Genomic DNA, 144,179 nt, shown 5'->3' with positions numbered 1-144,179 from the left:
TTCATTTAGACATCTTCCAAAGAATCTACTCAACCAACAGCATGTAATAGTGTTACACCTACATACATTTACTTCATCTGGTTGCAATGAAATCAGATTCTTCACAAGAACTGTTAAACTTCTGTTGAATAAATATTTTAGATTTATTTTCTGATAGGTGGCAGATATATTTTTCTTGCCCTTTTCACTCCAACAAGTACCAGGAAATAGATACAGAAAACATCATGGAAAACAAGTAATATATTTCTCTATGAGCCAAAACCTAGACTTTTAAAATAAAAAGATGTGCAACATAGTTCTTTGAAAAACTGTCCTGGTTTCAGCTGGGATAGAGTTAATTTTCTTCCTAGTAGCTGTTATAGTGCTGTCTTTTGGATTTAGGATGAGAATAATGTTGATAACACACTGATGTTTTAGTTGTTGCTAAGTAGGGCTTACACTAGGCAAGGACTTTTCAGCTTCCCATGCTCTGCCAGGTGCACAAGAAGCTGGGAGGGGGCACAGTCAGGACAGCTGACCCCAACTGGCCAAAGGGCTATTCCATACCATATGACATCATGCTCGGTATATAAACTGGGGAGAGTTGGCCGGGGGGCAGCGATTGCTGCTCGGGGACGTGCTGGGCATCGGTCGGTGGGTGGTGAGCAATTGTATAATGTATCACTTGCTTTGTATATTATTATTATATATTATTATTATATATTATTATTATTATTATTATTATTATTATTATTATTACTACTACTACTACTACTACTACTACTACGACTACGACTACGACTACGACTACGACTATTACTACTATTCTATTTCATTTTACTTCAATAATTAAACTGTTCTTATCTCAACCCACAAGTTTTCTGACTTTCACCCTTCCAATTCTCTCCCCCAACCCACTGGGGTAGGGGGAGTGAGCGAATCTTTTTGCTAAATCAGACTTCAAATAGAGAGCTTTTCTGGGAGGAACTAAAAAACACTCACAAATGACTCCCATTTTAGACTGACTTTGATATTTCATAAGGATATTAGAGCTAAGTCTAGCCAACTCCTGGGTGGAAGACTTCCAACCCAGGATTCTGTGGCACATAGGGCTGGTGGACAGAATCATAGAATCGTTTAGGTTGGAAAAGACCCTTAAGAGCATAGAGTCCAACCGTTAACCTAACACTGCCAAGTCCACCACTAAACCATGTCCCTAAGTGCCACGTCTATATGGCTTTTAAATACCTCCAGGGATGGAGACTCAACCACTTCCCTGGGCAGCCTGTTCCAATGCCTGACTACCCTTTCGGTGAAGAAATTTTTTGTAATATCCAACCTAAACCTGCCCTGATGCAACTTGAGGCCCTTTCCTCTCATCCTATCGCTTGTTACTAGGGAGAAGAGACTGACCCCCACCTCGCTACAACCTCCTTTCAGGGAGTTGTAGAGAGCGATAAGGTCTCCCCTCAGCCTCCTCTTCTCCAGACTAAACAACCCCAGTTCCCTCAGCCACTCCTCATAAGACTTGTGCTTCAGACCCTTCACCAGCTTCGTTGCCCTTCTCTGGACACCCTCCAGCACCTCGATGTCCTTCTTGGAGTAAGGGGCCCAAAAACGAACACAGTACTCGAGGTGCGGCCTCACCAGGGCCGAGTACAGGGGCACTATCACCTTCCTGGTCCTGCACGCCACACTATTCTTGATACAAGCCAGGATGCCATTGGCCCTCTTGGCCACCTGAGCACACTGCTGGCTCATGTTCAGGCGGCTGTCAACCAACACCCCCAGGTCCTTTTCCGCCAGGCAGCTCTCCAGCCACTCTTCCCCAAGCCTGTAGCGTTGCATGGGGTTGTTGTGACCCAAGTGCAGGACCCGGCACTTAGCCTTGTTGAACCTCATACAGTTGGCCCCGGCCCATCAATCCAGCCTGTCCAGGTCCCTCTGTAGAGCTTTCCTACCCTCCAGCAGATCAACACTCCCTGCTAACTTGGTGTCATCTGCAAACTTCCTGAGGGTGCACTCAATCCCCTCATCCAGATCATTGATTAAAGATATTGAACAGGACCGGCCCCAACACAGAGCCCTGGGGAACACCACTTGTGACCGGCCGCCAACTGGATTTAACTCCTTTCACCACAACTCTTTGGGCCCAGCCATCCAACCAGTTTTTTACCCACCAAAGAGTGCACCCATCCAAACCATGAGCAACCAGTTTCTCCAGGAGAATGCTATGGGAAATGGTGTCAAAAGCTTTACTAAAGTCCAGGTAGACAACATCCACAGCCTCTCCCTCATCCACTAAGCGGGTCACCTTGTCACAGAAGGATATCAGGTTGGTCAAGCAGGACCTGCCTTTCATAAACCCATGCTGACTGGGCCTGATCCCCTGGTTGTCCTGTGCGTGCCACTTGATGGCACTCAAGATGATCTGCTCCATAACCTTCCCCGGCACCGAGGTCAGGCTGACAGGCCTGTAGTTCCCCAGATCCTCCTTCCAACCCTTCTTGTAGATGGGCGTCACATTTGCTAACCTCCAGTCAGCTGGGACCTCCTCGGTTAACCAAGAGTGCTGGTAAATGATGGAAAGTGGCTTGGTGAGCACTTCTGTCAGCTCCCACAGTACCCTTGGGTGGATCCCATCCGGCCCCATAGACTTATGTGTGTTGAAGTGGTGTAGCAGGTTGCTAACCATTTCCCTTGTATTATGGGGGCTTCATTCTTCTCCCCATCTCTGTCTTCCAGCTCAGGGGGCTGGGTACCCCAAGAACAACTGGTCTTACCATTAAAGACTGAGGCAAAGCAGGCATTAAGTACCTCAGCCTTTTCCTCATCCTTTGTCACTATGTTTCCCCCACATCCAATAAAGGATGGAGATTCTCCTTAACCCTCCTTTTGTTGCTAATGTATTTGTAGAAACATTTTTTTTGTCTTTTACAGCAGTAGCCAGATTATGTTCTAGTTGGGCTTTGGCCCTTCTAATTTTCTCCCTGCATAACCTCACAACGTCCTTGTAGTCATCCTGAGTTTCCTGCCCCTTCTTCCAAAAGTCATAAACTCTCCTTTTTTTCCTGAGTTCCAGCCAAAGCTCTCTGTTCAGCTAGGCCAGTCTTCTTCCCTACCGGCTCGTCTTTTGGCACATAGGGACAGCCTGCTCCTGAGCCTTTAAGATTTCCTTCTTGAAGAATGTCCAGCCTTCCTGGACTCCTTTGTCCTTCAGGACTGCCTCCCAAGGGATTCTGTCAACCAGGCCCCTAAACAGGCCAAAGTCTGCCCTCCGGAAGTCCAAGGTAGCAGTTCTGCTAACCCCCCTCCTTACTGCGAGAATCGAAAACTCTGTCATTTCGTGGTCACATTCCTTCCTCCAGCCATACAAATTGATGTCCTAATATCGTGCTAGGTGGCACTATGCTGTGAACATACTCTTTTTCAAATTAAATCTAACTCTTTATCACTAAATACCACTGTACTGTTTGACAAAACAGTGGCATTAACCTATTCTTTGGCAAAGCCAGGGTATGAGCTACCTTAGACCCTCAGCCATTTCAACCAGCCTGTTTTGGTTCACTTCGTACATCAAACTTCATGTACTCCTGCTGTCAGCGAGAACATAGGTCTTCATGTATACTTAAAAGATGCTTTTGCTTTCTAAGTTGGGTCCCATTAAAGTTAAGGAAACCTTTGAAAACATTCAATACCATATTCATTTGTAAAAGCTCTATGAGATCCTTTAGAAGAAAGGCTCCAGAACCATATGAAGAATTATTTATTATGACAAAATTTAAAATCACTTTGCCCTGTGCTGTAAGTAATTCAGACTCATGCTGTCCTACTCCCTAATCTGCTGACTGCTGTAAGAATATATGGATGATCCTTTCTTTGCAGTGCACCCTTCAAACCTTCCTTCTTCCTCTTTCTTTGTGGGTGTCACTGCTGTACAGGGATCCATGAACAAGAATTCACTGAGACAGGACACCTGTTTCTTTAGGGGACTGAAAGACAGAAACTTGGATTGCATTTCCAAATGTACCATTAACATCCTGTGACAGTTTTAATTTGTGTCCCTCAGTTTCACCTAGAAGAAAATAGACTTTATGGCAATATTTATCCATGCTTATGATATGTCTTGACATAACTGAACTGTGGCATCCAAGTGTCTCTTATTATCCCTTCCATATTTCACAGATAAACAGAGTGTATATAGGCAAGCAGATTTCCTTTCCAAGAAATGTAAAGCAGCAACGGGGGGGGAACCCACCTCCTTATCACGTGATATTCCAAAATGTCTTTTGTCTCTTGATGTTGCAGTAGCTTAATGTAGTATCGCTTTCAGATAATGCTTCCATCTGCAGTCACTTGTATTTCCTATATCTCCCCAGAATACCCTTGGGGATACCAATCTCTTGTATTTAGCTCAACTTCTTACCATAGTCCAAGATTTTTAAAAATAGCAAAGCTGGGGACCTCTAATAAAAGAGAAGCTATTTTACATTTATTTCTTGCCATCCATTCTTACTGGCAATTTGATGTCATTCCAAAAACATTTGGCATTAGGCAAGCAATATGATTGGGCTAATTAACAATAATGTTCTTAAATATTGCACATTACTGAAAAAATCCTCTAGTAACAGACAACTGGTTTTCATGACAGGAAAGCCATAGAACTCTGTAGACATTAAAGATACATTTTCCCAAGCATTTCAGGTTCAGCTTATTATAACAGGATATCTGTTGAAGCTGCATTCCCAGGTTTAGATTGTTTTTATAAATAGTATAATATACTACAAGATAAAGGAATCAGATTTATCATGAACACTTTTTATGGAAAGGCGCTCTCTTTTTATTAACAGCCAAATGAAACAAAGAAATAGTTCAAAATCCAGGGGGGAAGAGTGGGTTTTGGTTTGTTCTTTTCCCACCTCCCCTTTCTCTTTCTGGTTTGGCTGTTTTCTTACATATTCTGTCCTGCAGGAAGGCATTTCGCATTCCCCTTCCCTGGTGTCCAATTTGTCCATCTCACATGAAAGATAATGAGAATGGGCCAGGTAGCAAAGGCAGAGCTTGTTATGGTTAAGACAGCAGGAAGAATTAGCAGGCAGTGCGAGAGCAGAGCCATGCCTCCCCTCCATAGCACTGCAGCCTGCAAAACTTCACCTCCCTTTAGAGGGGCAGGTTATGGCTAGGAGGAGGGGCAGCTCCCAAGAAATACACTTTTGCACTCCAGTCAATTTGCAGACATCAAACAGCTCCATGGGGTTGTTGTACTAACACTATCCCATTTGTTGTCATCTTAGGCTCTGGAGAAAACTTTTGAGTAATGCTGAGTTTACTTAGCTGCAGAAAGTTTGGTGAACTTCAAGTCATTTGGAGGCCGGTTAACACCAGGAAAAGTCCAGCCTACAGCTACAGAGGATTTGCAGCTTGATGACATTAATAAGATCCACATCCAAGAGGTAGAGACAGGTGTGATCTTCTGTATCCTCTGCCCTGCAGAGTGAGTATGTTAAAGCTTTTCATCCCCTTTATAATGTTCCCCCTCCGCACGCAAGTACTCAGGGTGCAACTTGAGGCTGTTTCCTCTTGTCCTATCGCTTGTTACTTGGGAGAAGAGAGCGAACCTTGCTACAACCTCCATTCAGGTAATTGTAGAGAGTGATAACGTCTCCCCTCAGCCTCCTTTTCTCCAGGCTAAACAACCCCAGTTCCCTCAGCCGCTCCTCATAAGACTTGGTCTCTAGACCCTTCACCAGCTTCGTTGCCCTTCTTTGGACACCCTCCAGCACCTCAATGTCCTTCTTGGAGTGAGGGGCCCAAAACCGAACACAGTACTGGAGGTGCAGCCTCACCAGTGCCGAGTACAGGGGCACTATCACCTCCCTGGTCCTGCTGGCCACACTATTCTTGATACAGGCCAGGATGCCATTGGCCTTCTTGGCCACCTGAGCACACTGCTGGCTCATATTCATCTGGGTGTCAACCAGCACCCCTAGGTCCTTTTCTGCCAGGCAGCTCTCCAGCCACTCTTCCCCAAGCCTGTAGCGTTGCATGGGGTTGTTGTGACCCAAGTGCAGTACCCGGCACTTAGCCTTGTTGAACCTCATACAATTGGCCTTGGCCCATCGATCCAGCCTGTCCAGATCCTTCTGTAGGGCCTTCCTACCCTCCAGCAGATCAGCACTCCCACCCAACTTGGTGTCATCTGCAAACTTCCTGAGGGTGCACTCAATCCCCTCATCCAGATCATAGATAAAGATATTAAACAGATCTGGCCCCAATACTGAACCTTGGGGAACACCATTTGTGACTGGCCGCCAACTGGATTTAACTCCTTTCACCACAACTCTTTGGGCCCAGTCATCCAGCCAGTTTTTGACCCAGCAAAGAGTGCACCCATCCAAACCATGAGCAACCAGTTTCTCCAGGAGAATGCTATGGGAAATGGTGTCAAAAGCTTTACTAAAGTCCAGGTAAACAACATCCACAGCCCTTCCCTCATCCACTAAGCGGGTCACCTTGTCGTAGAAGGAGATCAGGTTGGTCAAGCAGGATCTTTCCTTCATGAACCCATGCTGGCTGGGCCTGATCCCCTGGTTGTCCTGCACGTGCCGCATAATGGCACTCAAGATGATCTGCTCCATAACCTTCCCCGGCACGGAGGTCAGGCTGACAGGCTTGTAGTTCCCCAGATCCTCCTTTCGACCCTTCTTGTAGATGGGAGTCACATAGACGCATAGATCTATTACAAACATTTGTAGACTTATTAAATGCTAACCTACCAGTTCTGTAAGTGCACAGGGATTTTGTTGTTGTTGTTGGGTTTTTTTTTTTTAAAGATGCTATATGGCACTGCTAGTCCAGTCTTTATTTTGAACAGCTGGATTTCATAAAGCTAATTCTGCAAATTATGAAAACGACATGTAAGGTATTACTTAAACTTGACAGCTAATGCATTCTGAGAAATATATACCATGATGCATACAATAATGTTTCCACTGTAAGAGAATTCAGGTTTAAGTCTATAAACTCTAGTTAACTGCACTTAAAATTGTTGTACAAATATCATTGTGTTTGCATTTTGTCCTCTGTGTTTCTTCTTGCCACCTCATTTCATAGTTGTTGAGTTATGATAGCATGGAACTTGTTACATATTTTATTTATTTATTCATAATGTTGGCCATGGTGTTTTAAGTGCTTTTTTAAATTTAAGAATTGGAGATCCAACAATGGAAAAGTATACATTATTTTACTGGAATCTTTTATTTCATAAACATTATGCCACCCATGTTGAAAGTCATAAAATAATTATTTTGCAGTTCTGCAGAATGTTTAAGTATCTCTGTAATAGTGGTCTCAGTTTCCTTCATTTACTTTTACGTCTGTTTAATCTATGGCTTACCTTTCTTTTATAGAAGTTAGGGATTCGATGCTGTTTGCCAACAGGTGAGGGTTTCATTTTAGAAAAATACATTTTACACCTAAAAAATGAGTGGAGGGAACAAAAAAAGCAATCTTTGCCGTAAAAGACTCCAGTAACATGCAAAGTGTTTCCTGCTGCATAAAGATTTGTGACTTGAAAAAGCTTATACAATGTTATTGACTATTCATTCTCTGTTTAGTTAGTATCAAATTCCCTTCTTTTTATTGTGCAGTAAGCTTAAAAAGAAACTGCAAATTCTCAGCCTTTTGGGCAGACAGTTGGATATCGTGTCTAAGTGTTCTGAGCTGTTCTGACCACTGGCTGGGGCATAAAAACTCACCTGAGTAACTCAAGAAATCCTTTCGGTCTCCCCTTTTGATTTGCCTTTCACAGGCCAATACTTTTTATTTTTTCTCATCTGTTAACAAGCAAAGGAGAATCTCGGCAATTCATTGGCAGCATAATAAAATGGGATTTAGATTTCAGTATTTGAAGAATGGCTTGCTTTTAGGGTTTTAAGCTTTCATCTCGTACTTGTATTGCCCCAGTGATCAAAAAAGCCCCAAACCCCACAATGTATGTAGTTGGCCCTATGAATTGTTCACCTAAGTTGTCCAGTCATAACTGGCAGAACATACAGTGTTACATATCTGTAATACTATAATATTAAACAATGAATATTCTGTGGGGCTTTTCTCAGGTAATTACTTCCATCTAAATAAAACTGAATATGCGAAGTCTAATTCAACACAATTGAATAGAGAATAGCCCAAATTCATTCCAGACACGAATTAAGTGATGAAGTGAATTTGGCCTTCTGTATCTGCATAGGAAAACTCATACTTCGTCTTGGAAACCCAATGAAAATGTAACCTAAGACTATTGCTTTGAAAATCTGTGCTAGATGATGCTCTGAGGTGAATATTGTGCTAAATACTTCATGACTGTTGAGAGATGTTGCTTGACAATGTTGAGTTTAGTTCCCAGATGAAAATAAACACTCACAGGAGTGAGCATTGGTAGAAGATTATTTATTGTTGATAGAGCAGCTATAGTGTAATGCAGTATTGAAACATCTGCAAATTAATATACTCTAAAATACTGTAAAACTTTTGATTTTTATAAGGCTGACTAAAAGCACTAAAGTAAACTGCATTATTGCTTTCAAATGATGCTTCTGTATATATTTAAGTTAATTCTAATAGGTTTTATCTGAGCAAAAGAGTAATAAGAGTAGTATTTATCTGAATGCCAAACACTGTTGTGGCATCTATGGAAAAAAGTCCACCTATATAGGTTTTACTCAAAACTGCAGTTCACCAAGTATGCTGGCAACAAATACAGTGATATCTACTAGGATAAACAGTTATGTGTATTAGTTTGTCAGCTGTTCCCAATTCTGCATAATTTAGATGCTGTGAACTGGAGAGGAGTGCATTATTTATCAATAATGTATGTGTGGATTAGTTTCATGTGAGAGAAAAATGAGTAAATAAAAACACTCTAATGTGCTCTATTTATTATTAATCAGTGCAACAGAATAACTCTTAAAATATCTCAGTGCACAATAGACATCAGTAACAATTTTAAAGACTTCTAACCTATTCTACACTAAGTTTTTGAGATCCCTGTTTAAATCATTATGATGCTATGTCTAAAGATACCCTAATGTAGGATTTGATGTGATTTTTTAAATAGAACTATTTATTCATTTTGCCTATTCTAATTTTAATCCATGTCAGTAAGGGAGAATTTCAAATTAGGGCCTCTGTTCTTCAGAAACTCCCATAACATATTAAGGCACTTGCTGAGAATTTAATTGGCTTCCTATATAGATACAGGGTCTAGCCAGGAGGCTTTCAGTGCAAGGTCAGGACTGAAATTGGCAGAGGCTGAGCACATCTTAAGGAAGCTGCATTCTTCTTATCAAACTGGTGCCTAGAAAATAACCCAGAATTGATATCAATTCCATACAGAAAAAAACCTCAAGATGGAATCCAAACCAGCTGATTAGAGTCACCCAAGCTAGTCTGGGTGAAATGCAGTGAACAAAGTTGGGTTTTGTTCTGCTCTTGGATGTTTTATATATTTTATTCAGGATTTCAGAGAAGGATCTCAATTTGGAAACCTCGCGGGGTGCCAAGTGACATTCAAGAATGGCCATCTCATGAGAGGTGGGAACGTGGGCTCGTGCTGAGAGGTAGGTTTCTTCAGAAAAGAAAGGATGCATTCACTTGCTTCTGGAGTCTGTTCCAGGAGACTGGGGTTTCACGCACCATGCTGCAAAAAGACTTGCTCCTTCTTGCTGTCGTCTTCCACATCAATAAATTTTGATTTTGTTGTTGTTGTTTAGTGGATCGGCTTCATCACAAGGGTCTGAAAGCATCTATGCCTTACCTGACATAGTCATCAGACTAGCCAATTCCTGGAGGGCTTAGGCACATCCGGGGACATGAAATCAAATGTCCTTGGGTAGAAAATGATTCTTTCATGTCATGGTTTAACCCCAGCCAGCAACTAAGCACCACACAGCCGCTTGCTCACTCCCCCCCCCCCCCCCCCAGTGGGATGGGGGAGAGAATTGGAAGGGTAAAAGGGAGAAAACTGATGGGTTGAGATAAGAACAGTTTACAGTAGTAATAGTAGTAGTAGTAGTAATAATAATAATATTATAATATACAAAGCAAGTGATGCACAATACAATTGCTCACCACCTGCCAACCGATGCCCAGCCCATCCCCAAGCAGCGATCGCTGCCCCCCAGCCAACTCCCCCCAGTTTATATACTGAGCATGACGTCATATGGTATGGAATAGCCCTTTGGCCAGTCTGGGTCAGCTGTCCTGGCTATGCTCCCTCCCAGCTTCTTGTGCACCTGGCAGAGCATGGGAAGCTGAAAAGTCCTTGACTAGTATAAACGGTACTTAACACACTGATGTTTTAGTTGTTGCTATCATCAACATTATTCTCATCCTAAATCCAAAACACAGCACTATAGCAGCTACTGGGAAGAAAATTAACTCTATCACAGCCGAAACCAGGACATTTCATAATCTGCACATGTGCTCTGATCTCCTGGTTTAAAAGGGAAGGCAGTTCTTCTAGGCATCTTCTAAATGAAAGGAGCTGCTACTGCATTTTATGCAGATCCTGTTTCAGCTGGTGTTCAGTAGATGTGCCCAGAGAATGAGTGCTTGATAAGAGAAATAGCAAGAGTGACCCCAAATGCAGAGCTCTTCTTACCTAACTCTATCAATGCCTGAGGTACTTGTCCTGTTGATGATAAAGTGAACGGCATCTATACCATAGTCCTGAGCAGATCTTGGGAGAAGGTGAGTTGTAGACCCCTGCAGTTCAATGGAAGGGTCTTGGTCCCAGAGCTTTGGATCTACATCTGGCCATGGGTAAGTGGTAAGTTAAGTAGGGAGCACTATAACACTTAAGCAAGAAGCTGTTTAGTCTGTGCCGAACTGGAAATAGATATTTATGATAATAGAAGCACCTGCAAAGTTTAGAAAGCTTTTGAAGAAGAATGTTCAGGGCTATTTTTGGAATTAAGTGCCTAAATTGCTCTTAAACTAGCATCAGGCACCTAAAGCCTATTTTTTTAAAACCTGAGCCGCTATACAGCTCTGAAACTGAGATGTCCCAGAAGTGGGATTTTGAGGTTCAAGATCCATAAAGTATATCGAATTTGTCTGACCTGAAATGTAGTGTTCGTTACATATCAAGGTTATCCCCCTGGATCTCCAGCTGACCCGGGCTTTATACTCCCAGCAGTAGGCGTGTCATGTTATAAGGGGCGGAGACAAGGGAGGGTCGACCCTTAACTCTTTCCGTACAGCACGTGATCTTCTGGTCGCCAGCCCTTATCTTTACTACATTTCCCCCTCCCTTAGCTCCAGTAGCTCTGGATCTTGCTGGGGAAGCTGCGTGTAAAATAATCGATATGTGGTAAGACTTATACAGACACGCATCCGTTACGTTCATGGATTTTGCCCAATCCAGCCAGTAGTTCGTCGCGGCTCCCTCATTGCTACCCCACACCATCAGGACGCATAGGGAAATGGTAACCTGTCAAGATAAGACTCAATAGATTGATTAATGTTTATACGGTCGAATATTTAGACTGGGTACCCATTCTAGCGTCCCTTTCTCGGTTTGCACACACACATACCCACGCCCCAGGCAACGGAGGGAATAAGGGCCCCCCCATTCACGGGTTTGCAGGTCCCGTACTTGAACCAAAGGCTAAGGCCCTTCATTCTCATCGAGCCGGAAGTGTGCCTGGGTTGCTGTCTGGGTTTTATAGGTGTTCCCTCGAATGGTATGATTTCAGGTAATTAGTGCTGTTGTCAACAGACGCTGTGCCTGAAATAAAGGAGGGTCAAGGGGAGGGGGAACCCCTGTTTCCGGGCTTATATTCTCCCCCTCCCTTAGTCGGTCGAGTAACCCTTTTAATGCGCGATGCGCGCGTTCTACAATGCTTTGGCCCGTACTGTTATAGGGAATGCCATGACCCAACTGAATATCCCAGCGCACGCAAAAGTCCTTTGTCTTCTTGCTGACATATGCCGCTCCATTATCTGTTTTAATTTTTTGTGGAATGCCAAGTTGATAATAAAGTTGGCCAAGAAATTAAAGCCGTCTTTGGTTTGCCTTGATACAACCAAGCAAAAGGCCAGCCTTTTTCACCACTATTTTGAATTAGTAAACCATGGCCAGCGGTATCAGTCATGTAAATCAGGGCAGTGACCGGTTGTTCAGGTGTAAATCGAGCGAGACCCCAATGCTGGGCCCGCCCCATAATTGTCCTAAGAATCTCCTGATGGTTTCTTGAAAGAGTCCTTGGAGCTAGGGGGGAATCTCCTCCTTTCAGGAGTTGATATAAGGTAGTCATTTCTGCCTCAGATATTGGAATAAAGTTTCTAAGCCACAATAGTTGTCCAATTAATTTTTGCGCCTCATGGAGTGTTGTCACTGTAGTCCGAATTTCAAATGATTGTGCTGTCACGCTTCGTGGCCTCAGTTGAGTACCTAAATACTTTATTGCACGCCCTACCTGCGTTTTCCGAGGCTCAATGTGTAACCCATGCCGCTCCAAACTGACTATCAGCTGCACGCGTGCCTTTTCCAGTAACTCCTCTTGGTTGGACGCCAATAACACGTCATCCATGTAATGGCAAATGATGACCGTAGGGAAATTTTCTCGAAGAGGGCGTATCGCAGCAGCTACAGCAATTTGACACAAGACTGGTGAGTTTTTCATGCCCTGGGGTAACACCTTCCATTGATATCTGGCGCACGGGTGTTGATTGTTAGGCTCAGGAACAGTAAAGGCAAAGCGTACTCTATCTTCTTCATGCAAGGGAACACTAAAAAAGCAATCTCTAATATCTATAACCACTATTTGATAGTCAGGTGGAATCATGGCCGGAGAAGGGAGGCCCGCTTGTAGCGGGCCCATGTCTTGTATACATGCATTAACTGCGCGTAGATCATGTAGCAGTCGCCACGCTCCCGATTTTTTCTTTATCACGAAAATGGGGGTGTTCCAGGGACTTGTAGAGGGTTCGATGTGTCCTGCGTCAAGTTCTCGTTGTACCAATTGTCGAACGGCCGCCCTCTTTTCCTCTGTCAATGGCCACTGCTCTACCCACACTGGTTTATCTGTCAACCAGGTGAGTTTTAGTGGGCGGACACAGGCAGTGGCCATTATGATAAATTTGTATGCAGCACTATATTCATCTTCTGCAAGCAACATCGTCCCAAGATGACAACGGCTAACTCAGCAATGACGGGGTTACACCATGCTACCCTAGCTTGTCCGGATTCCGGATCCTTCAGCATAATTTGCATTGGGTTCCTGCTTTGATGCGAGGTCTGCATGCCTCCCACGCCTTGCAGCGAAAATGCCTCGAGTTCCCTTGAAACCTCATTAGTCTGTCTTGGAAGCGGGGGCGGATGAGCAACAGTCGAGGATCCCTCGTCACCCCCTTCACCCTCACTGCTATCAGAGCTCATGGGGTAATCGTGTACAGGCTCCCTCCACTGTGAAGGAATACCAGTTCGCTTTCCCACTGCCCAAGGGGTAGGGGGTCCCTCTGGTGGCTCAGGTATCACTGGCAGTGCCGGGGGAGCCCTACCACCCCACCCACCCCCCCCAGATGTTGTCAGCCGTGACGCCGGTTCTCCTTGATCCTCAAATCCTTTCCTGCGCTCTGCTCTCTGTGTGTCCAGTACCCGTCGATCACTGGGATGCAACGGGGCGTCCTCAGAAGGTGATGGTGCCTTGCCCTCCTTTTCTCCTTCCCGCCATCTTCCTTCACGTAATTCGCGATACCGCTGGGATCCCACATCGGCCCCCGGGACCCAATCCAGCAACCTATCAGTCAGCTCCCTTTCCACACATTGTTGCAACTCGCCCCGGGGGTATTGAGGAAGTGGTGGATCCGCCGGTGCAGGGGGCGCCGAAGGTTCCGTGGGCGACTGCTCTAGACTCCCCACTTGTAACGGGAACACCTTTCCTGACTCCTTTGTTCCCGCTACGTTATAGTCTCCCTGCGCCTCCCCTTCCTCCGTTGGCTCAGCCCCCAGTAACGACAGTTCCGTCTGTGTCCCACAGGCCACTCCTTCCCAGCCAGCCTGTGTCCCCTCCGAGACTAAACCCGTTGGTTTTTCGTTCCCAGGAGATTCATGTCCCATCAGCGCGCCACGTGTGGCAAGCCAGCACCGCTTTGCTGCAAACCCCTTCTTGAGCACCCTTTCTACTGATCCCCAGGCGCGAAGCCTTAATACCTTTACGAGTTCCGCGAGCTCCATCGCTGCTGCCTGCAGCCGATCACGTCGGGGTCACCACTATGTAGCGTTCGTTACATATCAACGTTATCCCCCTGGATCTCCAGCTGACCCGGGCTTTATACTCCCAGCAGTAGGCGTGTCATGTTATAAGGGGCGGAGACAAGGGAGGGTCGACCCTTAACTCTTTCCGTACAGCACGTGATCTTCCGGTCGCCAGCCCTTATCTTTACTACACTGAAATATAAATACATAAAAGGCTATCCTATTTCTTTCAAGATTTAAGTCTAACGTTACAGGGCTGATCTGTCTGCACTGGAGTCGGACTTTTGCCATTACCGTCAACAGAAGCAAAATTGGCTTTCATTTGTGTGCACACATAGTAAATCTGAGGTATGAACAAGCCCTTCCTGACACCACAGTACTTTTTAAAAAACTGTTTCATTTTTAACCAAGTTAATTAGTTTCCAAGTGAGTAGGATGCTTTTATACCCTCTTAATATTCTCTTTGCAGTGTGTTGGTTGCCTGGGGTTGAAGTGGTTTTGATTAACTATATGTGATAATGAAAACCATGAGAATGACCTTATGCAGAAGTTCTCTCTTTCTGATGTTACATATAAAACGGCAGAAGTCTTACAATATTTAACACACAGCTTTTTCTCTCCTCCTGCTCCTTCCCCAACCCCCTCCACGTCAGAGCTCAAGCCAATTATGGAAGTGTTAGAAATGGTTGTATACCAAGACTTTAGTGTTTTGTAAGGTGTGCCCAAGTGGAGAATTTGACTATTTTTACTGGGATGAAGAGACAGTGCAGTCTGATAAGGACACAAAGCAACTACAATGAGAGCTGCTTTGGTTACTATGATGCCCTACAGTGTGATTGAGCGTGACACTCAGCTGAGCGCGTGTATGCTTAGGGCTTGTTAATGAGGCAAGCGAGAGGCCCTGCTCCACATTTCTTATTTTATTCAGCTAAATACTGTTGGATCTTTCCTACATTCTGAAGCCTATGAAATGGATTATAACTAGCCTGTTGGGACTGAATAAGACAGCAAAATGCTAGGGGTTGAGAAAACAGTACTGACTGTCTACTCTGGATTCTGTTATGGGCCTCACTTTTCACATTAAGTCCCATTGCAAAAATACTTTTGGATGATGCTAGCAGGGTGCAGTCCCTGGTAAAGATCTGAAATGATCTGATTCTTCTCCCAGTGAAATGGGCAGGAGTTTTGCAATTTCCTTTAATCAGGGAAGGACTGAAATCCTTGAAAGAAGGAAACAACCTTAACAGGCAGGCATATTTTGCTGTCTCACATGGATTCAAATTTGTATTAAACAGGTGAATTACAATGGCATTCAAATGCACCTTTACAAATATTTTAAGGCTATTAAGTTTGCATCAAACTGAAAATCTCAGCCTCTTTCTGTGTGTCACTAGTGGGAGGAACTCTGTAGACTGTTAGGGTTGATGGCAATCTCTCAGTCTGCTCTGTAACGAGTTCTGAGCTCTTGACAGATATTATTCCAGCTTACTTTGGGTGGGGAACAAATGTGATGACCAAAGTGTCCTTACAATAACACAGAGAGGCTTAGAGAATTAGATGTCTAAAAATAATTGTGGTTCAGATGTTGAAATATATTATGCAGAGTATTAAGCTAGCTGGATATTGTTATATATTGTGTCAAGAATATACGATACAATGTGGTTTTGTACCCATGGGAATTTTGCTGCAGACTATCATTGAAGCAGGAACTGGAATATATTACTGTCTGGCATATGCTACAGAAAAAGATTTGGGCATATGTTGTATTTCCTTGTCATTTAATTTTTTCAGGAGCAGAGCTATGTCCAGAATGGAAAAGAGGAATCAAGTATAATTGAAATTTCATTGATTCTGTTTTATGCTAACAAAATGACCTCCAAACTGAAGCCAGTTTAGATCAAAACAAACCCTGTTGTAGATAGTACATTTGAGCACCGCAAACTAAAACTGAATGTACTCTGGGCATAAAGTGTTCTGAAGTGAAAATAATTCTACAACAATTGAAACTGGTGTGGATAATCCTGCCAGGGCCATGCTATTAGAGCTTTATAAAATGTTTCTGTATCGGGCTAAGAACTTATGGCTTGTTGGCTTGTTATAGGGGAGCACTTTTGTTGGTATATATTTGTTAATTAATTTTGCATCATTTGGCAAATGGGCAAACATTTCAGTGCAGGACCATATGTAATCACCCTTTCTGTAGCAAAAATCAAGAAGGTATTAAATAAAGCTGAAACAACCATTGTCAACACCAACAAAAATATAGTGGGTACTACAATGATTAGATACAACTGGTGCCATCCTCTTAAAAAAAAAAAAAGCCATCCCTGTCTCATTAAAATCCTTCCTCTGAAACCACTATCTGTTCCTTTACAAATGCTGTACTACAAAGGTGCTAAATTGCAGGGATCAAATTAACTCTCCATACATTAAGATTAGTGTTTCTCTGAAGTAAACACTGCCTTAAATGTTCAAAGTAAGAGCAGTGGCTTTGAAAAGGTGTTTGGGATAACTGTAATATTATTTTTTACCACAGCAGTATCCTGATGGCAGACACATCACAGCATGTCACCTTTTGGCAGATAATGGCTGGGCCGTAGTTTGCATCCCTACTGGCTTTGCTTGGGATTCCAGAATGTAAATCTGGGTAGAATTTGTATGGTTGTGTCCAAAGAACATTTCTGTGAAAGTTAATGGGAAATTCAGCAATAGTTTTTACCATTGGGAGGAAAAGTAGGAGACCATGCCAAATATGACTCAAAGCCAGTTCTCAATTTCCATTTAAATGTTAGTAGCCTGATACAGCTTAAAACCTTTTACTGCTTTAAAAGTAACACTTTGTCAGATGTGAGAAGTATGAGTCAACTTTCTACTGGCTAATTGTAAATGGCACAAACCAATATTTTAAGAACATTTGTGACTGATTTAATGTTACTTATTTGTTTAATTAGATGACCTTTAAATACAAGCCCAAATTATTTTATAAATATTTAGCTTTCCAATAAAGCTATATCCAGATATCATCCTTTTGATAGGAACCATCTGCAACATTTGAACTTTCTGCATGTTCAAATCCTTATTTATTCTTTTGCTTTCATTCTGAAAGCAATTCTTTTTTTACCAACGTTAACGATGCAGCACCTAAATGAGATCCCAACTCTATGGCATGATACAGTCACACAACAAATGTTAATGGCTCACTGCTCAGATGATTAAAGTCAAGGCCAAACACAGATAGCAACTTTGAATTAGACAACTGCTAAAATTCCTTGTAGGTCATGCACAGTTTGGAAATGCAAGTACTGTAGACGGGAGACAATAATCACACAGATAATATACTGATTTAGATTATGATAATCATTCCTTCTGAACTTAAGTTTTATACAGTAAAATCTGTGTATTCCAGGAAGAAAACCAGCCTGGCTGAACAGAGAGCTTTGGCTGGAATACAGGAAAAAAAGGAGAGTTTATGACTTTTGGAAGAAGGGGCAGGAAACTCAGGATGACTACAAGGACGTTGTGAGGTTATGCAGGGAGAAAATTAGAAGGGCCAAAGCCCAACTAGAACTTAATCTGGCTACTGCAGTAAAAGACAAAAAAAATGTTTCTACAAATACATTAACAACAAAAGGAGGGTTAAGGAGAATCTCCATCCTTTATTGGATGTGGGGGAAACATAGTGACACAGGATGAGGAAAAGGCTGAGGTACTTAATGCCTGCTTTGCCTCAGTCTTTAATGGTAAGACCAGTTGTTCTTGGGGTACCCAGCCCCCTGAGCTGGAAGACAGAGATGGGGAGAAGAATGAAGCCCCCATAATACAAGGGAAATGGTTAGCAACCTGCTACACCACTTCAACACACATAAGTCTATGGGGCCGGATGGGATCCACCCAAAGGTACTGTGGGAGCTGACAGAAGTGCTCACCAAGCCACTTTCCATCATTTACCAGCAGTCTTGGTTAACCGAGGAGGTCCCAGCTGACTGGAGGTTAGCAAATGTGACGCCCATCTACAAGAAGGGTTGGAAGGAGGATCTGGGGAACTACAGGCCTGTCAGCCTGACCTCGGTGCCGGGGAAGGTTATGGAGCAGATCATCTTGAGTGCCATCAAGTGGCATACACAGGACAACCAGGGGATCAGGCCCAGTCAGCATGGGTTTATGAAAGGCAGGTCCTGCTTGACCAACCTGATATCCTTCTATGACAAGATGACCCACTTGGTGGAAGAGGAAAAAGCTGTGGATGTTGTCTACCTGGACTTTAGTAAAGCTTTTGACACCATTTCCCATAGCATTCTCCTGGAGAAACTGGTTGCTCATGGTTTGGACGGGCATACTCTTTGGTGGGTAAAAAACTGGTTGGATGACTGGTCCCAAAGAGTTGTGGTGGTTGATCTGCTGGAGGGTAGGAAGGCCCTACAGGGGGACCTGGACAGGCTGGATTGATGGGCCAAGGCCAATTGTATGAGGTTCAACAAGGCTAAGTGCCGGGTACTGCACTTGGGTCACAACAACCCCATGCAATGCTACAGGCTTGGGGAAGAGTGGCTGGAGAGCTGCCTGGCAGAAAAGGACCTAGGGGTGCTGGTTGACACCCAGATGAATATGAGCCAGCAGTGTGCTCAGGTGGCCAAGAAGGCCAATGGCATCCTGGCCTGTATCAAGAATAGTGTGGCCAGCAGGACCAGGGAGGTGATAGTGCCCCTGTACTTGGCACTGGTGAGGCCGCACCTCGAGTACTGTGTTCGGTTTTGGGCCCCTCACTACAAGAAGGACATTGAGGTGCTGGAGGGTGTCCAAAGAAGGGCAACGAAGCTGGTGAAGGGTCTAGAGACCAAGTCTTATGAGGAGTGGCTGAGGGAACTGGGGTTGTTTAGCCTGGAGAAGAAGAGGCTGAGGGGAGACCTTATTGCTCTCTACAACTCCCTGAAAGGAGGTTGTAGCGAGGTGGGGGTCGGTCTCTTCTCCCAAGTAAAAAGCAATAGGACAAGAGGAAATGGCCTCAAGCTGCGCCAGGGGAAGTTTAGGTTGGATATTAGGAAGAACTTCTTCACCGAAAGGGTAGTCAGGCATTGGAACAGGTTGCCCAGGGAAGTGGTTGAGTCAGCATCCCTGGAGGTATTTAAAAGACATGTAGACATGGTGCTTAGGGACATGGTTTAGTGGTGGACATGGCAGTGTTAGGTTAACGGTTAGACTCGATGATCTTAAGGGTCTTTTCCAACCTAAATGATTCTATGATTCTATCAAGTTGTAACCCTCAAGTGAACAACAGGACATTTTGATAATCAGTGTATATACTAAATATAAAATCTGTACACATCACAAACCATCTTGACAATAAAAGTGTCAGACAAAACTCTTTAGCCTTTGAAAGAGCTGAACTGAGACTGGGGAGAAGAGGGCTGTATTTACTCATGCAGTGTGGGGTTATAATACATGGATAGCGTAAAGCTGTGATAAAGATTGGAAGATGGAATAGCAAGAGGTTTTTTTCCTTAAGCAATATAGAATATGTAGAATGCTTTAGATGACCAGAGAAAATATTTGCTTATGGCAGTAAAGAGAAACATCTGCTTTGCATAGCTTAATAAACAAATTGCTCATTCTGAAATCTAATAGACTTCTGCTTTGCACAGGTATATATTGACGTGTAACAATGCACATGAAATATATTTATTTGCTCCTCTCTATATGGAGTTAAAAGGCTTAAGATTTGCAAAAGTATCACAGTGAACAAAATTTCACCCACTTTTATTGTTTGTTGAACAGAATGAATTGCTTGGCATTACGTAAGACAAAACATGAAAACAAATACTGCCTCTCAGAGCCTACAGTAGAGAAGACAGGCTCTGAAATGACAGGACATACTGGGAAACCTTGAAACACAGTCATTAATTATCATTGTTAAGAGCAAGCCTTTAGGAAGAACTTGAGTGCAAACAAGAATGGGAAGACACTGTAGCATAAGGAGCTGCAGAGAGAGAGAAGTGAGATGAGTTGTTATTACAAGCTCAGCCATAGCAGCCCCTTGACACAATAGTGTATAGATATAGGCACACACCTTTGCCCCATAGCTAAGAATCATTTCTATATTGCATAAAACAGAGAAAAATTAATTATATCATAGGCATGGAAATTAGATTATGAATCTTTCAGTTAAAAGCTCCCAAAGAACCGTTACATTGTGAAAAATTATGAATGCCTTGGTGACCTTCAAACAGATTTCATCTTCCACTGTCTTCCCCTGTTCCTGTGCATTTTTGTGTGGATGTTCCCTGAGAAAAGTTTCACCAATTAGAACTGTACATTTAAGATACAGCTTGCAATACTCTAGATTATTCCATTCCTGAAGCATTTTTTTTTTCCCCCAGCAAAGAAAGTTTTCTTGGGATAGAAACAGAAATAGTGTGCAAAGATTTAAACAAATACCTCTGGAGCAAAATTAACCCCGTTGAGTCTAGGCGCCCAGTCGCCCGGTTCAGATAGCCAATGTGACCAGGCTGTGGCACACCACCAGTGAAGTTTGTTTCCACAGAAACATACACAAAACAAACCAATCAAGACACAGTTTAATATAACATTCTGCATCTGGCTTACATGAAAAAAAAACCCAAACAAACAACACTAATTTCTGTCAATATAACTGTTTGGCAGCCACTGTAAAGTCACCTGTAACTATCTCAAAATCATCATTCTGTTAGCAGCCTCAGTAGAAAAGAACCTAGATATTTATTTAGGTGATTCTCTTTCAGGGAACAAGTACCTTTTACCAATCAAAAGCTCCACTTTACTATTATCAACTTATTACAACCGGTATTACACAAGGTTTTGTGAGCTTCAACTATGGCACAGCATTCAGCTGAGTTAGATACATTAAGTATATATCCATGATATTCTTATTTTCCATGTCAGGACTTGAACCGTGTGTTGCTAACACAGTAATTAATCCTGTATTTCTCCAAAACACTTTTTTTCCCTAGTGTGAAATGCTACTTCCCTGTAAGAATAGTTATTTTAAAAATGTAACATATCTGCAGTACTTTCAGAGACCAGCAGGTTTTACATAGAGAACTGGAAAAGCAAAGTGTCAATGCTTTAGTCTAATAAAATATTTTCACCCTTATAAAAAACAAACAAACAAATACAGAAATGGTGGCAGCATGCCATGTGTTTTCCAGTACAGTCACACTAACTTTAGGCCTACCAACAGAAAGGAACAACATGCACTTCAAAAGTCTAAAGGAAATGCAGGAATGGAGATATGGCAGATGTTTTACAGAGCTCCTTTCAATTACTTATTTCAAGCTTGCTAGAAAGGAAACACTATAAGGTGGTAGCCGAGAGAATGTTTTCTTTTCAATTTGCTGTTTAAATGCAAGTTTGTATCTTACCTTTTTGCTGTGTTCTAATTAAGAGACTTTTATTTTCCCTTCTTATTTTTCTTCTGTTATGGCAAGCTGGTGTGATTGGGAATTCAACCCCATTGGGTAAGTCTCTGCTTACAGACCTAGGGAGGCAAGGTACCTTATGTACACTAGTATAGCTATTTATGCAGATCACATCAGTTTATTCAGAAGACTCATCATATCCCTGCAGAAGCTCAGGGCTTGATATGGCAGTGCTCCCATTTGTTAAGCATCAACCTTTTAATGCTTAAAGAGTAAGAATGCTTCCAAAGGAGAGCAACAGCAGAGAATAAAATTCCCAACCAAAAGGCAGGGAAAAAAAACACATTCAAACTAGACACCCCACCCTCCCACAACTAACCCACTGGCACAAAACTGATTAGCTGCCTAAGGCCACTGAGAACATAAACATAGGATGTTTTCCTAAAAGAAAGAGGAGTTACTTTGACCTTTTAATTTATAAAGAGAAACCACACACCCAGGTGTTGCAGCTCTGCTCATGAGGAGCAATTAGGATATAATCTGGGTTGTTTATTTTGTTGGGTTCAGAAGTCCACGCTGAAAGATCAAAAAAGACTTACAGTCACTCAGTAAGCTCTATGCATGTAATGCTTTTCAACTGGCTTTTGTGTTGGTACTGTCTAGTTATTTGTTTGGAAAGAAAAAAAACAGTCTCTCCCACTTGGGTTAGTCTGCTACAACAAGGCAAATTGTCCCTTCATGTTAAAGTTGGATTTTAAAGGAAAAGAAACTTGAAAAGAAATCTGTGCCTGTACAGAGAGCAGCAGCCATTCAGTTAAAGGTGTATTCTTAAAACTGATACAGCCAATCCTTTCTAGATGAATCCACTTTTATTAAATACTTTGTGACTTAAGGTATATTGTTATAAACAAACTTAGCAAAGAGATTGATTTAGTATACTTTAAACCAGTAACAGGTTTCAGAGGCTAGAACAATTCTGCTTGCTATCTAAAGAGAAGTATAAAAGAAAACATATAGGCCATCAATTACAACAAGTGCTTTAAGGGACGCTTCTGGACAACAGTGACACCAATGTCACAGCCAAAGTTGCACAATTACCTCTGCGTCTTTCCTAGAATGAAGGAGTCAAGTTTGCATGGCTCTTCTGACCCAAACTGTGCCAGCATGGCAAAGAAAGTTGGGCAGTATTTCAAACAAGCAATAAAAAAAATACTTCTCAGGCTGTCAGCATAGAACCAATAGTGAGAGAAATAGAATATGCTGTGGTGTTCCCAGCCTCTGGTATCTTGAATCTCTCCAAAGATTTATAGGTGCTGTCCTAACAGTACCGCCTGTTAGTGTGGTCTCAGGTTTGTTTAAAACAGTCCTAAACCATAGAATGTATACACAGTAGACCCTTTGGCCATGATATTGGTTCAAGGATAAATCTGACTGTAACAGTTTAAGTCAGTCAGTTGTGGTTTTTTGTTTTGTTTTGTTTTGGTTTTTTTTTTTAATGGAGGTGGAAGATAGTATTTAAAGAATGATTGCTTGTGTCATTTACCCAGGAAATGTAGGTCCCTCTGTGGGACAAGACCTATCATTTATTATATGGATGTGCAACTTTTAGCATATTGTAAGGTCTTGGACAATCTTCAAGCAAGAAAGAGATTCTTCCCCTCTACTAAACTGCTTGGTAGTTGATCTGTCATCAACTACTCGCAAGAGAGAAGGAGGGTAAAAATAGCCGTTCTTCACAACAAATTCCTTTCCAAATCTTTCAGATTCCCTGTCAATGCCTTTTCTGTGGCTACTGTTCTTGCAGCTACAGGGGACCTTGGCCAACAGGATGGCAGGCCAGCCATACAGTGGAAACTCTGTGAAATCTTGAGATTGGCACAGAAAGATGTCAAAACTCGCCAACGGAGTTAAATTACTGCAATGACTAACAACAGGCTGGGATACCGCAATCTGGTCGCTACTCTTGCAAAGACTTGTATACAACCTCAAATTAACACACTGTTAGCCTGATCCAGAAAAGACTGATATTAACGGAGACCTTTTTCCAGCTGATGTCACAGACCTTTGGCTCAGGAACTGTGAACAGCCTTGTTTGTGTGAGTAGGGTTTCTTTCACTGTGTGAACTTAAATCATGAAGGTTATGACAGCAGCACCTACCTGGGACATGTTTGGATATGGCAGCCAAAAGCCTTACCAAGGAATTAATACAGGGTGCTTTTTTTTCTTGAAATATTCTCTTCATTTCTAATGTTTGCTGACATTTAATCTTACATCAACAAGAAACTTTAAATAAAGACAAACTGGCTATTTGGTCTTGTCTTCGCTGTTCAGAAATTTCCTCTCTAAGGTTTTCATGGGAAGAAAATAAAAAACAAATCTAACATCTCAAATTTCTAGAACAACCCGTAAGCCTAGACATGTCCATTTCTTTTCTTTCTTTTTTTTTTTTTTCCACGAAAATTAAGCAAGTATGTTTTTCTAAAGGAAATGGCATATGAAAAATTTGGCACTGTAAGACCTGATTCACTGCAACATTGTCTTCTTCCATTCCATTCTAACACAAAGACCAGTGATGTAGAAATGTAAGCCCTCATTTTATATGACATTAATATTTTCCACAGCTTTGATACTCTAAGACAAAAATTACAACAGAATCAGTTCTGCTATCTTTAGGTTTAATGAAGAAAAACTTCAGCATTCTGTAAGATTCACAAAACTCTTTTTTCTTTCATCAGAGCTAAAAGCTAATTTGCCATGGCACAAACAGGAAAGAGAGAGAAAATTTATTTCTGAATGCATCTGTTGGTTATGAGCACAAATTAAGCTGAGTTTTTGTTCTTTTTAACTGATGGAAAAGTTTTAAATCTCAAAAATACAGTAAAAGCAGAAAATAAAATATGGCAGTTTCTTCAATATTTCATCCAAAAATAAATGTCCTGAACTTAAACATTAATTGCTTCATTTTTATATAACTGGAACATCTTTTCATTGTTTCAGTTTTGATTTTTGGGGGGTAAAGCTATTGTATAGATTAATGAATTTCTAGTCCCTAAGCCAATGGATGTCATATTCGGGGCTTGTTCCTCCTCACACTGCTGACTAGCATCCACTGTTGGAGGCTTCTGGAAAGTTACTTTTAACCACAAGTTATTGTACTAGCTGCAGGAATTGTATGGAAGATAGATACGGGAAAGAGGAGCTTTCTGCAGCATATATTAGAAAGCAAGTTGGATCTGATAGCCATAATAGTTATTCCTGGCCCTAATGTTTGTGAAAAGAAAATAATCTTTATAATGGATGTAAATTTTATACCATATTTTAAAGAAAGCCTACTAGTACAAAGCTACAGAGCTACAAAGCTGGTAGTAATTTAAAAAGAAAGGCAAGACGTAATTGAGAAACAGAAGCAAATTCAATTGTTTATTTCTTAAAACTTTAAACTACATCAGATGAGCAAAATAGCAAATGAACAAATAAGCAGATTAACAAAATCTTATTTTATCAACTATTTCACAGTCCAAGGTAAGTGGACACTACATGGGAAGAAAGAATTTGCTGCATAGATGGAGTACCAGACTAGGGTTCTGGAGATTTGGCTCTTACCTTTTCTACTGGCCTTCTGGGTTGCCTTCAACAAGCCACTTCCATAGCTTGTACCTCTATTTCCTAGTATGTAATGTGGATTTCCTCTGTAAAGCATTCTAAGATCTCTTGGTAATGCTCTCATAGTTAAATCGTATTGTTTTCATATTTTAGAATCATAGAATCATAGAATATCTCAAGTTGGAAGGGACCCATAAGGATCATCGAGTCCAACTCCCTGCTCCTCGCAGGACTACCTAAAACTAAACCATATGACTAAGAGCATCGTCCAGACACTCCCTGAATTCTGACAGGCTTGGTGCCATGACCACTTCCCTGGGGAGCCTGTTCCAGTGACCGACCACCCGCTCAGTGAAGAACCTTTTCCTAATGTCCAATCTGAACTGTCTGCCCTGACATGGCTTCATTCCATTTCCATGTGTCCTATCGCTGGTCACCAGAGAGAGGAGATCAGTACCTCCTCCTGCACTGCCCCCCTTGAGGAAGTTGTAGACTGCAATGAGGTCACCCTTCAGCCTTCTCTTCTCTAAGCTGAACAAACTAAGTGACCTCAGCCACTCCTCATAAGCCTTGCCCTTGAGGTCTTTCACCATCTTGGTCACACTCCTTTGGACACATTCTAATAGTTTGATGGCCTTCTTATATTGAAGCACCCAAAACCGCACACAGTACTCGAGGTGGGGCTGCACCAGTGCAGTGTAGAGTGGGACAATCACCTCCCTCCACCGGCTAGCTATGCTGTGCTTGATGCACCCCAGGACATGGTTGGCCCTTTTGGCATCCAGGGCACACCGTTGACTCATATTCAACTTGCCATCAACCCAAACCCCCAGATCTCTTTCCGCGGGGCTGCTCTCCAGCCTCTCGTCTCCCAATTTGTACGTATAACCAGGATTACCCTGTCCCAGGTGCAGAATCTGGCACTTGCTCTTGTTAAATTTCATATGGTTGGTGATTGCCCACCTCTCTAGTCTGTCCAGATCTCTCTGTAAGGCCTCTCTGCCCTCGAGGGAGTCCACAGCTCCTCCTAATTTAGTATCATCAGCAAACTTACTTAATGTACATTCGACTCCTGCATCCAGATCATTTATAAAAACATTAAAGAGCACTGGCCCTAAAATTGAGCCCTTACTGTGATCTTATCCTTTTTGAAGGCAAAAAGTAGTTTGGGCATGTGGGATATAATTTATCCCACAGCACTACCCTTGGGCAAATAATATTAACCCAGGGTTATGTGCAGTATCCAAAATGGGATTTAAGGCAGACATGCATCTAATCAACTGAGCTTTTGAAAACATTTGCTCAGAGATTGTTTAAAGCTCATAGGGGCCTCGGGCTTCAACAAAGGTGCATTGGCACCTACAGATCAACTTCTAGTGTGTACAAAAGCACCTAAGCACCTAAAACTGGACAGGACCAAGCAAGTCAGCACACCAGTGCATTCCATATATCATGGTGTGAGCATATGTCCTGCTGGAATCCTGAAACTAAATCTGCTTATTTCCATGAGGGATTCAATCCAGTGAGCGTTAACAGTCATACCTGTGAGAAGAGAGACTTGAATTTCAGTGCCTGTTTGAACTGCTGCTTATTTATTTTGTATTAGGCAGTCATAAAATGCATAAATAGACCATGGAGCAGTGACTGGAACCCACATCTTTATTTTAAGAGGAATGCTTTAACCCTAAGCTACTGCATTACAGTTGGTGTTTTTCTGGACACTAGTCCATGCAAAGTGGAAAAGCAACATTAGAATTGAGTAAGAAGAAAAAGAGAGATTATTTCACCTAACATGGCTCAAGCACTTTGTTGGACTGGAGATGTAGACCTAAATCCTCTTCAGGCAGAGGGATTTGAACCAAAAACTCCTATCACATTAGTAAGAACTTATGGATGAAAAGCGATCTCCACTTGCGTTTCACCTCTGTTTCACAGTAGTGATTCCTACTTCATTTGAATGAAGAAGATTTACCTTAAGTGTCTATAAATTCAAAGGAGAAGAAAGCATCTTCCTCTAGTACAGAAACACCACTTAGGTCTCCAACAGAGTGATAACCAGGTCAGAATGTTGTCTCTTAGATATACAGACAACAATCTAGATGCAACAGGCTGTAGCTGCTTCTAGAGGAGCCAAGCATCTGATATGTAGGGATCATGATGATGAACATCACAGTGCCAAAATCCTTTATTATGAACAGATTTTCATGGTAGTTATATTGCACAGAAACAGGAGCTCATTTGTAGACATGATGATGTCTCCAGACACCCAGCAATTTCTGGCAGTTCTGACAGTGATTCAGTTCTGATTCCAACTTTGTAACGCATACGTTTTCTCATAAAAATATGTAGGAAGAGTGTTTTAGACATCTTGCACTTCCCAGTAAGAAATGACATTCTGACAGTCACATAAAAGCATAATCAGTAACTACTCTGACATGAGTAAAACACTGTCCATGTCTATTTCAGGTCCTTAGTACCTTAATCTGCTGTCATATTTATTACAGGTAATTTCAAGAATGTTGCAAAAAGCCGTCAGTGAAGCGGGGGGGGGGGGGGGGGTATGCACATACATTTCTGAAGAGGTTGATTCAGTCAGGATTTGTGGCAGTATAAATTAAAACTTCCTGAGTTTTTATTATTGAATTATTTGTTTGAATGCCAGCTATCTGAGGTTATGATTCCTGGTAGAGTTCCCTGGTTTTCACATCTTTTATCTATACAGAAAATACCACAAAATCTGGCTCAATAAAAGATAAAGACAAGACTACTTGAAACTGATGGAGTATTCACCTTTTTGACACAATTTAAAGTCAGCATGAGCTCTACGAGTACACAGGCTGCAGAATTGGTCTAGGACCATTTAGAGGACATGGACTGTTAACTTAGCCTTGAGTGACAAACAGCATCATGACAGAAGAAGCCCTTTTGAGTCACAGAGCCTCTCCTTTTACTTTTTTTTCCTCCCTTTTCTATAAAGATTGATAATATCACCAGCAAAAGATCCCTTCCTCTAACTCAGCACCAGAGGAATAAGAGGAACTTAGTCTACCTATTCTGTTACCACCATTCCCAGCTAAATACCTTGGTGAGCCAAGCACATGCACACGTAGCTCCTACTTACCGCTGCCATAGCAGACCAATGTCCAAGACACCAGAATAAGGGTAGCTGAGGAGGTCCTCTTTTTCTCATCTGCAAGGATGCATTCTTCAGACTAATTGGTTACAAATGTTCACTTAACAAGCAAAGTTATTCATATGTTACAGTAATGCAAGAGTGAGTCTTGAAGACTTTAAATGTTGTTCACTTGTCTTTCTAAATCAAAATCAGAATCAGAATCAGAAAGGCGAAGGTGCAGCTGGAATTTAAACTGGCCACCGCCATTAAAGACAACAAAAAAAGTTTTTATAAATATGTCAGTGACAAAAGGAGGGCCAGGGAGAATCTCCCTCCTTTGTTGGATGCAGAAGGTAACCTGGCCACGAAGGATAAGGAGAAGGCAGAGGTACTTAATGCCTTCTTTGCCTCAGTCTTTAATAGTCAGGCTAGTCATCCTCGGGTTTTTCAGGCCCCTGAGCTGGGAGATGGAGATAGGATGCAGAGTGAAGCCCCGGTTGTCGAAGAGGTGGCAGTCACTGACCTGCTCCTCCACCTGGATGCCCACAAGTCCATGGGGCCAGATGGGATGCACCTGAGGATACTGAGGGAGCTGGCAGAGGAGCTGGCCAAGCCACTCTCCATTATTTATCAGCAGTCCTGGTCAACCGGGGAGGTCCCGGATGACTGGAAGCTAGCAAACGTGATGCCCCTCTACAAGAAGGGTCGGAAGGAGGATCCGGGGAACTAGAGGACTGTCAGCCTGACCTCGGTGCTGGGGAAGGTCATGGAGCAGATCATCTTGAGTGCCATTATGCAGCACGTGCGGGACAATCAGGGGATCAGGCTCAGCAAGCATGGGTTTCTGAAAGGGAGGACCTGCTTCACTAACCTGGTCTCCTTCTATGACAAGGTGACCCGCTTAGTGGATGAGGGGAAGGCTGTGGATGTTGTCTACTTGGACTTTAGTAAGGCCTTTGACACTGTCTCCCACAGCATTCTCCTGGAGAAGCTGGCTGCTCACGGCTTGGATGGGTACACTCTACGCTGGGTTAAAAACTGGCTGGATGGCCGAGCCCAGAGAGTGGTGGTGAATGGAGTCAAATCCAGTTGGCGGCCGGTCACGAGTGGTGTTCCCCAGGGCTCAGTGTTGGGGCCGGTCCTGTTTAATATCTTTATCGATGATCTGGATGAGGGGATCGAGTGCACCCTCAGGAAGTTTGCAGATGACACCAAGTTGGCAGGGAGTGTTGATCTGCTGGAGGGTAGGAAGGCCCTACAGAGGGACCTGGACAGGCTGGATCATTGGGCCGAGGCCAACTGTATGAGATTCAACAAGGCTAAGTGCCGAGTCCTGCACTTGGGTCACAACAACCCCATGCAACGCTACAGACTAGGGGAGGAGTGGCTGGAGAGCTGCCTGGTGGAAAAGGACCTGGGGGTGCTGGTTGACAGCCGCCTGAACATGAGCCAGCAGTGTGCTCAGGTGGCCAAGAGGGCCAATGGCATCCTGGCCTGTATCAAGAATAGTGTGGCCAGCAGGACCAGGGAGGTGATAGTGCCCCTGTACTCGGCACTGGTGAGGCCGCACCTCGAGTACTGTGTTCGGTTTTGGGCCCCTCCCTCCAAGAAGGACATCGAGGTGCTGGAGTGTGTCCAGAGGAGGGCAACGAAGTTGGTGAAGGGTCTAGAGCACAAGTCTTATGAGGAGCGGCTGAGGGATCTGGGGTTGTTTAGCTTGGAGAAGGGGAGGCTGAGGGGAGACCTTATCGCTCTCTACAACTACCTGAAAGGAGGTTGTAGTGAGGTGGGGGTTGGTCTCTTCTCCCTAGTAACAAGTGATAGGACGAGAGGAAACGGCCTCAAGCTGCGCCAGGGGAAGTTTAGGTTAGATATTAGGAAAAACTTCTTCACCAAAAGGGTGGTCAAGCATTGGAACAGGCTACCCAGGGAAGTGGTTGAGTCTCCATCCCTGGAGGTATTTAAAAGACGGGTGGACGTGGTGCTCGAGGACATGGTATAGTGATGGACTTGGCAGTGATTGATAGGTTAACGGTTGGACTCTATGCTCTTAAGGGTCTTTTCCAACCTTAACGATTCTATGATTCTATGATTCTATGAAAATCACCCAGCAATTATTATGAAAAAAAACCCCATGCAGTACTTAAAGCAAATGTCGTTTTTAATCTAGGGGAAATTTGTATCACAGAATTTAATGGAGTTAGTATTCTTTTCTTTTTTCTTTTTTTTTTTTTTACCAGAGCGCAAACCCTCTATATGAATGCACAGCATAGCTAAAAAAATCAAGGATTAGTAATAAAAGTAGAAGCCTTTTGCTGCTATGCTATTGATTTTTTCACTCATTTATGATCAAATAGTCATACCGTCTGACAGGTATTCAGTGCACTGTGTAAAACAAACTGCTAAGTCAAGCTCCTAGTGGATGTGCACACGTGACACAAATATACTACACTGGAAAAACTATAGGCAGAACGAAAAAAATCAGCATGCACTGAATGAGCATTAATTACTGTCTTCCTTAGTCTGCACTGGGCATTTCCAGGGAATTTCTAGAATTGCCACGCCCTGATGTACTTTCTGCAATTTGGTCAGCACAGGAAAACCACATAGAATCTGCTGAAGTCAGCTGCCCAGAATCAACTGAAATTTGAGTCCTGTTTATTCTCTAATTTTTGAAGCATTCGAGTTTTAGAGAGAAAGGATCCTCATAAAAAGAAATGGAAAATAAATTATTGTGAAAGGACGAGAGAGCTTGCTCTGTTCTTGCTTATGCTGTAGTTTCACAGGAGATGTCACTTAGTAATGCAAGCATTTTGTTAAGCTTTTAATTGAGATTTATTTGGTTTCTTCAAAATAATGATAACTATAGAAAAAGAAACCAGTGATCATCTAAATTGATCCCTGCATCAGATCAGGTCCACCTAGAACAACCCAACTAATGTCTTTCTAACTTGCTTTTGAAACTTCCCATGGAAAAGATCATACAACCTACCTGGTCCTTGTAATGCTCATCAAAAGCACCAAACATTGTGTCTGTAATAATGATCTCCTTTGGAGGATATATAACAGCTACTTTGGTAATATTCTTTCCAGTTATGAAAACGTTAGTATCTTTCAGACTTGAAAAAGTGCCATGCAAAAATAGTTTTTCTTCTCACATTTTGCATAGCTTTTAATCCATTAAAAATCTTTATAATCTCACTCCTGATACCCAGATTTCTAGAAGAGGACTTCCACACCTGAGGAACTTTTTATAAGCCAGCTGAAAGTCTAAGTAGGAGAAGCTGAATAATCCTGCCCTAAGAGTACTTAAACACACACGTAGCTTTAAATAAATGTACAGTCATATTGAAATTTATTGGAATATTAAACACATGCATAAGAAATTGTCTGGTTGACTGGCAAAGGGCTCAATGATTTGTAGGGCCAAGCCCAGTTTTTCTTGAAGACTTCTAATACATTAGAGGGTCTTATTTATAGATAGCGTTTTCTATGTCATTTTACTTAGCAAAACACATTGTGTTTTGGTGAGTTGACTTGCATTTATTTCCCTGAAATTAACCTCAGTAATTATCTCTTCATAGATACGACTTGCACATTTGCTCCTGTTGTAGAGGACAATACTTTTTACATATTAGCTGATATTCATTGATTTGCTTTTGTCAGAAATCCAGGCTGGACATAGTCATTCATGGTGCCAGGCCACTTCCTACCCCCAAATCTGTTCAGTGTTCAGAAAGGAGATCTACACGTGTCAGCCATCAATCAAAAAACTGAGGAGAGGACATCCCAGCCATCACTTCTCTGCAGATGCTCCATGTGGGGAATAGGATAGGTTGTTTTCAGGGCCCACAGAACTGTGCATTTCTGAACAGACCTTCAAGGACAAGTTTCCATTTTGGAGGAGGTATGGCTTTTCCCTAGCTCCCATTTGAGGATACTAAGCAATTGCAAGAGAATGGAAGGATACTTCTTCTGAAAGCCACCAGGGAGCAATTTGTCCAATGGAGCTGTGCATAAGCTCCCAGTTTTAGATTTCTGGAGGAGCACCTTTTACTGCAAACTGTAGAGAAAAAAAGAGCTTTATTCCCCACACACACACACTCACACAGCTCAGAGCCTAATGTTTTTCCTTTCAGCAGTGAAAGAAAAGGGAGCTGACTTCTGGTGGCTTATCTGATGATGTGATTTGTTGACAAATTTGAATCCATGTCCATAAGGAACCAGGACAAAAAAGACTGTTTGTTTGGTAATTAAATTGTATGGTCTGAGTTAATATATTATTTGTAAATGCTTTTTTAATTTTTCTGGGTAATTGCCATTCAGTTACCATGAATCTAACTAGCTGACTCCCATGCCTAGAGTTTTTTGTAGGGAGCATTTTCTTGCCACTTTAAAAACAAACTAACTAACTAACTAAATAATAAAATTGTTAATTAATTGAAGAGTTTTGCTGCCTTTTGATGTATGCCTGACACAAGCACCAACAAGCCAAGCTGATGTGGGGCAGGCTGAAGCAAGGGTCACTACTGTTTTGTTAAATCGTTTGTACAACAGACTCGCAGAACTTCAGAAAACATTAAAAGCACTAGTGTTGAATGCCTCAGAAATTAAGCAAATATTTTTATCCCTGTATCATCTGTGGAAATTGTAGTTTGGCCTATCTATTCATCCCTTCCATATGCTCTCCTCTGCTTAGACGACATTTTGTATTAAGTAGTGCTTTTCCACAGACGACAGTCAACATTTGCCACAACTAAGTAACTTGCTCTTTGCTGTTTATATTTCTATCATTCAGATACACAAAAAAGGCTCCAAGATTATATTCTTTTCCTGATAATCACATGAATAGGATAACTTGGTGATTCAGGGCTGGAAGGAATAACAGAGGCAAGGCAGCATCACAAGCAGAGTAGGACAGAATGAAATGGAGGTGCCTCTCCTTTTTTTGCCTCCTCCCTCCATTCTTTGGGTGCAAGATGCTCTTGTATGCTTTTGAAAACTGCTCAGAATGAGCTTATATCATATATACAGGCTTCTACTGCTTGTTATGATTAGTAACGTCTCTTGGTTTGGCAGATTCCAGCCCAGTTTAGGGGCTACGTATTCCTGAGCTGCACTGAAAAAACTGCAGCAGTTTTTTTAAATATTTAGAAATATCCAAGGAAGGTATTTTACCAATTATTAGCATGCAAAAAACAATTATGTGTGTCATTTTCAAAGTTCCTTGCTTTTAACTGCATGTAGGGTACATGAAATGATGTCAAGTTTAGGGAATCTGGTATTTAGGAGCTAATTATTATCATCAGTAAGTGGCAACATGGTTAAAATCTGCAATAATTTGGACCTGTGTGGCCAGTTGTTACCCACATGCTGTAAAGAAAAATAATCTCTTTAAACCTAGCAGAATGGATGACTGCTCTTCAGAGAGCTGCTTAAATCTTTAACATGCTGTAAATATTTTAAATAATGCTAGAAAGAAGAGACCATATTGTTATCCTTTGTGTTTTGATCTTAATAAAAAACTAAACAATCTGCTAATAAATATAGAACTAATTAAGCTGCATTTCCAAAACCATAATCAGCAGCTGGAGAATACCTCCTAACAGAAGAAAATAATCTTTAAAAAGATCACAATTCAGCAATAAGCTGACTTTGAGGGACTTGTTCTTTGATACAGAGCCTAGCACAGCAGTAGAGCCTTGCTGTTCTTTCTGAAATCCAGGACTAAATAATAAGGGGTGTATCTAGCTGGGAAATTATATGAGTCACAGTGTTCTTACTAATAACATTAAGGGTACTAGTATGCCCTAAGCTATGAAGTGCTTAGGAAAAAATCCCACATATTTCAGCTGACTCCATTCACATTTATTTTTTGTCTTCACAGTATCTTCAATGAGACATATTTGTCACATATATGTGAAAAGGTATGGTTAAAGTCTTCAGAAAGGTGGTATCCAACCCTGCACAGCACTTCTGTGGAAACACAGGTGGAATGTACCCTATAAGAGATACTGTGCTACATATCTCCTGAATTATACCATACATAGGAAGGCTGACAGGTGCCCAGCCTGGCTTGCAGCAGCTCCCGCACTGCCCACTCAGCTGGAGGCACAGGGAGCTGTCCCTTGCTTCCCAGCCCTGCCCCATACTTCTCAGCTAGCAAAGGGCTCGCTTCCATCACCCTTCCTCACGCTGAGAGGTGCTTACTCACAGAAGTAATTCCAGTGACTGCTACAAATTAACTGACAAAGAAGAGGCAATGTGTGAGCTATTCACTAGCTCAGAGGGAGCCCAGCTGGCTACCCTGGTTGCCTGTGGTGAGGCAAGCATGTTCAGCTGTTGGGCTGATGTTCCTAGCTGTCAGCTCTGTTTCAAATAGCTCCACAAGCAATGCCTAGAAGTGACTTCTTTGCTCCCTTCCAGTAGCACTCAAGGAAGATGGAGCTTAGCAGAGCTGCAGAGTTTTGGTTTGGCTTTGTTGCATTTGTAAAAGGGATCTTGGTTGGATCCAGAAAGAGTACTGAATAATTAGCTCCTTTCAGGGTATGCATCCCTGTTCATAAAAAAGCTTGTTTTGGTTTTGTCTCAGTTACATCCCATACAAAGACCTTTTCCAGTAAATTAATAGATACAATTCAAAGATACAAAGATGATCTTCCATATTTAAGTACCAAATTATCTCTATTTCTGGAAATCTTCCTCCAGGGAACAGGAGCTTCAATGTCACAAATAAGCCAACACCTTGTTTCAGCTGAAGGTTTGGATCCTGGGAATAATTAGTGAAAATGTTTGTAGTGTATCTTCAGAATAAGAGAAGAAGTTGTATAAACAGTTATAATAAGGGGGGGGGGGGGGAGAATTCATTACCATCAGCATTATCCATTACAAGGAAAACCCACAGGTGTATTAGTTTATGTGGAGGGAGCATATATCAGAATGCACAAAGTATTTCCTCAGAGCCTTGGTAGCTTTCCCCATGGAAAATGTAGGCTTAGATGAGATTGAGTGGAGGAAAAAAAGAAAGAATTCTACATAGACCTGACTAACATTTGACTCTTCCTGGCAGTTTCTGACAGTTTTGTTCTCAGTCATTCATATTTATAGGAGTATTTAAGTGGTCTGCATTCATGGTAGTTCTGTATGAAATGAGAAAGAAAAACAAATCCTCTAATATTAAAGTAACTCCTTGAAAATATTGCCTTTTTAATTATTTTTGTGCCGCAGAGTATGCAAAACTGGCTGCCAGCAGACCACATACTAAACATGGTCAGTGTCCAACCCATGCACATAGCTATTTATGGCACTGCAGCTCAATGTCTGGGGGTCTGTAGTCTCCTCTAGCTGACCTCTGTAGAATGCATTTTTTTTTACTTATTTCTTCTTTTTTAATAGCTGTATTTATCAAACAAAAATCACACAGATATTTTCAAATTTGTCATACATACGTTATTCACAAATCTCTCTGTAATTTCTTTGTCAGACATAGCATAACCATAAACATATTCCAAGAGAATAGTTGTAATTAGCATTTTAAGAAGAATAAACAATTTTCTTAATTGTCTGCTTGAAGCGCAGCATTCAGACAGCTTTGCCAGTACATCCATGAGAGAGAAACACATCCTACTAATCTAAGTAACAGGGCAAATCCCAATGACCAAATCCTGCCTGGTCCCACAATTTATATGTCTGTATACAAGATGACCTGTGTGGTCCTAAGAGCTGCCATATTTTGATTCTGTTTCTTAAAAGAAAAACATAAAACATGGTATATTCCAGCTAATCATTACTTATTGCCAGTGGCAGTGCTAGCCTAGCCAACCCTTCATTCTTCTACCAGATCTCAGAGAGTGAGGACCATCTTACTCTTCCTGCGGACTAGCCTCCACCTGGGCAAGGCACTTGGCCATTCTCACTAGCGATTCTGTAGGCTGGATGGAACCAGGTCTGGCTGAACTAAATTTTGGTTATCTTGGACTCATTTTGCACGTGTCTGTTGTTATATCTGACCTAGAAACACAAAGTGGGTTTGAAATAAAAAAGAAATGCTGAAACAAGCATTTTATTAACCTCTGCTAAACTCTGCTTGTGTTCTTTTCCAGTTTTGGATGCTTAGTTGGAAAGGAGTGTGCACAGAAGAGCCGAGGAATATGTTCCACATGCTACCAAATCCCACTACAGGCAGCTAAAATAGTATTCTAGCTTTATATGTCTTATTCCAGCTACATATGGCACACAGATGAGTTACACCTCCTTCAGTCTTGATCTTTGACAACTTAAGGGCTTATTTTATACCTCATTCTATACATGAAATTAGAATAATATTAGTATTTGGACACTTTTAAAATGACATGGAGGTACATTAAAAGGTGAAAAATAAAGACAAATACAACAATGGTGATTTTGCAGATTTCTCAGAAGAAAACAACTGTAATGACGATTTTTTTTTTCAAGCTTTAAGACACACCTCATCTTGTGTACTGTGTGCAGTTTTGGGCGCCACAGTACAAAAAGGATACAAAGCTGTAGTAAAGATAAGGGCTGGCGACCGGAAGATCACGTGCTGTACGGAAAGAGTTAAGGGTCGACCCTCCCTTGTCTCCGCCCCTTATAACATGACACACCTACTGCTGGGGGTATAAAGCCCGGGTCGGCTGGAGATCTAGTGGGATAACCTTGATGTGTAGTGTTTGCTACACAGTGGTGACCCCGACGTGATCAGGCAACAGCGATGGAGCTCGCGGAACTCATAAAGGTACTAAAGTCGGTAACGACAAGGGTGCTCAAGCGGGGGTTTGCGGCAAGGCGGCGCCGACCTGCTGCACGTGGTGTGCTGATGGGGCAGGAATCTCCTGGGAACGAAAAGCCAACAAGTTTAGTTTCGGAGGGGACCCAGGCTGGCTGGGAAGGAGTGGCCTGTGGGACACAGACGGAACCGTTGTTACTGGGGGCTGAGCCAACGGAGGAAGGGGAGGTGCAGGGAGACTATGGTGCAGCGGGAACAAAGGAGTCGGGAAAGGTGTTCCCGATACAAGTGGGGAGTTTAGAGCGGCCGCCCACGGAACCTTCGGCACCTCCTGCACCAGCGGATCTGCCACTTCCTCAATACCCCTGGGGCGAGTTGCAACAATGTGTGGAAAGGGAGCTGACTGATAGGTTGCTGGATTGGGTCCCGGGGGCTGATGTGGGATCCCAGCAGTATCGTGAACTACGTGAAGGAAGATGGCGGGAAGGAGAAAAAGAAGGCAAAACACCTGAGGACGCCCCATTGTATCCCAGTGATCGACGAGTGCTGGACACACAGAGAGCGGAGCGCAGGACATCGAGGGGGTGGTAGGGCTCCCCCGGCACTGTCAGTGATACCTGAGCCACCAGAGGGAACCCCTATCCCTGGGGCAATGGGAAATCAAACTGGTATTCCCTCACAGTGGAGGGAGCCTGTACACGATTACCCCATGAGCTCTGATAGCAGTGAGGGCGAAGGGGGTGACGAGGGATCCTCGATTGTTGCTCATCCGCCCCCGCTTCCAAGACGGACTAACGAGGTTTCAAGGGAACTCGAGGCATTGATCAGCCGATTGAGAGGGGTGGTGGCAAATGCGGAAAGTCTTATGCCAGGGGGAATGCCGAAAGAGAGGGCAAATGGGACGGATTGGCAGATGATTGCAAAAAATTGTGTCTTGGAAGGAGTGCGATTCCAGGCCCCTCCGATTCAAGCATTTCCTATCCGAGCAGCCCCAGGTGGAGGATATGAGTGGCAACCGTTAGATGCAAAGTTGGTGAAAGAATTGGTCACAACGGTGAAAAGTCATGGATTAAATTCCCCAGAGACCCAAGTCCTATTAGACTGTGTTTTTGCAACGCCGCTTGCACCTTTTGATATCATTCAGTTGATGCGGGCCGTATTGACCCCCTCGATGATGGTATTGTTTAGGGAGGAGTGGAGGAATCGGTGCACCCAAGTTGTTATTGAGGCGCAACAGGCCAACCATCCCATGGCAGGAGTGACTTTAGAGCAGCTGATGGGTGAAGGGCAGTTCGCAACTCCTCAGGCACAGGCTCAGCGAATGCGGGGGCGCGATTTTGCTGCATCTTCGAAAGCTGCCCAGGAAGCAATACGCATCATCGCAGCTCTTGATAAAAGGGAGCCTCCATGGGTCCAAATACGGCAATCGTTAAGTGAGCCCTTCACAAAGTTTTTAGACCGGCTGCAAGCGGCGCTCCAGGTTGCTCGACTTCCTGAGCAGGCTAAGGAGGCAATATTGCTTGACTGTGCACGTACGCAAGCAAACCCACAAACTGCAGTGTTGCTAAGACAGTTACCCATAGGGACCACGCTTTCACAGATGATTCGTTATGTGCTGGAACAGGAACAGGCGCAAAGTATGCAACCGGTAGTGGCCGCAGTCCATGCGGCCTGCCGCGGCGCACGACTTATGTGCCATAGGTGTGGGGGGCAAGGACACATGGCGCGACAATGCCCTTCAAAAATAAACACCCCCGGAACAGGGGAAGGAAAGAGAGACCTACGATGCTGGCGCTGTGGGCGACTAGGCCACAGAGCTCGACAGTGCAAATCGGGGAGTCAGCAAAGGAGACCGGGCTGGGGAAACGAGAAGAGGGGATGGCTGAGGGCCGTGCCATCCCCACCTGCCCCAGTGATCAGCTCAACAGGCCCGACGACAGCAGCGCAATGTATGGCACAGGGAGTCTCTCCTTCCCCGGGACCAGCACAGTCGCCTGCGGTCCCAATGATGCAATATCCAACTCAGCTGCCTTGGGGAGATGGGAGCGCGCAATAGAGGAGGCTGGGGATAGAGCCTCGCCGTATGTGGCACTCACCCTAAACATGACCACACGACCAGAAGTAGATATTATAGTTACCCCATGGCTCCCAGCGTTGGGGGGAACACCACGCCTCGTGTTAAGAGCCCTTTTAGATACAGGAGCGGATGTTACAGTAATCCCATCACATCTATGGCCAGATGATTGGCCACTCGAACCGAGAGGTTCGCTGCAAGGCGTGGGAGGCATGCAGACCTCGCATCAAAGCAGGAACCCAATGCAAATTATGTTGAAGGATCCGGAATCTGGACAAGCTAGGGTAGCATGGTGTAACCCTGTCATTGCTGAGTTACCCATTGTCATCTTGGGACGATGTTGTTTGCAGAAGATGAATATAGTGCTGCGTACAAATTTATCATAATGGCCACTGCCTGTGTCCGCCCATTAAAACTCACCTGGTTGACAGATAAACCAGTGTGGGTAGAGCAGTGGCCATTGACAGAGGAAAAGAGGGCGGCTGTTCGACAATTGGTACAACGAGAACTTGACGCAGGACACATCGAACCCTCTACAAGTCCCTGGAACACCCCCATTTTCGTGATAAAGAAAAAATCGGGAGCGTGGCGACTGCTACATGATCTACGCGCAGTTAATGCATGTATACAAGACATGGGTCCGCTACAAGCGGGCCTTCCTTCTCCGGCCATGATTCCACCTGACTATCAAATAGTGGTTATAGATATTAGAGATTGCTTTTTTAGTGTTCCCTTGCATGAAGAAGATAGAGTACGCTTTGCCTTTACTGTTCCTGAGCCTAACAATCAACACCCGTGCGCCAGATATCAATGGAAGGTGTTACCCCAGGGCATGAAAAACTCACCAGTCTTGTGTCAAATTGCTGTAGCTGCTGCGATACGCCCTATTCGAGAAAATTTCCCTACGGTCATCATTTTCCATTACATGGATGACGTGTTATTGGCGTCCAACCAAGAGGAGTTACTGGAAAAGGCACGCGTGCAGCTGATAGTCAGTTTGGAGCGACATGGGTTACACATTGAGCCTCGGAAAACACAGGTAGGGCGTGCAGTAAAGTATTTAGGTACTCAACTGAGGCCACGAAGCGTGACAGCACAATCATTTGAAATTCGGACTACAGTGACAACACTCCATGAGGCGCAAAAATTAATTGGACAACTATTGTGGCTTAGAAACTTTATTCCAATATCTGAGGCAGAAATGACTACCTTATATCAACTCCTGAAAGGAGGAGATTCCCCCCTAGCTCCAAGGACTCTTTCAAGAAACCATCAGGAGATTCTTAGGACAATTATGGAGCGAGCCCAGCATTGGGGTCTCGCTCGATTTACACCTGAACAACCAGTCACTGCCCTGATTTACATGACCGATACCGCTGGCCATGGTTTACTAATTCAAAATAATGGTGAAAAAGGCTGGCCTTTTGCTTGGTTGTATCAAGGCAAACCAAAGACGGCTTTAATTTCTTGGCCAACATTATTATCCCAGCTTATTCTCCGCTGTCGGAGGCAAACTCAACACTTAACAGGGAAGGACCCGGAGGTCATCGCATTGCCCTGTTCTTTGGCACAGTGGGAGTTGGTACTTCCACAAGTGGGGCTCCTGCAAGCGGCGATAGCTGAATTTACGGGTCGTATTGAAGGTCTAAGACCACACCCCTGTGGGGAGATAATCCAGGTACTCCATTTTTTGCCAGCTAGTGCCATAGTTGAACAACCCACCGGAGGCCGCACGGTTTTTACCGACGCGTCATCGATTACTGGGAAAGCTGTCGTTACATGGCAGGAGGATGGTCAGTGGACCCACATTAGTTATCAAGATCAAGGGCAATCCGTGCAGTATCTTGAGGCCAAGGCGGTATGGATGGCTCTCACTCAATGGCCCGAAGAGGCCTTGGATCTAATCACAGACTCTTGCTATGTATATAAGTTACTGAAGAAGTGCCGATGGGCACTTGGGGCAACGTCAGAGATTGCCGGAATGTTGCTCACCGCACTGCAAATGAGAACCGCTCCTGTCTGTCCTATCCATGTTAATAGTCATAGTTCCATACCGAGTTTTCTTTCTGCTGGGAATGAAATAGCGGACAGCTTAGCAAAGAGCGTACTGGCGGTTGAAGAAACTTCTAACCTAAGGCGAGCTTTCCGCCTGCATGAGCTCCTCCACTGTGGAGCTCGTGGTTTAGCTAGGCTCGCTGGCATTACGTTGCAAGATGCTCGCTCTGTGATTGCTGCTTGTCCTGTGTGTTCCAAAGGTCCCCTCTGGGAGGCAGGGGTAAACCCTCGAGGGTTGCAGCCCAACCAAATATGGCAGTCTGATGTTACGATTTATGAACCCTTTAATCCACGTAAGTATCTGCATGTCACAGTTGATACCTGCAGTGGAGTTATTTTAGCCACTATGCATGCTAAACAAAATGCTCTCTCAGTTATTTTACATTGGCAGGACTGTATGGCGCAACTTGGCATCCCACAAAAAATTAAAACAGATAATGGAGCGGCATATGTCAGCAAGAAGACAAAGGACTTTTGCGCGCGCTGGGATATTCAGTTGAGTCATGGCATTCCCTATAACAGTACGGGCCAAAGCATTGTAGAACGCGCGCACCGCACGTTAAAAGAGTTACTCGACCGACTTAGGGAGGGGGAAAAGATAAGCCCAGGAACAGGGGTTCCCCCTCCCCTTGACCCTCCCTTATTTCGGGCACAGCGTCTGTTGACGACGGCACTAATTACCTTAAATCATACCATTCGAGGGAACACCTATAAAACCCAGACTGCAACCCAGGCACATTTCCGGCTCGATGAGAACGAAGGGCCTTACCCTTTGGTTCAAGTACGGGACCTGCAAACCCGTGAATGGGGGGGCCCTTATTCCCTCCGTTGCTTGGGACGTGGTATGCGTGTGTGCAAACCGAGAAAGGGACGCTAGAATGGGTACCCAGTCGAAATATTAGACCGTATAGACATTAATCAATCTATTGAGTCTTATCTTGACAGGTTACCATTTCCCTATGCATCCTGATGGTGTGGGGGAGTAATGAGGGAGCCGCGACGAACTACTGGCTGGACTGGGCAAAATCTATGAACGTAACGGATGCGTGCCTGTATAAGTCTTACCATATATCGATTATTTTACACGCAGCTTCCCCAGCAAGATCCAGAACTACTGGAGCTAAGGGAGGGGGAAATGTAGTAAAGATAAGGGCTGGCGACCGGAAGATCACGTGCTGTACGGAAAGAGTTAAGGGTCGACCCTCCCTTGTCTCCGCCCCTTATAACATGACACACCTACTGCTGGGGGTATAAAGCCCGGGTCGGCTGGAGATCTAGTGGGATAACCTTGATGTGTAGTGTTTGCTACACAAAGCTACTAGAGAGTGTCCAGAGGAGAGCCACGAAGATGGTGAAGGGTTTAGAGGGAAAGCCCTACGAGGAGCGGCTGAAGTCACTTGGTCTGTTCAGCCTGGAGAAGAGAAGACTGAGGGGAGACCTCATCGCAGTCTACAGCTTCCTCAAGAGGGAAGGAGGAGGGGTAGGCGCTGATCTCTTCTCCCTGGCGACCAATGATAGAACCCAAGGGAACGGTAGGAAGATATGCCAGGGGAGGTTTAGGTTGGACATTAGGAAAAGGTTCTTCACCCAGAGGGTGGTGGAGCACTGGAACAAGCTCCCCCAGGAGGCAGTCATGGCGCCAAGCCTGACAACATTCAAGAAGCATTTGGACAACGCCCTCAGACATATGGTGTGAATTTTGGGGTTGTCCTATGCAGGGACAGGAGTTGGACTCGATGATCCTTGGGGGTCCTTTCCAACTCAGGACATTCTATGATTCTATGATTCACGCTTAATTCAGATAAAATGCAATGGCCTTCAGTCCCTGTTGTCGGTGGGCATGAACTCCACAGTGTAAAGATTTCAGCAAGTAGCACTGCATCTCAAATCAAACAGCTTGTCTCATTGCTGGTTGGTGATTGTGGACATTATCTGCCACTGCCTTTTCTTTATAACTGAGATTAGTGTTTTACAACACTGCCAAGTTCTGCAGTTCGGAACTGACATATAGGCAGAGGCATCTGAGCCATCACTGACATTTGGCATTCCTTGCCTCATTTCTGGCAGAGCTGCCTCTCTGGTAGTGACATTCCTGGCCCAAATCTCTCTCAATGAAAACACTGGCAAATTTCCCAACACCTTGAATAAGAACAGAATTTGGTCCCATGACCAGAAGATGCATGTGCATCTCTCATCATACTGTAAACAGCAAATGGTCATGATTGCTATCTAGCGATCCAAAGTGAGGGGCTGGTGACATCTGAGAGTGAGTTGATTACATTAACACTCAAAGGCATAGACAGAACTTATTTACAACACCAGAAAAGATAACGCCTTGCCTAAGGGAAATCATACAAGACAAAATCTATTCCAACTACCTTAAAATATTCCTTCTCTGATTCAAGTCATCTGCTTACCACGGGGGGGGGGGGGGGGGAAGCAACTTGAAAACATTCCTCCTTGCTGATCAAAAGACAAAAACATTACATAAGTGATTGCTAAAAGTATAAAAAAAATTTAGACTATTTTTCATTAAAATCCACCTGTGCAATTCATTTCCCTGAACATTCTTTGGAAAGAAAACAGCCCAAAAAGAAAATCCTTAAAATATATTTTCTACTTTTTGTACATTTTTTAGAAAGGGTTTTCTTTATTTCATTCTGGATGAGTCAATGTAATTCAGCATTTATAAAACTGCAGTGCAGGAAACTTTTCACAAAATCTTAGAGCAGTAAGAGGCAAAACAGAGACACTGTTTTAGAAGCAGCAGGTACCATTTCTAATCTAGGCCCTGTACTGAAGGTCAAAACTTTGCAATGGAACAATTAATAAAGGAAGCCATTAAGGTCTGATTGTTGCTGCTAAAAAGGAAGGTTGAATTTCAGTCCTTTGAAGTAACTGAGAATGATTCAGGCCTCATTACAAGAGATATAATCTACATTCATACATTTATGTTAGTGATCCAAATCTATTGGGACAGATTGAATTCCATTAAATAGTGCATCTTTCCTGTGGAACTTTTCTCAGGCTTTCTCAGGCTAACCTAAGAGGTGACCCAACAATACAAAGTAGTGGGGTATTTAGGGATTCAACTGTGCTATAAAAGAAAGGCTATACAGAAAGCAGAAAAAAGAACAAGATATAATCTAAAAAGCTATGTCAGCTTTTCATTTGGACTCTGTTTTGTAAATGCCCTCCCTGTCATCACACGGGATTGAAAAGGACTCTATGCATTGTAGTAGTTTTAAATACTGCACTGAATATTGCACCTGCCAGAAGCAGATTTAATATGAAATTCTGGATATGTGGGTTTTGTTCTTAATCACAAGATATTACAACCAACATATAGCCAATCACTAGCTAGAAATAGGTCTAAGCAGAACTCTTCTTGAGAAGAGTAAATTCAAGATGGTACCTATTTTTTTAAAGGATTAGGGGTTAAATATATCTGTTTGACCCCCACACTGCTATTTTCTCCTGCCACCAGAGATCCTAAAATGCCAATTCATTGTATTTTCCAGCATTTGACAGGAAAAAAAGAAAAAATGAAAGGCTTCTTCAAATGTATAGTTTTAAGACATTATGGTAATTATTTATGATTTAAGCCATTGGAATCAAAAGAACTTCAATTTTAGAAATAACATGTTGTACCTTTCCTGACCTAGACAGCAAGTGAACACTGACATCAGCTTTGTAGACGTATATGTAAGCTGCCAGGCATTCATCAGAGTAGGCTTTTGCTTTTCATTTTGGTTTTATTTCTTTTTTTATTAGTTGCCACAAAAGGAAAGTCTAAATCAGATTCACCCAAAAATTTTCTGAAATGCTTTGCACACAGTGCAAATACATGCAGAATAAATAATCTGAAGTACCATAAACAACATCATAAAACATATTGATTCTAACATTAAATGGTTTCATATTTAAGGCTGTTTTTAAATGTCACCCCTCAGAAGCTGAACACATAAATTTAGGAGCCAACGCTCTCCAGAATAAACACCATAATTGGAGAAAATAATTTCTAATTTCTGTTGTGAAGTTAACAATATATTTAACACCCTAATCTAATGAATCAGTCTAATTTTAGAACTATTATTTTTTCTTTTCTGCATTTTCTGTTGTTTAAATTAAGATTGACTCCAAATGCCAAATGTAATTGCATAGGTGGTTTTCCATTGCATTCCACTGATGTGTGTTATTAAACTGCCTCTACTTCAAAAAAGTTCTGGTTTTACGTATTGAGTAATTCACTTTGTTTCTGTACCGCTTCACTTCTCCGCTACTCCATTCTCTTAGCGAATGTTCCACCTACTTGCATTCCAAAACAGTTATTTTACAATACTAAATACTGAAACAAAATTTAATGTCTTGCATGCTGCCCATATCCTGTCAGTCCCTGATCCCTTATCCTCATGTTAAAAGATAGTACATCATATGGAAGATGCCTGTTAATTACTGGGAAAGTTGACAGTTCAGTGATGGGCTAGAAATATGAATCTGTCATAACATTCAGTATGTGAAATGACAAATCCATTATGAGAGATGGAATCAAAGGAAAAACCAACATATGCCCCTCCAAGAAAATAATAGCTTGAAAAATTGCTTTAAAATAGCCTTGAAAATGGAAAAATTGTTTTTTTCTGGCAAAGGAAACTGCATTAGTTTTAAAAAAAAAAAAAGCAAAACAGTCAGATTTTATGGGGAAACCTTTGCAATCCCAATAAAGTCCCTTTTGCTTTGAAGTCAGATGCATTATTCAGTAAATGACTCATGTTAGCAATTAGAAAATGGTCATTTAGGGTCCTGATTTCTTTTGAGACAAGGAGGGTGAGGGTGGGGAAAGAGACACAATAAATCTTGAGAGGCTTAAAAGGAAGAGCAGACTAAAGTATGAACTTTTTATTTCAGCAACGGAAGCAAGAAATCAGTGATTCATTAAAGGAGGGAGAAAGACCTCCATGGAAGCTGGCAAAGAAGGAAAAGGAGCTAACTACATCTCTTCCCCTTTTTACTCTCTCTGACCAGCATATAATCTGCTTTTCTAGGGTCTGCCTGTAGTATATACTTCTTTCCAACCTCTCCACCCAACCCCTCCTCCAGCAGGGGGGGAGGGGGAGATCTAGCAGGCAACAAGCTCCAGGTGGCTTTCTCAAGCACTTCACTGCCAAAAAAATAAAATAAAATCCTCCGCTAGAAAACAAGTTTCTTTTGGAGGGGGTGAATGGGGGGAGGGAAGCCTCCCTAGAGGGGATCAGTTCAGCCTGGAAGAAAGAGAAATTAGTAAAGCATGAGTCTCCAAGCCATTCTGGTGACCAGCACTCTGAGAAGAACGCTTTAGGAGCAATTAGCAGCAAGCCGGCTGCTGCAGCTGCTGAGGAGGAGAGGGAGAACAACTCCCAAAACTCCCTCCACAGCAGCAGGCGCTGCTCACTCCAACTGTAAAAGAATTTCAGATGTCCCACCCCTGCTTGACCCCCTGCAAATAAGGGTTGACCACCAGAGCCACATCCCACCTCTGACTTGTAATCACTGACATTTAGGCTACAGCTTCCAACCTGTTTACAACCAAAGGGGGAGAGACAAGTTGGGATTTCTATTTTTCTCTCAATTTTTTTTTAATACTGTTCTGGAGAATTCAAAGCAAAACAAAGAAATTGTCTCCTCTAGGGTTGTCAGTGAGAAAGGACAAGTTGTACAACTGTTTTGGGATTTGCAAAAAAGCGAGGGGGTGGGGATCAGAAGAAGGTGCAAAACCACAAAGTGTGAGTGTGTTTGAAAAATCCCTTCCAGCACCCTTTTCTGCTGGTTATTATTTATTGTTGTTGTTGTTCACTTTGCTGTCATCTATTTTTCAGACCTTTCTGCATCTAAGATGGTGAAGAAAGGAGTGAGGAAGAGAACAAAATAACTACTGGGAAGTCTCAAACCAGGTTGGGGAGTGTGTGTTGGGGGGGGGGGGGGGGGAGGGAAAAAGGAAAGAGGATTAACCATAGCAACCCCCCCAAAAAACCCAAGAGCTCTTTTTTTCTGAGGGAGGACTCGAAGGATTAAAAGGCAGCAACTTCTGAGGCGATTTGTCCCCTGAGTTATGGATGTTGGTGCACTTACTTCAGGCCAGATCAGAGCTCAGAGGGATCTAACCAGAAGCAGCAACCACCGGCTCTCCACTTGCCTTTTACCAGGTTTTACCCTTCCAGTATGTTTCATTTGATAAGACATTTTCCAGCGCCCAGAGTTTCAGTACAATGTGCAAATGGATACTGACAAATGGTGCCTCAGCCTTTTCCCACCTGCCTTGTTGCTGCTTGCTGCTGCTCTTCTTGGTGTCTTCTGTGCCTGTTACCTGCCATGACCTTGGCCAGGACATGCTGTCCCTGGAGGCCACCAACTCTTCTTCATCATCATCCTCCTTCCCCTCGTCCTTCTCCTCTCCTTCCAGTGTGGGGAGACACGTGCGGAGCTACAATCACCTCCAAGGAGACGTGCGCAAGAGGAAGCTCTACTCTTACAACAAGTACTTTCTCAAGATCGAGAAGAACGGCAAGGTCAGCGGTACCAAGAAGGAGAACTGCCCCTTCAGTAAGTACCGCTCTGCCGGGCAGCGGCTGCCGGCCCCCTCGAGCGCCCCGGCCGCGGCAGCCCCGGACCCGGAGCGCCCGAGCCCTCTCGCTGGGGAGGGAAGGGGAAGGTGACGCCTCGGCAGGGAGGGGGCGCGGGGTAGAAGAGAGGTGGGGTGGGCTCGGCTCCTCCGGGATGCCGCTCCCCGCCAGCCCGTATCTGCAAATCTCTCCGGTTACATTTGTTTTGCAAATGGCTTTGCCGAGCACAGTTTGTTTCTTTGCCTGGCATAAGAGCAAATTAGAAAGATTTGTAAGGGGGAGGGCATTGTCTCCCGAATCTGAAAATCATTATCCCCTGTCATTAAAGTGCCTTGACGAGAACGCTATATTGAAACAATGCATCGATTTCCCCCGCGCGCACACGCACGCTCTTCTCCCCGAGCCGCGCAAGAGCTGTCTGCTCCGCGCTCCCTCCTCCCCCAGCCCGAAACAGGATTTTTTTCCTTCGGGCTGGGACTTTGCCTGGGTTTGCTCTCCGCCGTGGGGGTGCCCGGCGGGCGCTGGGAGCCAGTGCGCGGCCGCGCAACCTCCCGCGGTAAGGCAATGCTCGTGCCTGCGTCCCTGGCTTGCACGATGCGCCCCGCCGCTCTCGGGTTGTGGCGCCGCTATACTACTCGCTCCATTGTAAACATCTGGGACTGGATTCGCGCAGACCTCACACGCATTTCATTGTCTCTCTCTCTTTTTTTTTTTTTTTTTTTAAAGAAATTATTTCAAATTAAAAGTCATATGGCCGTTTCCATGGTTGGAGTTTCAAGCTTTTCTGTAGTACTAATTAGGCTTTTAGTAATAGCATGCCTCTGGTAATGTATTTTTGGCTGTCAGTGCTAGAAATGTACCCTTTTTTCAATTTTCCTGCCTGTGCAATCTCAAATTGAAGTAACTGTAGTAAATCACAATATATTGAATTGTAACTTAAGTGACTGCATCCCACTATAGGAGCATGCTGAAAAAGTAAGCTCTGTTATGCAAGCGTTGGAGGAAACTCTCCGGCTTGCTTCACTGGTGGAGAGCCACGTTTTGGTTCTTGGACTGTCTTACGTAAATCCAGATAAACCTGGGGATAAATCTTCTGTTAAATTAAAACAACTTAAAGTAACTTAAGTAGGTCCCTTGTTAGCTAATGTGTAAAGTATGGAGTACTTCAGCAGGTTCCCATGCTGTATGATAGACATTGCTGTTAATTCCACTGTATTTTTATTAAATACCCATAATATAGGCTTGCAAACAGGGAGGAGAGGGCTGCTGTATCATATTGTCACTACTTCACTTGCTCCATCTTGCAACTTCATACTTTATCATGCACTTAATGTTTGTAAAAAACTTTAGATGTCAAAGCAGCTGAATCTTACCACCTCCCTTTCTGTATTTCATAGAAAGCCAAATTCTTGAAAAACAGAGCTATGATGAAGGCATCACTTTGAATTTGTGTGGAACTAGGTCCTAGCACTGAATTTCTTAGATTACTTTTATTTGTGGAGAAGGACAGCGTCATTCCCCTAAAATGGGATTCTGAAAGCTTTGTGTGCATTTCTGAGAACACCAAGCCATTCTGTGTAGAATATCACTGCCAAAAAGGCTATAAGGGGCCCAATCTGACAACAGTGTATTCAGAGAAGTAACTACTCATCTAAGCAGTCCCACTTAGCCAGCAGAACTGTTCAGTGAGTAAAGTTGCACACATGCATGAACTTGTCTGAGATCTTGCCAATAAGAGCTAGAATACACTGAAATGCACATATAAATCTTTCTACTCTTTCAGTCTATGTGCAACAACCCCCTGTAACTATAGGGTGCGTTTTGTTTGGTTTTTATTTTTTTCTTTTTCTTCCTTCCTCCCCTTCCTAGTTTTCCAGTCAGTGCATCAGAAAGAGAATTGGCATTCTTGGTGATGTCATGGTTATTGTCATATCTGCAGAGTATCTACTGAAAGAGAGAAGAATGTAATTTTTTTCATATAAATGCAAACCAATGCCGTTATTATACATAGTTGTATCCTGTCCCTCAGGTTTATGTCCAGTGAAGAAAAGACTCCCATTGTCTTAAAACTTGCAACTTGCTAACCACACTTACATCACGAAGTCAGACGTAGTGTACAACATCTTTAAATACAAAACAATTAGGATCTTGCTAGCAGAAGATAGGTCAACCAGTTGGATGTTCTTCTTTAACAGTCATTATAATTTGCAGTGGGAAATTGTGTTTTCTGTAAAAGCACATAGGCTGAGACCATTTAAGTAAATATTTACTGTGCCTTAATTTCAAGGGTGTCTGTGTAGCAAAATGTTGCAAATGATTCACAAAATCTATGGTTTTCATAACCTCACATGTAGCTGTGTAATCAGAATGCTGCTGCAATCCCCAGCTGGACTGATTCCATGCAAATATGTGGTATCATTAAGGTAGTCTAAAATATGTAATTACATGCGAACAAATTTCTGCCATGCATAAAGAGTTAGCCAGCCAGCCCACTAAATTGTCGCCTGTTTAACATTAAAGGCTATTTAATAATAAGATAATATAATATAAGTTCCTCTTTCAAAACCACGCTTTCCTAAAGAAATAATAGTGACTATTGACACACAAGACTTTGTTTGGAATATTCTAATTTGGGGGATAATTTTCTTTTTCTCATATGCTAATGTTTATTAGCATTTATACTGCAGTAAAGCCTTATCTGTAGGGCTGTAAGATCATGATATGTTGTGTAATTAGACAACAGCTTTCATGGCTGGCTGCCAGTTAAGCACTGTCAAGCAAGAAGAACAGTTGGAGAAAGTCAGAATAAACATTCAGAAAACAGAATTTAGTCCCCAGCCTTTAAAATGGCTCAAGTAGCATTCATAGATTTGCTCTATAAATATTGTGTAGAGTGCACTAAATAAGTTTACTTTGGCAGATGTTTTCCAACTTGATTGCTTGGAACTATTCCATCAGCCTTTCTCTACCTATAGGGTAATGGGAACAGAGGTGGCTTCTGACTGCTCTGTCAGGAGGCTGGGGGAACTTGCAGCATTTGGCATAGATGGAGGGTGTGGGTCACTGGATAGAAGTAGGACACTTTTTAGGTTTTGTTTTATTGTTCTTTACATCTGGAGTTTTGTCCTAAAAATGCAACTACTCAGTACTAGCGCATCCCTCAGCACCACAGCTGTGAAGTCCCTTGCCCCTGTTCTTGATAGAGCCATTTGTATGCATGAATAAGGACAGCTGTACTGCTTTCTGGTGACTTCAGTACTTGTGGGGGAAAAACAAAACCAAAAAACCTCCAAAGAGTAATTACAAAAGCTTTTGCTATAACTTGAGATCTGGGCTGACCAAGAGGAGCTTAAGCCATATATAAAAATGGAGAGAAAACTGCACGTGTGCAGATCCTGACTTTACTTGCACACAGAAAGCTTTCTTGAAGATAGTGAAACTCTTTGGGTTTAATGAACAGCATGCATTGGGTTACATAAAATCATAGAATCATTAAGGTTGGAAAGGACCTCTGAGATCATTGAGTCCAATCTGTTAGCCAAACTGCCTGGTCTACCTCTAAACCATGTCCCTAAGCACCACATCCACACGTTTTTTGAATACTTCCAGGGACTGTGATTGTACCACTTCCCTGGGCAGTCTGTTCCAATGCCTAACCACTCTCTCCATGAAGAAATGATACATGATAAACTGGTTCAGGAAAACTTGAACATATTTTCGAGTGTTATGCTATTTTTAATTGACTTTTAAGGCAATTGTTAAGTGTTATGAAGCACATGCTTCAAATTTACAGGACAGATCTTAGTAGCTGAAGAATGGTAACACAATATGCAATGCTTAATTAGCAGCAGCTAACCTGCAGTCTGTAGGGGGAGTTCTGCCTGGGCAAGGATTGCAGGATCAGGCCATTATTTAGGTACGTGTTTAGGGAGTGGAGTCTGTGTCATTGAGCCTGGATATTAGTGGGAAGAATTGCTGGAGCGATTCCTACGGGCTTTGGACCAAGCAGTGCTATGCAAAACCTACGGTAGATGGCGGCACAGCCACTGTCTGGTGTCACCTCTGCTCGAAGTAGGTGGACAAGAAGGGGATGGATCCTCATCTGTATGAGCTAATTTAGCTCAAGCAAAGCTAAAAGGGCTTACACCAGCTATTAATTGGCCTTCTGAGCATCCACAGTGGATTAATCCAAACAGTGCAAAGGCACTGCAATTGCAGAATAAGAGCGTTTACTGGGGGAGCTAGCATGAAATAATTAGCTACTTCTCACAAGCTAACCTATTCTAGGCTTTTCCCCTGAGTATGTGATTATCTTTTATACATAGCTGTAGGATCTGCTGAAGTCCCTGATAGTCTTTGGTTTTGCTTTAGTTAGTGTGGGATCAGATTAGCAACATAGCGACTAATAGCAAGAAAGTTTTGAGCCTCATTCTGTAGCCCAAAAGATAGTAAACAACCACTCTAAATGCTAGAAATGCTGAACGTTACTACTGAGGGTTTTAAGTGTGTGCATATATACATGACATAAATACAGATTTATACTATATATTGGGTTATATACATAAAAATAGCATTAAAAGTGTTTTGATTAAGTATACTCAGTTTGATACTCAGTTTTTTGATTATACCTCAGGTGTAATAAAATCATAAAGCTTGATAGGTACATTAACCTCAGATGTACAGCTCAAACCAGATTAGAATACTTGGTAAAATATGTTCTTTTGCTACTGAACATTTTTTAAGCTAGCTGTTTGGGGTTATCGATTCCTCACAAGCTGGTGTTTGTAAATTAATGTGAGAACTTTTCTCCATTTTTCTAAAGACTGATTAGTGGGCGTATGTGTTTTGTTGTTTTACTCTCCGTAGAGATCTGGTTTATTTTTTTACTGATTAAAAAGACTTAAAATAGGAAATAATACTGTCTTAGTGAAGTAATTTGAATCTTAGGTTCTTTAATATGAAATTTATATGTTCTTATGGAGATGATTTCTCACTTTAAGTCTTTAATTTTTTTCTTTCCCCTGCAGAATGCAGTTACATACTTTTTAACCAGCAGTATATGACCTTAGGCACTTAGGATTTATGAATGTGGAAAGAATTGTACTATTTAATGTCTACATGACACTCTCCTGTTACCCTTACTGCATTCCTGCCTTGTAGACCCTCCATGCTGATACTGTAGCCCTGTCATAAATCTTTTCAAAATATACAGTTGTAAGAAGTCTTGTTGTCTTCATAAATCTAACTTATAGCCACTTGCAAAAAAGAAAGAGTTAGGGGCAATTGGAAGTTTGTTCTGTCTTAAAACCTCAGAAGAATGAGACCAAGGGGCATACAGGCTTATAGATGCTGTGCTGCTGTTTTAATGGGAGGGTTCTCAGGTAGTGGCTCAGTCAAAGCTTCCCTTGAAGATGGCATTAGCTGAGTGAGCACTATAGAATGTGCTTACACTTTTGAAACATCTTGGATGCATTCAGTCATGGGATAAGATCCTCTGTTTTGAAATAAGGCATTTTAAGATGACTTTCAGATATCTTTGAGCTGTGTGTGCGAATAGGAGCCTTTTCACTTCAAATGGGAGTCAGATCAGATCCTGCAATAGGGAAGTTTTCTTCCACAGAGCCTTTTGTTTTGGAAAAGGAAAAACCCTTCTATGAGCAAATCTTGTTAACCTGTGTGTCTTAAGTTAAAAATAGCAGGTACCTGTATGAACATAGGACAACATCTCTCATGGAGGATTCCTGACTTTTCCTCTGAGTGAGTAATATAATCACAGAAGGAAGGTTCTAAATAGGGAAAAAAAATCTTTGTAAACAATATTGTATTTTTATTCTTAAGCTTAATATTTGGGATGATAGAAATAGCGTCAGCAAAGCAGAGAAATTATTTGGTCAACTTGGGATTTGTTATAATGCTCCCTTCATGGTCTGTTTTTGTTTGTTTGTTTTCTCTGTTTTCTGAATCAAGCTCTTACAGTCCTTTCTTCCCCAAAATAGCACTGAGTTGAAATTTCAGTTTGCACATTTTGAACACTTGCTACCATTGCTTGCAGTCACCATAAGACACTGAACTACCTTATCCTAATATTCTGGGGTTTATCATCTAATGACCTCTTTGACACTTTGAACAGCACAAATAGTTTGAATGTTTATCAGCATTACCAACCAACGACAGCTTGATGAGACTGCATGGAGAAGTAAGCTTTGCTTGCTTTGGGCTATGAAAACCAAATTATCAGATCAGAAATGGAGGATGCATTTAGTTAACGTGAGCACATGTATGTTTCTTGGTCGGTAGGTATACTAGTACCACTAGTCTAACTGTATATACTTATCAAACAAATTTTCCTTCTTTTGCTTCAACAACTTATTTTGATGCAATATTTTAATATCTTTCAGGCTTTCATTGTTCGGATACTTTGAACACAAAAAAGTAGTCAATGGTACTTGCAACCATTAGTTCTGTTAACTGGAAAGATCCTTTCCTAGCAGTATTAATTGCTTTTGTTGCTAGTGCCAATTTGTTGTAAAATGCCTGTTAGTTACAACATAGTAAAAAGGAGACAGGAAACGCTGTTACATGAAATTTTGAAAAGTCAGCCTGGGAAAGCTCTCTGTGTTTATGAAGAAAATTAAAATATTCAAGGGGAGGAGTGAGGAGGAAGTGGCTTACACTTTAATCACTGAATGGATATTAAAACTGAATTCATTAGCCAAGTGGATTAATAAAACTGATTATGCTACTTCATGAGTACAGTGCAACAAATGGAAGTTGCAGGGGAAAGAAATGGTTACAAGTGAGCCAGGTCACATGCTAAATAATGGCTTTAAAGACACTCTTTGCTTTTAAATTAGGTCACTCATGTTCTTTCTTTGAACATTCTGTTCTAATTGCAACAGTAAATCAAATACATTCAAAGTAGGTTCCCATGTAAAGTGGACAACTGGACAGTGCCGTTTTACTGCTACTAACACGTGCATCCAATTACTGGGTTGATATACTCACAGTGTCAGCTGTAAAGCATTCCCCTATTTTATAGTTAGCCTAAAGAATTATTAGCCTGTCCCCTTTCACATTTATCTCTAAATAATCTGTCAGTAGTGTATATCTTCTACAGTTAAAGAGGAATTTTCACACGCGTTGAAGCTGACAAAAAAAAAAAGGAAATGTTGAAACTACACCAAAAAGTTTCATTCCTTTTCCCCCTCCCCTCTTTCGCAATTTCTAATGTTGTGCAAGAGAGGAAAAGGCTACGGATTCTAGAAACATGAATGCTCATTAATTTTATATAAAAACAAAGATCCGGTCTTTCATAAACCTTGATTTAGTAAAGCAATATGATGCCTACTCCTTTCATGGTGGAAAAACATATCAATGGCAATAAACTTAGCTGATTTTTGCAGTTCCTGACTCCTCCTCCTACATGGGGAGCAGAGGTTAAAATGGGGGGCCTGAGGAGTCTAGTTGCTCTTCCTTTTCCTGCCACTGATATTAGAGGTTCAAAACATTACCTAGAAATAAAGGAAATATAAGTTTTCTTTCAGGTTCCTGATGCACATCTGTGCAGCTGTAGTCAGTGTGTATGTGAGTTGGGGAGGGAACGCTGAAGCGTTTTGGAAGCATTCAGGATGTTGTTTAATTGGAATTAAGGCATGGTGCTAAGTGGAAGCTGGGTATAAATCAATGATATTGCGCCCACATTAGAGGAAGGGGGTGGAAAGTGTGATGAGTGCCAGAGCAACACTAGAAAGGATGATAAGAAAGAAATAGGGGCAGCATGTGTCATGAGTGGGAGAGAAGCGGGGAGAGGGGGAGTGTGGTCTACCCATTTTGGCAGCAGTGAATTGTCGGTGTTACTGAATTGTCCTGTCTCATCTCACTGCATCATCAGTTTGCTCACAGCCTGAACTTATAAAGCCATTAAGGGGCCTGTTGAATTTGTCTAAAAGTGTCTAATTGGTGTTGGGATATAAACTCTTCCCACTCCCACCCCCAAATTCATTGTATCTTCTCTGACCCTATTCTAGAGATACTATTTGGTAGGTGCTCTGGGATTCTTTTCTTCAGATTATCCTCTTCAAGAGGGTTAATAACCTGCTTTATTCCTAATGTCAAATTCAGTACAGACTACTTGCAAGCAGAAAGGTGGGCAAACTTGCCCTTGGAAGTAATAAGCTATTTAAAGCAGCCACAAGCAAACCTGTGTTAAAGAAGAAAAAAGTTGAGGGTTTTGTTTGGTTGGTTTTTCTTCAATTTTTCACTATGCTAGTACTATCTACTATATTCGTTATGAGAAACATACACCTGAAGGACATCAAGATATCCTAGTTGTAGAGAGCAATAAGGTCTCCCCTCAGCCTCCTCTTCTCCAGGCTAAACAACCCCAGTTCCCTCAGCCGCTCCTCATAAGACATGTGCTCTAGACCCTTCACCAACTTCGTTGCCCTTCTCTGGACACGCTCCAGCACCTCGATGTCCTTCTTGTAGTGAGGGGCCCAAAAACGAACACAGTACTCGAGGTGCGGCCTCACCAGTGCCGAGTACAGGGGCACTATCACCTCCCTGGACCTGCTGGCCACACTACTCCTGATAAAAGCCAGGATGCCATTGGCCCTCTTGGCCACCCGGGCACACTGCTGGCTCATGTTCAGGCGGCTGTCAACCAACACCCCCAGGTCCTTTTCTGCCAGGCAGCTCTCCAGCCACTCTTCCCCAAGCCTGTAGCGTTGCATGGGGTTGTTGTGACCCAAGTGCAGGACCCGGCACTTAGCCTTGTTGAATCTCATACAGTTGGCCTCGGCCCATCGGTCCAGCCTGTCCAGGTCCCTCTGTAGGGCCTTCCTACCCTCCAGCAGATCGACACTCCCAACCAACTTGGTGTCATCTGCAAACTTCCTGAGGGTGCACCCAATCCCCTCATCCAGATCATAAATGAAGATGTTGAACAGGACCGGCCCCAACACTGAGCCCTGGGGAACACCACTTGTGACCGGCCGCCAACTGGATTTGACTCCATTCACCACCACTCTCTGGGCTCGGCCATCCAGCCAGTTTTTAACCCAGCGTAGAGTGTACCCATCCAAGCCGTGAGCAGCCAGCTTCTCCAGGAGAATGCTGTGGGAGACAGTGTCAAAGGCCTTACTAAAGTCCAAGTAGACAACATCCACAGCCTTCCCCTCATCCACCAAGTGGGTCACCTTGTCATAGAAGGAGACCAGGTTAGTGAAGCAGGTCCTCCCTTTCAGAAACCCATGCCGGTTGAGCCTGATCCCCCGGTTGTCCCGCACATGCTGCATAATGGCACTCAAGATGATCTGCTCCATGACCTTCCCCAGCACCGAGGTCAGGCTGACAGGCCTGTAGTTCCCCGGATCCTCCTTCCGACCCTTCCTGTAGAGGGGCGTCACATTTGCTAACTTCCAGTCATCCGGGACCTCCCCGGTTGACCAGGACTGCTGATAAATGATGGAGAGTGGCTTGGCCAGCTCCTCTGCCAGCTCCCTCATTATCCTCGGGTGCATCCCATCTGGCCCCATGGACTTGTGGGCATCCAGGTGGAGGAGCAGGTCAGTGACTGCTACCTCTTCGACAACCGGGGCTTCATTCTGCTTCCTATCTCCATCTCCCAGCTCAGGGGCCTGAAAAACCCGAGGATGACTAGCTTGACTATTAAAGACTGAGGCAAAGAAGGCATTAGGTACCTTTGCCTTCTCCTCATCCTTCGTGGCCAGGTTACCTTCTGCATCCAACAAAGGAGGGAGATTCTCCCTGGCCCTTCTTTTGTCACTGACATATTTATAAAAACTTTTTTTGTTGTCTTTAATGGCGGTGGCCAGTTTAAGTTCCAGCTGCGCCTTCGCCTTTCTGATCTTCTCCCTGCATATCCTCACAACATCCTTGTAGTCCCCCTGAGTCGCCTGCCCCTTCTTCCAAAGGCAGTAGGCTCTCCTTTTTTTCCTGAGTTCTAATAGCCTGAGGAGTGGTAATTGGAACCCAATCTGTACATTCCATGGCATTTAGACTATTTAACAGCTATATATTACTTAGTTATTCCTTGGTATTTCTTTTTCTCATGTGGCATAAAGCAGTCAAGAAAAGTGACTGCTGATTGATTCGAACCTGATGATAATTGTGTATTAAGGAGCTACAAGACTGAACCCACTGACATTGCTAAAAACATTTTAAGATCACTCTATGGAAGACACAGAAAGATTGCTATTAGTAAATGCAGTGTGTAGAATACCTTGCCATAGGGTTTTGGATGAGGAAATGCATTTCAGCTGGATGGTATACCTTACAGAACAGCTACTCCTTCAAGGCTGCAACTAAATTGGTTGGGAAAGAAGAGGTCCAACAGCAGCATTCTTTGTAGAAGAGTTTGGGTTTTTTTTGAACTTTAGAAAGGTTCTTAACGACCATGATGGAATTTTTTATCAAAACAAGACTGAAACGCATAAAAGCTGGAATAATGACCTGGCACTGTGGGAAACTAAAGGCTCGTGTCCTTCACCACTGTCCATTTGTGGACTCTGCTTGCAGCTGATTCTGCTTATGAAACAGGAAACATTTTGCAAAGATGAGGAGGATTTGGAGACAAACACTACTGTAAAATATCTATAATAATTTTTCTGTGGAACTCTTCCCTTTTTGGTTTTGCTGATTTTGTAAATGTACACAGTAGACCATAAAGGTCAGCAAGATGTAACCTTTTTGTTTTCAACTGTACTCAGGGCATAACAAAGCCTGATCTAGCTTTTCAGTACAGACTGAAGTAACTCCTGTGTCCAAAATAAAATAAATAAATAAATAAATAAATAAATAAATAAATAAAGTAAACCACAGTGCTTGTATTCAGGAAGATCTTTAGTGCTGTCTGAACTATTAAATTCAGTAATGCTACAAAAAAATTGCCACTGTGCAGATGGAGGAAGTGTTAGTCAGTGCTCTTATCCAGGGACCTCCAAACCTTAATCACAGTTTAAAATCCTTAAAAAGGGAGCCACAGATGTGAGGGGTACAAGTATCTGTGCTCACACACCAATGCAGACTCAGGAAATATCTATAATGATGAGCAGGAAAACCAGTATGTAAAAATATCTAACTACTTTCTGTTACCTTGTGCTTAATACAAGAAGTTATAGCTGAGCTTACCAGACACTTCTCATTAAGTCCATAATGGGGATGGGAACATATTTTTGGTGTTTGAGTAAACTGCAGTCTGGCATTTTCTAATATTCGTATTGTTGGCTTTTCAACTAAATATTTTGTAATGGTAATTTCAGAATCTTTCTTTCTCCCAGTGCATGAGATCTAATAATTTTCTGAAATATTTCATTGGAAGACCACCAGCCAGATCACACTTTCTGCTTTTCACAGTAGTCAGTCATAAATATATATAACCTCTTCATTTATAGATGTGTTTTGTGTGCCAAGCTATGGAAGTTCTAAGTGCAAAATTCCTGTTACACACTTACAGACATACTGATAATGCAAGAGTAGATTGCATGATGATGCAACTAATGTACCACATAAAATGAAGTTTCCAAAGAATCTGTAAGGGCCCTAACAACTGAAGAACACACATATTTTCAGGTGTAATCCTTGTGTAGCTATTGCTGTGAGCACCTCTGAGAGCTCTCTCCATCAAGTATATGATGTAAAACCTCTCACGATGTGAAACATCTTGAGAATAAGTAGAAATCTGTGTCATTATTGCAGTATTTGGACACATTAGATTAATGCTTTCAGGAGGACCATAGCATATGCTTTGCCCAGCAAAGGATGAAAAATGTTAGAGACTTCTAGATATCTAATAATAATCTCAGAGTTTAGTCAGTTAAAGTACTTATCTCATTCTCCTGTTCCAATAAATACCTTGCTAATGAATTCTAGTTAACATGACCTTGTAGAAGAGTTTTTTGTTGTTACTTTTTTTTTTTTTTTTTTGCATTCCTCATCCAAATGGTAGATTTGTATTCTGATTTTGAAGGAGAGATGATATTCATAAGTCATATGTCACAAGCCACTAAAAGGGTCAAAATCTTACAGCAAGGCCTTAGTGGCTTGTTTATCTCTCCTTTTTTTCCCTCCTCCTTTTTTAAAGGAGACAGACTAATTCACTTAAATATAATGAGAGCCATGCCTGCCATAGCCTACTTTTTAAACAGTGTCAGCTCAAGTAAGATCTGTCTTATTTCTTCACCTCCTTTTCTTGGCTCCAACAATTAAACACAAAGCTGAAAAATACAGGTTTTCATGGCAGAGCTATTTCATATGTCAAATGAGAAATGGAGGATGCCGTTTTCATAACAGAAAAAAGTGTTAGGGTAGGGAAATTTTTCTTTTCCTTTGTGGCCCCCTTCTAAATTCTCATCAGCAACATGCAAAAGATAATTTAATAAATAAATAGGGAGACCAAATGTATGTCTAACCTCTTGCCCTCATTTTTCTAATTGGCTTTCATTAGGAACAAAAATTTAAAATACCTCTAAACAGAAATAACCGATATGGTAAGGTGAACTTTTCAACTGGATAAGAGCTCTTTATAAAAAGACAGTATTACGGAGTCCTGTGTTAGGCCAACAGACTCTTTTACTGTAGTGATACATCTATACTTGGAGCAGTAACTCCATGTTTACTTTTGATCAGTAGTGGCAGAAAGTTTGTTGAGTTGCAGTAAAAATGAAAGTAACAAGTAGTCAAAATTCTCACTTGTTAAAGAAAATCTAGAAATACCATGCTACAGATCTTAGGTTTGCTGTTCAGTGTTAGACTTTTTCATCTCTACAGACATTAGCTAACCAAACCTTGAAATATGGCTGGGTTATTTTCCCCTTTTTCAGAGACAGGCACTGAGGCAGAAAGTTTAAAGACCTGGATTTTCTCTCTTTTATCTTTATTCAAGCTTATTCCACTATAAATCCCTGGACTGATGATTCTATTCTGTTCCTTATTTTGTGTTCACAACACAAAGGATGACATTCATGTTCATAATAGAAATGGGAATTGAAGGGTAAAGGGTAATTATGTTTATTTTGTATAGCAGAGTATGTCTCCAACATAGATGTATATGTATGATAGATTAAATGATGACTTAACACTAGTTAAAGATACAGAAAGTAGAAGAAAAGTTTACAGAAGTGATTGAAAATAGACAATATGCAATTCCATTTAAATACAGAGGTACTGGAATGTGGCTCCTCTTGGTAAGATGCCCTTCAGCCAGTGGAGTTGAGAAAATTATCAACGTTTGAAAATTAATTGTTCTTAATGAGCAAAACTAGGAGCTGCTGGTAACCCATAAGCTATCCCTTGGAAGAGTTTGGGAACTGAGTTTGTTTTATCATGAAAGATAAATGTTTTAAGTGCTGTTAATGTATTTGCCACTGATACCGGCTGGAGAGATTCATAGAATCATAGAATTGTTAAGGTTGGAAAAGACCCTTAAGATCATCGAGTCCAACTGTTAACCTATCACTGCCAAGTCCACCACTAAACCATGTCCTCGAGCACCACGTCAACCCGTCTTTTAAATACCTCCAGGGATGGGGACTCAACCACTTCCCTGGGCAGCCTGTTCCAATGTCTGACTACCCTTTCGGTGAAGAAGTTTTTCCTAATATCCAACCTAAACCTCCCCTGGCGCAGCTTGAGGCCGTTTCCTCTCGTCCTATCGCTTGTTACTAGGGAGAAGAGACCGACCCCCACCTCACTGCAACCTCCTTTCAGGTAGTTGTAGAGAGCGATAAGGTCTCCCCTCAGCCTCCTCTTCTCCAGACTAAACAACCCCAGTTCCCTCAGCCACTCCTCCTAAGACTTGTGCTCTAGACCCCTCACCAACTTCGTTGCCCTTCTCTGGACACGCTCCAGCACCTCGATGTCCTTCTTGGAGGGAGGGGCCCAAAACTGAACACAGTACTCGAGGTGCGGCCTCACCAGTGCTGAGTACAGGGGCACTATCACCTCCCTGGTCCTGCTGGCCACACTATTCTTGATACAGGCCAGGATGCCATTGGTCTTCTTGGCCACCTGGGCACACTGCTGGCTCATGTTCAGGCGGCTGTCAACCAACACCCCCAGGTCCTTTTCTGCCAGGCAGCTCTCCAGCCACTCTTCCCCAAGCCTGTAGCGTTGCATGGGGTTGTTGTGACCCAAGTGCAGGACCCGGCACTTAGCCTTGTTGAACCTCATACAGTTGGCCTCGGCCCATCGGTCCAGCCTGTCCAGGTCCCTCTGTAGGGCCTTCCTACCCTCCAGCAGATCGACACTCCCAACCAACTTGGTGTCATCTGCAAACTTCCTGAGGGTGCACCCAATCCCCTCATCCAGATCATAAATGAAGATGTTGAACAGGACCGGCCCCAACACTGAGCCCTGGGGAACACCACTTGTGACCGGCCGCCAACTGGATTTGACTCCATTCACCACCACTCTCTGGGCTCGGCCGTCCAGCCAGTTTTTAACCCAGCGTAGAGTGCACCCATCCAAGCCGCGTGCAGCCAGCTTCTCCAGGAGAATGCTGTGGGAGACAGTGTCAAAGGCCTTACTAAAGTCCAAGTAGACAACATCCACAGCCTTCCCCTCATCCACTAAGTGGGTCACCTTGTCATAGAAGGAGACCAGGTTAGTGAAGCAGGTCCTCCCTTTCAGAAACCCATGCTGGCTGAGCCTGATCCCCTGATTGTCCCGCACATGCTGCATAATGGCACTCAAGATGATCTGCTCCATGACCTTCCCCAGCACCGAGGTCAGGCTGACAGGCCTGTAGTTCCCCGGATCTTCCTTCCGACCCTTCCTGTAGAGGGGCGTCACATTTGCTAACTTCCAGTCATCCGGGACCTCCCCGGTTGACCAGGACTGTTGATAAATGATGGAGAGTGGCTTGGCAAGCTCCTCTGCCAGCTCCCTCAGTATCCTCGGGTGGATCCCATCTGGCCCCATAGAGTTGTGGGCATCTAGGTGGAGGAGCAGGTCAGTGACTGCTACCTCTTCGACAACCGGGGCTTCATTCTGCTTCCTATCTCCATCTCCCAGCTCAGGGGCCTGAAAACCCTGAGGATGACCAGTCTGACTATTAAAGACTGAGGCAAGGAAAGCATTAAGTACCTCAGCCTTCTGTCTCTCTGTCCTTTAGGGAGTGCATAATCTGAAAGCCAGAAGATTTTGCATATGGATTCTGAATTTTAATTGCTTCCTTCTCACATTGTTAAGCTTTTATGGAGAAGTTGGTGTTTAGGAGAGTTTTAACTGAAGAAAAGATATTCACTCAAGAACAAAAGAAAATTGCCTACAGAAAGGCAGGAGAAATAGGTCTGACATTGAAAAAAAATGAAAAGACTATTGCAGTCAGGGATTCAGGGGTTCGAGTAGTTATTTGCAAAGACACTGAGATATCTAAGGCTGTGGATGCCTCTACCAGAAGTGATGCCTCTACCAGTACCTCTGCTGGAGGTTACTAAATCTCACCAGCTCATGTGAGCATTCCATAATTTCTTCTGGGCAAAATCACCCAGATTAGCTTTAGTAGCTTAAATACAAGATTTCAGCCATCGTGGTTGATATCTAAAGCAAGTGTGCACTGGAGCGTTTGGAGAGCAGCTAAGCTCCATCTGGGGACCGTGATGAGCAGCTGGAGAGGCTTTTCTGCCAGTGCAGGAAAGAGCGTCTTCATTCCTACTGAAATCAGGGATATTTAAATATCTGGATTTCTCAGAAGTTGAGATCTAAAAGTTTCTGGGACACTGAGATCAGACTTCAAGGTGTAGCCAGGAAGAATTTTACAGCAGAATTTTCCAGTCCTTTGAAATATCTGGTACTGCCATTGAGAGAGGTAGGACATGAAATCATGTAAAGACTGGCTGGTATAGATTATTTTTTCCCCCTTTAGTCATGATTCATAACAGAGATCCAGGATGTTTTAGAAGGAAAAAAGTAAAGGGAGTGTTAAAAGGAGTGACATTTGATATAAAATCACAAAAATCATTTAGACTTTGAACAGAGAGGATGGAGTTTTGACCCCATACCGAAGTGCAGCAGTCCAGGATATCAGTTATGTATTCCTTGTATTTCTCTCAAATTGACAATGTAGCCAATTTATTCACACTGTGATTTCAATTTCTATCAAGAGTATCATTTCAGCACCTTATAAAAGTAATAATGCCACCTTAGAACCTAGTCCAGGAGAAAATACCAGTTGCTTTTATGGGTTGTGCTAATCCTGGAAAAAGTTGCAGATGTCAGCTTTACAGAAGGCTGAAATAGCCGAAGGAAAAAGTCAGTTGTGTGATAAAGAGGAAAAGGAAATTAAAAAAGAATTCTTTGTACTGCAAGCTGCAGTGGGGAGGCAGGAGCACTCTGAATTCACACGATAAGTTCCTCATCTTTTGTGCCCTGCAACTACCTTATAAACTCTGTCTTCTCTTTATTTGCATAAACTTCAAAGCTAAAACACTAGTATCGGAACTATTCCTACTGGATAGCTTCAGCAGACAGTTTCTGTGGAACAGCAGTCTATGCACAGTATCAGTGGCATCTTTACTACAGTTCCAGAATGCTCCTTCTTCCATAAGATGGGCACTTCCAGATGGCCTCTCTCACCTACAGACATCCAGTCTGTGGCAGTTTGAGAGCTGTAGGTAGGTGGGGAGTGGTTTGTGGCTCTTGGCCTAGAACAGGGAAGTCCTACGAAGCCATGTCATATGTAACCAGTGAACTTACGGTACCAAAGAAAAAGTCTTTACTCATCTTTCTCTGGCTTCTTTTTTTAACATCAACTTTTGGTGGATCACTTCAAAGTGGTCGAGCAGGCCATGTGTCCCAGGATCAGGAAGCAACCAGCATTGCTGTGTGGCTTACGACTGGGGAGCTGTGCTGCATGCATAGCCTCACCATGGGCATTTGTTACACTTGGTTGGTGTGTGTCCGTTAATTAAAAATGTGTCAAGGCACAGGAAAGCAGGACCAAAGAAAACCTTCTGGGAATCCTAATATAGCCCCTGTTATCACCAGTGCTTGTCATATAAATTTGTTCAGAAGTTTATCAAGTTCAGTTAAAACCAGGTAGGTTCTGCTCACCATACTACTTAGCTGAAGGCTGTTCCACAGTCTCACTCCTCTAAGGGCTACAAATAATTCTTATTTTCAATCAAAATGCATTCATAGTCAGCGCTACTCTTCCTGCTCTTTTGCCAGTAGTGTCCTTCACTGCCCCACAGCGTTTCTTCTTTAGAGTTCACCACCACAACATACATGTGGGGACCAGTTATATTCTCTTCCTTTTTTTTCTTCTGCTAAACTTAATATGCCAAGTTCATTGCTAAACAGAGAACAGTGTGGGGAGATGTAGCCCACCATCTTCCTGCTGGTTCTGGATACGAAGCAACGTAGCTACATTCACATAGGCTAATAAGCTATGCATCTTGGTGGAGCATATTAATTCCTGTGTGACACCCTGGAAACATAGCCGTCTTGCTTTCCAAACCCAAGTTTAATATCTTTTTAGGTGCAGTTTAATTTGAAGCATTTTTTGTGAGCTTTCTGGTTGGCTCTGTGTAGACATGCCTTTTTCTTGTAAGATAATGCTTTCATTCTCCTGCCTTTCTAGAACTGCTTCTAGGTGCCTGGTCTTAAACCAGAATTGCACACCATGTCCCAGGCCTAATAAGAAGAATTCTAAGATTGCCAAAACTAACAAATCCCCCAAACAAACCTTACATGTGCCACTTGGCAAAGGCCGCCCTTTGCCCAGTAAGTAAAAGAAATGTGGACTATAGAAATGGGCCTGATTTACAGTGTGTTTGACAGGGCAGAGTGTTGGAAAGGTTGAAGTACTCTGTTAAGAGTGATGGTCAGAATATAGCTGATGTAGACAAAGGTAAATTGAAACAATTTATCACATAATGTTTTACTCTCATTGATTTGCATATGAGGCTTTTCTTTAAATTTGAAAGGAGAGTATTGGTTTATGGGTGTTTTGGGGAAGGAACTCATTTTTCCCACTTTCTGAAAGATGTTGAAATGTCAAAGCATTTTCCAGAGTGAATATGAAATACTGAAACAGACTTTCCTACAAAAGCAAAGTTCAAAATAATGTCAGTTTAGATTAAGCAGGGCATTTTGTGGGAATTAATTAGTTAGAAATATATAATGAAAACTGTCAAAATTGAAATATTTCTTTACTATATTAAGTTTAACAAGATGTTTCTATTTTTCTTTTAAAAGCATAAAAAATAAATTTTATTATAATTTTTAGAAAGTAAAATGGACAATTTGGTTGAAACCCATTATTTCTATAGGAAAATGAAATTTAGTGATATTTTCAAATGAAATAATGTTTGGTCTTAAAAGTTCTATACTTATTAATAATAAGCTTACTAATTTCAAAATAAGAAAGGAATTGGAGAGTGAGCAAATAAATGCTCAGAGGAGAGTTGTAGTATTCTTTGCCAAAATAATCAAGCTCTTCACTGACATGATGCTAAACACAGAGAACAACTATGTTTTGTTTTGCACAGGCCTGTGTCCAAGTCCTTGGTCCAGGCAAGCAGTTTGACTGTCTGTAAAATGTCTGTTAATACTTGAGGCTCAAGGCACTGATATCTGTACAATTGAAGGAATAGACAGTTCTAGCCAGTCCTTAGGTAGCTTCAGTCCCTAAGAGTTATTGAATTATTGAATTAGAAATACCAGAGAATTAGGGGGCATACCCGTAATGGCTTAACGCTGCGCACAGAACTGTTGCTTTCCATGCAGAAACCTGCCCATGGGTCATTATCTCTCTGTCCCACGTGTAGAACGGAACAGGCAGCGCTCTACATTTACTTCCTTGGGTTCATTCCCCAGTATTATCAATGGGTTTAGGGTAAACATTAGGAAATATGCTTGTTTTCTCCTCCCCAAGCAAAGCATTGCTTCCCCTGACTTTTTTCAGGAGTAGCAAGACAACTGCCATTTGTTCTGGATACAGTGCAAGCTGAGGAACCAGGACTTTTATTCATGAAGTTGTAAATAAATAGACCTTTCTAAGAGCTTTCTTTTTATTTAAAGTACCTAATCTTTCTTTTTTTAATAATAGCTTTAAGTAATTTTTGTAGAACACCTGCATATATTGTACTTGTCAAGAACTTTTGAGGTTCTGTGATCACATTTTGCTGGCTTAAAACCCATTTTTTCTCTGTTGTCCTGTGAAAATTTCATATTGACATGGAAGCTAACTTTCATTGGGAAAATAGTAAAACTGATTAAACAGAAGTGTTGTCAAGAGTGCAGTGTAAACATACTGATAAATCATTGCTCTCTTTTTAATAGAATCCTTCTAGTTGTTAGGTTAAAAACAAAAAGCATAAGGTTTTCAAACAAAAAGCAGTCCTCAGGACAATCATGTCTCATTTAAGATTATTTTATTTCCACTCAAACTCCAGTGAAACCGGTTATCTCCTATGCAAAACAGAGAAGTGAATGTGCAAGTACCTGCTTCCCTCCATCTCGTTACAATATTTTCTTACATTCCAATGCCATTTTCTTTACTCTTTTTGAAGAGAAGAGGCAGCTTTATGCTTTGGAGTGTTCAGGAACAAGTTGAGGAGGGGTTGGAAGGTCAGCCAGTGAGCTTAAAGAGTGGAAATTCACTTCTGTTTCACCTCATTCCTGCTTCTTCAGAGCAGCAGCACAATAATCTTTTAAATCTGTTTGATATGGCTCATATGCTTGAAGCAACTTGGACATTGCTTGCATAGGAGCTGTCTTGAATTTGCCTATATGTGATAACAGCAAAAAAAAAAATCATAGGACACTCAAGGAATTCTCCAGGTTGCTAGATTTATTTATCAGAATTTCTAAGGAATTCTTTTGTACCAAAAATAATTGGATCATCATTTTTTTAAAGTGGATTAGATACAAAAATATAATGTAAAACAGCCATTACATTGAGATATGATGTGGGACATTTTTAGCTGTCAAAATGTGCTAGAAATGTATAACAAATGCCAGCATGATACTGTGAATTGTGAAAAGGAAAAGACATAAGTTCTGCTGTTTGCTGTTGCCAGTAAATGTCTACTTTTGTTTAGACATTATGACTACAAAAGCCAAGATAAGATTGTCATTTGCCAAATGTTGCACTGTACCGTCCAACTTGGGTTTTGAATTAAAATACACATATGCCAAAAATTATGTTTATATCATCCAGTATGTTGTGTAATAAAAGTCTTAGGTAGTCCAGTTAATGAAATTATTAAATTTTGGCAGAGTGGTGTTAAATTGAGTTTATATTTAATATTGTTTCGGAGGAGACTGGGTGGAAGGAGAGTTGAATTCTACTTCATATTAATTGAAACAGACTAAGCTGTTGTTGATATAATAATACCTGTAAATAGCAATTAACTGCTATGCAATGGTTGGTTTTTCGAAGAAGACAACTTGGAAAGAGTTTGCTTTAGAACGGAACAGTCTAAAGGGGAGCTTTTATTCCCTGTAAGCAAGACTCTGTGTAGCCATCTTCCCTTTTGGACAGGTGAGATGTTGCTGGTCCCAGGAGAACCACACACTGGGAAAAGGGTCTTTTAGCTCATAGTGCAAGTAAAAAAATGAAAGTTAAATATTCTGTGGTAGAAGTTGGCCCATGGGAATAAGCACACCTTATTATCTTCTATCAAATGAGATCTTGGTTCTCAAAACAAGTGTGGCCTTTTCCATTTTTTGTAAATTAGAATCATAGAATGCTTTGGGATGGAAGGGACCTTTAAAAGTCATCTAGTCCAACCCCCCTGCAATGAGCAGGGACATCTTCCACTAGATCAGGTTGCTCAGAGCCCCATCCAGCCTAACCTTGAATGTTTCCAGGGATGGGGCATCTACCACCTCTCTGGGCAACCTGTTCCAGTGTTTCACCACCCTCATCGTGAAAAATTTTTTTATTGTGCTTAGTCTAAAGCTACCCTCCTTTAGTTTAAAACCATTACCCCTTGTCCTGTCGCAGCAGGCCTTCCTAAAAAGACTATCCCCATCTTTCTTGTAGGCCCCCTTTAAGTATTGAAAGGCCGCAATAAGGTCTCTCCGCAGCCTTCTCTTCTCCAGGCTAAACAACCCCAGCTCTTTCAGCCTTTCCTCATAGGAGAGGTGTTCCATCCCTCTGATCATTTTTGTGGCCCTCCTCCGGACCTGCTCCAACAGGTCCATGTCTTTCTTGTACTGAGGACCCCAGAGCTGGATGCAGTACTCCAGGTGGGGTCTCAGGTGAGCAGAGTAGAGGGGCAGAATCACCTCCCTTGACCTGCTGGCCACACTTCTTTTGATGCAGCCCAGGATATGGTTGGCTTTCTGGGCTGCGAGTGCACATTGCCGGCTCGCGTCCAGTTTTTCATCCACCAGTACCCCCAAGCCCTTCTCTGTAGGGCTGCTCTCAATGCCTTCATCCCCTAGCCTGTATTGATACCAGGGGTTGCCCCGACCCAGGTGCAGGACCTTGCACTTGTCCTTGTTGAGCCTCATGAGGTTCACATGGGCCTGCTTCTCAAGCTTGTCCAGGTCCCTCTGGATGGCATCCTGTCCCTCAGGCATGTCAACCACACCACTCAGCTTGGTGTCATCTGCAAACTTGCTGAGGGTGCACTCAATCCCACGTGTACGTGTACAATTTAAAAGATCTCATTCTTTATATCAAAACCCTATTGTAGTCACTGGATAATTTTCTTGTGGATAAATATCACTTGGATGGAGGAGTCTGCAGGATCAGCTTTGGTCTCCTTGCAAGTTGCCCAGGAACTTTCAGTTGGACAAAATCTGCATGCCCTAGCTTTTATGAGTTATGTTTTTTTTATTTTTCCATTATCAAGATGACCAGTCATATGTTTCATAAGTAGTTTTTTGATTAAGAATGTGGCAAACAAGCTCCATTCATCCCTTGTTTTGTTTGACACCCTTCCTGGATGCTAACACTTAATTAGTCATTGTCTGGTCTGAGGAATTTGAGTAGCTTTTTGGTTTTGTTTGTTTATTTCATCTCATCAGTAAGTAGAGCAGTGTAAGACATATCTTGAAACAGAACATGATGTGAAATGTCCATGTTGTAAAATTGCTCGTTATGGGTAACAGAAGTTAAACCATTGCACCGTTCTTAAATTCATGTTGATTGTGCGATGAGAGACAACACACTTCTAAATTACATATCAGAAAAAGAGAGGGACGGATTGAAATTGTAGCTAGGAACATCTCTGAAGTTTGAAGGTGAAATTTAACTCTCTTCTAGGAAAAAAGAAAGTATACCGTGTATTTAAGCCAGTTTCAAATAAAGCTGTCTGAAAATCAACAACTGCAGTTGTAAAGTGCTCATGCAACTGTTGTTCTGTCAGCCTAGACATATATGACCCATTCTTCCGAGCATTAGTTTTCTAGTTTGGGTTTCACTGAATAAAAATGTTAAAACAAAATTCAAGTTCTAGAAAGATTTCTACGTAGACAAAAATACCAGCCCTGTTCCCTTTTGAATGATTTGTATAAACACTTGCCACAACTCAGTCCTAAAATGTTCATTAAAGTCAGTGTCTGCTAAGCTTCACAATTTCTGGCTTTACTGTGAATATTTCCAGTTATTGCAAACTGGGTAATGGTTTTTTTCCCCTTTTACTTAGCATATTTTGCTGTAGCAATAAGCAAAGAGGCAGGTAAAGATGTTTTAAAGTATTATTTTGTTTGGATCAATTCAAGCCAAACCTTGACAGCTTGTATTTGTATGAAATCTTTCCCTTCGTATTTTTTTTAAATTAAAAGAACTTTAAAATATTTGATGCTGGAAGCTAAGCCTTTGGGTATCCACTGATAGTGTCCAAATGCGCATAGGTTTTGCACATTCAAGCATTTATAGCTGCTGTCCAGAAAGATATGCCAAATAATTTCACTCTGCTCACATATATTACAACAAAATAGTTAGAAGTAGATAAGAAAGGTGAGACAAGGCCCAGAATAATAAGATAAGAGATGAGAGATCTGGTTATTTAAAATTAGAAACAAAAATGTCATTGTTGACATGCATCTCATGAGTATTTTCTTAGCAGAAATATTTATGTAAGATGACCAGGTCTGACTGCCCAGCTGTAGGAGAGTATTTAGGTGTCTTGTAGTGCTACAGGTGTAGTGAAACCATGAGAATTAGAAAGAGCAGGTGTGTATGTGTGAGTACGTGTGTGTGTGTATCTGCAAAGAACAGATTAAATAACAGATCTTATCTTACTCAAGGTGGTTTACTGCAAAATAACTTTTTTGTTTTGTTTTGTTTTATTAATTAATCATTTGGCTTGTTATCTAGCTGCCTGGTTTTGTTGTCATGGCTACAGTTGTTTTGCCTATATACACGCATGCACAAACATACATTGTAGGGGATTTGGAGGAAGGATTTAGAGTAATTTATGGAATTTAGCCACATTAAATTAATGGGGCATTCCTGTTAGAGACCTGGCTTCAGATAGTGTCTGCCTAACCACTCTTGAGTCTAATGAATAGCAATGGAGCCTGGTATTAAGAAGTGCAGGGAATCATCAAAGGTAATAAAATGGAGATTAGACCAAAGCAGCATCTGGGAGTGAAGTTTTAAGTAGCAGACAGGAATGTGTACTAATTATTGCATTGTTAATATGTTGCATGTGTTGGTTGAGTAGAGATGCTGTGACTAAGGGCAGGCAGTAGCACAGCCAGTAGCCCCGGATTTTATCCATCACAGATTCTGTATTAAATCTCCAGCTGCTTTATAACTTTCCTAATATGACATATTCCCATACAAAACCTGTCTGTCCGACTGAGCGCACCACTTCTTTCAGATGCCACCAAATTTATGTAACAGCCTAGGACCATTTGGCTTCCTACTAAACTGGATTGAAAGCTTAGAAGAGACAGCTGGACAATGTTTCACTGCTACTAAAATATTTGCGTATACATCAGACACTCAAGTTCATCAATGTGCTTTGGTGGTTTCTTTCCTATATATACAGGAGGAACATTTAGTTGAGGTGATGTTGCAGCATTGCCTTCAAACACAGCATTTCAAGGTGTCTTTTATCCTTAGAGAAGACTGTTATTCAGTCTGTTCTTCCTTTTTATAGATCAGGAGGCCTTGGAGAAGGTATTGGGCTTTTTTCTATACAAGGTGTGCCAAAGAAATACAGAGCAAGTACATTTCACCAGCCAAAAAAACCTCTTCATCCTGAATTTTACATGTATGTTATCTGAAATATCAAAGATGTGAAATTAAGTGTAATACTAATCAACCCATTGAACAGAATAATATTTAGTGTTTGTACTTCAAGTTTTCAAAGCTATAGCGACATAAGCTAGTTAATGTTTTGGAAGCACAGGAAGCAATAAAAGTCCTGTAGTGCTTTGAATGTGATGTAGCAGGATAACATAATCAGCTTACATGTCTGCGTAAGAAATAGTCTTGAATATTAGCTGGAGTAATAGTATAGTCATAGAATCATAGAATACCAGGTTGGAAGGGACCTCAAGGATCATCTGGTCCAACCTTTCTAGCACAATCTAAACGAGATGGCCCAGCACCATGTCCAGCTGAGTCTTAAATGTGTTCAGCGTAGCAGAGTCAACCACTTCCCTGGGGAGATTATTCCAATGATTGACTGTTCTCATTGTGAAAAATTTACCTCTCGTGTCCAATCGGAATCTCCCTGGGAGTAACTTGTACCCGTTACCCCTTGTCCTCACCATGTGACTCCTTGTAAAAAGGGAGTCTCCATCTTCTTTGTAGCTCCCCTTTAAGTACTGGTACATGGTGATGAGATCACCTCTAAGCCTCCTTTTCTCAAGGCTGAACAAGCCCAGCTCTCTCAGCCTATCCTCATACGGCAGGCTTCCAGGCCTTTGATCATCTTGGTGGCCCTTCTCTGGACCCCCTCCAGCCTGTCCACATCTTTTTTGTATAATGGGGACCAGAACTGTACACAGTATTCCAGGTGTGGCCTGACAAGCACCGAGTAGAGAGGGATAATGACTTCTTTATCTCTGCTGGTGATGCCCTTGTTGATGCAACCCAGCATCCTATTGGCCTTCTTGGCTGCAGCGGCACACTGTTCACTCATATTGAGCTTCCTGTCCACCAGGACCCCCAGGTCCCTTTCCACGGAGCTGCTCTCCAGCCAGGTGGATCCCAGTCTGTGCTGCACTCCTGGATTATGTTTTCCCAGGTGCAAGACCTTACACTTGTCCTTGTTAAACTTCATAAGGTTCCTGTTAGCCCACTCTTCCAGCCTATCCAGATCTTCCTGCAGGGTGGCTTTCCCTTCCAGAGTGTCTACTTCCCCACTCACTTTGGTGTCATCTGCAAACTTCATCAGGCTACACTTGATCCCGTTATCCAGATCACTTATGAAGATATTGAATAACGTTGGGCCCAATATCGATCCCTGGGGGACCCCACTTGTGACGGGTTGCCAGTTTGAAAAAGAGCTATTTACCACCACCCTTTGGGTGCGGCCTGTCAGCCAATTCCTCACCCACTGCACAGACCACTTGTCTAGGCCATAACGCATCAGTTCCTCCAGGAGGAGGCCGTGGGGAACCGTATCGAAAGCCTTGGAGAAGTCCAAGTAGACAACATCCACCGCTCGCCCCATGTCAACCGAGCAGGTCACTATCATAGAAGGCCACCAGATTTGTCAGGCAGGATCTGCCCTTGGTGAAGCCGTGTTGGCTTTTCCCAATCACGTGCTTCATTTGACTTGTGATGGCCCCCAGGAGGGTCCATTCCATAACTTTCCCGGGGATTGAAGTAAGACTGATGGGCCTATAATTACCCGGATCCTCCCTTGAGCCCTTCTTGTAGACAGGGGTAACATTTGCCTTCCTCCAGTCCTCTGGGACATCCCCCAATCTCCATGACTTCTCGAAGATTATGGAGAGTGGCCCCGCAATGCCATCAGCCAGCTCTCTCAACACCCTCGGGTGGATGGTGTCAGGGCCCATCGATTTGTAAGGGTCAAGCTCCTGTAATAATTCATGTACTAACTCCTCCTTCACTGATGGTGGGTCTATGTTTGGATCCTCCTGGATTTTTGTTCCCAACGCCTGGGGCCCAACAGTGTTGGTAAAGACAGAGGTGAAGAAAGTGTTGAGAACCTCTGCCTTTTCAGCATTGTTGGTGACTGATTCACCTCTACTGTTTAACAGTGGGCCTATGTTTTCCTTCTGTTTCCGCTTGCAACTTACATACCAGAAGAACCCTTTCTTGCTATTTTTGACGTCTCTGGCCAGTTCCAATTCAAGCTGAGCTTTTGCTTTTCTAACTGCATCTCTGCACACTCTGGCAACGTCCTTGTAGTTCTCAGTGGATAATCATCCACTTCTCCATCTCTGGTACGCGTCTCTTTTGGTTTTAAGCAGACCCAGGAGCTCGCGGTTGAGCCAAGGGGACCTCTTGCTCCGCTTCCTTCCCTTTCTTTTATAGGGGATAAACTGGTTTTGTGCTTCCAAGAGAGCACTCTTGAAGAACTCCCAGCACTCGCTAGAGCTCCTTTATCCTCCATGGAAGCTTCCCACGGAATGCCTCCCAACTGAGCTCTGAGCAAGCTGAAGTTTGCTCTTCTAAAATTTAGAACCCTTGTCTTGGTGCTAACCTTCAGCATGCTCAGCCAGATCCTGAACTCCACAATATTGCGATCACTGCAGCCAAGGTTGTTACTGACTGAGATGTTACAAAGCAGGTCTTCTTGGTTTGTGAATAGCAGGTCCAGCAGTGCCTCCTTCCTGGTTGGCCCATCTAACATTTGTAAGAGGAAACAGTCCTCTACGCGTTCCAGGAACTTGATGGATGACATGCAAGCTGCTGTATTGTTCTTCCAGCAAATGTCTGGGTAGTTGAAGTCACCCATGAGAACCAGGTTCTGTTGACCAGAAGCTTGCCTTAGTGTCCCAAATATTGCTTCATCGGCTTTATCGTCATGGTTTGGAGGTCGGTAGCAGATGCCCACTGTAAGGTCCTGCTTGGAGACGACTCCCTCTGATTTTAACCCAGAGGCATTCAGCTAGAGTACTCACAATCACCATAGTTGACTTCGATACATTCGAGGTTTTCCTTAATATAGAGTGCGACTCCTCCACCTCTTTTTCCCTGCCTGTCTTTGTGAAACAGCCTATAACCGTCCATCGCGATTCCCCAGTCATGTGAGTTGTCCCACCATGTCTCAGTTACTCCTATGATATCATAACCTTCTGACTGGCCACAGAGCTCCAGTTCCTCCTGTTTGTTTCCCAGACTGTGTGCATTTGTATACATACACTTGAGGTGGTTGCTCCTCTGGTACACATCTTGAGAGACAGCTAAGGAACATTTGTCGCCGCTCTGGTTGGCCTGACTTACTCCCCAGTTGGATATGATGGCATGAGCACTTCTGTTTTGGACCCCACCCCCCGAGTCCTTCAGTTTAAAGCCCGCCTCACCAAGTTAGCCAGCCTGTTGCTGAAGATTTCCTTGCCCCTTCTAGACAGGTGGATTCCATCCCTCCCTAGCATGTTATAGTCATCGAAGAATGCCTCATTGTCGTAAAAGCCAAAACCCTCACGATGGCACCAGCCACGTAGCCAGGAGTTGATATGCATTATGCGCCTATTTCTGGCTACCCCCTTCCCTCTAACTGGCAAGATGGAGGAAAAGATAACCTGGGCACCAATGTTTTTCACTTGCACCCCCAGGGCTTGAAAGTCTTCCTTGATTTTACCCAGGTTTCGGCTTTCAGTGTCGTTCATGCCTACATGAAATAGTAACAACGGATGGTAATCCGTTTTCTTGATGAGTTGTGGCACCCTCTCAGCCACGTCTCAAACCTTAGCTCCTGGAAGGCAGCATACCTCTCGTGACTCCCTGTCAGGTTGGCAGATGGGTGCCTCAGTACCCTTCAATAGAGAGTCACCCACTACGAGTACTCGTTGTTTCTTTTTACGGTGTCCACTGTGTGTTGCTGGTACAGTGAAGCCATCATTTTTCTCTATGAAGTCGTCTTCTTGATGCTTTTGCCATCAATATCTGTTTAAAATGCAGAAAATTCACCTGTTATCATAATTGCTGTTTGCATCGTTCTCAGTTTATGTCCTGTTCTGCTCCCAAACTTCCTCAGGCTATCTGCTATCAATGAAAAATCATAGGATTATGCCAGATGTCAAGGGAATTTGCCTCTCACACCAAGTAGCCTTGTGAAGATCTTATGGAAAATTTTTATTTGTCATGTCAGTCTGAATGTTGCCTTTATGTTAGGGAAATATTTTAATTGTTTTTAAGTTGTACAAAATGGAATTTGTCTATCAAGGGTATTTATAGGTATCAAATACGTCATGGACAGTCTGCTAATGTAGTTGTCAGTCCATGATGAAAACTTTTGGTTAGAGTGAGTGAAAAGCAGAGAGGCACTGAAGGACCTCACATCACCATCCCTTTGACCTGGGAATGGAATTGCATTTATGATTCGATCAAGAGCGTATGTCAGAAACAGTCACATTTTGTTGTGGCTCCTGTCACAGGGCCATTGAGAAAGAAGGTAGAAGGGTGCAGGCCACCAGCTTGAATATGGTAGTCTGGATGTGCCCTATGATATTTGGGATTTCCTCACCCCAGTCTTAAGCTATCCAATTACCAGATGCTGTCACACTAAAGAACTTACATTTGAAAAGAGAAAGGGGAAGTGCGCTGTAGCTCTTCTGGGTTTTGTCCATTCTCCTGTACATTTTTTTTGCCAGGCTACTGGAACTCTGATTAGGTTTTTCCTATTCTCATTTTGCTCTCAGACTCTAGTGGTAAGAAAGCGTGATTTCTTTTCCCCAACTCTGTGGATTTTGAAACATATCTTGTCGCTATGTGTTTTGCTTTGTAACATATTTTACTTTGGACACAAATACTCACCCATCTGATTCCAGTAGTAGCAGTGGCTTGGTCAGGCTCCTTGGTGCAGTGTGGGAACACTTTTGAAATCTTGAAATGTTTCCTGGGCTAGAGAGCTAGTTTCCCACCCAGCTCTCGCTAGCAGTCACATATTTATCCATGGAATCCCCATATGGCTTTGTGGGTGGTAATGTGTAGAAGGCAGCTTTCCCACCACAGCAGTTCTACCCAATACAGATTTATTTCTCTTTTGCTCTGCATAATTTTCAGTCTTAATCACTGTTAAACTTGGGCCTGGAGTTTGTATTAACTGTATGAGGAAATAGCCTATATTGAACCTTACAGCTCCTTGGATACCCATTTGTTACTTCTTGTCTTTAAAATTGGATAATTATTTTGAAAGTTTCCTCATCCTGACTAGAGGCAGAATAGAATGTACAAAATCCTGGCACCAAGACTTTCATTACAAACTCCAGCCTGGAGGCAAATTGGTGACTCTCTGAGGGTTGAAAACCTCAGCCATGCAGAAGGAGCGAAGAACTAACAAAAGCAGAGTCCTCTAGCTGACTCCTGTAGATGAGAGCACTGCAGTGCTCTGTGTATATAGCAGGGGGCAGACAGCAGTCAACTTTTGGCATCTTTGTCAGCTCTGAAGTAAGCACTCCTCAGAAATTCATGGCACAAAGGTATGAGAGCAACAGGGTCACCCTGAAATTGATAAATACCAGTTTGAAAATGTCTTCCATTATATAAAGATTGGCCTGAACCAGACTGAGTGTCACATATCATGCCCTGTGAACTTGTGAGCTGAATCCAGGAATTTGAGATATGTACCTGTCTTTTGTTATTAATATGCTCCAAGGGGCTGAGAAGTTTTTTGGTCCCAGTCCAGTAGAGACAGATCTTAGCTCAGTTAGAAGATGCCTCTCTGGCAAATATCGCTTATTCTCTTACTTTGAGGAAATATTGTTCTTATATTGTGGGGGAAAAGGTAAAGAATAAGGCATGGTTCATATATCCTATCCTCACTTGATGCCTAGGGTGTGAGAGGCATTTAATGCCCACTGTGGCCTTCCATTGCAGCCTGGTCTAAAGGCAAACGTTGTGGCTGGAGATAGCAGGCACTCGCCTCTCCTTCTCTTGTAAGGTGCATGGAATACCACTATCCCACTCCCATCATACTCACGGGGTGTAAGTAGACTGTAGGCATTACTGAGTTTTTCTTCACTTCATTGGAGGCTTCATCCCCACAGGCCAAAATTCTTTTTAAAACAGTAGTTTTTAACAATATTATATGATGATCTCATATGAAATGTAAAAGCTGTTAGAGGTGTGAGTGTCCATGCAAAAACCTCACAATGGCACACCAATACATATCATCTGGTTCAAGTCTGGAGTTTTGTTTTGAATTTTAGGATTGTCTTCAAAGTATTTTTCTCCTTTAACTGCTTAAAATTACATACTTCATAAATGCTGCTGCCTAGCATAATGAAAGTACAAACAAAACAGGAGGAAAGATCGGTTGAGTCTAAACTCTATATGGAAGTGCTAAACACTGCCATTCAGATACTGCCATTCAACTTTCTCTGATGGATAATGTTTAAGCAAAAAAGCAAATAAATAGGACCAGTTACTAAAGTACACCAAAGCAAATCAATCAGTTGTAATTCATAATTAATTTTATTTCATAATTAATTTTATTAATTAATTAATTCATAATTAATTTCATAATTAATTTTATTTTTAATTATTTTTAATTTTTTTATTTTTTAATTTTATATTTCATGTCAATAAGTTATCCCTACATTCACAACCATTAGAAAAACAAAGTTGTGAATTAAAACTATGTGCAAGTGTGTGTGTAAGCAAGCACCTAGTGAATGCAACTTCCTTTTCCCTAATAAAACAGCCAGTAAAAGAATTTGATTTGCTGCTGCTGCAATTGAAAGAAAGATTGCCCTAAATTGTGTATGTTGTTTGCAAGCTAGAGACATTAGATAGGTTCTCCTCTGTAGTAACGTTATCTTGATTTAGTCTTATCATAAAAAGAAGTACTGAATATTTTTGAAAGTACATCTAAAAGATGTGAGGCTGTTGTTTCATTGTTTCTAATTGTTTGGTGGTTTTTTTTTTATTTTCTTTGTATGAAGAAGTTAGATTCTGGGACCACAAGGGCCACTTTGCGAGGTGCTGTATGAGCACTTAAGAAAGCATAGTCCCAGCACTGTGACATTGGGAAATCTTGAAAATATAAAGCAGTAGTAGTATATGGGAAGTATTCGATGAGATTGGTGAGTGGAGAGGTGGGAGGAAATTCAATAGTATAAAGAGCAAGATACTGTTATGGGCTAGTAACAAGAATATATATTATAGACAACTATTGATTAATCTGGAAGCAGGATTTCAGCATACAGCTTCATCACAGAATAAGAATTTCTAATGTGATACAGCCATGGAAAATATAAGGCAAGACTCTAGTGTTCTGCATTAGAGATTTCCTGTAGAGGTGGAGTAATTGTGGGTCCATTCTACAAAGCACTGTTAAGAGCTTATCTGAAATAAAATGCATGATTCTAGTCAAGAAACAAATGGAAATGGGAGCTGAGGCAGACAAGAATCTGTGGATAGCTCTGCAATGGAGAGGCACAGTTTTACCAGGGAGTCTGAAAAAAACTGACTTGTTTAACCAAGGAAAAGAAAGGCTGAAAGAGGATGTAAGACTTCTCTGTTAATATATCTAAGCAGGAAGATAAATAGGAGTAACCCTACAGGTATGGAAAGAGACAAGATGACTGCTTACAATAAAAGAGACTAATAATACAGAAGAAAATAGGTAAAAACTGATCCTTTAAAAATTTTGCTGGAATTTATATTTTTTAACTGTACAATACAGGAGATTTTTGAGCTGCACTTTCAGCAAAAATCTAAGCAGGAATTAAGGTTTATCAGTTTATGAACTGAATATGTGATGCAGTTGCTTCACATAACAAGTAACTTAACTCAGTTTTACTACCCCACTCTATATTATCATGATTTAAAGCATCCAGCAGGAATATTTAATTTAAAAACAATCATTTTGCATTTGTTTTAGTCATTTTGTTGGTTCTCACTGCTTGGTACTGTTTACCACTCTTCTTGCTAACCACAAAGTATCTGCAGATCTGTATATGTGTAGCTATATGGCTTAATAAACAATTATTCGGATTCTTAGTTTTTCCTTTTTGGTTTTGCTAGAAAATGGTGGAGGATAAGTTAGTTATTTACAAGATAATTATTTACATATGGCTTTTGTCAAGCCACATTTGGAAAGAAATTAGCATGTAACTAAAAAAATTAAAAGCCAACAATTTAACATTGTTTTGTTAGTTAAATTACATTAAATGACATTATGTTGAAAACATAAAGAGTAATTTGTCAAAACATGCTTTGCATTTAGTATGAACTAATTTATTAAGCAAAAGAAGTGTATGCAGTTAGTGTACTAAACTGGCTGTTTCTGGTTACTGTTTCCTTTGGGTTTTTAGAAGTAGTAGAACTCATCTTCTGACACCTTATTTTTAATCATTTATTTATTTCCTGATACAAATTTTACTTTCTTTCAAAATCCCAATCACTTCTTAACTTTGAATGGATGACTTACTGACATGAATAAATTGAACAAATCATAATGAAGAAGTTATTTTCTTGCTAAAACTTTGATGCAAAGTGTTTCATCCATGTCCTTTACTACTCAAGTGTTTGACACCTAACTTCATTAGCTACTTCATTTAATATCATGATTTTAGTGTTAGCCTTAATATGTTGTCATACAGCTGAACATTCTCATTAAATAATATTTATTAAATGAAAAATAAACTAGATAAGTAAATATCATGTTAAAAGTAAATATCATGTTAAAAGTAAATAACATGTTAATATCGATTCTTTTTTAATTAAAACAAATCTAATGCTACAGATTTGCATTTTTCCAATTATACAAAAGAGAGACATGGTGGACAGTTTAATAATGGGGAGTGCTGTAACATTGCCTATAATAATTACTTAAGCAACTTAAATGATTCAAAACTGTCATGGCTTAATCCTGGTAGGCAGCTAAGCACCACACAGCCGCTTGCTCAGAATCGGAGAGGGTAAAAGTGACAAAACTCATGGGCTGAGATAAAGAGAGCTTAATAATTAAAAAAACAAAAAAAAACCCCAAAAACCAAAAAAAAACCAATAAAGAGAAACAAAACCAAGAAAAACAAGTGATGCAAAAAAACCCCAAAACCAATTGCTCACCACCAACCAACTGATGCCCAGCCAGTCCCCGAGCAACAGCAGCCCCGGCCAACCTCCCTCCTCCCCCGCCCAGTTTTATTGCTGAGCATGACGTCATATGGTATGGAATATCCCTTTGGACAGTTGGGGTCAGCTGTCCCAGCTGTGTCCCCTCCCAACTTCTTGTGCATCCCCAGCCTACTCACTGGTGGGGCAGTGTGAGGAGCAGAAAAGGCCTTGACTCTGTGTAAGCACTGCTCAGCAATAACTAAAACATCCCTGTATTATCAACACTGTTTTCAGCACAAATCCAAAACACAGCACCATACAAGCTACTATGAAGAAATTTAACTCTATCCCAGCCAAAACCAGTACAAAAAACAATATTGTATTCAGATTTTTGTACAACCCACTGCAATCAAAGAAATATCTGTTTATGTATGTAAGAGATCCACAGTGCATGGCAGGGATGTCCAAGCAGCTTGCAGGTATTTGAATCTCTTGATAAAGCTGTATTTGAGAGGCAGCTGCTCCCATCATTAGCTCCCAGCATTCCGAGCTTGCATGGAGACAAGATGCTGGCAGCAAGGCGAGCTGGAGCTAGGAGTCCCTGTCTTACATCAGTGAAAACCAGCATCTGCTTGTTCTTACTGATGGCATGCTTAGCCCCTAATCTAGAGGAGCAAGGTGACTAAAAACCGCCCTTGAAAAGTTACTCTGCACCTGATACACTCAGTGAGTCCTTCAAGTCTAAACGCTCAATCAGTAGATATTGATGAGGCTATTATAAAGGGATAGAGGGATGCAGGGTTGAAAGAGATTTAACATTGATTTTGAGGGAAGCAGATTTAGCACAAGAATGAACTTTTTAGATTTAGGCCAATCTTAAATGTCACTGTGCCTTTATCTTATTTGCCCACTCTACTGGCAAAAATAAAATATTACTGCAATAAACAAGGCAGAATAACGTTGCCTTGGAAGTTGTATGATGAACTGTAAATGTTCTTGTGTACTATAATATCTACTAATTCTGCAATATTCACTAAACTCTGATTTTTATTATTCATGATGTTTTCAGGGATCTGAGCCTTTTTTTCAAGTAGTAGATTGTTTCCAGTGTTGGCAAGACTTCCAGGCTGTAAAGTGAAAATATTTTATGTGGAGAAGTCAGAGAGCAAACTTGAGATTTAACTATAGCTGACGCATCTCTACTAAAACTGCTGTCACCATTGTATTTGCCAGCCCTACTCATGGTTCACAGGAAGAAAAACTATAAACTCCAGCCATTTTGTACACTCATTTTCAGATGCTGCATTTCATAATTACATTTCACAATTCCTTTTCAGGAAAGCCAGCCAAATGTTTCATTGCAATCTCTTCTTTATTAATGAAGTGTCCCTGTACAGACCAATTTTTTGATTATGCACTGGTGATGTATCTGCAGTCAGTCTGTGAGCACACTGCGTGAATACATTTCAGCCCCATGCTGAAGCACACACTGCAATGTAGTCATCAATTTCAGTTTTCATTATTTATTCTCTTTTATGTCACTTGACGGTGTTTCTGCTTATAGGATTAGTGAAAAACCATGCATTGGGATATGTGGCAGAAAATTTCTGTGGCATGGAGAGTGATGCACACATCTGCATTAACTAGCATAATATTAATCAATTATATTATTAGTAGTAGATATTATTATCTTTAGGGATATATGGATGTAAACATATGTGTTATCTGACATCACCAAAAACAAATCATGTTTTTCATAGATGTTTGCTAAAAGTTGGCTAAACACAGCTGAGCTGAAAAAATACTCATAATTAGTGAAAAGCTTTGAATACTTTATGAAAGACATTCTTCTCTGGTTCTAGCTGTTATTTCTTTTGTTTTGCCTGCCTCCAGATGGGAAATAGCTTAGACCAGATCTATCCATTAGACAACATTGACATCTGTCTTGTAGGTAGAAATATGAGAAGGGAAGATGAATGGTGTCTCATGCCTGTGCTGAAATATATCAAATTTTAAGAGAAGCAAATTCACCCTGTGCCCTTGGACTACATGAAGTATTTACAAGATGTCATTATAATTTAGCCTGCATGTATGATCCTGTAATTTTTCTACATTATTTTCCGTATAAGGAATATTCATTACTAGCTAGTGTGCTTTATAAATGTTCAATATAATTTGAGGGTATGAACAATTTGATAGCTATGCAACAATTTGGCTTCTGATGGGAAATATACCAGGGATTTCGCATCCAGTTAGATGTACTTCAGAGTTCAGGAATACAGTTCTAAATTATATGTGAAATGCTCAATATATATAAGAAGCCTTCATAAACAGTATTTCAGTAGCTAACATTCATATGGTTTGATCTATATTTTTACATCACAGACATAGTGAGGTATGTATATATACAATGATATATATGTTTAGTACATATGGAAAAATATACATGTATATACATGTGAAAAAAAATTTTTCCTACACACACTTTAATGTTATGAACAAGATAAATGTAGATACTTGCAAAGTTAGATAAAGATTTGACCTCTATCAGTTTAGTTTTGTTGCTAAACCTAAAAGTAATTTGTTTTTCTGGTGTCTTTTAAGTAAAGGGACATGTAAAACTGTTCACGGCAAATTAGTCTTTACAACCAGATGCCAGTTTATAAATACTATCTGAAGACATGATAACATAGGAACAAAAGTGGAAAGATCATTGGTCAACTGGACCAATGGCCCACAAAAAAATAGCATCTAATGCAGGAGAGTGACTAAGCACAGAGAATCAAAATGAGTCTGTCCTGTTTTCAGCTGGAATAGAGTTAATTTTCTTCTTAGTAGCTGGTATACTTAGCTATACTTATGCTATATATCTTGGATGTCATCTGTCTGGACTGGATGTTATCTATCTGGACTTCTGTAAAGCCTTTGACACAGTCCCCCACAACATCCTTCTCTCTAAATTGGAAGGATATGGATTTGATGGGCAGACTGTTCGGTGGATAGCTAACTGGCTGGATGGTCGCATCCAGAGGGTAATGGTCAACAGCTCAATGTCCGGATGGAGACCAGTGACAAGTGGGGGCCCTCCGAGGTCCATCCTGGGGCCAGTACTGTTTAATATCCTCATCAATGACATAGTGGGATCGAGTGAACCCTCAGCAAGTTTGCAGATGACACCAAGCTGAGCAGTGCAGTTGACACACCTGAGGGACAGGATGCCATCCAGAGGGACCTGGACAAGCTTGAGAAGCAGGCCCATGTGAACCTCATGAGGTTCAACAAGTGCAAGGTCCTGCACCTGGGTCGGGGCAACCCCTGGTATCAATACAGGCTAGGGGATGAAGGCATTGAGAGCAGCCCTACAGAGAAGGGCTTGGGGGTACTGGTGGATGAAAAACTGGACGCGAGCCGGCAATGTGCACTCGCAGCCCAGAAAGCCAACCATATCCTGGGCTACATCAAAAGAAGCGTGGCCAGCAGGTCAAGGGAGGTGATTCTGCCCCTCTACTCTGCTCTCCTGAGAACCCACCTGGAGTACTGCATCCAGCTCTGGGGTCCTCAGTACAAGAAAGACATGGACCTGTTGGAGCAGGTCCAGAGGAGGGCCACAAAAATGATCAGAGGGATGGAACACCTCTCCTATGAGGAAAGGCTGAAAGAGCTGGGGTTGTTTAGCCTGGAGAAGAGAAGGCTGCGGAGAGACCTTATTGCGGCCTTTCAATACTTAAAGGGGGCCTACAAGAAAGATGGGGATAGTCTTTTTAGGAAGGCCTGCTGCGACAGGACAAGGGGTAATGGTTTTAAACTAAAGGAGGGTAGCTTTAAACTAAGCACAATAAAAAAATTTTTCACGATGAGGGTGGTGAAACACTGGAACAGGTTGCCCAGAGAGGTGGTAGATGCCCCATCCCTGGAAACATTCAAGGTTAGGCTGGATGGGGCTCTGAGCAACCTGATCTAGTGGAAGATGTCCCTGCTCATTGCAGGGGAGTTGGACTAGATGACCTTTAAACGTCCCTTCCATCCCAATGCATTCTATGATTTTATAGTGCTGTGTTTTGGATTTAGGATGAGAATAAAGTTGATAACACACTGATGTTTTAGTTGTTGCTAAGTAGTGCTTACACTAGGCAAGGACTTTTCAGCTTCCCATGCTCTGCCAGGTGCACAAGAAGCTGGGAGGGAGCACAGCCAGGACAGCTGACCCCAACTGACCAAAGGGATATTCCATACCATATGATGTCGTGCTCAGCATATTAAGCTGGGAGAAGAAGGAGGAAGGGGGGGACATTCAGAGTGATGGCATTTGTCTTCCCAAGTAACCGTTACATGTGATGGAGCCCTGGTTTCCTGGCGATGGCTGAACACCTGCCTGCCGATGGGAAGTAGTGAATGAATTCCTTGCTTTGCTTGCACGTGCGGCTTTTGCTTTACCTATTAAACTGTCTTTATCTCAACCCATGAGTTTTCTCACTTTTACTCTTCCGATTCTCTCCCCATCCCAACAGGGGGTAGTGAGCGAGCAGCTGTGTGGTGCTTAGTTGCCGGCTTGGGTTAAACCACGACAGTCCTTTTGGAATTGACTGCTCCAGGGGTGGAAACACAGCCCCACGTTGGGCGTCAAAAAGGACTGTAATGGTTACTTGGGAAGACAAATGCCATCACTCCAAATGTCCCCCTCTTCAGAGCTAACACATTGCATGCTGAGCACCTAGAAATCTGTGGTGCTAATCCCGTTATGCTAACCACAGTTCAAATACAAAATAGGAGACAGTTCTTCTGAACCATGTGATGGCATTAAACATATTATTTGCCTGGTTTTTATTTTTGGTCAGATACAGTGTAACACCTCTAAGGGTGTTACATTCACATCAAATTATTTAGATAAATCAGTGCAGGCCCCTAGCCTGCGTGGGAGTTTGTCACACAGGCAGGGCTGCTTTCTCAGATGCTGAGAGGTCTAACAAGTTGACAAATCACGTTTCCTTTTTAAAAACTCTCTGTACTGCCTCAACTGTTGCAAAACCTCCGTAGTGTTGTTTTAATTGTTCTGGTAAGTGACGTTACCCAAGTTTCTCTAGTCACAAACACTAGTAAATTCCAAGGATTTCAGAAGAGCTGTTTTCAGTTTACACTGTGGTATTTTCCTTCCTCTCCAGCATGCAAACTCCTACCTCCAGCACCTACACATGTGATTTTACATGTTGTTTCTGCACATCATACATATATATTACTTTGAGTTTTATTGTCACAGATGTTCAAAAAAACTGTATTTGAAACCAATGCTTGTTTGAAGGAAATGAATGCTGTTGTGGTTTAACCCCAGTTGGCAACTAAGCACCACACAGCTGCTCACTCACCCGCCCCCAGTGGGATGGGGGAGAGAATCGGGGAAAAAAAAAAGTAAAACCCGTGGGTTGAGATAAGGACAGTTTAATAGGACAGCAGAGGAAGAGGGAATAATAATAATGATAAAAGAATATATAAAACAAGTGATGCACAATGCAATTGCTCACCACCTGCTGACTGATGCCCAGCCCGTCCCCAAGCAGCAGTCCCTGCCTCCTAACCAACTCCCCCCAGCTTATATACTGAGCATGACGTCATATGGTATGGAATAGCCCTTTGGCCAGTCTGGGTCAGCTGTCCTGGCTGTGCTCCCTCCCAGCTTCTTGTGCACCTGGTAGAGCATGGGAAGCTGAAAAGTCCTTGCCTAGTGTAAGCACTGCTTAGCAATAATTAAAACATCAGTGTGTTATCAACATTATTCTCATCCTAAATCTAAAACACAGCACTATACCAGCTACTAGGAAGAAAATTAACTCTATCCCAGCCAAAACCAGGACAAATGCCAAAGTTACTTTAGTTTAAGTGTAAGTCAGTATTCACTATATACCTAGAAGTAATTGTAGATGTGTTGCTTTGTTTACAATACTGATTCATCCTGTGGTTTCAGGCAAAGCAACACAGGGAGAATGGAGGATAATCTTAAGGGGTAAAGATGGTAGAATTAGACACGCTTTCTATTTATCTCAAAGGAGCAAACATACTAAATTTTGATTTTAAAATTAAAGCATATACTGACTAGATAAATCTAAGAAGTTATTGGTTAACTTAATTAACTTAAAAATATGTACACTTGGGGAAGGAGACTCTGAAAATGCCTTGCCTCTTGGATTTTGCAAGTTATGTTCTCTCTTCCCCCTCCACCTCCTTTTGTGGGGTGATATTTGACAGTGGCTTCAAATTTTTGCATCTATTTCTACCTTTCCCAGAGTGTTACCTACATTTAGTAGTTCCTTCATACATAAGTTATGTATATCCCTTTTGTAAGGAGCAATGGTATTCAAATCTGGTTGTAGGTAAAATAATTATTTTTATCTTGAAAGAAATTTTTGCATGCTTAGGGTTTTCTGCTTTCTTCTGGCTAAACTTGCTTGTTACATTTCATTTATAGAACTGAATTTTTCACAATAAATCTTATAGCCAGTATACAGCTTGTATACTCCTGATGTGTCCAAGCATCTATACTTTGTTTCCACCACCCTCATTTATTTTTCCTGTGGTAGATAAATGGTCAACAACTATCAAAAAATATTTAGTGATCTTAGCTCAGATATTATAGCATTTCTTATAAATAAAGTTATGCTAAAACTGTATGTGGCAGTTCAAAACTGCTAGGAAGCTTTTGTTACAATTCAGCCTTTATATAATATGTTTTCTTTGAACTTGCACTGTAGTGGGGAAGACAAGGAAAAGGCTCTACTGATATTTGAAACACATCAAAGGCTTAAGCGACTAAACATGCAAGACATGCTTTTGTTAACCTGTGCTGTATCTCATTTCACCATCTTTAGCAGCATATACAGCTTCATGATTTGAGAGACTTACTGTTTTGCTGCTTATTGATGTGAAAATTTGATACAGTAGGAAACACTTGTTTCTGGAGTTTGACTGCTTATATATCCCAGCCTATTGCATTTCCCACAAAGAGAATAGTAACTTGCACTTTGAGCATAACTAATCTTTGGCTAATCATATATCCCATTATATTATATATTTATTATTATATATTAGCATATATTTATATAATATATAAATTATATATTATATTATATGATATAATTATACATTATACTTTATATACTATATCCATCATTATATATTATTATATATTTATATTTATTATATTTATTATAATATTTATTATATTATATATTTATATTATTAGTCTTGGTTTAGACACATCAATATATGGAGAATCTTCATTTTTCTTTGATAGCTGGTATCAAAGGCTGATCAAATTTTTTAATTAAAATTTTGTGCTTTCTTTCTTAATGAATTTTCCTGGCTTAAACTTCTACAAATTGATCTCTGCTCAGTCTCTGAGTATTTTACATTAGGCAGTCACTGTTTTTTTTTTAAAAATGAGCAGAAACCTCAACACAGAAATAATCTTAGAAGTGAGGAAAGTTTGCCAGTATGACTGTAACAGCAAATCTTTCCTAACATAGGACCAACTTTAGACTTGAGTTCTGAAATTTGAGTTGGAAACAGAAAGGGAAAGGGAGTTTGGATCTCCCTCTTCCTGCATGTGGATAGCCCCAGCTGCTCTCCCTCTCGAACTCCTATATCTACCAGCATCTGACTTCCAATATTTTTTCTTGAAGTAAAACAATAATGACGGTGATGATAATCTAATAAATTGGCTAATGAATACGAAATAAATTGACTAATGAATGCTGCCCTCTGCTGCATAGACTCTAGGGTATGCATAGGTCTAGCCTGTTTACACTTAAAGACAATTCTTCCTAAGTTCAAGCGACAGAGACCTGTTATAGCAGGAAAATCTGGGTCCTATCCCCACTTCTGCTTTGTAACCACAAATTTGTTACAGTACTTTACACATACTGCTTTTCATTTGTAGACCTCATTGAAAATATTCATCTCTAAATATTCCCAGCTTTCCTCCTCTTTCAGAATATGATATACCACTGGGATTTCCTTATCTTGTTTTAAATGAAAATGGGCATGGACTAAGACTGTCAGGTTTGGTTTATTCCATTATAGTTAAAGTAGCAGCCTTTAATCATTAGCAGCAATATTAGTGCCACAACAGTGTTTACATCTCAAATATGCTTCTAATTTTCCCAGTCAAAGGCAAATTGTTGGTGATATCTTAATTTTTTTTTTTTATGTAGCTAATACCAAAATACAAGGTTATGATCTTGATCTGAATATTTCCCAGATGTGTGGTAAGGTGAAAGGTGGAACAGGTAACAGAACTTGACTTCCTATGCGTGTTAGTCTAAGTTAAATGAATTCTAAGTCAGGCATAATTAGAGAATGAGACCCCCAGAAGCCTTCATCTTCACAACTGTTTGAGATGAAAGCTTAGCACTTGGGTGGATGTAACATAATCCACATGTTGGAAGAGAAAGCAGAATCAGCTGTCACTGTATTCTTGCATATGTTTTACAGTACCCCATTAGCCACCTTCTTGTCAGAAGTCAGTGATCTTCTCCAAGCTTAATGCTTCTAATTAATTTTCAGTGGAATCAGGACCAGATTCTGAATCTGATGCCAGTTCTACCACAGTGACTTCCACTGAGGTTTCAGTTTGCATATGGCAGATCCAATTTTGGAAGAGATTGTAGATAGAGATGGATTCTAAGGATCCTCAGTCATGGAAGTCACTTAACTCTTTTCCAGGATGGCCACGTGAAAGAGAACATAGATACCAAAAAGAAGAAATAGAGCAACTTAATGAAACTTTGAAGTTGGCCCTGTTCTGAGCAGAGGGGTTGGAACAGTTGACCTCCTTTTCCAACCGAAATTATTGTATGAATCAAAAAGGCATCTGGAAATCTTTTCTATGTCCCACAACACTGGAATTTTTAAGCTGAGAATCAGAGATTGATATTCAAATCAGTTCAAACTTTGCTCTTATTAAACATTGTAGTCTCACTGGATAAAACACTGAAATAGAACTCAGATACCTGAGTCCTATTTCAAGCTTTGCTATTATTCTGCTAGGTCACTACTGCAAAACTGTCAGTCTCCTGAACCAATGAGGTTTACTGGCTTCTCAAACTGATCTTACTGGCTCTGATACCTAATGATCCTGGAATGAGGGTCACACTCTTTCAGGGTATTGTAATATGTATACTAATATGTACGTAAAGGGGAAATAGCATTTAGGGGTATGTCTGTTAACAGTAAACAGGTAATACCCTGTTTTTAATGTATATGATAATAAATATTTTATGAGGGCTGAGTAGGAAGACATTATACAGTGGTCCTATAACAAATTCATCAGTGATTTGCTTTAGCCCACTTGTTACTAAGAGGTAAGCCGGATTTCTTGAAGTAAGGTTTATGCATTTATGCTAGTTGTCTTCTCCTAATAACTTTTGCATCTGCTGGAAATTTTCATTCAGGTTTGTTAATAAATAGCTTGGAGGTTTCATGTAAACAAAGATATAGCACTTATGAGATAATAGGCAAGCAAGCAGAGGAGAGACAAATTATTAGTTCTACACTAAGAAAAACGGTAGATTTAATCAACCACAGGCCACAGATCTGCAAGAACATTTTTTGTTAGTTTTCAGAGCTTTTTATATTTTGTCAGAAGCAGCACAGCAATAAGGAATTTCTGAAGTATCAGCTGATGATTACAGTATATTTTGGGACAGTACTGATCACTGGCTCTACACGTCATGCATTAACTAAGAAGAAGAGATAAGGCTTCATAAATTAGAGCATACTGATTATTAAAATCTTTCTATTTCTGAGCACTGGACTTAAGATGTTTTCAAAGAAATAATGGTGAACCAGCAGAGAACTGTGCCAGTCTGGTCACTTATTGATTCATCTGACATCTCTTGTTAAAATAAGATTTAAGGAGGAAGGATATATCTGGCATAAACTTAGGTCAGGCTGTGGAAACTTCCAGTCTTCCTGACTGTGGGTAGTCTGCCTCGATTTGGGAATGTGGCCATGGATCTCCCTTTCATGTGTCTCACACCACTGGAATTGTTATGTTAGAAATCAGAGATTGACATTCAAAGAGTTAAGATCAATTAGAAAGGTCTGTGTGATTGCTGAGGTCAGTGGGTGCTGGGTCTTGTCAGCTGACATTTGCAGCAGTGGCACTGAGAGCTTTGAGATCCTTCAGGCACTTTGCTAGAACTCCTTGCACCAGAACTGTTCCACTTTGATAGTAGAGAATTGAGAAGGTAGTTTTCCAACTGGGATTTCTTCATCTTGGTCTTATTAAAGATTTTACAGAGCACTAGCTGTTGCTTAGTATGTACATGAAACATATGGGACATGAAAATTATAAATCACTTGGAAACAGTGTCAGTAATATATTGATGTTACTCTATTGTCATAAAGAAGGAAATATTTGCGGTATAATTTCTATCCTGATACAAACATTTCTTTTCATCTTTCTACCAGAGACTGGTTTTGTTATCTTCTGCTTTCTCCGAGGGCTTTCATTTTTTCATAGGCAGCTGACAATGCAACTGGTGGGACTGAGTGGGGTCAGGCAGTCCAATTGCTTTGTAGTGGCATGGAAGTGAATTATGATTGTCCAGATGCATGACAATAGATTTAGCAGTGTCTTGTAACTGTTGATTATTGTGTTAGTTTATACACAGCAAGGAGCTCCCAGAGCATGGTCTTGGCACACACGGATTTCAAAACAGCAAAATAAATAAAGTAAATAAATAGACTGACAGTTTAAAGGCAGCCACCGTGATTCTTAGTATATGTTTCAACTTACTCTTTTTCTATCAAGATGTTTTGTTAGTGGCTACCACAAGGAGAGAGGAGGAGATTACAGTGTGGGCTTGAGGGGAAAAAGAAGCACCACGAAAATGATGAATAGAAAAAAAATGTTTCACCAGAGGTGGGCAGAGGAACATGGGCATTGAGAATCAAATTTTCAGATGTGGTTCTGTGATCTTCATGCCTTGCTTTGTAGAACACTTGCTGTCTATGAGCCTGATTTGTGAAAGGAGTCCCACAAATTTTTAAGTCTTGTAGGAACTACAGTTGGGAGTCCAGCTTTCATATACTGAATCCCAAGTTCTGTAGGATTTACCAGTATACAAGCTCAGTGTTTATTTTTTTTTAAGTAGAGGTCCCTTCAAATTTCAGTATAACGGGCCTAGTACTGCTGTCATAATTATGCTTTTCATTACAGAAATAAATAGATGTCTTATTTCTAAACACCACTAACTACAGTGTTTGGGTGATTTCTAATAAAACAAAAAAGAATTATGGTTAGTATTGCATTTAATCATATATCAATTAGAATCAATTAATAAGCACAAACCTGCAAATGAAGAACATGAGAATGAGGGGTGTAACGTTCACAATTTAGAGGCAAGTTTATACATCATCTGTAAAGACTATGCACTGTGCAAAGATTTATGGTCTTGAAGTTTTAGTGAGACAAAGCTAAATGATCACACTCCTACTCTCGCCTAGAGCTACCACATACCTGAACTGACCTCTTTGGCTGTGTGGGGCTTTTAATGATTCTTTGCATTTCTTTTGGAATTCCAATGCATTGATCAGAAATATCATGCAGCAGTTCTGACTGGGTAACCAAAAATCTTTAATATTTCTCACCTGTACACCATACACGCTGTAAGTCCATACATTTCTGGAATTGTTGGACTTCCTATGCAAATACTGTACAGAATACTGCTGTGTAGCACAGGAAGTCCAACATTTTCAGAAACATTTGACTGACTTCTTGTATGTGGAAACACAGCTTTATAGGGCTGGAAGAAATCTCAAGAGATCATGTGGTGCATCCCCTTGTCCCACAATGTACATATGATGATACCTATTATCAACTCTGCCAGACGCTTTTGTCACCTGCTCTTAAAGACTGCACACACTCCAAAGCATCTTTAATGAATACAGAGAGTTTTCACCACCCTTATTAAAATCTTTTCTTAATATCCTCTCTTACTCTTCTGTGCTGTTGAGTCCATTTCTGTTGCCTCTTGCATGGAATATTCCCCTCCTCTTTCCAGATATTTTTTAAGTATTTGAAAGTTACTGATGTGCTTTCTCTTCCCAAATATCCTCTTCTTAAGATAAACAGGATGAATTTATTTAGTTTTCCATTGCAAACCATATTTCTAGACCTATGGCCATGCTAGTTGCTCTTCTTTAGACATATCTTAAAATGAGCATAGAGCCCAGATGAGGCCTTCCAAGTGCTGGATGAAGTGAAAAGATTTTCTTTTGTGTTTCACACGCTATATTCATGTTTAGACGTGTTAGGAAGATGTTTGCTTTTCATGTCATTCACTCAAGCCCAGGTTGTGGACCACTAGCCACCCAGAGGCTTTTCTGCAAAATGGATATCTCATTCTTCTACATCCTGTATTTGTGTTTCCTCAATACTTCATTTCATTTTGGCAGTGAATCATTGAGAATGAGTCTCTAAATATGCTTTTCTAGCCTGTTTTTCAACCCGCTTAAAATACAGTTTTATATGAACTTAGTGTATAATAATAATGTAATGTGATAGTGTCAAAAGCCTAACTACATAGCTCTTTTCATGATATGACCTGTTATGTTGTCATAAAATGAAATTAGATTTGACAGAATTTGCTCTTTATAAATTTTTGTTGTCTGTTTCTCTGCTTTCTTCCATTTCCCTATATGAGGGGATGTATATGTAAGAAATAAAGGGCAACCCCACCTCTTCAGACTAAAGGTCAGTCTGGTTTCCTGTCTATGACAGTAGCAGTAGCAGAAGCCTGAAGAGGAGTAGAACAAGCATATAGTGATAACTGCCTATTATACTTTCCTAGTGTCCATCAGTATGGAATTCGGAGACTAATGATGGTACCTATTTACTTGTTGAAGGAACATATTTTTGGAATTAATTGTTCCGATTGCTTTTCAGTTCATGCAAACTGACATCCCACCAATGACTGCTGTAATCTAACAAGTGTGAAAAAATACCTTCTTCTGTTTTAAACATCTGGCCAATAATTTCATTTGAGAGACAGTGCATAGTTGTTCCTTCTTCACTTTCTCAAGGTTGCCTACAATTTTATAGATTCCCCCTCCTCAAGCCATTTCTGTTCCACCCTGCAAAGCCCTAGGTTTTAGTCATCCCTCAAACAATAGTTAATCCTTATTTCTGATCATGCATGTTGCCCTTTCCTGTAGCTTTTCCAGTTCTACTCCATCTTTTATGAGATGAGAGACTAGGGCAGCATGCGTGTTCAAAATGCAAGCACAGATGGATTTAAACTTTGTTGCTATATTTTCCATTTCCTAAACATTCCCTACTCCTTTCCTGTACATTACTAATTTTTGTTTTGTTATTTATTATAAGACTGAGAAGTGATAGCTGGGCCGTAAGCCATTCTGTAACGCATTCCATGTTTATGAACCTAACATTACTCTTCCCTGTATGCATCACTTTACATTAATCTACATTGAATTTTATCTGGTATTTTATTGCCCTGTCAGCTTGGATCCTGAGATTCTTCTGCAGTTACTCCAAGTTCCCTTTCAGATTTACTGTCCTGAATAGTTTAGTATAATCAGCAGGGTTTGTCATGGCAGTATTCACCCATTACTGCAGATCATTAATGAATATGTTGAGCACAGACAATGCCAGGACTTTGCTGATTACTTTCCTGGGAAAACTGATTTCTTTTATTCCCTATTTTTAATCCGTTACTTATTTATTTATTGTTATCTATACATGAGCTACACAGCATGTGTATAGAAAAGATGATGCTTCCTGGAATATAATTGTGGAGTTGGTTCATGCACAAGCAATAAGACACTGTACATAGAAAGTTTTATATTTATTGTCTGTGCACAGGCTGTACAAGCAGCACATGCACCATAGCTCTGACATTTCTCAGAAGTGTCTGTCTTCACATGCAAAATCCCAGACAAAAATATGGCAGCTCTGTTCTTCAACTCCTCATCTCCATAGCTGTCTAAAGCTAGGTCTACACCATCAAATAACTTATCTTCCCAGGTAGCTTTTGGATCCAGCACTCTTGACCCTTCACGCTGCACATATGTTAGTTCAGTCTTAGCTTTTTTTTGACATAAACTATTTCCTCCTGAGATGAAGCTCCACAAAATTCTCAGCATAGTTCATTGCAGGCACCACTCCTGAGAGGGAATATGGACAAGACCAAGCCAGGCTTGGTTCCTTTGGTTTTATACACTCTCATGCCAGGCCCTGCAAGAGGATGTCTATGTAACCTTGGCATCAGACTATACAAACAGCACACTGGTGGGCTGCCACACCATCTTCACAATATGTCAGACAGAACAGAAAAAACACAGATATAGCTGAGGGCTATGGGTAAAGTCTCTAGATGTAATCATCTGAGGAAAATTGAACCAAGCACTCTCATGGATGCACCAGACAACTCTAGAAGGTGTGAATATGATTGTTAATCAGTTTTCACCAACTGGCCTAGGGGCCAGATGCTCTTTGCAATGTTAGACAGTAGTGTAAGTGAAGGTATCTCTGAGCCTGACATAAAAATACATAGAGAAGATGGGAGGTTCTTTGCCTGCCCTCTACATGTCCCCTGACAAGGATTCTGCTGGGATCACAGCAGAAATCAGAGTCACTGTCAGTTGAGTGATTGATTGAAGTTGATTTGGACTTCGTGCTGTTCGACTCCAGTAAACAGAAACCCCGATTTAAATACAGAAGGTTGAGTAGAAAAGGTGGAAAGAATGTATCAAACCTTCTGAATCGTACTGTCCATTAACTGTCCCAAGCATAGTTTTGTGAGTATTTGTTCAAAAGACTTACAAATTTCAAGGAAAGGGAAAAGCAAAAAGACTTCAGCAACTCAGGCTAGGGAATCAGAGTTTGTATAAAAGGACAAGACATGAGGTGCAAGCACGTGCAATTAGATCACATAATCCTGTGTGCAAAACATGCTTGTTAGCTGCTATCTGAGGATGTCAGCAGGCAATATGGGAAACAATATAGAAGGAGACTTGAAGATAATGAAAGCAGAAGGATGTGAAGTGATTGTGCTCTGCAGATCAGCCTTTTAAGTTTCTGTGCAAGATTGATGATTTTGTCATCCTGCTTTTTGATGAGGTGTTGAATGAATGTTTAAGATGACAGCACTTATCACTGCTCATCAGAGACTGAAAAATCCTGTTTGTACTAGAAGACTGAAGATGCCAGGTTAGGAGACAGTCAAGTATTAAAGATGAAAACACTGTGAAAGACATATATCAGGTGCTTGGACTATAGCGGGCAATAGTTTACATCTGTGTGCTAGAGTACAGACCTTGTTACTTGCTTTAGTGTTTCAGCATACCTTTGATGTTGAAGTGTATAGAATATGTAAGACAAAGTACAAATCTAGCATTAAAAAATGAGAAGCTGATCACATAGCATTATAACAAGAATAATACATGCAGTTATTGAATGGTGTCTTTTTGATTGGTTGTAATTTAGGATGAATTAAGTACACAGAATTGTCTATGTCAGGGAAAACAAAAAACGAATGGGCAAAACAATGAACTGGTGATCAGAGGTCATCTAGTTCTTTTCAGTTGCTAAACTATTGACTTTAACATCTTATACAGTAACAACTTGCAATTAATTTCATAGTCCATTCATTTTGTCTCTTTATTTACTCCAAGATTGTCCAATAACAAATGTCAATATTAATCGTTTCTCTCAATAAATATTTTGTCTGAAAAAGTTTAGACAATAGTTTGTTTGCAAAGCACCCACCGGGGTTATGAGCTACTCATAATCCATGACTGGTCATCTTAAATCATACACAACATTGACCCAAACTATTTAAATAAGAGCATTAGAATCAGAGACCTGCCTTTTATTTTACCACATCCAGGTCAGTCAAGAAAAGAATTTGGGGAGAAAAAAAAGCTACAAGGGACAAATAACAGTAAGGAATTTTAAGATATACTGAAATACTGTTTGCAGTCATTTTCTTAATACTGATCACCCATACCATGCAGCTGCCCTAATCTACACTTCTCATATGTTCATTCTGTCCCCACAGTCATTATTAAGTTTCCTTAAAAAAAAGTGATTATTGTGACCAAGCAATATTAGGAATATTTGTGGCATTGTAGAAAAAAACTGCTGAAAGTGTTGATAAGTAACTGCCACCTAAGATAATTATGTGAAAAAGAGCTATCATTATAGCTGTCCAGGGGTAGTTTGCATTATAAACATGTGGAACCCATATTTTAAAATACCATGGATTCCTTTTTCCTGTGTGAGGCAAAGAAAGACAGGCATAGATCATTAGAACCAACAACTAATTGATGTGGTGGATTAGTGTATTTGGCAAGTTTCTGATTTGCAGAGAAAACACTAAAACATCCTTTTTTTTTTTTCCGGAGAAACGTAGCAGTAGCAGGATACTGCTAGGAACTGTACCTAGCCATGGTCCCTTAAAGAAGAGCCTGCAGAACTTTGTGATTTCCTATTTTACTCCAAAACTAGGTCACTGTGCCCATACAGATTTAGGAGAGGATCCTACCTGCCACAGGCAGTGCAATGCACATTCCCAAGCTTTGTGGTACAGTTATGCAGTGAGTTTCCCCTATGTCTCCCACCTTCCACAAGAAGATAAGTATCTGAGACTAGCAAATGAGAGACCATATTTTTCCAGTCCTGTTGTCTTGCATAATAGGGAGACAAATTGAGATCCATCATAAGAACAAACGAGGCCCAAAATTAAACATAACTGTTTAAAAATAAAAAAAAAAAACATAACATTTTGATGTGCAGCTGAGCAGCCTTAGCTAGAACAACAGCTACAGTATGTGTCAGACAGTCTCAGTAAGAGGCAACAAACCTGTCATTTGGATAAAGATTGTTGAGAGACAAGTAGCAGAGACTATCTGCAGCACACTGAGTTTCATAAATGTGGTGGGTTGACCCTGGCTGGATGCCAGATGCCCACCAAGCTGCTCTATCACTCCCCCTCCTCAACTGGACAGGGGAGAGAAAAATATGACGAAAGGCTCATGGGTCAAGATAAGGACAGGGAGATCACTCACCAATTACCATCACAGGCAAAAGAGACTCGACTTGGGGAAATTAATTTAATTTATTGCCAATCAAATCAGAGTAGGATAATGAGAAATAAAAAACACATCTTAAAACACCTTTCCCCCACCCCTCCCTTCTTCCCAGGCTCGACTTCACTCCCAATTTCTCTACCTCCTCCCCCCGAGTGGCACAGGGGAATGGGGAATGGGGGTTGTGGTCAGTTCATCACACGTTGTCTCTGCCACTCCTTCCTCCTCACACTCTTCCCCTGCTCCAGCGTGGGGTCCCTCCCATGGGAGACAGTCCTCCATGAACTTCTCCAATGGGGGTCCTTCCCACGGGCTGCAGTTCTTCATGAACTACTCCAGCGTGGGTCCTTTCCACGTGTCCTTTCCACGGGGTGCAGTCCTGTAGGAACAGACTGCTCCAGCATGGGTCCCCCGCGGGGTCACAAGTCCTGCCAGCAAACCTGCTCCAGCGTGGGCTGCACTCTCCACAGGCCCGCAGGTCCTGCCAGGAGCCTGCTCCAGTGCGGGCTTCCCCACTGGGTCACAGCCTCCTTTGGGTGCATCCACCTGCTCCAGTGTGGGGTTCTCCACGGGCTGCAGGTGGATATCTGCTCCACCATTAACCTCCATGGGCTGCAGGGGGACAGCCTGCCTCACCAAGGTCTTCTCCACGGGCTGCCAGGGAATCTCTGCTCTGGTGCCCGGAGCACCTCCTCCCCCTCCTTCTTCACTGACCTTGGTGTCTGCAGAGTTGTTTCTCTCACATATTCTCACTCCTCTCTTCTGGCTGCTGTTGCACAGCAGTTTTTTTCCCTTCTTAAATATGTTATCACAGAGGTGCTACTACCATCGCTGATTGGCTCAGCTTTGGCCAGCGGAGAGTCCATCTTGGAGCCGGCTGGCACTGACTCTATTGGACATGGGGGAAGCTTGTAGCAGCTTCTCACAGAAGCCACTTCTGTAGCCCCCCCCCCAAAAAAAAACCTTGCCACGCAACCCAGTACAATACGAAGTCTCACAACTTTCATACAACATCTCATAGGGATACCTTTTTTCATCTGTTTGTACATACTCTGACTGCTTTAGCACTCAGGCTCACTTCTGTCTGCTCATACCTGTCAGTGCCTAAGTAGTGATTGGCTCCATTTAATTATAATTTGTGCCCCATTTGTGAATATATGTACTGTATCTGCTAGGAGCTTCTGACTGAGCAGCAGCTGACTGCCTGAGCGGTGAAGACCTGCCTTTCCCGAGATTGCAGGTGATGGACAACTACTTCTCCTGGCAGTCACCATGCGTTTGATTGTTTCTTCTGCAGTGCCACTGCCTATATATTATTCCTTGTGTGTTAGACTGGGCAATAAATGGAACAGCCTTAACTCCATCCAGTTTCTTCCACTGTTATTCACATTGAAACTTATACAAATAGTAAAATGCAGGAGGTGACCATAATGATTATGAATGTGAAAGATAACTCAAGATTCCACCCAGGTTGAAATAGGCAGCTCCGCACACCCCTGAGAAAATTTACTGAGCTATACTAGTCTTATAAGCTTTCGACTGTCCTATGTATTTCTGTGAAGACCTAGAAATTTAAGATTTGGCAGAAATCCCGAGTGCCTGGTCCTGTCTACTAAATGGAAACATATATGGACTGCCAAGTTTCGATTAGGATTTGGATTGGGATCCAAGTTTCCTTATAAACACATGAAGTAATCTTTCTGCTCAATTCAGTACCCATCAGGCCTTAGAATACCGGTCCGTTCTTGGGCACCTCACTTGAAAAAACTTAGCCAATTGGAAAGATACCAGAAAGAGAGCAAAGGTCTAGAAAACATATACTACTAGGAATGACTGCAAAAACTTGGATTGTTTAGTCCTTAGGGGTTTAGGTTGATTTGTTTTCTATTGAGAGTTATTTCCAATCCAGATCATTCCAATTATTTTGTTTATAGTGCTGCTCCACAAACAGTTATATTTAAAGGGTTGGTGAACTTCAGCACAGAGGCAGGAAAAAGTATCGGGGAATGGAGGGCTGAAACTCCTTAAGCCATCTTTGTCAAGAGAGCTAACAAATCAGATAACTACAACCCTGCATCTAACCATATATACTAGGTGGGGGTGGGGTTTTTTTCTTTTCCTTTTTTTTTCTCTTGGCACGTGAATTGCTACCATTCCTTGGTCAGTATGAGTCATTGTTGTGGTTTAACCCCAGCCAGCAACTAAGCACCACACAGCCGCTCGCTCACTCCCCCCACCCCAGTGGGATGGAGGAGAGAATTGGAAGGGTAAAAGGGAGAAAACTCGTGGGTTGAGATAAGAACAGTTTAATAATTGAAGTAAAATGAAATAGAATAGTAGTAATAGTAGTAGTAGTAGTAATAATAATAATAATATAATACAATAATAATATACAAAGCAAGTGATGCACTATACAATTGCTCACCACCCACTGACCGATGCCCAGCCCGTTCCTGAGCAGCGATCACTGCCCCCTGGCCAACTCCCCCAGTTTACATACTGAGCATGACGTCATACGGTATGGAATAGCCCTTTGGCCAGTCTGGGTCAGCTGTCCTGGCTGTGCCCCCTCCCAGCTTCTTGTGCACCTTGCAGAGCACAGGAAGCTGACCAGTCCTTGACTGGTGTAAGCACTACTTAGCAACAACTCAAACATCAGTGTGTTATCAACATTATTCTCATCCTAAATCCAAAACACAGCACTATACCAGCTACTAGGAAGAAAAATCAACTCTATCCCAGCTGAAACCAGGACAGTCATCAGTTATAACTCCTCCATCCCAGAAACAGTTCAGATAATGAATTCTGACACTGTCTGACAAGTTATTAAATCTTGCAATGTTGGGGTCAAGCACGCTGAGATCTTCAGACCCTTATATTTTCCATCAACATTCACGTAGCTGGCTGTACCTCTTCCTGCCTTGGCTCAAAGCATGGAGCTCAAGAAATCTGAGCTCTGATTAACAGAGCTAGGTACAGTTGGCTCTACCTGTAGCCATCCCATCTCCACAGCATTAATTAAATCCATGTGAAGGAAGCAAACATGTTTATCTTCCCTCCCACAAGATAGTTCCAGCACTTTGGCTAAATCTGATGACATGCTTGCATGTAAGTAAGTGATGAAAGGGATGGACAAGGTGAGGACAGATCTGAACTCGTCTTAACTGACGGTATAGATGTGTCCTCAAAGTCACTTCTTGCATTTCCTTTGCTTAAGTTTAACCCATCTAACTTTGAACATTTAATGGAGGAGTGGTGGTGTTCAGAACTGTTCTTCGGAGTTGCCTATCTCTCTTCACTGACTAGAGGGGAAAATGCAGACTAACTGTGCTCCTAAATTAATTGTTTCTGTTACATGTCAAGATGTATACTAGCATAAATTGATTCCTGCCATTCTTGTAGCTAAACTTAAACTCCTTCTTTGGAGGACTTTAAACTTTTATACTCCTCCTTTGCTCTCGCTATTGCATCACTAATGAGGTTCTCTCTTCCCATGTACCCTACTGCTGCCACTCTTCCATTTATTTGGTCTACAGAGGAGTGTTGGTTGAGTGGTCCTTGCTCTGCTCTGAAATTAAAGTCATAAAAGCAGTAGATAAGGAAAGAAGCAGCAGCTTATTTTCCTTTAATCCCCTTGTGGGTCTGAGAAAGGGCTCTAATAATTAGTCTTTTATATGGTCTTTATGCACCATGGAGATTTCACGACTTATGCTGATATTGTACTAATGCAGGAAGGCTCAGAGGTCCTGTTTCCACAGCCTTCCACAAGTTTGGATACTTATCTGAGGCTTATCCAAATGCATCAGATGTGGGAACTGGACTGGAAAGTTCATGGGACATTCACATTTTAGCTATAGTTGATCTAAATATGACACATTAGCAGCTTGCTTTGTGGTCTTTCAGTACTTTCACTTCTGATTTAGAGCAGGAAGGGTGGAGGTCTCACCAAATATTAAATAATAATAAAAAGCACCAAACTGATTTTAAATTCAAATAATATTTTTAGTCTTAAGTCAAAGCTCGGGTTATGGTTCAGGTTGGTTCTTATTTGAGATTTCTGCCTAGAACTGTGCCATCGTGAGTTGTGAGATTTGTATCTTAAGCTGCCTTCCAAAGACAACCGCAAAGTCTGTAAGATTACATTTTAGTGGAACTACTTTTCTTCATTGAAAAAGCTTCCAAAGGCAAGTCTTGCTTAGCCCATCTTCAGTTTCCTAGGTTTGTTTCATCTTCTACTCCACCATCTTCCTCTTTCTGTTGTCAGTAATTCTTATGCAAAACAAATAAAAGATAGGAATAACAGTATAACTTCTGATTTGGGGATGTTTTCAACTTGCTTTGCACAGGTGTAAATGGTGAAACAGAATGGAAATAGAGTCAGTGGCACTTCACTCTTCTCTTTCAAAACCACATCCAACCAATCTTCTCACTGCCTCAAACCACCCTTGTTCAAGCCACCTACTAAGAGCAGCTTTTTGAACTGGCAAATCTTTAATGTTATGCCTTATCACCAACTTTGACCCAAGCCAATGCCAGTCAAAGGAACCCCTTCAGAGAAGCTCCCCAGAGGGCGACAAAACCAAAGATCTGAAAACTCAGTTTAGAGGTTTTTTTTTCTATTATTATGTTTTCCTTTACAAGTTCCTAAAGAGCATGGAACCAGAAACAATTATCTATTAATGAGAATTTCCCCCCCCAAGAATATTAAGTTTTTGTAGTGCTTATTATCAAGCCTAATTACAAGTCTAATTATACCATGGAAATTATTTACTTTACACATTTTCTTGGAGTGAAAAGTTTTAAGCCATGGAAATTCCTAAGCCCAAGCAATGGTATAAAATCAGATACAAGAAACATACAAAGTAGTATTTGAAATGCCTTTTGTAGCGTTCGTTACATATCAAGGTTATACCGGCGGATCTCCAGCCGACCCAGGCTGGGGAAGGAACAGTCAGCACACGCAGTGTGGGTGTTCAGCTTCAGTGTTTATTGCGCAGTAGTTTACCTTTATACTCCCAGCAGTAGGCGTGTCATGTTTTAAGGGGCGGAGACAAGGGAGGGTCAACCCTTAACTCTTTCCGTACAGCACGTGATCTTCCGGTCGCCAGCCCTTATCTTTACTACATTTCCCCCTCCCTTAGCTCCAGTAGCTCTGGATCTCGCTGGGGAAGCTGCGCGTAAAATAATCGATATGTGGTAAGACTTCTTAATATACGACTCATAGAACGCATAATTAAGCGTAACAGACAGGGTAATAGCACAACAAGGTCAAGAACAAGTAACAAGACTATGAGCCCGGTTATTAAAAGTTTGGGCGTTATTAACATTCCAGTTTTGTAAGCCTGGGATAGTGGAGCTCTGGTTTGACTTGTGGCAGCAACTGTCCTCCTTATCTCTAGTGAAGTAGGGGGTGAACAATAGACAGGTAGAGGCTTGTCCAAAAGCTGGCATATACAGACACGCATCCGTTACGTTCATGGATTTTGCCCAATCCAGCCAGTAGTTCATCGCAGCTCCCTCATTGCTCCCCCACACCATCAGGATGCATAGGGAAATGGTAGCCTGTCAAGATAAGACTCAATAAATTGATTAATGTTTATACGGTCGAATATTTAGACTGGGTACCCATTCTAGCGTCCCTTTCTCGGTTTGCACATATGCATACCCACGTCCCAGGCAACGGAGGGAATACGGGCCCCTCCATTCATGGGTTTGCAGGTCCCGTACTTGAACCAAAGGGTAAGGCCCTTCGTTCTCATCGAGCCGGAAATGTGCCTGGGTTGCAGTCTGGGTTTTATAGGTGTTCCCTCGAATGGTATGATTTAAGGTAATTAGTGCCGTCGTCAACAGACGCTGTGCCCGAAATAAGGGAGGGTCAAGGGGAGGGGGAACCCCTGTTCCTGGGCTTATCTTTTCCCCCTCCCTAAGTCGGTCGAGTAACCCTTTTAATGTGCGGTGCGCGCGTTCTACGATGCTTTGGCCCGTACTGTTGTAGGGAATGCCATGACTCAACTGAATATCCCAGCGCGCGCAAAAGTCCTTTGTCTTCTTGCTGACATATGCCGCTCCATTATCTGTTTTAATTTTTTGTGGGATGCCAAGTTGCGCCATACAGTCCTGCCGATGTAAAATAACTACGAGAGCATTTTGTTTAGCATGCATAGTGGCTAAAATAACTCCACTGCAGGTATCAACTGTGACATGCAGATACTTACGTGGATTAAAGGGTTCATAAATCGTAACATCAGACTGCCATATTTGGTTGGGCTGCAACCCTCGAGGGTTTACCCCTGCCTCCCAGAGGGGACCTTTGGAACACACAGGATAAGCAACAATCACAGAGCGAGCACCTTGCAAAGTAATACCAGTTCGCTTTCCCACTGCCCCAGGGGTAAGGGGTCCCTCTGGTAGCTCAGGTATCACTGGCAGTGCCGGGGGAGCCCTACCACCCCCCCTAGATGTCGTCAGCCGTGACGCTGGTTCTCCTTGTTCCTCAGTTCTTTTCCTGCGCTCTGCTCTCTGTGTGTCCAGTACCCGTCGATCACTGGGATGCAACGGGGCGTCCTCAGAAGGTGATGGTGTCTTGCCCTCCTTTTCTCCTTCCCGCCGTCTTCCTTCACGTAGTTTGCAGTACCGCTGGGATCCCACATTGGCCCCCGGGACCCAATCCAGCAACCTATCAGTCAGCTCCCTTTCCACACATTGTTGCAACTCGCCCCACGGGGAATTGAGTAGGTGGCGGATCCGCTGGTGCAGAAGGTGCTGAAGGTTCCGTGGGTGGCTGCTCTAGACTCCCCACTCGTAACGGGAACACCTTTCCCAACTCTTTTGTTCCCGCTGCGCCATGGCCTCCCTGCGCCTCCCCTTCCTCCGTTGGCTCAGTCCCCAGTAACGACGGCCCCATCTGTGCCCCACAGGCCACCCCTTCAACTCGAGTTCACACTGGAGTTCCAGCCTGTCCAGCACAGCAGTACAGAAAAACAGCAGAGATGCCCTGGCCATCTGCCAGCCCAGGCACATAGCCATTGCTGTTATCAAAACGTTCCCAGGCACAGCGGAGTAAGATGATAAGCAGTTCAGCAGTACAGCAAGCAGCGAAAGCAAAAAGCAGCCACTAACGAGCATTAGACTCTAATATACAGTAAGGCAAGCAAGCCCCGTGGCAAGCACAGAAACCTGCCGATTAATAGCTAAACAGCAATACCTGCTATAACTTCGATCTAGCACATTCCAATTAAATCTGTCGTTATCTCGAACGCTTTGTACCCTATATTGGGCACCAAAAAAAAACTGTCGTGGTTTAACCCCAGCTAGCAACTAAGCACCACACAGCCGCTTGCTCACTCCCCCCTTGGTGGGATGGGGGAGAGAATCGGAAGAGTAAAAGTGAGAAAACTCATGGGTTGAGATAAAGACAGTTTAATGGGTAAAGCAGAAGCCGCGCGCGCAAGCAAAGCAAGGAATTCATTCACTACTTCCCATAGGCAAGCAGGTGTTCAGCCATCCTCAGGAAAGCAGGGCTCCATCATGCGTAACGGTTACTTGGGAAGACAAACGCCATCACTCCAAACGTCCCCCCCTTCCTTCTTCTTCCCCCAGCTTTATGTTGCTGAGCATGATGTCATATGGTATGGAATAGCCCTTTGGCCAGTCTGGGTCATCCCCCAGTGGCTGTGCTCCCTCCCAGCCAGCCTGTGTCCCCTCCGAGACTAAACCCGTTGGCTTTTCGTTCCCAGGAACTTCATGCCCCATCAGCGCACTACGTGCAGCAAGCCAGCACCGCTTTGCCGCAAACCCCTTCTTGAGCACCCTTTCTACTGTTCCCCGGGCGCGAAGCCGGTCACTGGCTCCTCCAACATTGCTTATGATCGCTTCTGTCAGCTCTTTGCGTATTTTCCCCCAATATGAGGTGTCGAAAACTTCTGTGGGAGCGCCGAGCACTCCCCGGCATAGCATCCATTGGATGCAGTCGCCCGTGGGCCTTTTCCTTATCGCCCCATCCTCGCCCACCTCCGTCGCTACCGACTTTAGTACCTTTACGAGTTCCGCGAGCTCCATCGCTGCTGCCTGCAGCCGATCACACCGGGGTCACCACTATGTAGCGTTCGTTACATATCAAGGTTATACCGGCAGATCTCCAGCCGACCCAGGCTGGGGAAGGAACAGTCAGCACACGCAGTGTGGGTGTTCAGCTTCAGTGTTTATTGCGCAGTAGTTTACCTTTATACTCCCAGCAGTAGGCGTGTCATGTTTTAAGGGGCGGAGACAAGGGAGGGTCAACCCTTAACTCTTTCCGTACAGCACGTGATCTTCCGGTCGCCAGCCCTTATCTTTACTACAGCCTTTTTTGTTTCAGTCTTCACAGAAAAGAAACATGAGCTCCAAAGAGAATCTAACATAGGTTGGAATAGAAAAAGAACAAGATGAAAATGAGTTGGGTGATTTACCTGTTTTTTACTTGATAAAATTTACTCACTCTACTGAGTAGGTCAGCCAAGCCTCTAGAGATTCATTCTGAAAACTTGAGGAGAAAAATGACTCCCCAGATGACTGAGGAAGTAGTAAATATAATACCTCTTTTTAAAAAGGAAAAAAACATCTTTTTCATGTTAGTTTACAGTTTAAACAAGAATTAATGGGCCCAAATTGCAACAAGACCATTTAAATTAGATACTAGAAAAACTTTCTAATGTAGATAGTGGAATAGGTTACCCAGGAGATTGTAGAATCTCAGTTTTTGAAGGTGTCTGAGAACAATCATCTGTCAAGAATGGTTTTCGTAACTAAGGCTAGTGGAGTACCCTCAGTGGTCTGGCATCCTTTCAGCCATATTGTCTATGACTACACATAGGCTCTTACCTCCAAGGCTGCAGCACTTGAAGAATATGAAACTTTACAGAGTTAATCTTGAAAGCTCATGGAAATGATGTTTTTTATTGCAGTAGTATAGAAGTCCAATCACGGCCCATGACTCTACTATATAAACCTTGAGGAAAATACAAAATTTTGTCTGCCCTCAAAGAAGTCAGTTTCATTAGATGGTGAAAACACTACAGTTTTAAGCTTCATGCTGTATATCTCAATTTTTTTTTCTTATACATTCCTGCTGAATTTAATAATGACTCAAGAATAATCAAATACATATTTTCACCCTTACATCAAAGTAATTAGATTTAAATCCAGTCTATTTCAAAGTTCTGGAAAGTCCTTATGACTTCTGCTTGTAGATCCATGTCAGATGAGTTGGTGCTCTCATGCTGACCTCTGAAATTTGTGTCTACATCACTGACACCTATGAAACGATTCCTATCAAACTCATGAGAGAATCTTGTCCTAAGAAAATCTGTAAATAATGCTGAATAATTTTCAATCTAGACAAAAGCTAGTTCTGTGCTTGTAACTAGCATGTAACTCCAGTGAAGTCCCTGGGGTGTACAGATAGCAGCAGAGTAGATAAGTACCAAATTATATCCCTGTTATCCAAGGGGTAATAGATCAAGAGTATTATATTTATTAGAAAGAAAAACAGCTATTAAAATTCCCCCTTCTCCTCCCAAAATACTGCAGAGGTTAGAATATGCAAAATTATCACTGAAAATTATATAACATTTTTCAACTTCCAAATACACAAAACACACTCAGTGAGAATAAATCCAGGATCACTGGTGATCAAACTGATAATAGTTACAAAGAATTCAGCTACATTTGGCTCCAGTTAAATAGCATAACTAGGTATAATCTAGCTAGTTACTGTGGTATATAATGTGAATGTACTAACATTTCCCCTCATGACCTCCTTTCAGCTGCCCCATTGGGGATATAATGCAGTGTGAGACTATGACCAAACTTTATCAGAAAAAATTACTATATTTTCATGAATTATATGAATACTTCTGTTGCTTTAACTTGGGCATTGTACTGAAGAGCAGTGTATCTATCTCCATCATTCAAGTGAAAAACAGTTAAAATGGGTTAATTCAGTGCAAATTTCTTTATTTAAGCACTGTTCTCCTTCAGTTGCTCTCACAAATTTCACAAGTGTAATAGTCAATTGAAATGGTCTAATATGGTGTTATGAAATATGAAAAAATATAACTCAGTTTAATCCATTTCAACATAAAAAAATAATAATGGCACAAGTTATGCCAGTATCTTCTTTTTCTTTTTTATTTTTTTTGTTACTGCTGCTGTTAGAAATGGACCCAGCCTAGTTTTACTGGTTTCACAGTTTGGGTACAGCAATTGATTTCTGTAGAAAGAATTAACTAAATTCTTCTCATCACTTTTTGGCATGGAAAATCCCCCCAAAACCCATGTAATTCATGTAAAAAGAAGTGGGCATTGTAGCAGTGTTCACACCATATTCTTACCCTCTAATAGCTTGTCATCCATATAACTTAAGGCACTCAACTGTCTTTGATTTTGAGCACAAATACTTTAGGGGATGACCCATGGGAGAGAAATATTAAAGATCACTGCTCTATATTAATGCTCTTGCAGAAAATCAAGAAAGCAACTTTGGCTTTTCTTTACTGTGAAAATGAGCAACATTTTAAGAGTAATACAAACATAATAGGCCTTGGCTGGTATGGACTCACTGATCTGCTTGTATCAATGGCATGACACTGGTATATATGAGCTATCAAGACCTAATTAATGAGCCCTCACAACTTTTCTTGAGATTAGAGAGTATAATTCTCTTCATCTTACATATGGAAAATGATATATGGCTCCTTTGCAACAGCAGATGTTAGCCTTAAAAGTAGGTCGTAGGTCTTAACTGACTCTTCCCTCATGTTTTCTGGGTCTTCCTAGATTAGAGTTCCCCTAAGTTATAGCTCCTCTTATTTCTGCCTAAGCACCTTGTGCTAATTCTCAAGCTAACATTACATATAAGTAACTAGTGAAAGTTATGGTTAGAGTTTTCATTTATCTAACTGGCCATATCTTTTTCTGCTTGGCAGTAGTTAGGTAACTCCAGATATCAGAGGGGCCTTTGCTGCTACTGAGTTGGATACCACTGATGATGGAGTGAGCTGATTTTGGGAACTGTTGTTCTTACCCCCTCACAGGTAGCAGACTTGCAGTCATATGTAACTGTGTCTTCACTCTGTTTGTTCAAGTCCATTGGGTTTCAAGCCTGAGTGGCAATTAGCGCAGAATTGTTCTCACACAGCTGTAAGAAACTCAGTGGATATTCAGATCTGTCACAGCACATGTGAAGTTTTTTAAGTTTATATGTGCAACTCCATCCTTAGCAATGCTGATTTCTCATGCTTCAATTAAGAATCTTACCATAAAAACCTTACAGCAGAAGGCTTTATAATTGTTTTTTTAATAATACATGATCTTTTGTGACTATCAACATTTATATTTGCATTTTGATATCAATATTTGTATTGTGAGGCACTCACAAGGAAATTAAAACAAAATAATCCTCCTCTTTCAGCTCTTTATAGGTTTGGACAATAAACTTTATTATTATTATTATTATTATTATTATTATTATTATTATTATTATTATTATTATTATTATTATTTCTGGTTTAATATGGCCCATTTTCTGAAGGGCTTTACTAGATCCTAAACCTATTGTTTATCTTGCAGTTCTCACTGAAGTCTTTCTCATATGCAAAGACTCTAGACCTTGTAGCTGTGGCCAACCTAATGCTTCTTGCTAAGTAAATACAAAGCCTCTGGTAACTGCACTAGAATTTATATATCTTCATATCAAAATATATGTAATTTATATATATTTTTAAAAATCTATATTTGTATATTAAAAAATGCATCCAGGAAAGGCCACCTCTCCTTTCTTGACAATAAAAGGAGGTCCTTCATGTTAAATTGCTTAGTTTGATGTTCCCTCTCTTTTTCATGTGCATAAACTGTCATCAGTTTGCTTCCCAATAAAAATCAGCTATTACTTTGTCATGCTTGATTCACAGCCACTGCCCAGCTACCATCAAAGCCTCTACTTCTAATCACAGAACAAGTAACACCCTCAACTCCTCTGTTAATCCCGAGTTGCATAGACCAGTACAATGGCCATACAGAATGGATTTTGCATCGTATATAAAGCAGCCATTTCCAAAAAAATGTTCAGTGAAAAAGCTTCCTCCTTACCTCACTGCACACTAAAGTCCACATGGTTCCACAGTCTGAACAGACTGCATTCAGTTTTCAGGGACAGAAAATCAGCACTTCCAGAAAAAGCACTGAATACCAAGTTACACTGTTGGCTTCAGTTGCTGTGTGGTTACCATAAGGAATTTTTAAGTAAATGAAAAAACATATGGATTTTCCAGGACTTCTCTGCTCAGACAAAAAGCATAGAACAGATTTAGGAGGAAATTATTGCAGATTCCTTTTTTTTAAGCAGTTGGCAACTCATCAATGTTTTTCCAGCTGATCTGTTCATCACATTATTTGTTGGCTTGGTCTAGGATGTTTTTCTCTAAAATTTCTCAACACTTTTGCCCCTCCTGTAATTTCCCCAGTGGTAGACCTGTTGTGACCACTGAGTTAGATGGACTATTGTTCTGACTACTACTACTTTAAAAATCAGAAGAAAGATTGGAGCCAGGCATACTACCTGGATAAACCATTTAGAAGATATTTGGTTGGAGCTATATTTCTCTTATATTAAGACACGATGCCCAAACAACGTAGCCATCCAGTTACTCTAGTAGTAGCTGAAAAGGGATTTCTAAAGTCACTATGTAAGTTGTAGTAACTTCTACTACTCCCAAATCAGTATGCTCTTGGGCAGAAAACAAAGAGATGAAAAGCTCTGTCTCCCATTACTGGCCCCTTGATCCATCCAATATCCCAGAAAGAGTTTGTTTTAAAGAAAAAAACTTAATCATAGTTATTACAAACACAGCAAAATGTTTCCAATATCTGAAAGACAAAGATAATATGGTTGTTAGGGTTAGTCTTACTATATCCCAAAATGTCAACACACATGCCAAAAATTAATTTTATCAGCTCAGTGCAGCCAAGGGATTTAGTTTATCTAACTGTCCTACAAGGAATAAATAATTTACCACTATTTTTGAAGATTGGGGTAAATCTAACATTCTATTGACATATGCTATAGATTTAATTTAATGCTGTGGTTCAGATAGCTCTTCTGATAAATTTTAGTAAAATCTATGCTAAGAAGAATGGAGCTGTTTCAGTATTTATGGAGTTTAAAATGCAGGGTTAGCAAAGGAAACGTTAACTGAAACAATGTTTGTGTATATTCTTGCAATGATTTGGAGAATGTTGCTAAAGTTTGTTGGGCAGTTGGTTCTGAATATTAGAAGTTTACTATTTTTCACGTTTATTGGTCTTTTCTATAGTGAGAAAATCCTCTGATGAAGTGATTAAATAGCTCAATTTTTATTTTTTAGGCATATTGGAGATAACATCTGTAGAAATCGGAGTTGTGGCAGTTAAGTCCATTAAGAGCAACTATTATTTAGCCATGAACAAGAAAGGAAAAGTCTACGGCTCTGTAAGTATTTTTTTATCTTCCAAATGGATTGCAGTAGTCAGCACAGTTCCCTCTCTTACCTACTGAAAACCCCACTTGACTGTGTATTACTACTAATTAGAACCAAAATGAGCTGTTCATCAAAATTTCATCCTGTGGTAAACCAGCAGCCCCCCCTCTCCACAAGCTCCCTGGTGTTTGTTAGGCTCATATCATACCAAAGCAGCTGCTAGGGGATTTATCATGCTTACCACTTCAGTCAGGTTTCTTATTAAGTAGTGGCCAATGGAGAGGGTCCTACAAAATATAATCTTTAAGGCTGCTTTTCCCTTTTTTTTTATGCAGTACAGCCACATTTATCAGTAATTCCAGGGGGATAAAGTGTATCTAAAATCTTGTAAACTTCAGCTGATGGAGGAGACACACCAAATTATCAAACTACGACTGCCAGGAAGATTTCTAGAGTAGCCAGCTTTAAATTGACCATATTAATTAATATGCAAGATTATGGGCAGTACAGAGAGACAGAGACTTATATATCAGCAGACAGATAAGCTTTGACTGAGCAGAATTTGGATATCATGTGAAAATTGTCCATATATACTCTATTTGTATTTGTGTAAGTTTGGGGTTACTGATAGTTTCAGTAAACAAACAAACAAACAAACAAAAACCAGTAACTATCCAAATATTGTTCTGGTATTACATCTGGTTTGGTTTGTAATTTTTCAGCTTTTTGCCAGTTCCAGTGAGTTTGAGCCCACATAAATGTAAATTTATTCTAGTCATCTGCAAAGGTTATGAGCCAATCTTCAGATTGCTCAGTATTCAGAACATCCATAGGCTTTAAAGAGAGCACTTCACAGATAGGTACTGGGGCTGAGTTTATCCTCGAGCAATGTAGCTAAGCCTACTTCTGCTGAAAATGATGAAGTAATGCCAGTCTGAGACTACCAGCAGAATCAACTGAGATTCGAGGGGGTTGAAGTCATTTAGTCCTCTTTTTTTTAAGGAAGCATTTCTACGGGGTGGGTTTAGTTCATACAAACTATATAAACTGTCTTCCCTCATCTGCACTGTGGCTAGTCACTCCTGGTTCATAAGGTTACTTCTGACCTTCTAAACTCCTGGGCAGTGTCAAAGAATCACATTAAGGAAAGACCAGAACAGAGAAATTTTTCTTAAGCTCCCGTAAATGTGAATTTTAATTTCTAAAATTACACTGGTCAGAAATACAGAATGATCAGTGCTCAGTCCTGCACCATTGAGAGGTATAAGGGTATACTGAGTTGCTGACAAAGTTACCATTTGTCAGTTAAGCTCCATTCACTGACTGTGGGTGTGCTTCTGGACACGTGAAGGTGTTAGCATAAATCACCATAGTCAATTCACATGTCTCAGTGAACAGTGTTTAACTTAGTTTGTGATGATCTATCCCAAAGCCTGAGATAAGTTTTCCTACCCAAGTTGTTAGCCATGGCTGGTATGGTGAGAGTTCATTCCAACCCTATACACACACAAAAGAAGGCAAAGCAGCTTTCATGTATCATAAGTCACTCAGTCGGTGAGGCACGCGGCGGCAGCAATGGTAAGTCCTGTGACTGGGCGCTAGATTGGGGTGGAAAAGGGGGTTTCCTGTGCCGGGGAACCCGATAAAGAGCCTGGTGGGGCCCTCGCGCCAAAGCAAAACCGGCTGCTCTCGTGAGCGAGGCAAATGGGGCTTGGGTGTTGCTGGGGCAACTGTGGGAGATTTAAACGGGCCCCTAGGGAGCGCGAGCGACCAGGAGCGCGGCGAACAGGATGGGCAAACAGGACGGGCAAACAGGGCATGGCGCGTCAGAAAGGGCGTGGCGCGGTAGTTCGTGCAGGCAGAGCGAGCAGGCAGCTGGCGAGCTCTCCTTGTGGTCTACGCCCTCCCGGAAGAGACTTAGCCATGGTTTCCACTTGGACAAGAGCCATCGCCAGAAGGGATGTGGCGACGCAGACGGAGCTCCGACTAAAACATGCAGCCACCCAGGTCTCTCGCTGCAGGGAGTGCCAGAGCCTTACTCTGGTGATGGAGGGCAGCCGAGACAACACCTGCGTGAGGTGCAACCAGGTGGAGGATCTGCTCAGCCTGGTGGCAGAGCTGAAAGAAGAAGTAGCAAGACTGAGGAGTATCAGGGAGTGCGAGAGGGAGATAGACTGGTGGAGCCACTCCCTACCATCTCTGAGACGAGCACACCAGATGGAAGCATCAAGAGGAGAGGCTCCCCTACCCTCTCACCACCAGGCAGAAGGAGGGGACCTAAGAGACAGAGGGGGATGGAAACAGATCCCTGCTCGGCACAGAGGGTGAATCCTCTCCCGGCCTACCTCGCCCTCCCAGGTGCCCTTACACAATAGGTATGAGGCTCTGGAACTTGAGGGCCAGGAGGATGAAGATACGGACAGTGATCCATCCAAGGGGTTGACTAGGGGGAACCAGTCAGCCCCACGCATTACAACGGCCACTGGTAAGAAAAAAAGAAGGGTAATAAGGATGGGATCAGGAAGGCCAAGGCTCAGCTGGAGCTGAACCTGGCGAGGGATGTGAAGAATAATAAGAAGGGCTTCTACGGGTACATTAACCAGAAAAGGAAGGTTAAGGAAAGCGTACCCCCTCTGATGAGCAGCAGTGGCGAGCTGGTAACAACAGACGAGGAGAAGGCTGAGGTACTCAACAACTTCTTTGCCTCAGTCTTCACTGGCAATCTCTCTCCTCACACCTCCCGAGTCAATGGGCCACTTGATGGGGATCGGGAGGGCAGAGGTCCTCCCACTGTAAGAGAAGATCAAGTTCGTGACCACCTGAGGAACCTGAACATACATAAGTCTATGGGTTCCGATGAGATGCATCCCAGAGTCCTGAGGGAATTGGCTGATGTAGCTGCTAAGCCACTCGCCATGATACTTGAAAAGTCATGGCAGTCAGGCGAAGTCCCTGGGGACTGGAAAAAGGGAAATATTTCAGCCATTTTTAAAAAGGGTAAAAAGGAGGACCCTGGGAACCGTCAGCCTCACCTCTGTGCCTGGGAAGATCATAGAACAGATCCTCCTGGAATCTATGCTAAGGCACATGGAGGACAGAGAGGTGATTTGGGACAGCCAGCACGGCTTCACCAAGGGCAAGTCCTGCCTGACCAACCTAGTGGCCTTCTATGATGGAGTGACTGCATCAGTGGACGAGGGAAGAGCTACGGATGTCATCTATCTGGACTTCTGTAAGGCCTTTGACACGGTCCCCCACAATATCCTCCTCTCTAAATTGGAGAGATATGGATTTGATGGGTGGACTGTTCGGTGGATAAGGAATTGGATGGATGGTCACATCCAGAGGGTAATGGTCAATGGCTCGGTGTCCAGATGAAGAACAGTGACAAGTGGTGTCCCTCAGGGGTCCGTACTGGGGCCAGTGCTATTTAATATCTTCATCAATGACATAGACAGCAGGATCGAGTGCACCCTCAGCTTTGCAGATGACACCAAGCTGAGCGGTGCAGTCGACACGCCTGAGTGACAGGATGCCATCCAGAGGGACCTGGACAGGCTGGAGAAGTGGGCCTGTGTGAACTTCATGAGGTTCAGCAAGGCCAAGTGCAAGGTCCTGCACCTGGGTTGGGGTAATCCCCAGTATCAGTACAGGCTGGGGGATGAAGGGATTGTGTGCAGCCCCGCCGAAAAGGACTTGGGGGTACTGATAGATGAAAAGCTGGACATGAGCCAGCAATGTGCTCTCGCAGCCCAGAAGGCCAACTGTATCCTGGGCTGCATCAAAAGAAGCATGGCCAGCAGGTCGAGGGAGGTGATTCTGCCCCTCTACTCTGCTCTGGTGAGACCCCACCTGGAGTACTGCATCCAGCTCTGGGGTCCTCAATACAAGAAGGACGTAGACCTGTTGGAGAGGGTCCAGAGGAGGGCCACAAAAATGATCAGAGGGGTGGAGCACCTCTGCTATGAGGACAGGCTGAGAGAGCTGGGGTTGTTCAGCCTGGAGCAGAGAAGGCTCCAGGGAGACCTTATTGTGGCCTTCCAATACTTAAAGGGGGCTTAGAAGAAAGATGGGGACAGACTTTTTAGCAGGGCCAGTAGTGATAGGACAAGGGGTAATGGTTTTAAACTAAAAGAGGGTAGATTCAGACTCGATATAAGGAAGAAATTTTTCACGATGAGGGTGGTGAAACACTGGAACAGGTTGCCCAGAGAGGTGGTAGATGCCCCATCCTTGGAAACATTCAAGGACAGGCTGGATGGGGCTCTGAGCAACCTGATCTAGTTGTAGATGTCCCTGCCAATTGCAGGGGGGTTGGACTAGATGACCTTTAAAGGTCCCTTCCATCCCAAACCATCCTATGATTCTATGATTCTATGAATTGTCATAGGTGACTCCCTTCTGAGGGGAACAGAGGGCCCGATATGCCGACCGGACCCATCCCATAGGGAAGTCTGCTGCCTCCCTGGGGCCCGGGTCAGAGACATTACTAGGAAGCTCCCTAGGCTGTTAAAATCATCCGATTATTATTCACTATTGGTTGTTCAGGTTGGCAGCGATGAAGTAGCTGATAGAGGCACAAAGACGATCAAAAGGGATTTTAGAGAACTGGGGAGATTACTTGAAGGATCAGGAGCGCAGGTCGTGTTTTCCTCCATCCCTTCAGTAGCCGGGAGGCATACGGAAAGGAACAGGAAGACCCATCTCATTAACACGTGGCTCAGAGGCTGGTGCCAGCGGTGGAATTTTGGGTTTTTCGACCATGGGGCAGTTTACATGGCACCAGGCCTGCTGGAGACAGATGGGGTTCACCTGTCGCAAAGGGGGAAAAAGTTTCTGGCTCAGGAGTTAGCAGGCCTCATTGAGAGAGCTTTAAACTAGATTTGAAGGGGGAAGGGGATAAAACCAGGCTTGCTAGGGATGAGCCTAGGGGTGACATGCCTATGTTGGAGAAGAGATCTATAGCCCAACTGAAGTGCATTTGCACCAATGCACGCAGCATGAGCAATAAGCAGGAGGAACTGGAAGCCATTGCGCAGCAGGAAAACTATGATGTGGTCGCCATCACGGAAACATGGTGGGATGACTCACACGACTGGAGTGCTGCAATGGATGGCTACAAGCTCTTTAGAAGGGACAGGCAAGGAAGGAGAGGTGGTAGGGTAGCCTTGTACGTCAGAGAATGTTTTGACTGTCTAGAGCTCAACGACAGTAATGATAAGGTTGAGTGCTTATGGGTAAGAATCAGGGGGAAGGCTAATAAGGCAGATATCCTGGTGGGAGTCTGTTACAGACCTCCCAACCAGGATGAGGAAACAGATGAAGTATTCTACAAGCGGTTGGCTGAAGTCTCACAATCTCTAGCCCTTATTCTCGTGGGAGACTTCAACTTACCAGATATCTGCTGGAAATACAACACAGCAGAGAGGAAGCAGTCTCGGAGGTTCCTGGAGTGTGTGGGAGATAACTTCCTGACACAGCTGGTAAACGAGCCAACCAGGGCAGGTGCCCCGCTGGACCTGCTGTTCACGAACAGACAAGGCCTGGTGGGTGATGTGGTGGTCGGAGGCTGTCTTGGGCTCAGCGACCATGACATGATAGAGTTTTCAATTCTTGGAGAAGTAAGGAAGGGGGTCAGCAAGACCGCTACCCTGAACTTTAGAAGGGCGGACTTTGGGCTGTTCAGGAGTCTGGTTAACAGAGTCCCTTGGGAGGCAGTCCTGAAGGGCAAAGGAGTCCAGGAAGGCTGGATGTTATTCAAGAAGGAAGTCTTAAAGGCACAGGAGCAGGCCGTCCCCATGTGCCGTAAGACGAGGAGGCAGGGGAGAAGACCAGCCTGGCTGAACAGACAACTTTGTCTGGAATTCAGGAAGAAAAGGAGAGCTTACTGCCTATGGAAGAAGAGAGCTTACCACCTTTGGAGGCAACTCAGGAGGACTACAATGATGTCGTGAGGTTATGCAGGGAGAAGATTAGAAAGGCGAAGGCGCAGCTAGAACTTAAACTGGCCACTGCAGTTAAAGATAACAAAAAATTTTTTTACAAATATATCAGCAACAAAAGGAGGGCCAAGGAGAATCTCCATCCTTTCTTGGATGCAGAGGGAAACATTGCCACAAAAGATGAGGAGAAGGCTGAGGTACGTAATGCCTTCTTTGCCTCAGTCTTTAATAGTCAGACTGGTCATCATCGGGGCTTTCAGGCCCCTGAGCTAGGAGATGGAGATAGGATGCAGAGTGAAGCCCCGGTTGTCGAAGAGGTGGCAGTCACCGACCTGCTCCTCCACCTGGATGCGCACAAGTCCATGGGGCCAGATGGGATCCACCCGAGGATACTGAGGGACCTGGCAGAGGAGCTTTCCAAGCCACTCTCCATTATTTATCAGCAGTCCTGGTCAACCGGGGAGGTCCCAGATGACTGGAAGCTAACAAATGTGACGCCCATCTACAAGAAGGGTTGGAAGGAGGATCCGGGGAACTAGAGGCCTGTCAGCCTGACCTCGGTGCTGGGGAAGGTCATGGAGCAGATCATCTTGAGTGCCATTACGCAGCACGTGCGGGACAATCAGGGGATCAGGCTCAGCCAGCATGGGTTCATGAAAGGGAGGTCCTGCTTGACTAACCTGGTCTCCTTCTATGACAAGGTGACCCGCTTAGTGGATGAGGGAAAAGCTATGGACATTGTCTACTTGGACTTTAGTAAGGCCTTGGACACTGTCTCCCACAGCATTCTCCTGGAGAAGCTGGCTGCTCACGGCTTGGATGGGTACACTCTACGCTGGGTTAAAAACTGGCTGGACAGCCGAGCCCAGAGAGTGGTGGTGAATGGAGTCAAATCCAGCTGGCATCCGGTCACAAGTGGTGTTCCCCAGGGCTCAGTGTTGGGGCCGGTCCTGTTTAATATCTTTATTGATGATCTGGATGAGGGGATTGGGTGCACCCTCAGGAAGTTTGCAGACAACACCAAGTTGGGTGGGAGTGTTGATCTGCTGGAGGGCAGGAAGGCCCTACAGAGGGACCTGGACAGGCTGGATCATTGGGCCGGGGCCAACTGTATGAGATTCAACAAGGCTAAGTGCCGGGTCCTGCACTTGGGTCACAACAACCCCATGCAGCACTACAGGCTTGGGGAGGAGTGGCTGGAGAGCTGCCTGGCAGAAAAGGACCTGGGGGTGTTGGTTGACAGCTGCCTGAACATGAGCCAGCAGTGTGCCCAGGTGGCCAAGAGGGCCAATGGCATCCTGGCTTGTATCAGGAGTAGTGTGGCCAGCAGGACCAGGGAGGTGATAGTGCTCCTGTACTCGGCACTGGTGAGGCTGCACCTTGAGTACTGTGTTCAGTTTTGGGCCCCTCACTACAAGAAGGACATTGAGGTGCTGGAGCATGTCCAAAGAAGGGCAACGAAGCTGGTGAAGGGTCTAGAGCACAAGTCTTATGACGAGCGGCTGAGGGAACTGGGGTTGTTTAGTCTGGAGAAGAGGAGGCTGAGGGGAGACCTTATTGCTCTCTACAACTCCCTGAAAGGAGGTTGTAGCGAGGTGGGGGTCGGTCTCTTCTCCCTAGTAACAAGCGATAGGACGAGAGGAAACGGCCTCAAGCTGCGCCAGGGGAGGTTTAGGCTGGATATTAGGAAAAACTTCTTCACCGAAAGGGTAGTCAGGCACTGGAACAGGCTGCCCGGGGAAGTGGTTGAGTCTCCATCCCTGGAGGTATTTAAAAGACAGGTAGATGTGGTGCTCGAGGACATGGTTTAGTGGTGGACTTGGCAGTGTTAGGTTAACGGTTGGACTCGATGATCTTAAGGGTCTTTTCCAACCTTAACGATTCTATGATTCTATGAAGTGGAAACTGCTTCCATAAGATTCAGTAATTCACAGTGTATTAGAAATATTGTTGACAGGAGGCTATGAATGTGGAAAGCCTTTTTTTTTTTAATTCCAGCTGAGATCATTTTTCAATATTCACATCATAAAATCACAATATAATTACTTATCAAAACCTATTCCATAATACTTCAGAGATTTCAAGAATCCTTCTGTTGTTATTTTTCCCATCCTCCCAAGACTTGCAGTTAGATTCATATTACTACACTGTGGCAGCTTGCAGATGGATATGAAAAACAGAACCAATAAAAATTGTAAAAACACTCTGTGGATGTGCATGTGCACAATAGACATTGGTTCAGGGTTATACTGGAATTTGTTTAAAATGAGCAAAGCAATCCTGGGCTAACACTCAGATCCCTGCCAATAAGGCTTCTTAACCACATCACATTATCTGTTCTCTCTGTATTATCTAAGAATAGAGATAAAATTTTGTATTTAAGTACAATTCTGCATTTGGGAAAACAAGTCAAGTAACCCTGTTTCTATGTTTATCAAATAGGTTACCATTTGACTGACTTTGGTTAGAATGAGGGAGCAAAGGAAGACTCACTATTTGGTTACTTTAACAAAATAAGGTGCTGGCAGATAAGAGAAATTACTGCAATTTAGAACTGGGATTGATGGTCACCTGCCTTCTGAATACCTTGAAGCAGGAGGTGCCATATTACAGCAAGTAAAAGTTAAATGATCTGTATGTAGCTTTGTGAATACAGGCAGTATCAAGGGTCATTTTGCAGAGAGTCTTTGCTTGATAGTGTCTTCCCCAACAGTCATTGTTCAGCTAACTACTAATCCCAAAATTAAAGTGCATTTTGGGAGCCAAATTGAGTTTGAATATGTGCAATTCTGTTAGGAAAACATAAGCATGTGTTCTGTAGTCTTAGCAGCAACTAAGTAAAACATTAATTATAGACCTGAAAATTCTTACTGTATCAAAATACTGAACATTAACTAGTTTAAACATTCTAATTTAAATTAATGGGAATGGAAAATATATTTTTTAAAATATTCTTATGTCCATTTTATTAATGTGGGTACTTTATATCTTTATTAGCTGAATATCTAAGGATTTTGATCATAATAAAAGATAAAACATCCCCGAAATTCTTATCTGTACCATGAAAATTGTTTTATTATTCACACATATTTCTCATCTTGTTCATAGACACATTAAAAATACCACATGTAGTTAGTATATCATACTCTGAGATTCTGACATGCTTCTGCCTAAGCTGCAAAAATAGCATCTTGTTTTCTGAAAAGCAGAAACAACAAAATGCTAATTTTTGGTTGTTATTTAATTATGTTGTAAATGTCCTACTTTCAAAAGCTTTCTAAATGGAATATAAGTAACTTGATCAAACTGGTTTTTTTATATGTAGGAATTACTTGTTTGTGAAAACAAAGCATTCTTGGCTTCATTATAGAGAAGATCTGTGTAAAAGTGCATTTAACATTATAGAAAAAATAGTCTTCCCCTACGTGCTTCCACATGCTTGTATTTTTTATCCTTTCTAACAAACTGACAACAGTTTCTCCTTTTAAAAGAGAAAACCTTCATCCCTGGTACCCTACATGAAATTGCTTTCAAGTTTACTTAGTCAATAAGATACAGGATCATATATGATTCTTTTTTAGGCTAAGCCCTCTTCAAGTCATCAAAGTAAACAGGCCTCACATCCATTGTAACAGCAGCATAACAGTGATTTGCACCCATCCAAAAAAAACCTTTTTCATGGCCAGTGTGGTGTAAAGGATCTTACTTTAAATAAGAAGTAGGCCTATGCCATGCATTTTTGTTTAACATATGGTATCAATAATCTGGTTCAAAATATTTAAGGGTTATATTTGTTAGAACTGAAATATGATGAATGATTCCAAGATTGCTACTTCATACTTTGAGTTTATGACTAGAGAATTTAATTTAATATTGTTGCCGTATTCCAACACAGGGAAATTTCATTTTGGCTGTGAGTGAATGATATCATTTTACTGCTATAATTATACACTGAATAATTGATTATGTTGGTTTCACTTTTTGCAGTCTAACTGATGTTGCTTTAAATGCTATGGACACAGTGAAACTTTTCTTTAAAATACACTGTAGAATCCTAAAAGGGCGTCACATACAAAACACTCAAATCTTCCAAAACATTTTTAGAAATTATTTACCTTCAGTATGCTGCAACTCTGAAAGATTATGTTTATTCTGAATTTGTGCATTTATTTTCTTCTTCTAACAGAAGGAGTTTAACAGTGATTGCAAATTGAAGGAAAGAATAGAAGAAAATGGATATAACACATATGCATCCTTAAATTGGAAGCACAATGGAAGGCAAATGTTCGTGGCCCTGAATGGAAGGGGAGCCATAAAGAGAGGACAGAAAACAAGAAGGAAAAACACTTCAGCTCACTTTCTTCCAATGGTAGTAATGCCATAGATGAAGGAACTATTTTATCGATGCAGTTGAACCAAAGGCTCCTATGTCAAGAATATTTGGTAATCCTCTTGAAGTGTAAATGCAAGGAAATAGTGCAGACATCTGCTTGTTTGAAAAGAGAGCAGAGGAAGCCTTTGAAGGTTTTGTAGTCATTGCTGGCACATGAAATACTTTTATTTAGTTCGGCATCATATCTTATAATCAAGATACAAGCTGGATCAAATGGGATGGAAGTTATTGCCAGTGTGAACAATTTTTTTTAATCTCTGTGACAGAATTTAAGGGACTTGAGACAATCTGTTGAATGACCTTCATGGGGAAAGTTATTTATAGAATACTAACTCATATCAAAGACCTTAATTGTTCATTCAAGCCTAATGATCCAATGAACAGTTAGACATGCTAGCATTTGCTGGAAGCACTTGGATCACATGCACAAATAATGACATTTCTGGAGAAGCTTTGTGGAAGAATGGATTGGATTAAGGAATATAAGCAAAGTAGCGTAAAACTGTTCTAACAAAATGAATAGTATGGTTTGCTTGTATGTTCTAACTTCATTCCTTTTTATTTCTAAGTTATTTATTTAATAGGATGTTAAATATCTTTTTGATTTGAAATGTTTTCCTCATTTGCTTTGTTATTTTCCCTTTTTCTCAGTACTTCACACAAGTTGATAGGTTAAAATGTCAAAACCTCATAAGTACTCTGAGAACAGGTATTAGACAAGGTTTTAAAGGCAGAATTTAATGTGTATAATCAATTTTTTTCCTAAACTGTCTTGCACTTAAACAAAAAGACCAAACAAGCAGTGCTTGGATTTATGGTATTGGGTGTCTATGTTGGAGATGTTTTTTTTACTTATCAGTACTCAAGAAAAAACTTCAAGAAATACTTTGTTCAAGGGGTCTTTCTGCTATTTTGAAATTGAGAGAAGGGGCCACATCTGTACTTGGGTGTCAACGCATCTGTGTGTATATTCATCTGACTTTGATTTCAATTTGGAACTAAGATCTAATGCATTGCAATCAGCGTGATATTCTGCAGCAAGCATTGGGCTGGAACCTAGATGTGGACAGCCACTGAGATTGCAAACATTAAAATAAAACAGTGTGTAATTCCCAAGTGTAAAATTTGGCCTCTAAAAGGTAAGTAAGAAGGCAACACAGTTCTGCGCTTCTTATTCAGTTAATCATAGAATCATAGAATCGTCAAGGTTGGAAAAGACCCTTAAGATCATCAAGTCCAACCGTTAACCTAACACTGCCAAGTCCATCTATACCATGTCCTCAAGCACCACATCTATCCGTCTTTTAAATACCTCCAGGGATGGAGACTCAACCACTTCCCTGGGCAGCCTGTTCCAATGCTTGACCACCCTTTCGGTGAAGAAGTTTTTCCTAATGTCTAACCTAAACCTCCCCTGGCGCAGCTTGAGGCCGTTTCCTCTCGTCCTATCACTCGTTACTAGGGAGAAGAGACCGACCCCCACCTCGCTACAACCTCCTTTCAGGGAGTTGTAGAGAGCAATAAGGTCTCCCCTCAGCCTCCTCTTCTCCAGACTAAACAACCCCAGTTCCCTCAGCCGCTCGTCATAAGACTTGTGCTCTAGACCCTTCACCAGCTTCGTTGCCCTTCTTTGGACACGCTCCAGCACCTCAATGTCCTTCTTGTAGTGAGGGGCCCAAAACCGAACACAGTACTTGAGGTGCAGCCTCACCAGTGCAGAGTACAGGGGCACTATCACCTCCCTCGTCCTGCTGGCCACACTATTCTTGATACAAGCCAGGATGCCATTGGCCCTCTTGGCCACCTGGGCACACTGCTGGCTCATGTTCAGGCGGCTGTCAACCAACACCCCCAGGTCCTTTTCCACCAGGCAGCTCTCCAGCCACTCCTCCCCAAGCCTGTAGTGCTGCATGGGGTTGTTGTGACCCAAGTGCAGGACCCGGCACTTAGCCTTGTTGAATCTCATACAGTTGGCCCCGGCCCAACGATCCAGCCTGTCCAGGTCCCTCTGTAGGGCCTTCCTGCCCTCCAGCAGATCAACACTTCCACCGAACTTGGTGTCATCTGCAAACTTCCTGAGGGTGCACTCGATCCCTTCATCCAGATCATCAATGAAGATGTTGAACAGAACCGGCCCCAGTACTGAGCCCTGGGGAACACCACTCGTGACCGGCCGCCAACTGGATTTGACTCCAAAATACGCCCATTCAGCACATTTGCCCTTGTTACCAGCTTGTAGAATCACAGGCATATAGTGGGAGCAATACCGAAGTAAGGACTGAGGGATAGGAGATCCAAAATCATGCTCACGCATTTATCAGAGATTATTACTCACGTGTATATTATATATGAGAGCCAACCAAAAAGCTGTGCTGGTATCCAGCTTTAGCATATCTTTCATATCCATCATAGTAACTAAAGGCTCAAAATACATAATATCCAGCACATTTTTATGAAGTGTTACTAGTCCCATGGCTTAACTTGAGCAACTGCAGTATAGAAGTTAAGCATAATATGAAGTCTGTTCAATTAAAGGTACATAAGGTTTGTTTTATGCTTTGCTTTAATTTTAGAGAGCTCTGGATAGCTCACCAATGTAACCATATTGAAATTCATTTTGTTAGAGCAGATAAATAGAAAACAGTACATCAAACAATTTGTACCACTGTCTTCACATTGTATTCCACTAAATAATAAATAAATAAGCCTTTGCAGTGTCTGTAGTAAGAAACAAAAGTAGTATAATATTTTGTTCTAAATACTTTAAGATGAGATTATATTGATGCTGCAGTTTTATCTTCAATATTTCTTGTTGTGAAAAAAGTTTTATTTTTGTTGTTTGGAAACTGTATTTTGGTACAAAGGAGAGCCTTGCTTAATGTGTCTTTTTGAGAATGTTTAACCTCTATAAAGGCTGGTGATGTTGGAATCTTCTATAACTAACTTATTTAAGTCAGTGTTTAACCAGCACTTCAATCTTAATCTATTATTTAAATATTAGCTGTTTTAAAAAAAAAATAATAATAGCTTTCCCATAAAACACAAAATGGTCAGATTGTATTTCCTGTCCTTAAATAAAAAGTCAATCATTTTAAAACCAGGAAGTCATTTGAGAGACAACATTTTAGCTGATAGCTAACATTATATTTCATGGTACTTTATCTCCAGCTTGCTTCTTCACAAATGATATTTTTCTAGAAAGGGAAATAAGAGTTTCAGATTTTAAATGTAATTGGAGGTCACAGCAAGACTTAACTACCATGATAAAAGCAAGTTTCTGCTGTTTAACATTTGTAATTGATAATTAAAACTGACAAGACATAATGGACCACCCACAGTGAACATTCAATGTGAGATAGGACAAACACAGTATTGGATGACCACTTAAAGAACATTTAGGGTACAAATGAAATTCTCTTTCGACAGAATTACCTAGATGAGTTGGTCAGGGGAAAAATCATGCATAAACATTATCATAGTACTCAAAACACCATGCTGCTCAGAGGCCAAAATATCACTTTTCCAAAGTGAGTCAGAAGCCATTTGTGACATGAATAGCGGCAAAACAAAAAATCCTTGAAGGAATCAATGATTCTTGCATGATTGGCATACTGTAATACCCACTGCGGTGGGAGCAAACTGAAGACGCTATCTAGATTGTCATAGATCCTCAACCATAAACTCTGTTTTCTGTCACCCTCAACATAACAGACTCCTGAGCAAAAGGAAAACAGGGGGAGAGATTTGAAAAAGAAAAGGGAAACAAAAATCACTGACCAACAATGTATAGTATGTTATATTTAAATAAAAATAATAATATGTGGGGAATAGAGAATGAGAGTATTGTCCCTTGTTTGTTTTATTAACCTGAAATAGTACTGCACAATAAAAATAAAAAGGGAAAAGATCTGTTGTACTACAGGATGTGGTTTGGTGCTGTATAGCCCCAAAACAAAACAAATAAACAAAAATAAAAAATCACTTGAACATTTGTAAGTTTCTTTAATTTTTTCATGTGTGAGTCAGCTATCTCCACACTAATAACAACCAAATGCTTTAGATTCTTCCTGTAAGTATTCAGATCCAGCTAGTTTATGTAGTGAAAAAAGCAATTAATTTAAAGCAAGCACATTTGATGAAAGAATGAAGGAGTTTAGGGGAAAAAAACATGAATTCACATTTTTAAAGCAAACTTTAGATATGGAAAACTAGTTAAATTTTATATAAGACTTCATTCAAGACATTTCAGGTTATAAAGTTCACTAAAGGTTATGTGCTGGTTGTGGCTGGGATAGAGTTAATGTTCTTTATAGTAATTAGTATGGGGCTATGTTTTGGATTTGTGATGAAAACAGTGTTGATAATACAGGGATGTTTTTGGTATTGCTGAGCAGTGCTTACACAGAGTCAAGGCCTTTTCTGCTTCTCACACCACCCCACCAGTGAGTATGCTAGGGGTGCACAAGAAGCTGGGATGGGACACAGCTGGGACAGCTGACCCCAACTGGCCAAAGGGATATTCCACACCATATGTCATCATGCTCAGCATATAAAGCTGGAGAAAGAAGGAAGGGGGGACATTCAGAGTGATGGCGTTTGTCTTCCCAAGTAACCGTTATGCATGATGGAGCCCTGCTTTCCTAGAGATGGCTGAACACCTGCCTGCCGATGGGAAGTAGTGAATGCATTCCTTGCTTTGCTTGCATGCATAGCTTTTGCTTTACCTATTAAACTGTCTTTATCTCAACCCATGAGTTTTCTCCCTTTTACTCTTCTGATTCTCTCCCCCATCCCATTGTGGGGGTAGTGAGTGAGCGGCTGTGTGGTGCTTAGTTGCTGGCTGGGGTTAAACCACGGCAACCTATTTGAAATACAGTCTCTAAACAGGACTTCATTATTTTAATTTAGAAAACAAAGTTACTGAGAAAAACACAGTAATCATGCAAATACAGTTGTGCTTTGGAAGAAAATACTACATATATTTTAGAAGAGCATAAAATGAACCTTGCCAATGCACTATAATGACCAACATAAATGCTCAGTGTTGTTCACAAGTGTCATGATCAACTGTGTTTACTAAGATCTTCAGGAATGAGAGGGTGGATAGATCTAGAGCCACACATGAAACTTTTATTGAAAATGCTTTACTTCTAGTTACTTCTTCTTTAAACAAATAGCTAGCTTAGAGCTATATTACATGAGAATAAAAGGGATCATATTAATATTGTAGAGTAAAATTAGACCCTTAATCTTTACTTAGAAGGCATGCCCTAAGTCCAGCAAGGTGATACAAGGAGTTTTCTGCATAGAGGATCACTGCAAGAAACTCCTGGGCAAGTATAGGCATCATATCACAAAAGCAACCGAAGAATTTAAATGTGGCTAAAACAGGAAGCACAGAAGTGGAAATAAGGAGTATTGGGAAGAGTGAGTTAAATTGATTTTGCAGAACTTCACAGAAAAGGTTCAATTTAAGTTTTGGCCAGTGCCTGAGCCTGAGGGAGAAGTTCAAACTTTCTTCAAATCCAGTCCTAGAAGCAAGTTGCTATTTGGTTCTAATTATTAAATTAAATGTGGGGGTTTTTTTGTTTGTCTCAGTCTGTGTTGTAAGCATTTTACTGGTAACATTACTGTGTTTTATGTAAATATGGAGAATTTTCTTAACTTGAGCTGGATCACATTTAAAATAGCACCATGTAACAAGGATGGCCCTAATTAAACAGAGGACAGCTGGCAGTACTATTGCAATACATAGAAATCTTGTGTTGTTTCCTGTCTTTTTTTTATCGAGCATGAAATCCACAACAGATTTCTTGCCACCTAGGAAGAACTGAACAAGATACAATCTCTCTCTCATTCTTCCCTGCAAATGCATATAGCCAGTACTGTATGGAGCCACAGCATTGACTGTGGGACTGTGCAGCAGTCTGTGTCTCCTCAGGCACATGATATGGAGCCCTTGCCAACCCAGGTGCTTCTACAGGGAACACCAAGACAGTTGAGCATGCATGGTAAACCAGATCTCTGTCATTGAACATGCTTTAGAAAATCCATTAGGGAAGAAGTTTTTCACTTTGGCAGCTGTTCTCAGCTAACACATCAGACCACTCTTTGGAAGAATGGCGACATAAAGCAAGAATGGAAGTAGCTTACACAGTGGAAAAAGGGCAAATAGAGCTGATGTAGTCAGTGTTTTATGTGACATGTTCAGGTAAGGACTCCACTCTGCTCTAAATATTGCTTCCTACAAAGACCAATATAAGCAAGAGGAGAGAAAAGATCAGAAAAAACAAATGAGGTCAAGACGCAAGAGGAAAAAGGCTGAAGTAGAAAATGCAGGAAGCTGGCTTCACAGTGGGCTGGCAGACCTGGGTTGGTGCAATTTTCTGTACTTCAACATACTGTCTGCGGTGACCAAGAGAACTCCATCAGTACAAGAAATGATCTAATCATTCACTACAAACACTTGACACCCTTTAATGAGCCATGGCTTCCACATTCCCATGACTGTTGTGCCTTCAGTCATGAGTAATTATTTGACCAATAGTTTTACACACATATTCAGATATATAATTTTTCAGTAATTGCTCTTGCAAACAAGACAATTATTTTGTTCATCTCATGTACCCAAAGAGCATGAAACTAGAAGGGAATATCACTTCATCTTCACAAATTTCTTAGTCATAGCTATATTTAGCTCAATCAGTTTGTAAGTGACTACGGCCTAATTTGTGTTTCACTAAAACATATCCTCTTATAAATGATCTTGTCTTGACAGGAGTACTTGAAGAAAGAGTGAGTCCAGTTTTGTCCCAGTTATGTACTTTATTTAAAATTTGTGTTTGTCTGGCTTTAATCTTTGTTTCAGTTCTATCTTTTTTCCACTGGAGATAAAAGGCAGCTATAGCCAGTGTTTTACCCTCTGTGAAGGACCAGAATCAAGTCACTCTCAACATTTCTGAATAGACAGAATTCTTTCAGTTGCTGAGCATAAGGCACATCACTCTTCCTCTGATAATATTTAAGGCACTTTTTTGTGTGGCAGCATCTATAGTGTCTACAGTATCCTACTATGCAGAAGCAAAACAAAATTTTCTAGTTTTATCACCCCTACTTAGAAGTCTGAGGATGAGACTAGTCCATCTTTTGCCACAGAATGCTTTTTTATTAACTTAGTTTGTATGGATATGTAGAAAGTGTATGTTTATTTCCAGGTCATTGATTAAAATCCTGAATAGCATCAGGCCTAATATGCTCACTTCTAGAACTCCTGTCTAAACCCTCTATTCAGTTTCTCTGATTGCTACTTTTTGCAAATTGGTATATCATTTAACATGTGTTTTACTGCTATTTCATAATGTTGATTTTTGTAACTGCAATATGATATGATGCTAAATGGAAAGTTTATAAAACGTAGTATATTTATACAATTACTTTTATCTATCAAACTTGTTATCTTATTAAAGAAAATCTAATTTACTTCATAAGGTCTAAATTTCCTTTGAGGCCTATTAGCTATTACTATGCTTTCATTCTCTGGTTCACAAATCCTGTAGCGGGAATTATATAATGCTGGCTGGCTTATATACCCCTAAGTCATCCCACATGCCCTTCCGATGATAATTATAATTTTGCATGCTACATATAAGGACTCTGATTTAATTCAATAATTTTGAATGTACTCTGTGTAGATAGTTCACAAAGAATCCAAAGGATTAAGATAAACAAACTTATCATCAATATGCCTAATTTGCTGAACATAAGTTCACATATCCATTTCCATTGAATCTGCAAATTGGCTGAAAATTATTTGTCTAATCATTAAGACAATGGCTTGCTGTAGGAACATAACAAATAAGAAAATCCATGCTGGTTTTGTTGTTTATGACTCATTAATAATGTCACAAAATTTGACAGCTTATGCAGTAAAACAACCAAGCAATGAATTACTGAATCTCTCTGAAAATTTACAGTTAATTTTCTATTTGTCTAGTACTTATTACTTTTATCAGTGAGCTGGAGATATAAAACTGATCACGAAATTTCTATTGCAGTCCTTTTGTCTAAGGTATAATCCATTATCTAGACTATCCCTGACAGAAGTTCATCCAACAGTTTTAACATATCTATTTATGGAAATTCTGCTGCTTCCTCAAATTGCCTGCTTGGGTGTTGAACTGGCTTTTTGATGTGAAAGCTTTTCCTAATATCTAATATAAATTGTCCTTGCTACAAATTAATCTAACTAATTCATGTTCTGTCTTCTGCAGGGATGAAAACGCTTGATCACCATCTTCTTTGTAATAACCTTTTATGTATTTGAAGCCTGTTATCATATCCCTTCTTCATTCTTCTCTTTTCCAGACTAAACAAGCTACATTTTTTCCTACTTGCTTTGGAGGTCATATTTTTTAAACTGCTTATCATACGTATTATTTATGATAAGTTATCTCCAATTTCTGTGTCTTTCAGAAAATGTGTCCTCCTCCCCCAGAAGTGCTCACCAATACCAGGTAGCATGAAATAAACATATCCTCATTCTAACAAGTGATATGCTTTTAATAACTTTCTGGAATGACATTTGCCTCTTTTATAAATGAACATTCACTTGCATCTGTGTCCCCATCTTGTTTCCTGCATTTGCTAAGCCAGTCCTTGCCCATTCCCTATATGCATTCATGTAGTCAATGAATGATAGGTAAGATGGATTTCGACCAGCTATGACCTCACTTTATATTAGTTTCACTGAGACCATACGTCCCTAGTTTGCTCAAGCATGGAACAGAGGACTGCATGGAAAGCATCCAACCACCACAGATAAATATTAACCCAGACTCTGATAATACCTATCCAGAGCCAAAATTCATATAAACTAAGAATCTCCTCTCTCTGTCCTCCAACTGTACTCTCTACAGACTCATATCTACCCACTCCTATTCCTGCTCTAACAGTTTAGTTAACAGGTTTGCTTCTTGAGATCCAGAAAGTAAGAGTCAAGCTAAATTGGCTGGGTTTTCGTATAAACCCCATATAGGCAAGTGTTTACTTTAGTTAGTTTACTCTAACATGTAACGTGCAACATGTTTACTTTACTCTAACACTCACCAAGCCTGAGTGTTTAACAGACAGCTAACTGCATCTATAATAACCTAAAGCAATCCTACAGATCCCAGGTATCATGTTTTAAATATCTGGAAATAACTAGTTAGCCTGTCTGTAGTAACAGGCCATTTTCTGAATATTACCCCCATTATATAACACAGAAAAAACAGGAACTTCTGTCATAGTTATGAACAGCTAATTACTTGAGGTCAGCACTAGAAAGTCCGTTAGGTTTTTGCCTCTCTGCCTTAGGACAGTGATCAGGATGCAGTATATCTGTGAAATGCACCCTGTACAGCTCATGAGTGTGCCCATGGTTGTTCTTATGTTTAATAAGAAAACACAAATCACAGGACTCAAAACTCCAGCAATAATTCTATATTGATCTCATCAAAGAAACAGAAATTTCAAGATGGAATAAAATAACAGAAGAGCAAAGATACAGCCATACATGGTCAGACCAAAAAAGTCCTTTTTGGAAGCACAAGTACATCATACCACACAGGTACTGTGCATTAATTAAATCTCATTATTCATAGGTTTGTCATAAAGGCACAACATTAAAAAGAGTTTTCATCACTGCATGCCATCCAAAAGTTTTGTTTGAGAACGTCTTTTTCTGCTAATTTTTTTAATCAAAATGCAAATTAACTTTCATTAGACTTAGTAAACAAGAAGCCAAATGTCAGAAGTGAAAAAGAACATTGTTCAGACAACATTCCTCAGTAAAAACATGCTGTCTTAAAAAGACATTACAGCAGCTTACTTTGAGCAACTCTAGCACCGCTATTCTTTGAAGAAGGGATTTGAAGGTTGGCAAGAAGTTTGAATTTCATTCTGTCATTCTCCCTATGAAGAGATGTCCAACTTGGGCCAATTTATACCTGCTATTTATGCCTACATCAAGCTGCTTTTTAATGCAAAGAATGTCCTGGAACCAAGGAGCAGAACCTAGGACTCTTTCTGTCCCTGAACACATCCTCATCCTTGAAATGGATACAAGTTTCCACTTGCTTCTTTCCTCTCTAGCCACACTAATTTGGTCCCTTGGTGAGAGGTGGGACAATTGCCACCTCCTACATACCTTCTAAACTGATGGTTAGGGCACTTTCTTAGGAGCCACAGGGTGGTAAATGCCCTCAGATTATTATACAAAAGGTGACTGGTGGGGCAATTTTCTTCCCTAGATGGGTTTTAAAAGAAAAAGTAGACGCAAAGTCAATGGTATTTGAGGTATAGAGCACTTGGCCAAACTCTGACTCTAAGGGACTGGTTCTGCCCTGTGAACCCTACTCTCACACACACATTGAAAGCAGAGGATATGTATGTATGGCCAGAAGACCAATGGGATCTGGGACACCTCTTCCTTGGGCTCCACCAGACTGATGTGCAGGTCATCAAGAATCCCACTGCATCCCAAATTCTTCCCCTTAATTTTTAGGGAACTCGTATCCTTCATTCAGGTTTTGAACTCTACTTGCAAGGCCAAGTGCCAAGAAACCAACTTGTTTACCTGTTCTCCAGAACTGGTCACTATGTAAGTCACCAAGTCAGTCTTATAGGTAATGTATTACTCAGCTTGCTTTTCTTTAAGCTCAGACCCCATACACTTCTACACCTGCACCCCTGCAGTGTCAATTCCCCCTATGCAGAGTCAGAGTATCATTATCTTTTCATATTATTCACAGAAACAAATAAAAGAAATACTATTTCTGACAAAAATGTTTTTTTTAATTTTCTGTTGTTTAGTGACAGACTATTCTTTTTTACTCCGGAAAGATACTTGGGAGATTCAGTTAGCCTATTGAATAAAGCAGCAAGTCATCAGCTACAAGCTCTTTAACTTTTTGTAAAATTTATAGATAAAAAGAAGGCAGCCTCCAATTTTGCAAGACATGTTTTAGAAAACATTGTAAATATACCTGCTAACATTTCCACTACGTATTGTTTGGGATGTTTTCTCTTCCACTGTTCCAGTAAAGCAAAAGGTTAAGATACTCATAATACAGAGGGGCAGGAGGGACTGGAAGTGAAATAGATCTTTAAAACACATTGGTTTGTGTTTGGGTGATAAAGGAGCAGTATGAAGATTAGCTTATCTTTGAGACTAGAAATGTACAGAGGCTCTGATATTACAGTGCATGCTAAAAGCAGGTTTCTGAATATAAACAATGCCTTACTGAAACCTACTTGATGCTGAAACTAAGATGCTGAGGCTGGTGTCCTGATGTGATTTAACTGTGTGTCTTTAATTACAAAATGAAAGTTAGTTTTGCAATTATTTAATGCTGAACTTAGGGCCTCAAACAAGTGTGTTTTTCAACTGTTTTTCAGCGTGTTCTTAGAGTCATATGAGCACTGAAGCACTAAGAAACCTCAAATGAGGAAAGCAAGTTAAATAATATGAAACTTCTATTTTATTTAGCTCTGATGGAATGAAATTCTCTTTCCAGCCTAAGCTGGGGAGAACAGGAGAAAACCCATATTAAATGTATTATTACAGCCTTATGCTCCACTTCTGAAAGGCAACTGTTGAGTGCTAGATCCTCGTGTCACCTCAAACCAAAAGCTATCTCTCTTTGAAATGTTTACTGTAGAAGACAGGAAATCTGTTTGCAATCTTAACCACAGACCAAACTTTTCAAAAGATGTCTCTAGTGTCTAAGCATAAAGATAATCTTGTGGGTAAGGCACTGGACCTGAATTCTGACCTCAAATCTCAGCTGCCAGAGTGGCTATATATGACCTTGACAAGCCATGCAGAGCCAGATATAAATAAAAATGCCTAAAATAAAGATTTGAAAGTACGTCTGTGGCAGATGATAGGTGCCTGCATCCAAATTTGTAATCTGACAGCCTTCATTTGGCTGCTGCTTAAATTCCATAGGCACTTTTCTCTTTTTGGTCAAGATTCCCTAAACTGTATGTGTTGTACCTCTTATTGTGATCCACCATCTCAGTTTCAAGCTCCCTCCTAAGCATGTTTTTCTTCTGGGTGGGGTACTCATGGGAGCTGAGGATTCAGGCAGCTGATCTTACATCAGCAAAACCAAATCAACAAAAAATATGGCTGCTGTCTTCCACAACACAGTGACTGGCAAAGCTAATGTTTTCCTTATCTATCCCTCAGAAGAGTGTTCTCAGAGCTTTGGTAAGTATGACCTTTTCGGGGATTCATCCACCCTTGTGGGACAAGCCCCCTCTTGCTGTCCATCACGTTGCAGTTGCAATTACTAAGGAAACAACTAAATACTTTTAATTTAACTGGCGAAAGCTCAGTTTCCTTAGGAAAGAAGAGCAACAACTGGTTGTAAATTTTTGCTTCTGGTTCTTCATAGTAGTTAGCTGCCCCTGGCTAGTATAAAAATTCTACGATGCCCTTAGACCTATCTATGGTCCATTTGGCGATTAACTTACTGATTAGACTAAACTACAGGTTAGATCATCTGCCAAGGAAGTAGAAAATCTATATTCAGGTCTGTTCTGTTTTATTGTCCTGCACATCAAACAATTTGACATTTCTTATAGAACCAAATGCTGAATTGTGAAGATTTCTCTTGAAACTGCAGACTTGGGTACAGCTCTGTTTAAGAAGTGCAAGTCTTTCCTATTAACTTGTTCTTCCCATATTGCAGCCTTTTCCTCCTGCCACAGACAGAATCATGTGTGGCAAGGATGTTTTCAGGGCTCCCAAGAGTAAACTCCCAGGAGTTACCACTATACAGGTTAACACTAAGCTCTGCAGAAAATTCTCTCAGCCTGAAATGCGTGTCCTGAGAAGTCAGCTGTCCTCCCCTTGGCTACAAAAGAAGCCTAGGTATCCAGCTTGGACTAGATGCTGACTTTCATAAGGCTAAAGGCAGACCATCTTAAGACTTTAAGCTCTTCAGGAAAAGTACTGTCTTTATTATGTGCCACATCCTTCCACAAAACATCCATAATCTTAATAGGAGCTTCTGTGGCATCAAATAGCAATTAAGGTGTTGTTATTAAAAATTATGACTTCTCTAAGTTTATCCATTATTTTAAGCAATGCATTTTAATAGCAAAAAGCACTAATGGACATTTTCTGCTCTTTGCCCACTATAGAAAGAAAGTAGCTGCTCATTTTTTATTTCTTTGGTCCAACTAGACTCACTGGTATGAATTAAGTCCTCAGATCAAGATGAGATTAGTTTAACTAAACACAATTAAGCATAATTCATTAATCTTATACAGAAGCTCTAAGGTGCAGCTCCTCCATTCTGACCCCAAGGAGGTCTGTATGGATTTTATAAGCCCTTGTGTTTTACAAGCCCCTCTTCAAATGCTGTGTTTGATACAGTTGTTCAATGTATAGAAACAGTACATTGTTACTGGATGTTCATCCCAATTCAAAATACCATGATATTAAACGTTTTCAGCTGAACATAACATCTAGAGAATATTCCACATGTTTGGCCCACAGAGAAGAGGTTATAACACTATTGCAATTACATCCTCTACAGATGGCACATGCTGTATGGATTACAGTGTTGCTTGTTCTGTTGCTGTGGACTTGCTTTGAATTGTCTGTGAAACGTTGGAACCATAAATCAATTCTTCTCCCTCTCAAAGAAAAGAAAAAATATTTCAAAGGGAATTTTGTGCAAAATGGCAAGGGTCAGGGAGGCTAGGGTAACCTTCCACTTTGTATCAAGGAGAGGAAGCCTTCTGATTAAAACAAAGAAGAGGAAGCTGCCCGAATAAAACAACTTTTTTCTCCTGACCTCATATATCAGAAAGAAAATCTCCATTGGAACAACCTAAAATGGAAGACAGACTATATTCAGCCATGTCTTGTATAGATCTCCAGGGCTGGCAATTGTCCTCAAGAACAGCTTTACCAGCATCAGTGGAAGACTGAGCCAAATTCCATGTCTAACACATACTCTTTAAAGCCAAACTGTTCATGGCTAGAAGGACAGTAAAATATTATAACAAAATGGTTTTCAAGAAATATTATAACAGAATGGTTTTCAAGCTGAGTGTTGAACCAGATGACAAGGTAACATCATGCCTTGATCAAGCCTTATATAACTGTTTTGGTGTGTGGCAACATTAAATGTCAGTTACGCTCGCTAACATTTATCTTTATACATGAACTGATCATTAGAATTACTGTATTTAGAGAAACCCTTTTGATAAAAATGTCAAATTATTTTTTTGAAAAATTCTATCTTTTAATCTTGATCTTGTGTTGCAATTATTCCCAGACCTTATTGTGGTTTCCTGCACAAAATTATATCCTTAAGCATACCAGTCCAGCATTTATTACAGACACAGGACAATAAAAAGTCAGCAGCAGGAGACAATTTGTTTTATATGTGCAGTTAACTTTACACAGTGCTGGAAAATATTGGCAAGTGGCACTTAATTATGTTACCCCTGGATTCTTAAAATGTATCACAAAGAACACAAAGGCACAAAGCACTTCTTTACTGTAGCTACTTTTAGGAACTACTTTTCAGTGGTACAGGCTTTGCATCTTAGAATACAATTTCAAGATGTTCTAATTTTGCTAATACAATTATTTTTCCTTGTTTTCATTCTTTGTTTACTTTAAAATAATTGCCAATTAATAATTGTATGGAAAGTGGTTTCATTTGTGACATCTGAGAAATAACTCCAGACAGATGTAATTCCAGTTTTTTACCATGTTGGCTCTGGGTCTGTAAGTTTCAAACAACACCAAAGTTAGAGGATTTTCTGCTGCATTGCACAATACCTAGATCTGGAAATAGGATCAGTGATGGAAAGAACCCTATAAAAGGAAAGGCAGGGTAGAGAGATAGCAACAGTAGGACATTTAAGTTTGTGGCCCATTGAGACTACATCCTAACGTGAAACTGCTGGAAATGCTGGGCTGAAAGTTCTTCGGAAAAAGAAATGAAGACATGATCTGATGGTCAAACCTTCCTATTTTCTACTTAGCAGTGCACTCAGTGCACTGCTTTATCCCCACCAAGCTAATATTGACCAAACTTGTATGCAGAAACCATATTCCATTTATTTCACATCCTGAAAAAATGTTCTAACAAGAAATGAAACTAGCTTAGCACAGTCATATTGCTAACTAAATGCAACAAGAGCAAAAACTTACCAGCTGACAGTAATCTGCTGCTTTAGTAGCTTGTGCAAGAATAATTTTATATATCAACAAAAAGAAAAAGATTTGGGACAGTAAGCACCTTCTAAAAATTGTAACTACTACCTACACTGTAGCATGCCAGTGTACTCCCTGATTTTCTGAAAAAGACTAGTCCAGGGTCTGATTCAAAGGTCCCTGGAGATATTAAAAGAAATTCCGGAAAATCTTTGATCACAAATTTTCAGCTAAAGATGAAAATGTTAAAAAGGGATAGCTGTAAAATACCTCATTCTCATGTATTAAAAATGTTCCCACTTACAAAAAAAATCATCTAAAGGAATTGACTCACTTTTTTGTAGATTGTTTCATAAGGCTGACAATTTTCTTAGTTTTATGATTGAATTTTATTAGGAAAGTAAATCTGTAATATGATAATTCCACATGGATCCTGCAAAACTTGATAATGCTGTACTTTCAATAGTATGAAAGTATCTTAACAAATAGTGCCTTTACTTTCACTGAATGCTACAGACAGCTTTACAGCTCAAACACCGTGTTTAATAAACAACCATTTTTGTTGCTACTCTGGGAGAAATGTGCTATTGAGTTATTATTAGACTCAATACTTCTGAATCACATGTGGAGGAAGGGGCCAACGTTTTTTCTTACCAGACCCATAGTTTGACTTTATTGACAACATTTTAGTTTTGCCAGCTTGATTTAAAAATACTGACATTTGTCTCATTGCAAAAACTTCAGAAAAACAGCCATTCCTGCCATTCTCTGTTTAATTTTCTTATTACTACCAGGACTGTACGTAGCCACAAAATTGCTGTTGACAATTCAGAAACACATATTCTCCCACCATCTGGAGATGTGCAGTGTGCACGACACAAGACCATGTTCATGGGGTCTACACCCCTGTTAGCCCCTCCTGATGAATCCATCCTGAGTAGCAGAATAAAAAGTGTTGGGATTTGTTTCGTGTTTTGATGTTTTTTAGTAAATTTACATTTGGCTTTGGTTCTAAAAGAAACAACAGAGAAACCTTTGACCACACCCTTCTCTGACATGAGATACTGTGCCACTCGCTTTCAGGGCACCTATGCTGATTTATACCTGCTTAGGATCTGGTTCAGCATATCTGTGTTAACTCCAAGCCAGAATCTGCACCTGTGTTGAGCTCTCCTGCACAATGAAAGCTGCAAAATGAGAGTAATGTAAAAGATATCGCCATGTGAGAAACTGGTATGTGTTTTGTCTTCCAGCCTCACTCAAAGAAAAATGGCTGTTGTCTGCACACAAGAATGTGCTTTTGAAGGTGAAAATGCAATTCACAGAAAACAAAGACAGCACAGATTTAAAGTTACGTAACCCAAACACCTTTTAAAAGATTTAGATTCTTCATCCAGAAAAGTAATGAGAAGTTCTTTTTGATAAGCTTGCACTAAAAACTTAGAGGAAAAGAAAGGAATTCTGCCCTGTCTCAACCTGCTAGGAACCTCCTGGTGTGTACCTGCACTCACAGAAGAATATGGCTCAAGGAAAACTCACCCTCTTACATTCTCAGTCTCCTTCTTATTAAAAAAAAAAATAAAAAAATAAAAAAATGTCACTGGGCATTCCCTGTAAGTAAACAGTACATGTTGAGTGAGGTATTTTACAAAGAATTTGTGGTTAGGCTGGCAGCCCAGAAGATGAATCTTTGTTTTCCAGACATTAGTTTAGTAGATTATGGCACATCATTAGAAATTATTCTTTATTTTGTTTATACTCTACTAAAAGTGAATTACAGTTTCAGAACACATATACACTTTTCTTCAGCTATTTAAGAAGAACTATTGCAATATAACCAGTTAGCGTACTTTCACACTACAAGAAAAGCAGGATGCAAATATTGACCCTTACCATATGAACTGATATTAGCTAGTCTGGCATTTGCTTATGACATCAGAAAGAATGGTATCCTCCTTTGTAGGAATGATACTGTAATGCTGTGGTTTTATCTTTCTTTAATTATAATGGACAGTCTGTCAAACCACAAAGATGTAAATAGTTATACTTTACTTTGATCCTTTAACATGGTTCTATCTCATTAAGTAGATATATTTGCAGTTTCCACTTCCTTTTCAGAGATGAAATATATTTGTTTTTCCTACATGTTAATTAAATAAAAAGTGTGCTAGATAGGAAACTCTTTCTTGAAGTACATTTTTTAACCTGCTAGTTCAGATGATATAAATACATTTATAGATATTTGCTGAGGTTCGTCTGATTTATCTTTAGCCATCTAAATAGCAACTGGGACCCCTCTTTAGTCAGTGTAAAAAGATAAATATTTTCATTTTAGTATGGTATGAATCACTCTCCAGAGGTGACAACCTCCTTCCATTGACCATCAGAGGGAGTCACTAAGACTAAGAGAATAGATGAGAAAAATCTCACCCTTAGTTGAGAACATGAAATGAAATGTGTACTTTCAGGTATAGTGACAGGCATTCTTTGGACACAGGCCACTTCTGTGGCCATGAACAAAAAAACCCATTAAAATCAAGTGATGCATAATTTCACCACTCTACGGATTCTGTAGGAAGCATTTTGCAGAAACAATATACACAACTTCTCCACAAAATTTACAGTTCTTTAACTGAGCATAAAGAGCATGAGAAAGAGAGATTACAAAATACCTCTGATATGTCTACACTTTGGATACCCCTATGGAAGTAACTTCTAAGCATATATCTATTCTGAAAACAAAAATCTTGGTCCTACTACTTCTTACATACACTCTCAAGAACCAGACAGCCAAGAGGAGTTCTGTTCTGCCCATGAAGAGACAAATGGCAGGTCAATAGACTGCATTTGCAGGAAGTTAAATCTGCCTGAAGCATTTGTAGAGCCTTAAAGGTAATTTTAAATCTCTAACATGTGGAAATTACACTGAAATATAACAGTGAGCCCATAATAAGAGTAATCATTAATAGAGAGTTAAATTTACACAAGCAAAAGCTGACGTATATCTCTTCAATATCCCAAATTGGCTGTTGATTTTTATTGATAATAGCTGTTGCATCTTAAACCACTACTGAGAGGACAGGCCAGCTTCAAGGGGCAAAAAGAATTCATTAAAAAGGGACTGAATAAACCAAGAAAGCTGAGAAGAAAAATGGTTAAAAATGAGAGAGTGTATTGAAAATCACAGCTAATTTTTCTCTTATTCTTCTACTGGTCTTTATTGTTCATAGTGAAAACATACAGTATATGAAACTCTAAAGAGTTGAATGAAATATGTTAGCAGCAAGCTGCATTTAAGACCAATTAATCATGTCAAGATGTACAGCAGTGTGCTATTAACCCACTTCTGAAGATACTGAAGTCTCTCAGCCTTTGGTCTCCAGGCTCACATCACATCCAAGAAGTATACCAGCAATCTGCTAATGCGTACCCTTGTTGTGGCTTATTATTATATGTCTTGGTGCAGCTTCCACATGTTCCAGTTTTCAAACTGCCTGACATTTTTGGTTAAGTTGTGGCTAAACATGTGCAGGAGCAGTTTTTCCACAATGATGCATTTAGTTCTTTTAAAATGTTTATTTCCCTGTGTAGCCAAAAGTACCAGTCTGCAACCACTACAGGGTGGATTGGGAGGGCTTGCAAAATTTAATTTCAAAAAACAATGCAATATGTTTGAGTTAGAGAAGTGTAGAAGAACATCTGAAAGCAGTAACTTCCTTTTTTTGTTTGTTTTATTTGTGTTTTTTAATTTTCACTACTGTAATTTGAAAAAGAACCAGTCTGCAAAATACCCTTGCCATAAGTTCACCAATCACTGGAAACAAGATATTTGAGAGAACTTAGTACATCAAGCTCAAGAAATTCAGCACTCATCAGTGCACTCATCATCTGAGAAGAAAATACCATTGTCTTCTCTTAAAAATCTTTGTTTTTCAACTGTAAATGAAGCAAAGGAAATTCCACTACTGAAAAACAGAGATGTGATTAACCTGCCATGTACAGCAACTGACTTTGGCAATATGGAAGGGGTGAACGCAACACTTTGAGCTCTACCTTTTCCCCATACCTCTGCCAAAACCAGATTGGTTTCTACAGCCATTTTTTTACTATGCCTGATTCCACACATTAGAAAATCCTCACTGATTTTTACAGACTTTCTCACATGATATACATGAAGTTGGGTATAAGCACATCATCAGGATTAGATATGAATTGATGATGACTGTTCACTTTTGTTTGATGGCCATAAGGCAAATTAAAGCAAAAGTCATCAAATAGGAAAAATAGAGAGCAGAGATAAAATATGAAAGAAAAGGAATACAAAGTCATTGCTTTGGGTGATATGTGACTTTGGACTTTCATCCAAAAAAGCAGACAGAGGGTATTTTTCATTGTCCTGTTTACACATCTAAAAAACTTTGTTCCTTTCCAATTCTTGTTGCATAGCTCTGCAAAATATTACAGAAACAGAAAAAGAATAAATATGCAGAAAGAAAAAATATAAATATGCAGTATAAATATATAGATGCACTTGCTCCTCTGGAAAATAAAGCAGATAAAGCAGCAGTAAATCCAAACTGCCATCTAAAAATATGAACTTTTTCAAACCTTTAAGATTTGGGTGACAGGCTTGCTAATCTGATTTTTTTATTGTTGTGTATTTCTAAAATTAATTTCCTTCTTAGGTCTCATTGTAAAAATCACATGAAGACAGGTGTTCTCCAAAGGTTTTGCATGTCTGATTCTGGAGAGACAGAAAAAAATAACTTCTTTATTGGCATATCTGATTTTAATATTTTTTCCAGTTCAGTTTTAGTTTAAATCAGAAAATACAAAGATTTCAGAATGCACAAGCCCTCTCGTTATTGTAGGTATTTATTCTCTGCTAATCACTATGGTATCCCATGTGCTTTTAACACTAAATATATCCCTTGGGTGTTCTTTTCACACTAAATATATCCCTTGGGTATTCTAAACACGGGATTTTTGTCTCTTGCCCGTTACCAGGAAAAAAGTAGGGAGAAGTGGATACACTTCATAAGAGGTAAGGTAAAATGCAAGTGAACATAGTGCTTTTGTTCTCTATCAAGAGAGTCCTGCAATAACTACCTGCAATAATCTAGCTTTTGGTCTCATTCTGTCATAAGTGTGGCCAATACTCTGAGATGTCCTGACTCCCAGCCCAGTGCTATAATCATACTTGTAACAACCTACTCTCACAGAGTATGTACATATATGTATATATATCTGTGCATGTCTCTGTATATAATGTACACATCCACCTCAAACATAGCTGTTGATATGCCACTTGTAGCTCACTTATCAGATACTAAAAAAGTAATGGTTCAGAAAAAAAGTTATGGGATTTACAGGTTAACGGCCATAGTCCTCAGCTAGGATAAATCAGCATATCTCTAAGTCAGAACGTCACTGATTTACACTGGCCAAAGACTACTCTAAATGCTTGTAAAAGGCACTCTATATGCAAACCACTCAGTTTTATATTAGTGCTATATTCCATCAATGAACTTTACAGTAATTTCTATTCTCCTAAGCACAATTACAGTCATTGATAAAACCACAATGACATATGTATTCTTAGTAAATACAGCATAGTCCTATAGTTAAATGCTTTGCTCTATTTGCAAACCACTCATATTGTCTAAGAAAGAGATTCATGTCTGGTGTAACTTAAGTAGGAGGTCAGATTCTAGCTTTAATTTCTTCTTTTCTGTGTTCTCTGCATTGATGGATAGTTTTTTTACTTAGCTTGGAAGCTGAAAAGGGAGTTTTCCTGTGAGGCCCAAGTAGGAACCAGTATTAATCCACGTAAGAAAAGCCAACATAAGAGAAAGAAAAGATGAAAGGAGTTGTAACAGACAGTGACAATTTAAGGGACAGGCCCAAGCCTTTGTCTTTTCCCCCTTTGGAAGTGAGGCAATTAATAGTCACCTTAGAGTATTACTTATAATTTTCTCCCTGTGGCTGTGCATAAAGACAGTGGAAGAGGAAGCTGATTCCTTTTGTACTGCCCCAGAACAGATCACGTGTACATCCATTATCTGGACTTCCAATAGAGGAAAATCGATGAAGTTGTTATGGAATATGACGGTCAAATTTTGACATTTTGTTAAGGAAATTATACTATATTCAAGTTTGTAAGGAAAGGTCCTTTTTGATGAGCCAGTTAAAAACACTTCAGCCTAGGTATCCGCTGCTGGGCACATAGCAAGCTAACAGAAACACACATAACTCTATATGTAAAAGCTTAAAAAAATTACAATTTTAAACTACACAATGAAGTAGCAAAAAGAAATAATTGTTTGAACACTTTTCCAGGGTTTGTCAGTCTACTTTAGTTCAGAAGCAAGATATGACACTAAAGAGGAAAGGCATTAAAAAGTGAGGGATTAAACTTAAGTGTACATGGTCTAGATTCTAGTGCTAAAAAATATGGACTGTCAATTAGCTCACCGATCAACTAACACCAATGATCTTTGCAGACAGTGGCAGCTCTGATACACAAACAATTTTTAGGGAAAAGACACACAAAGTTTATGAGCAATATGTAAGTTTACATGAAACCTGCCAAAAGAAAAACCTGTAACTTTCATCAATGGATAACAGGACCAGCAAATGCTGCTGTGATGATTTGTGCTGGAAAACACTAAGATAATATTTGTTTTTAAAAGTACCAATGCCTTGGCATTAAATTCACTGGCACTTTTAAATCCATACTATTAACTATGGAACAAAGTACAGAGTTATAAGGATTTGATCACTGCTACCTGTTCAGTGTACTTATTATTTACATATGCAAATACAGTTTCAAAGTTGTAATAAAAATTAAGCTTCTACTACGTAATTGACATATTATATCCAAATCACAAATTTATTGTTAGTTTTGCAGTATTGGTTCTCACTTCCTCAGGCATGGAGTCAGCTAGGGGAGTCAAAGGAAGAGGTTAAAACCTTGTTTTTTCTTTAAGAATCAAGTTTATTTTAGCACATTTGTACCTTCACAGAAAAACCTTGAACATGTAAAGTCAGAAGACTCAAGTAG

At 41.3% G+C, this 144,179-nt stretch overlaps 1 protein-coding gene and 1 long non-coding RNA gene across 3 annotated transcripts; one reads left to right on the top strand and one right to left on the bottom strand.

Annotated features, from left to right (window-relative positions):
- Positions 1-47,240: 47,240 nt before the first annotated feature.
- On the top strand, positions 47,241-123,735 carry LOC104008560 (fibroblast growth factor 10). The gene is made up of 3 exons (XM_087760410.1): positions 47,241-47,803; positions 111,463-111,566; positions 121,684-123,735. The coding sequence occupies exons 1-3, from the start codon at positions 47,470-47,472 to the stop codon at positions 121,879-121,881; spliced, it is 636 nt and encodes a 211-aa protein (XP_087616536.1). The 5' UTR covers positions 47,241-47,469; the 3' UTR covers positions 121,882-123,735.
- On the bottom strand, positions 103,027-106,389 carry LOC148055430 (uncharacterized). Of its 2 annotated transcripts, XR_015705368.1 has the most exons (3): positions 104,278-106,383; positions 104,076-104,196; positions 103,027-103,624 (listed from the first exon to the last, which is right to left on the bottom strand). It is a non-coding gene; the product is annotated as an uncharacterized LOC148055430 (long non-coding RNA). The 2 variants fall into 2 exon arrangements; XR_015705367.1 differs by lacking the exon at positions 104,076-104,196 and having other exon boundaries at positions 104,278-106,389.
- Positions 123,736-144,179: the final 20,444 nt, after the last annotated feature.

This window comes from Nipponia nippon, unplaced genomic scaffold (assembly GCF_047370975.1).
Source record: "Nipponia nippon isolate SJK-2023a ecotype South Korea unplaced genomic scaffold, ASM4737097v1 scaffold_22, whole genome shotgun sequence".
NCBI classification, from domain to species: domain Eukaryota; kingdom Metazoa; phylum Chordata; class Aves; order Pelecaniformes; family Threskiornithidae; genus Nipponia; species Nipponia nippon.
The sequence above is the reverse complement of the archived record's forward strand: the minus strand, read 5'-3'. Positions and strand labels throughout refer to the sequence as shown.

Excerpts from the sequence above, each read along its gene's own strand:
- LOC104008560 (XM_087760410.1), top strand. The coding sequence starts at position 47,470 with ATGTGCAAATGGATACTGACAAATGGTGCCTCAGCCTTTTCCCACCTG. Across the intron at positions 47,804-111,462 it reads GAAGGAGAACTGCCCCTTCA|GCATATTGGAGATAACATCT; the intron begins GTAAGTACCGCT and ends TTTATTTTTTAG. Across the intron at positions 111,567-121,683 it reads AAGGAAAAGTCTACGGCTCT|AAGGAGTTTAACAGTGATTG; the intron begins GTAAGTATTTTT and ends TTCTTCTAACAG.